Raw genomic sequence first — 144,179 nt, forward strand, 5'->3', positions numbered from 1 at the left:
GGTTATGACACTTCTTCTCACACCATTATACATAGATCCTTCACACGCTGTGATAGATCTTAGCTGATACCAGCTTCCAAGGCTTCATGAGGGTCTCCACTACCCTGGAAGAGAACCCCCTCGACCGCCAGAGGTTGGCCATTAATGCCAGCCGCTGTAAGTCCGGATGGCATCATGGTCCTTGACTAAGAAAATCAGGCCTGAAAGGAAGAGCCCAACCTGGTCATTTTACAAGAAGCAAGATGTTGGTGAATCAGAGCTGCCTAGGTCAATTCAGTGCCACCAGAATGACCGGAAGACCTTCCAACCATACTCGCTGGGATCATCGGAATTGGTGGAGAGAGATATCCTAAACGGGAGCCCCACCTCATGGACATTACATTCACTGCCACAGCCAGAGAGAATCTTTTGTTCTTGCACAGAATCTTGGAACCTGGTGATTGTGTCTGAATGCCATCAGATCCAGATCTGACAGGCCCCATTTCTGGACTAACTCCTGAAACACCTGAGGATGCAGTTCCCATTCTCCCATAAGAATTGCATGGCTGCTGAGATAATCCGCTTCCCAGTTGTCCACTATGGGAATAAACACTGCCAAAATGTCTCTGCTCACAAGAAGACCTGTTCCCCTACTTGCATTGCTCCTGCGTTTCTTGTTGCTCCTTGGCGATTTACATATGCCACTACAGTGTCATTCACGGATTAATGGAGGACTGGTTTTCTTTGAAGGAGGTACTGAGCTCCCCGGAGGGCTAACAGCATGGTTCTTAGCATGAGAACATCTATTGGCCGAAGCGCCACGCTATCTGTTCAAAGACCCTGGTGACGAAGCTGGAGAACAACTGGTCCTCAGCCCTTCAGACTGGCATCTGTGGTCCCAGAATCCAAGACCACGGAACAAAAGATCGGCCCATCATCAAACGTTCTTGAACTAGCTACCATTTCAGATGTTGACGAGTCTCACTGGAGATTCTGATCCATTGGATCTCCAGATGAAAAAGGGGAGCCTGACCATTGTCTTAGTAGATTCTACTGGAACGTACGAGAGTGGAAACAACCGTATGGGAAGGTTTTGAACGTTGATGCCATCAACTCTAGAATCCTCATGTCCAAGTGCATGGAAGGACATGGGTGACTCAGGATTGACCTTACAGAGAGTTGAAGAGATCTGTAGAGAAGGTTCCGGAGAAAGATCTTCTGAAGGAGTGGTGTACATTATTAATCCTAGAAACCTCATCCTCTGTGAGGGCATCGACTGGGATCTGGAATAAATGATTATTGAAACCGCGTTGCTCCAGAATTTGAATAGATAGGGTCACATCCCGATAGAGAAAAGGACCAGATGAGGCTTTGATGAAAAAATAGTCCAAATACAGAATTATGTTCACTCCCAAGGCACGTGAACATGCTGCCATTACTGCCATAATCTTTGGCCTTTCCACAACCAAGAGAGTCTTCACAAAAAGGAACGCCCTGAATTGATAATGGGAGCTTCCTACTGTAAATACAAAGGAAGAATTGATGACCGTCCCAAACGGGAACCTGCAAATAGCAGTCCAGAATGTCTATCGATGCCAGAAATTCCTGGAGTTCCAATCCGTTGATAACTAAGTGGACTGATCCCATCTGAAACTTGTCTACTCGTAGCTGTTGGTTTAGCTCCTTGAGTTGTAGAATTGATCGAAACGAACCGTCCTGTATGGGCACCAGGAACAGGTTGAATAAAACCCCCAGTGTTTCCGAAACTCTGGACATGATCCCCAAGATCCAAATATCTCAGATGGACACCGCCCACTGACATTTGAATAATTGTAGGCTACCCCCTATTCCCGCAGTCATGAGGAGAGGAAGGTTCCGTCACACGGATGATTTTATTGAGATCTTGGGATTTGGACGTCTTTTGGAGTAAGCACCTATACCCGTTTGCAACTGTCCTCATGTTGCAAGGGGTCTACCTCTATTGGCGGGCTGAACTTTATAGCCCGTGTTCCCACTGAAGGATTTCCAAATAGACCCAAAACACGGAGTTCGTGTTTTAGGGACTTTTACTTCTGGTTGCTTGGCTAATCATACTTTCCAGTTCCGGACCAAACAGAGAAAAAGTTTCAGTTAAGTGCATAAATATAGCATTATGTGTTTATATAAATACACATACATATCTCCTAACTCTACAGGGATAAACCCAGAGTTTTACTCCCCAACACAATCTTGTGTTAATATACATAACAGAATAATCCTCACAATATAAGAATCTCAACAATTAGTTGATAACAATATGAAGGAATTAGTAAAAGTATGTAAATATTGTACAGATATCTATTTGTACAGATATGTGCAAGACAAAACTGATGTAAGGTACTCGTCCCTCCACAACAATGTCTAGGGCAGAGTACCCACAGCTAGACAGCAGATAGACACAGTATACTGCTGATCAGTAGCAGCAGATAGAGAGCAGCCTGTCAGTTAGACAGACACAGTATACTGCTGATCTGTAGCAGCAGATAGAGAGCAATCTGTCAGTCAGACACAGTATACTACTGATCAGTAGCAGTGTCTGTGAGGTAAAACTGCTTAGTAGTTTCTTCTACCGTCTTCTGTCCAGTTCTGTGAATTGGCTCCAATGAACATACCAATGTGTGAAGGGGGAGCAGTCCTATATGAAAATTACTCCTCAGTTTTTAACCAATGTATGTGTTTTTTTTAAAAAGAAACAGACAAGCCATTAACAATCACACCTCAGAGATAATTGAGATAGTATAATCACTTTTGTTTTGACCTTGGCTATTGCCTCAATACAGCATGGAAATTAATCTCTGGATAATAAAATGAATGTCTCATAATAATTTAACTGAACACTCATGTAAAATACTGTCTCTATGAACTTTACAGCCTTCTATAATAAAACTCTATACTGTAGTTAGACATATATAGACAGTCTTCTCTCTATTACAACAAGGAATCTCATTAACTAGTTATTCCCCAGTGGGGAACTTATCTGCTGAGGACAGTTTCACACTGTGCAGGCTGATTCTTTTATATATTCTTTCTTGGGTTTTTTTAATCAACAAAAATGAAACTAAAATTCATTTAAAAACTAAATAAACCAGTATAAAACATAACACTAATCCACTCCTAACCTAACTGACATGTTAGTAACACAGAAAAAAAATAAAAATCTAATCTAGCAGCAAGTACTGCAGAGCAGTACCTAAACAGCCCAACTACTTGGCACTTAAACAAAACTGGGGTCTATGGGGTTGCAGAGGGGAGGAGTCAGCAGCAAACTTAGTTGTTAACTCTTTAAGTGCCAAATCCATGCACCCTCATACAACTCCGTGGTAGCAGTGTCCCCCAGAGTAGATGAAGGAGAAATTTTATACTTAACCCAGTAGTAACCAAAGAGGTTTACACCAGAGCTTTGCAACCTGTGAGCTGGGACTCCAAATAGGGTTCCAAAACCTGTTTTTGGTGCACTCCGATTGTCGGATATGAATCTTTTGGAAGCTGCGTTTTTTAGGTCCCATTAAGTGTGGCTCTTTGCCTAATTAGTGCAATTTTAAAAAAAACATCTCCACAACAGCTGAACCGCTTCCTTGATTATAGAGTTAAAAAACATTAAAGTACGTGTACTTCCCACAAGATGTGTCCCAGTATAGGGTCCAGTAAAAGGCATAACTTCTTACTGACAATGCTTTTTTCCTCCATTTTTCACACAAGTGGAAATCCCTTTAACCTTGTAGGGTTACACAGGACCACGAGTGAGAGCACAGGAGATGGAGATCAGTGCTATTTCAGGTGTGCTATCGGTGGTGACTTATCTGTGTGGCATTCACAATTTTTGGAGTCCGTTTCCTTTTTTTTTTTTTTTAAATGCAATTTAAAGAGGCTACACACCCAAAATGTATATTTTAATGTGAATTGTGTGGGGGTAGCTGTTAAAAAACAAAATAAACAAAAACAAAAACTCTTCTTCTCTTCCATGCGCCTGTCCGCTCATTTTCAGCTTGGTCAGCCTGTCAGGTACAGCACCTGTGCCCCCAGGTCACTTTGTGCAGCGTCTAGAAATTGCTCAACAATGCCAACAGCATGCCTAACAAAAGCAGGGATAAAATGCTGCCTGGGGCAGGGATCTTTCCTTGCCTCAAAGCTGGTATGATCTCCTAGCAATGCAAATATATGGTCATTATAAACAAGCGATGAAGTGGAGTATTAAGATAATCTGTAACCCATACTTGCCGACTCTCCCGGAATGTCCGGGAGACTCCCGAAATCCGGGTCGGTCTCCGGAAGAGCAGGCAAGTCTCCCGCATCCCGCAATTCCCTGGCCAAAATAGTGCGATTCACGGTGAGTCACGTCATTTTGGCCCCGTCCCCCTCCAACAGTTGTTTTAACATTTGCTTATTTTAGAAAGGATCAAGCATATATCTGAAATAAAAAACGGTGCCCAAAATCGGTACTCCCAGCTAGTGTCAGGACCTTGATTAATAGGCACAAAGGACAGTGTTAGATACTATGGCTGTGATCACAGGATAGGAGGGTGACTATTTACTTACTACATCTTACCCTTCTAAATGAGGGATGAGCAGATAGGGACAAAGGGAAGGTAAAAAAAAATACACATGACCTGTGCCCACTCCGGCCACTTAAGCCTAGCCTAATTGCACTCTAGACAACTTTAACTTCCAAAGGGGAGGTCAGCTGGCAAGTATGGGAGGTGGGGGGCATGGTGATGTCATTCTGCAGCAGGGGCAGGGCTTACTGACATGGAAGAGTGTCTGGGTGTGCAGGAAATTCGGGAGCTTCCAAGCTATCCAGGAGAGTAGAGAAGTAGGCCCAACTGCACTGGATTTGTGTGACCGGTCTCCAAAAGATCCAAAATATGTCAGAGAACAGACACAAATTCTTCCGATTTCTCATATACAGATATATACAGAGTTTAATCATAAAATTACATCTAGTATATATACTGTATATATTCCCCTGTACTAGGCACAATTAAGCAGAGAAAAAATGTAGGCTATTGTTGCTTTTGAAAAGGGCTCTCATATTTTATTATGTTCCTTTTGTATTATTGAAATATAATATTGTTGTCATAGGACTTTACCTAGTTTCTATGGTGGTCTTAGTAAGCTTGCTTGTTGAGGTCACCAATTTGTACAGTCCCATAATTTGCTTTCTTATCCCTTTATCTCCACCCAAGGATCTCCTTTCATTCTAATTGAAGGATGACAATCCTTTGACAATACAATTGCTCTACGGTCTGGTGTAATGGCAATGGATACGTTATTGGGTTGCGCTTTAACATAATTGCGGGCCCTGCCATGTCCTGAAGAGCCCCAAAATATGTCAGAGCAGAAAAAGAGTTGAGAGACAACCTACGTTAGCTCATAGCTTGCACCACAGGATGGCAAAACACAATGTCTATTATAGATCCTCACCTGTGTCAGGCAAAATTAAGGAAAGAATATGTTAGGACAGTGCCTCTATAACCATTGGTCTTTAACAATAGCTCTGTTCATTATAGACATGCATGGGTGAACCTTTGGTGGCTTATATATGAGTAAATTATGGTCCTGAAGCCATGTTCTCCTCCGCAAGCAATAAAAAAATAAATGATTTAATTCTGATCGCTAAATGCAGCAGTAAACTAAACTTCTAAATATTTCAACAGTTCTTATTATTTAAATTTTTACATAAAGCAACAGTACATAGGTTGGTTTGATTGTCTATTCAGCGGAGGTGATGATAAAATAGATACATACAACAAAACAAATATTACTAAATCTTCTATAATCCAAAAATGTTTTACTGTAACCTCCAATGACAGACTATAAATATATCAGGGGTGACAGCCCCTACATTGTATGCAGCACAGCAAGTCAGACCAAGGGTGGTACCCAGAACTAGTTTTATATACACTCCGCATTCATTATACAAGACATGTTTACCAGTACTTGGTTGGTATGGATATGGAAAGTGACACAGATTGACACGATTTCACATAGTCTCGAGGGCAATGAAACTATTTTTACTGTTATTAGACACCTGCGACTATTTGCAATGAATAGACCCCCCCACCACCAAAAAAAAGAAAACAAACAACGCTATACTTCTATGAGCTATACCATTATTTAAACATTTTTATTTTCTAACAGTATGCATAGTGGTGACAAGAACACTAAATTGGGGTTGGCCTTTGTTGTTCCAGTATCTAATATAGAAAATATGATGAAAAAAGTATGTATAATGAAAAAAAGCCTATCATATGTAATCACTATATGTGAGTAGGTAATGGGCAGTAGTATAAGATGTCCTAGTACAGTATGAAGTGAAACACGATGGTAAGGAGTAACTAACTTGCAGGCATCTCTAAAATAACACACAAAAAGATAGGGACATCCATAATTCTTAGTGTCGATCAATAAAATGTCAGCCCCATTTTAGTATTCCATTTTTGGCAGTAGTATGAGCACCAACCTCTTAATTTATTGTCCTTATTGAGGGGTGATTATGATGTAGGTTTTATTGCCTTTAGTAGTACAAGTACTCTCTCTGAATAGAATGTCTGTGTTCTGTGGCACACATAGGACACATGGTAGAGATGCCAATTTCAGCTCAAATAAAAGATTAATAATCTTCCGTCTATAATAAATTCTTTATTAAACACTCTGCAGCAATCAGTACCAGCATACTGACCTGGCGACTCCCCAACTTTGAGGAGCAACTGCTTGTACTACGAGATGGAGAGAGCAGCTTCTGGGACACCCCCAAGTTTCTTTCTTCACCCATTGTTAATAATCAGTTCTCGTCTCAGGAAACGTAACAGAGACTCCCACGATATTTGTTAAAGATAGGCTGGGGAACACCAGATAAACACATTTGCTCATTCATCTTCTGTGTGGTGTGCATACATTCCCTTAGCACCTAGTGAGATAACAGGAACAAATAAAACAAGTCAAAATCACACATGAAGCTTTTGTTTAATTTGTACCAGTTGATAAATTATCACTTTAAACACAGTAAGCGCCATCCATAAACGGTACGGGAACACTTTCATCGCATATGAAAATAAATTCAGGATAATGGAATGTTGTTGACTTAGGAAGTTGGGGTGGATAAAAAAAAAATCCACTTTTTGTTGTCCATTAACAATTGTATAATAACTTTTCTGCGTTTTGTAACTGGAAAAGTGTTCATGATGATCTCTACTCGTATACAGATATATATCTGCAGAAGGATCAGGTCCATCAGATTTAAAAGCCTGTGAATATGTTTATCCGCTTAACTTATAGAGAAATTACTCAGGCGTGAGGAATCATTTTTAGGCATCCTGACATTACATTATACTAGTATAAAAACCACTAATTACACAAACACACACACACACACACACACACACACACTGTTGTATACAGAAGTATCTTGTTCACAAGCTGATTTTTTCTGTGTGGCATAGATGCAAAGTCCTTTCTCTAACAGTAGCACAATCACTGAGTTTTCAACTAGGCTGGGTACACACTACAGAATTTTCTGACCAATGTAATACAACAATTGTTTCAACGATTGAAAAAAAAATAAAAATGAAAATAATAAAATAAAAAGTCCTGACCAGCATGCCAACCCATGAGTGCACACTGAGTACACACTGAACATGTTTTAAAAGATTTAACCTCAGGTCTGTGCTCTTCAACTGTCATAATCGTCGGCTGAAAATATCATGACTCTGTAGACTGTATGGAGATCCTGATCGTGAGTGCATACATACCGCAGGATTAGAAAGAGATTTATAGTTCTGCTGAACAATCAAATGAAACGACAATCAGTATTTTGGAACGACTATCGTTCATCATTTAAGTATACACACTAATGCGATAATGGCCCGAACAGTCTATTATCGTGTGATTGACCCAATAGTCGGCTGAAAAACCTGTAATGTGTACCCCAGTCTTTGAAAACAATCTTAAATACAAAACCGAACTTTTGAAGATTTTCACAATGCTCTAACCAGCATACTGCAAAATGTGCAACACTGTTTCTTATGGAGCTGTGTGCAGTAACATTGCTATTTAAGTTTTACATGCTCATGTGCCATTACATACTTTTACAATATTCTAAAATATTTTTTATGGACACTTTGCTGCTGAGTCAAGGCATGAGCACAGTTTGTGCGATACTGTCTCAGTGGATTTTGAAGCACTACAGTCCCCAAGCTTTTAAGCTTATTGAATGTACTAATTCTGTATTTTTATGCATTTGAAATATCCCTCTTCAACAAATACTGACTTCTGGGGGAGAGAGGGAAAGGGAGAGAGAGGGGGAGAGAGGGGGAGAGAGGGGGAGGGAGGGGGAGGGAGGGGGAGGGAGGGGGAGGGAGGGGGAGGGGGAGAGAGAGGGGGAGAGAGAGGGGGAGAGAGAGGGGGAGAGAGAGGGGGAGGGAGAGGGGGAGGGAGAGGGGGGATAGTTGGTGAGAATTTCATATAAGCAGCACAAAGAGTTGAATATATAGATGGAAAATTGGGAATTAAGTCATACTTGCCAACTCTCCCGGAATGTTCGGGAGACTCCCGAAATTCGGGAGACTCCCGAAATTCGGGTCAGTCTCACGGACTCCCGGGAAAACAGGCAAATCTCCCGTATCCCACTACTGGCGTCTCAAAAGGACGCGATTAGCTTTGACTCACGTCATTTTGGCCCCGCGACAAAACAGCATTTCCGCAGTGTGGGGCAGGGCCAAAATGACGCGTTTTGGGCGTGTCCTGCCCCCTCCTGCCCTCCAGTCACGCCCCTCTCCTGGAAAGAAGTTGCCCAAAGTAGGTAAGAATGAATTAAGTAAGTCAGTCTTCCTTCTAGTAGTAATTCTAGCAGCGGTGTATTGTAATACACTTACAAGAATGGAAAACAGAAAAGTCAGACATGACAGGAGATTTAATCAAGTACATGTAACACCTAGCTATCTTGAGTTTTGGCTAGGCCTGCTTTTTAACTTAACATGATGAACAGAAGCAACAGGTCAAATAATTAATGGATATAGCCTACACATACTGTAATACACACACACATAGTGGACACTTTATCAGGTACACCTACTCTGGAAGGCAAATATCTAATCATCCAAATATGTAGCAGCCAAAAACAATCATGAATACATGCAGACATTGTCCAGAAGTTCAGACCAAACACCACAATGTGGGAAGAAATGTGATCTAAGTGACTGAATATGGAATGACTAATGACAGAGTGGTTTAAATATCTCAGAAATCGCTACTTTTAAATTTTCACACACAACCGTCTCTAGTACTTACAGAAAGTAATGCACAAAATAAGAACAGCCAGTGAGAGGCAGTTCTGTACGTGAACTCTCATTTACAAGGAGTTAGGTGAATGGCCAGACTGGTTCAAGCTGACAGGAAGGCAACACTAACCCACATAACTATGCGTTACAGTGGTATGCAGAAGAGCATCTCTGAATGCACAGCATATTGGGATTGGCTACAGCAACATAATCAATCATCAGATATTTATATAGCGCCACTAATTCTACAGCGCTGTACAGAGAACTCATTCACATCAGTCACCATTGAGCTTACAGTCTAAATTCCCTAACATAGACACACACGGGTCAATTTTGATAGCAGCCAATTAACCTACCAGTATGTTTTTGGAATACAAATACTGGTGCTGGCAGGTTTGGTGTAATTCTGCAGTCATATTCTACTGTGTTATATAGGTAACACACAAAGAGGAGAGCTCCATTGCTAATTCTCATTGCTGAAAAATACAAATACTAGGCCTGGTAGGCTTTTCTTCTGACTTTGCAGTCAAATTGTACGGCGTTATCAAAATGGATTCAGAGCAGTACACAGAAGAGCAGGAGCACCAAGCAGCTGCTGGCACCAGTCATGATGATAGTAATCCCTCTATGTCATCTGGTAAAGCCTATGTAAAAGTGCATAGTGTTTTTAAGTCAGGGAAACAAAAATGTAAAACATAAAAACACCTTTTACCTTGGTCAAGAAAAAAAGAGCTGTAATCCATGCAAAGTTATCTGCAGAAAAAAAATAAAATTGCCAACATGCCATTCTACACAGGCAGTGGCAAAGAAAGAATGAGGCCTTCACCTTTCTCTATGAGTGAAAGTTCTGCAACGGTCACTGAGGCATCTTCTTGTAAGGTCAGTTGTGACCAAGCAAGACCTTGTCATTCGGACTCCAAGGGCTAGATTTACTAAGCTGCGGGTTTGAAAAAGTGGGGATGTTGCCTATTGCAACCAATCAGATTCTAGCTTTCATTTATTTAGTGCCTTCTACAAAATGACAGCTAGAATCTGATTGGTTGCTATAGGCAACATCCCCACTTTTTCAATCCCGCAGCTTAGTAAATCTAGCCCCAAAAGTGGTGCCCAAATACTTTTATGTGTAAAAGCCGAGCTGGAAGAAAACAGTAAGGCATTAGAGGAAACGTATGTTCAGATTCAGAAATGACACAAATCCCTGAGGAGAGTCTATCCACGAGTGCTATGTGTAATCGTGACCTTTCTGATGGTGTACCCATAAAGAAGGCCCCTTTCAGCATTTCTGCAGATGTGTGCATGAACAGCTCGAGTGTAGCCGGTGATACACCAATTGAGGATGCCACTTTGGAATTGCAGCAGGATGAGGGGGATATTTCTGTAGTCGACGAGGGCGCTAATGAGGATGTTGAGCATCTCTAATATATAGTAAGAATATGAATTTAAATCAAAATCGATATTTGGTGACCACCCATAGTCTTCAAAACAGCATCAATGCATAAATTCTTCTAGGCACACTTGCACATAGTGTTTGAAGGAAATCGGCAGGGAGGTTGTTCCAAACATCTCTCAGAACTAACCACAGATCTTCTGTAGATTTAAGTTAACTGGGTCAGAGCATTTCCAAAATGACAGGTCTTGTGGGGTTTTTCCGGTATGCAGTGGTTAGTACCTACCAAATGTGGTCCAAAGAATGACAAGCGGTGAACCAGCGACAGGGTGATGGGCATCCAAGGCTCACTTATGCAAGTGGTCAGTGAAGACTAGCCCGTCTGGTCCAATCCCATAGAAAAGCTACTGTAGCACAAATTGCTGAAAAAGTTAATGCTGCCTATGAAAGTAACAAAATTACAGAGAAAATCCCCCAGCTACACGGCTGTGAGCCAAAAAAAATAGCTGCTTTTCTACTGTTACATAAAAATGCAGAAATCTCAATAGGACACATTTGCAAATGCGTAATAAGCCACTGAGAGTCCCTATATACTAGGTCATACATTCATGTGTTTTAAATTGAAAGCTAACTTACCAAGAGGTACCCCAAAGTCTCCAAATGGCAGTAGAGGACCAGCACTCTCCATCAGCTACTCATATCAGACCATGCCTCTCAAACAACAATAATGAAATGGAAGTTGATCAATCAATTTGTAGGTTCACAGCAGGGGGGTTATCCAGAAAGGAAAAAATATACTGGACCATGGCGCAATGGAGGAAAGTGGCCAGATCTAATGAATCACATGTTCTTTTAAATCAAATCATGTGGACAGCCGGGTGTGTGTGCGTTCTTTACCTGGGGAAGAAATGGCACCAGGATGCACAATGTAATGAAGGCAAGCCGGAGGAGGCAATGTGAAGCTCTGGGCAATGTTCTGCTGGGAAACCTTGGGTCCTGGCATTCATGCGGATGTTACTTTGACACATGCCACTTACCTAAACATTGTTGCAGACTAATGACAGTGGCCTCTTACAGAGGGATAATGCGCCCTGCTACACTGCAAATATTGTTCTAGAAAGGTTGAGGAACATGACAAAGAGGTCAAGGTGTTGACTTGGCCTCCAAATTCCCCAGATCTCAACGTTTTGGTGCCAGATACCTTGACGGATCAGAGCTGTTTTGGCAGCACAAGGGAGGGCCTACACAGTATTAGGCAGGTGGTTTTAATGTTGTGGCTGATAGGTGCATATACACAAATATACATACATCCACACATACTCACAGTATACATAACATACCATATAGGTAAATACTACAGGAACAGATATATAAGACGATGCAGGACTAAAATTCACGACCTCATCAAAATCATAAACGTCGTCCAAATGTCTGGACCCCTTTCTTCTCCCTTCTGCACAGACCCATACCAAACACTTTGTGACACACCCAAAAATGTGTAAGGCATATCTTAAATGTGGCTAAATTACAAAAATGCCTACAATTAGAATAAGACAGACCTGCCCTCCTTAGTCACGACAATTAACTGCATCTAGCGAACATACCGCGTGGAGCACATCACGGCCATACTACATAATACTCCAAATAACTGTGCAAATACTTGCTCTCCTGGAACAAACACTAAGAGGCTCACCACAAATAATCACTATCTGGATCTTATTTTTCGTTAAAATAAACATAAAAAGGGACCCCTCCCAACCCCTTCCTCCTCTCCTTTTTCACCTCACCTCAAGAGAAGAACAACAACTAACAATTACTTTGATTCCATCACTACATCACAGTTAAACGCTTCAGACATGCAATTCTGAGGTATAGCAATGGGGCATGTCACAAAGGTGTTTCTACATAAACTATCTACCTTGTATTGTAAGATATCTGTGCACTCTTCCAAAATGTTGTTTACCGTTATCCTCCCCGTCCCTTACATGCCCTATATACAACCTCTTTCATTTCCAAAAAAAACAATAAAAGTGTTATTTAAAAAAAAGAAAAGAAAAAAAGAATAGTGGTAACAAAAAGCATGGTATAAACACACCTTTAAATGAACTGGGCATGTAATAATTGCTGATACACGCAGGTTATTTCAAGATCTGCTTGCCTAAGGTTGCCTTCTGGAAGAAAAACAGATAACTAGCAATGCTAAAAATAGTAGGAGCTTGGGAAAATATTAATATCATTTTTGAATGGAGAGCCGAAAGGCAGAAACTGAAGAAAAAAAAAACCCTAGCCATGGGATTTCAGAGTGGGAACCCATTGCCATGGAGATTAAGCAAGAAAAGAAAGAATATAAAAATAGTATTGTACCTGTAAGAGTGTACAGCAAGGTATTTATACATAGAAACAAGACACGTCATACAATGGAGGACCGGCCTTCTGAGCTGAATAAGGTGCAGAGACCATGGCTAAGATTCCCCAGCACTGCCTCCACCCAGGAGAGTGCATAAAATATCTGTGCTCACTAGGCAAATTCATATTCTAGTGTCTGCGTCACACCACTTCCCTGCCTCCCACCATGTCGCACCACCTCCCTCCTCTGCCTCCCACCATGTCGCACCACCTCCCTCCCCTGCCTCCCACCATGTCGCACCACCTCCCTCCCCTGCCTCCCACCATGTCGCACCACCTCCCTCCCCTGCCTCCCACCACGTTGCACCTCCCTCCCCTGCCTCCCACCACCTCCCTCCCCTGCCTCCCACCACGTTGCACCTCCCTCCCCTGCCTCCCACCACGTTGCACCTCCCTCCCCTGCCTCCCACCACGTTGCACCTCCCTCCCCTGCCTCCCACCACCTCCCTCCCGTGCCTCCCAACACGTCGCACAACCTCCCCTGCCTTCCACCACGTCGCACAACCTCCCCTGCCTCTCACCACGTCGCACAACCTCCCCTGCCTCTCACCACGTCGCACAACCTCCCCTGCCTCTCACCACGTCGCACAACCTCCCCTGCCTCTCACCACGTCGCACAACCTCCCCTGCCTCTCACCACGTCGCACAACCTCCCCTGCCTCTCACCACGTCGCACAACCTCCCCTGCCTCTCACCACGTCGCACAACCTCCCCTGCCTCTCACCACGTCGCACAACCTCCCCTGCCTCTCACCACGTCGCACAACCTCCCCTGCCTCTCACCACGTCGCACAACCTCCCCTGCCACCCACCACGTCGCACAACCTCCCCTGCCTCTCACCACGTCGCACAACCTCCCCTGCCTCCCACCACGTCGCACAACCTCCTCTGCCTCCCACCACGTCGTACAACCTCCTCTGCCTCCCACCACGTCGTACAACCTCCCCTGCCTCTCACCACGTCGCACAACCTCCCCTGCCTCCCACCACGTCGTACAACCTTCCCTGCCTCTCACCACGTCGCACAACCTCCTCTGCCTCCCACCACGTCGTACAACCTTCCCTGCCTCTCACCACGTCGCACAACCTCCTCTGCCTCCCACCACGTCGTACAACCTCCCCTGCCTCTCACCACGTCGCACAACCTCCCCTGCCTCTCACCACGTCGCACAACCTCCCCTGCCTCCCACCACGTCGCACAACCTCCCCTGCCTCTCACCACGTCGCACAACCTCCCCTGCCTCCCACCACGTCGCACAACCTCCTCTGCCTCCCACCACGTCGTACAACCTTCCCTGCCTCTCACCACGTCGCACAACCTCCTCCTGCCTCCCGCCACGCCGCACCATGCTCTTTAAATAGCATGGTGTACAAGAACAACTATGCTTTAAACCACATCAACTGGGTATTTCATTTTATTAGTGGATGTTAAAAAACTCGTTTTTATATATGTATGCACAATAATAAATTATATATATATATACACATATATACACATATATACATATATATACATACATATATATATATATATATATATATATATATATATATATATATATATATATATATATATACACACATATATACATACACATATACACCGAGAGAGATATTATTACTACCAGGTCATTTTTTACTATGTATGTCCCAATATTAAAGCAATGTACAATATGCTGGAGCCATGTAATTAAAGAATAATATATTGTCCCACCTTGCAGCGTTTTCTCCTTCCTAAAGTATTTTTTTAGTATATCACAGTCTACTGCTGCCTGCTCAGTTTTCAGACGTCATACATAGGACAGGTCAATCAGCAGCATTATGTGCAGGAGATAAGAGTAGACAGTTCACCATGCTTGCTGAAAATGCAAAGTCATCTGCAAACCACAGAGGATTTACCAGTGCCTTATAGCAAGATAAATACCTTGAAGGACAGGGGTATAAACGTCACTAAAAAAGTTTGAAATTGGGCTACAGCCATTTATTAGAGTTCTCCTCCCACATATCATGTATGTACTGTGGTACATATGCTTGCATGTGTTTATATTATGTCGTGAATACCTGTTTCACTCATATTTGTCAGTTAAGACATTTTTTGGGGTGGGGGAATCAGGATCTTCAGAAAATTTTGCCACTTCACTTTTTTGCACTTTGGTTTTGGAAAGATTTATAACGTCAAAGATAAGTAGATTTATCAATATTAATTATGACCTCTAAAAACAGGAAACAAAACTGTACTGAAAGTTCAAATGTGCTTCTTAAAAACACTATGTCTGAATCCTAAACCAAGCATCCAAAATATCTTAAGTGACAAACATAGGTGAAATAGGTATTCAAGACGTCAGCATAAGCACAGATTGCGGCACGCTGATCCCTATCCACAGCCAAACGCTCCAACAATGGGAATGTGAGCGCCAGAACTGGACAATGGAGCAATGAAAGAAGATAACCCGGTCTGATGAATCACGTTTTCTTTTACATCAGATGTACGGCCGGGTTCATGTGCGGAAGAGATGGCAGTAGGATGCACTATGGAGAAGCCAAGAAGGCAAGCCAGTATAGACAGTGCACTGCTCTGGGCAATGTTATGCTGGGAAACCTTGGGTCCTGGCATTCATGTGGATGTTACTTTGACACGTGCCACCTACCTATTATTGCAGACCAAGTACACCCTTTCATGGCAACGGTATACCTTGAGGACAGTGGCCTCTTTCAGCAGGGTAATGCGCCCTACCACACTGCAAAAACTGTTCAGGAATGGTTTGAGGAACATGACAAAGAATTCAGGGTGTTGACTTGGCCTCTAAATACCCCAGATCTCAATCCAATCGAGCATCTGTGGGATGTGCTGGAATAGCAAGTTAAAGCCATGGAGGCCCCACCTCGCAACTTACAGGACTTAAAGGATCAGCTGCTAACATCTTGGTGCCAGATACCACAGGACACCTTCAGAGGTCTTGTGTGGTCCATGCCTCGACGGGTCAGAGCTGGTTTGGCGGCATGAGGGGGACCTACACAATATTAGACAGGCGGTTTTAACGTTGTGGTTGATCGTTGTATGCCAAGTACATATTTTGATGTGATGTTTTGCAACAGTTAAAAAATCATATGAACAGAACCTAAATTTTCGACATGTTTGAGTTCAGTAAGGGCTCCTTTATAGTTATCCGCTGGGCTTTTGCAGTCTAGTCATAGAATTTAGCCTGGCGAGCCACAAATTGTCAACCTTTTGTCTAAAATATGGTGCATTAAAATACTGTATAATTAAATAACCCTATTATAGCTGTTCACACTTAAAACAGTGTGCTTCTATTAATGTTGCCTAAGACCTATTAAATCACAACATTTTCTATGGAAACAAAGGGAACTTAGTTTTGCTATGACTATCACATGCTGATACCTGAGACTATGTCTTCTTATTTTTTACTGGCATTAGTTAGTAATTGTATAGTAATACAATCCTAATTTCCCTGTCCATCAGAACCCGCTGCAGATATCTTTAGACTCAATTTGCCGAAAGATTTCTAAATATAGCAGAGTTTTAAATAGAAACTCACCTTCTGTTAGGCAGTGTTTGTAGCCACTATAGGATCAGAATTTTTTTACACCAACTCGTATGGTGTTGCCTAGCAATATGTAAATATAGAAAAATGTATACGCCCTGTATTTGTTGCAAGGTAACAGAGCAGGCATCAAGTTTCATTGTAGTGACAATACTTCCTGGAACATGGTTTGTGTATAGTTACAACTACCCAAAATAAGTAGACATAAGCAACCAAGTGATAGTGAGGAGATTAAAGCAGAACCGAAAAAAAAGTGATTTCCATGTAGAGAAAGCAGACTATTAGTCTTTGTTTTTAGTGTTTTGTATTTGCATAATCTTACTAAACAGGAAGTGTTTTTACATTTAAAGCTGCATTACAACCTATATAAATACTTTTCTAAAGGTCCGAGTACTCCGGGGTCTGCTAAATGCAAACGTTTTTCCCAGGACTCTGCGAACTAGCAAATAAACTTTTCCTCGTTGGCTTCAGGGAGATCTCGGGGAAGGTGGACGTACGGATGCAGGGCTTGACCAATCGCATCACTTTGGCCCCGCCCCCTAAACTATTGTCACAATTTTGCGGCAGGGGGCAGGGCTTAGATGACAATATTTGCGTCATTAAGCCCCCCCCCCCCCCTCACACTTATCTAGCGGGAGGTTTCCCAGAAATGCCGGAGTCTCCCGGACATTACAGTAGGCAACTATGTGTTAAAGAAAAGCAGCTAATGTATCTCTAGAGATTGAAGTGTCTTTTACATTTCTGTCTCCATTACTGAAGTCATGTTGTCTTACCTGTCAGTCTTTGATTAAATCTTGGTCTCCATGAAAATGGCCACCTCCATAGGCATCAATACATGGCCATAGGACACAATTTCTGAACAGTGTCATCATGCCACAGATGGCGAAGCCAACCAAGTCTTGTACTGGCTCAGCATCAGGGAGAATGCCAGACTCTTCAGGGAGTGAGGGAGATCACCCCTGGTTCAGGGAGTCTCCCTGACATTCAGGGAGAGTTGGCAAGTATGACATACCTACCCCAGTTTTTAGCCAGGGCTGTAAGAGAATAAGAATGGTTAGGAAAAGGGCTACATGGGGAACCTGAGGATAATGTTGTCCTAGGTGCTACTATGGTTTTTACAAGGATATGCAAGGATACTTGCCAATTCTCCTGGAATGTCAGGGAGATTCCCGAAATAGAGGGTGATCTCCCTGACTGCCAGGAGAATCTGGCATTCTCCAGATGCTGAGTTAGTATAGGAAGTAGTTGGCTCCGCCCTCTGTGGCATGATAACACTGTTCAGAAATTGTGTCCTATTTCTATGCAGACAAATATGACTTCAGTAATGGAATCAGAAATGTAAGAGACACTTCAGTCTCTAAGAAAAGCAACTACTGATTCTCTAAACGGGAAGAAGTCAATGAAGCTCCAATTCACAGTAACACATACTTACCTACTTTCTTCAGCTCCCTTCCGGGAGCCAGCCAGTGGAGGGGGGCGTGAAGGGGCGGGGTGGCCGAAATCGCGTCATTTCGGCCCCGCCCCCTGTGACGTCATGACGCAAATTGCGTCATTTGACAGCGGGGGCGGGGCCAAACGCCGCGATTCGCCGGGAATCGCGGCGTTTGGGATCTAATTCTGCCCACTTCACTAGGAAGTGGGGCACTTCCTAGTGAAGTGGGCAGAATTCGGGAGATTGCCACACTCGCCCGGGAGTCCGGGAGACTCTCACAAAATGCGGGAGTCTCCCGGACATTCCGGGAGAGTTGGCAAGTATGCAGTAACACAGTCAGGTTTGCGAACTACTAAACACATTTTATCACTGACAATTTTGTTTTAATACTTATGGCTGTCATGTCCTATTAAGAAATCATTTTCCTGTATTATAGTTTCAATGTACTGATGGCTGACTGACTCACTTTTTCTCCTCTCTGTTGTGTCTGGGGGACTTTACTCCCCTTCACTGCAATACAAACCCAGAAGTATGGACTGTGTGCAGAGACTGATTTTGGGACTGGAGTGTGCACAGGAGCAGAGGGTGGGGAAGGAGCAGCAATTTGGAGACAAGCAAGCAGTCAAGAAGCTGCAGGTGACCTGTAGGTACAAAACAAGGTGCGTCTCAGGGAAAGGTACTACAGGTACCAGCATGCCCAGGCTGCTATTAAGTGTTTGGGCATACCAACGCTTGTAGTATTACAAGCACCAGCAAACCCATGGCTACCATGGAATGCTGGCACTTAGGGATCCACAATTACTGGCATGCCATGGCACCCAGGGCTTTTTGGGACCTGCAGTGCACCAAGGAAAGTGTAAACAGATTGTATTTATTTCTCACCTAGATCCAGCATTCTGCAATGAAAGTCTGAGACAGAGGTAAACTGTATGCTTAAATATTTATACCACTGTAGCACACAACATCTTTGTACAGAAAAAAATATAATTCTCCATTTACATAAAGGAGGAAAATTGATAGTGTGTCCCCCATGATGCACAGACACCAGTATTGTTACAAGCCGCGGCGGTGCCCAGCCGCCGCGACTCCCCTACCTCCGTCCCGGCCGTCACTATGGTGACCGGGACGTCACTTCCGGGGGCTCGGCCCGGCGGTTGCCTAGGCAACGGTTGGGAAGCTGTGTGTTAGAGCGCCGCGTCCCAGCAAGGGGAACTGCTGGGCGCGTGCGCACATAGATAGCCTGTGGACTAATTAAATATGGGCAGTATTCTGGCAGAGCTAGGCTCTGATTGGTTGGGGTTAGTATTTAAGGCAATGAGGTCTGCTACCTCTTTGCCGGTTATAGCTTCTGTGCTCCAGTGTGCTGACCTGCTTGTTCCTGCTCTAGTCTTCTGAGACCACTTCTGATTTACCGTATATGACCTTTGGCTTTGAACTGACTCCGCTTGTGTATCCTGTGACCCTGATCCCTGGCCTGTTTACCGTTTCTGCTATCCGCCTGTGACCCCTGACTTCAGCTTGTTTACTGATACCGCTGTCTGCTGCCGGCCCTTGACCTCTGCGTGGACCTTACTCCGCTTGCCTGGGTTCTTCCCAGCCGGCACACACTTCACGACCCTCTGTCAGTCTGCAGCCCAATCTGTCCCCACCATCAGGGGCTCCAGTGAACACCTGACTGGCAGAGTAGATTCCGGGTTGTGTTGTGGCGGCTGGAGGGGTTCCTAACAAGTATACAGGTTTCCAGAACGACTTGCTGTGCAGCTCTGTTTCTCTGGAGCTAGGTAGCCAATGTGCTTATAAATTTACCACTGAAGCCTTAAAATGTTCAGAGCTAATACCTTTTATCATTGCACTTATACCTTAATGATTGAAAACTTAATACCTAAAATAACGACACGGACACCAGATATAAGTTTGGCAAGAAAAGGGCGTATTTATTTAGTGGAAGAATTTTATTTTAAAACTCTGAATGGCGACGAGAGCGAAGCAGTCAGCTAACGACTAAACTTTAAACAAATACAGCGTAACGTGAAACTCAATACCGCTGTCCCAAGACTTGACGAATCCAAAGTCTTTACGATTGGTCGGTACTAAACTTGGCGTCATTGTGACTGCCCCCTTCTGGACTCACATTGTCACATACGACAGTATATCCCCCGCCCCAGAGGCCAAGAGTCAGGTTACTGCAAAAGGGGCAGTGACGAGCGGCCAATTAAACGGTAGTACCTTCGATTAGTCGCTGACTGCATTGCTCTCCTACCCACTGCGCCTTGTCATACGACAAGGACTTAAATTTAATATAACCAGCTTATGCCGGGCGGGAGGGAGGTATCTGACATCCAGGGACTAAGAGAGCCAGCCCACAGCTCCCAGGTAATTTATGTCCTCTTGGAAAACCACTCCCCCCAGGAGTGATAGGCTGGCTGAAACAAAATGTTTAACCCCTAATGTCAGTGCAGATGAAGTATAACACGAAATTTTAATTGCCCTCAGCTTAGGGCTTCACTTAAACAACTTTTGGTAGTAACCTTTGTTAAATGTCAATAAATGTACATCTTCCCTACTGGCTCATAGACTTGATGGAGTTATATTCTGTTTTCTGCTGACCTCTGCATAAGACTATACTAGAATATACAGACTGTTCATGGATTAAGTTACCTAATGCAAGAAAAGAAAGCAAAAGGCATTTACAATTTATTCCCAAACAACATTTATGTTTACACATTTTTCACACAAATCACAAAAAACTGCAACATTATTTGCAGAAATAAAGCGTACACTTGATCACACTATTCTTCTGCACAAAAAATGTATTAGAAGAATGCTGATGCTTAACTATAACCATTTGAGTGGTGAGGTCCCATTAGTCATGTTAGCTTCACATTCAACTTCCTGGAACAGTTTAAATGGATTAAAATGTTGAAGTTATGTTTAGCACGGTGGCTCTCCAATTTGTTCTCAGGCTTTATCGCCATAGCATATTTAGTGGATCTCCGTGCAGGAACATCAATGGATTAGTTACTGGTTCCAAAAGTTTGATGTATCTATTTTCTTAAGAATTCAATTCATTTTAGTAGGCATCGACTTCCTACTACAGTACATGTTTTTGTTAGGTTTGAGAATTAAGGACTTAGGGTGATGTGGCGCGCAGACATCGTACTGCACACAGTTTCGGCAATTACGGTAGAAATCTCCTTGCACCGAAAAATAAGCTGTGATTTCTGTCAAATCTCCGCCACAAAGTGTCTTACAGACGTTCCAGAAACACTTTGCAACTAATTGAATAACCCGCCTTAATGTATATGCCGACACATGCATACACAGCTATCAGTATTTTACAATGGGGATGTGACAGTACGCTGTTGTGCTGCTTTTACGTATGTGTTTGAATATAGTCGGTCATGACAACCCTGGTATGCACAAAATTAACTACCAGCACACAATGCATAGTGTGAGGACATTGGGTTTGGAACCAAAGCTCACTACATACCTGGTCCTCTAGTTTAGTAAAATACAACAGTGCTCCCCAAGGAGAAATTTGTTTCCCCACTAAAATTAACAAGTGTCAGACATTCGTCGGTACAAGAAAATTCCACAACAAAGTTCCCAGCAGAGAGTCCTAGCAGGCACAAAGTTCCGGCAATAACAGTCCACAGAACATAGTCCAAGTGGGCCAGGGGTTCTGGTCTGTAGGTAATTCCGTGTACCTTGAGAATCCCGGCCCCTCAGCCAACTCTCCACCAGCTTGAAGGGACCCTGGGTATTAGTGCCACTGTCGATGAAGGCTCACTAATTCCCCAGAATCTATGAATGTCTCCCGATGGAGTGGTGACAGAACCAGTCCTAGAGGTGCACTTCCCTCTGTCTGAAGAAACTCCTGCTATAGCAATACTTTCTGGTCCTGAGAGAATACGGTTTCTCTCAATCAGTCCAAATCATTGCTCTCTTAAGATTCTCAAACAACCCCTCTCCCTCCCTGGGCACCCCTTTTTGTCGCTTCTCAATAGACACCGGATCCTTGCCCCTTCCTGGGTCATTGTCCCCTTGTGATTGGTGGTGTGAAGAGTTTGCGTGGTAATAAGGGTGGAGATAAAGTATGACATCAGTGGTCTTCCATCTGCTGTGACCATGCCATTCAGTCTGAGTTGAAGAGTTACTAGAACAAGTGTTAGCAAACAGGTCCACCTCCTGATTGTAGATAAAGTCCTAACCCTTCCACTGTTTTAATGTCACAGGGTCCACAGCTATTTCACACTTCCTGTGAGCTGCCTCCTCCTACCCTCTCTAGACACCGCAACAATACTGGATCTGGCCACCAAGTGGCATTTAATAACAGAGTGGGCCACTGTTATTCAACTGGTCCACTGATTGACACACCGGCCTGGCCTGTTATCTAGCACTAACTGGCCCTGTGTGAAATAGTAATTGCCCCCTTAGTTACTCATTCAACCAATGACCAAATTGAATTGATAACAGTGTTCATTTAGACTAGACGCAATCAGACTTGATTACTGCCAGTGCTGTTGAATCCAAACATCACTTAAATAAACACTAAAAGGTCTCCACAAGCAGCACAATATGCCGCGATCAAAAGAAATTCCAGAAGAGATGAGAAAGAAACTTAATGAAATATATCAGCCTGGAAAGAGTTAGAAATCCATTTCTAAGGATCTGGGACTCGAGCGAACCACAGTGAGATCTATTATTTTCAATGGAGAAAACTTGGAACAGTGGCGAATCTTCCCGGGAGTGACCGGTCTACTAAAATTCCTGCAAGAGCACATCGACGACTCATCCAGAAAAGTTAAAAAGAATCCTGACGAACATCTAAAGAACTGCAGGCCTTGCTCGCTTCAGTCAATGTCAGCGTTCATGATTCCACCATAAGAAACAGACTGGGCAAAAATTGTATCCATGGGCAGGGCCGGATTAACCCGAGATCTAACTGGGCTATAGCCCAGGGGCCTCGGGCATCCAGGGGGCCCTTCAAAGTCCGCAGCAGCATTATTGATCGGTCTGGGGGCGGGGGCGCCCCCAGCCCGATCAATGCTGCTGAGCACTGTCAGTCCAGTCCTCCATCCCCGGCGCTCAGTACTCTGCTTACTGAGGAGATCTCGCGAGTGAACTCTTGCGAGATCTCCTCAGTAAGGAGCATACAGCGCACCGGGGACGGAGGACTGGACTGACAGGTAAGCGCTTTGGGGGGGGCCCCTAACGGGGGATGGGGGCGGCTCACAATGGGGGCCTCACGGGGGAATGGAGGCGCCCTTAGCCCAGGGGCCTCCATTCCCTTAATCCGGCCCTGTCCATGGGAGAGGTGCAAGGTGAAACCACCGATACACAAAAGGAACACAATGGCTCGTCTCACATTTCTCAAAAGACACAAGCCATTTTGGTTAATGTTTTGTGCACTTAGGAGCCAAAATTGAACGTTTTGGAACACATGGGTCCCGTTGCTCAGCATTTCACAATACCAACTGCTAAACGTGGTGGTGGTAGTTGATGCTGTGGGGTTGCTTTACATTTTAATTAACAAGTTTTTATATCAAGATATAGCTAAGTCACAAATATGAGGGCCAAGAGGAAGGTCATATTAATCACTGTCCTCATTTTTATTCTGTGTGAAGTTGGACACCAACTGTCTATTTCTTACATTTTAATTACAGTTGCTTTTCAGTGCAGAAAACCACTGTCAGTAGAAATGCAGGGGATAAATAATGTAGCACATACTGAGTAATGAAGAAGAGCTTTTTGTTCTCGTTCTGTCAGCCTAGAATAGGTGAAAGATCAACATCAAAGCTTTGTTACTCACTAGATCACCTTCTGCAATCTAGCGCTCCTGCCTCCTAAGTCATTACATCAAATTAACACTTTGTAAGAAGTTATAACGCATGATCATGTAGATAGATATATCTCTGTCCGTGTCTCCTCTGGACAGTTCATTTTTTTCCAATAATTCAGACTTCTGACGCAGCCAAATTAACAGGACGATTGGGCATTGTGGGGCCCTGATGGCCATTTTTTATCTTTAAACTTTTATGGGAGCCTATATAGAGCATCTTCTAACTGAGAAATATTACATAAGTATCCTTAGAATAGACCTGTGCATAGAAATAAAACCAACAGCATACTGCTTGTTTGTGTAAATGTGTGTTTCACACCTTAAATGCTCACTTTTCAGCATACTCTAAAACTGCACACGCATACATAGACGGAATATGGAAGGCCAGGACAGATCGTAGACATCAGTGGCATCTGCTTTGTCAGCACGAGCCCAGCATAAAATGCTACACATCCTGTACCCGACCACTACTAGTACTGAGGATTGCCTGCTTTCCCATGGCTTGTTAGATTCAATTAAGGTATTTGTGAGCAACATGCGTCCCACGGAAACAGGAAAGATACAGGGAGACCCAGGACAGAAATAGTACTGTAACATTTCTATCCTGGCATCCAAGGTACCCCTATATCTGCCCTGTATTGTACTGGGTCTCGCTGTGGCTAGAAGGGTGAGACTTTCCCAACTTCCCTGCAGTGAGATCCTGCCATTAGTCCATGAGGTCCGACAGCAAATCAGAATGAATGGACTTCTAAGATGCCAGACTGTTCCTATAACACTAATACTCAATGCCTGGGTGACATGTAAGCGATGTGTGGGGGAATGTGTTGCTAATGGTGGTGGTGGGGAAATTGCGTTTCTACAGAAGTGACGGAGGGACCGGTGCGTGTCTACAGAAGTGACGGAGGGACCGGTGCGTGTCTACAGAAGTGACGGAGGGACCGGTGCGTTTCTACAGAAGTGACGGAGGGACCGGTGCGTTTCTACAGAAGTGACGGAGGGAACGGTGCGTTTCTACAGAAGTGACTGAGGGACCGGTGCGTTTCTACAGAAGTGACTGAGGGACCGGTGCGTTACTACAGAACTGACTGAGGGACCGGTGCGTTTCTACAGAAGTGACGGAGGGAACGGTGCGTTTCTACAGAAGTGACGGAGGGACCGGTGCGTTTCTACAGAAGTGACGGAGGGACCGGTGCGTTTCTACAGAAGTGACTGAGGGACCGGTGCGTTACTACAGAACTGACTGAGGGACCGGTGCGTTACTACAGAACTGATGGAGGGGGATGTGTTACTACAGAAGTGTGGGGACGGGTGTTTCTTACAGAAATGATGGGGATTACAGGCGACAGTTGAGCGATGAAAAAAAAAGTGTTATTGGACACCTTTGTGCAGTGTGTAGTCCAATGAAATACAAAAATATTAACAGCAAATATCACTACTATAAACTAATATCACAAAAAAGAATAATAAACATAAAAGCGAAAGAACGATCAAAGAGAAAGTCCGCCCTGCAAAAAAAACTTCTAGGAAAATTGGTACACCAGTAGCAATAACCACATGGATAGGAGACTACCTTCAAGGACAACTGGTACACCAGACTATACATACAATGGCACCTGTGAAGGGATGAGATACATTAGGCAGCAAGTCAGTTCTTGAAGTTGATGTGTTGGAGGAAGGATCTGAGCTACTTTGACAAGGGTCAAATTGTGATGGCTAGATGACTGGGTCAGAGCATCTCCAGAACGGCAGGTCTTGTGGTGTGTTCCCAGTATGCAGTGGTTAGTACCTACTAAAAGTGGTCAAAGGAAGGTCAAATAGTGAACCGTGACAGGGTCATGGGGGCCCGAGGCTCATTGATGCACACGGGAGTGAAGGCTAGGTCTTCTGGTCCAATCCCACAGAAGAGCTACTGTAGCACAAACTGCTGAAAAAGTTATTGCTGACTATGATAGAGGTGTCAGAACACACAGTGCATTACAGCTTGCTGCGTATGGGGCTGCGTAGCTGCATACTGGTCTGAGTGCCCATGCTGACCCCTGTCCACTGCCAAAAGCACCTAAAATGGACAAGCGTATTGTAATGTGGTGAATCATGTTTCATTTTACATCATGTGGACAGCGAGGTGCGTGTGCATCATTTTTATCTGGGGAAGAGATGGCACCAGGATGCACTATAGGAAGAAAGCAAGCCGAGGGAGGCAGTGTGATGCTCTGGGCAATCTTCTGCTGGGAAACCTTGGGGCCTGGCATTCATGTGGATTTTACTTTGACACGTACCACCTTTCGAAACATTATTGCAGATGAAGTACACCCCCTTATGGCAACAGTATTCCCTGATGGTAGTGGCCTCTTTCAGCAAGATAATGCACCCTGCTACAATGCAAATACAATGGGGCACCGTCAGAGGTCTTGTGGAGTAAATGCCTCTATGGGTCAGAGCTGTTTTTGTGGCACGAGGAGGTCCCCCACAGTATTAGGCAGGTGGTTTTAACATTGTGGCCGATTGGTGTATATACTGCCATAAGTACAAGAAATTCTTAAATGAGTCACTACTTCTCAGGAAATCCTGGGAGAGCATCTCCTACTGCTATCTTGACAGGTAGCAGTGTCAATGTTATATGACATTGCTATCAAGTCTAGGAACACATAAAACAAGCAGAATAATGTACTGTCTTACTGGCTGCAAACACTGGAATTTTTGTTTGCAATGTCAAAATGTCAAATGACCACATTTTGTGTGTGTGTATTTTTAATTTTAAGTTAAGTGAATGGCAGATAAACAAAATATATATTTTGTGTTTACTTAAATACTATGCAGGCATGCCCACCTGTAAAAAAGCCTTGCACAACAGTTAGTCTCACTTGATTTCTGTTGCGCTGTCCACTCAATCAGCCGATAGCAACATCTCATCAGTGGTGACACAGCAAACTACTGATCTCTAGCACAGTGAAAGTGAGAAGCCATTTGGGCTATGGGAGAATACAGCTGCAGAACTACCAAATAGACACATTTATCCCAAAAACAATAACATTGTAGTTTTGTAAGAATTCCAACTGTGCAATACATGTGACCTCTAATAAGCTGACCAGACATGTGAAAAACGGATGTTAAGATCAAAGATGTTTTGTTTTTTGTTATTTGAATTGTAACAAATGTCAAAATGTGTCTGTGACAATAGATAACACACGATCGGATGTAGATGTCTGAATGAATTGAGATTATAATCAGGGACGGTGCAAAATGTTAATCTGAAGGGGTCAAATCGAAGATAATTGATGCATCTATATTTTAATCATATTACAAAAGTCTGATGATAATGAATAAAACTGCCCATTCTTACTATAATCTGTAGATGATGTAATAAATAAATATACATACATATACATACATACACATATATATATATATATATATATATACACACACACACACACACACACACACACACATATACATACACAAATACACACAGGGGCGCACGCAGGGGGGGGTTTCTGGTTCTCCAGAAACCCACCCCCCTCCACGAAGAACAGTGTCCCTACTTAGTGGCTCTGTACTATACAGCATCCGCGGCGGTGCTGTATTCACCGCCGTGGACGCTTCTTTGACAGCGCTGCAGCTGATGTTCAGTGCAGTGCCGCCAAAATGGAGCTGCTGTGTATGTGCAGCAGGTTTCTCTATATCAGTGTTGGCTAACCTGTGACACTCCAGGTGTTGTGAAGCTACAAGTCCCAGCAAGGTTTGCCAATATATAGCCGCTTATTGCTGGAAGGGTATGCTGGGACTTGTAGTTTCACAACACCTGGAGTGTCACAGGTTAGCCAACACTGCTCTATATGGGTTGTGTTTTTTTTTTGGGGGGGGGGGGTGTATGTGTTATATATATATATATATATATATATATATATATATATATGTGCTCTTGTTACATGATTTTACCTAGTATATATGACTGTGTTGGTATATTACACATACACAATAGCTCTTTCTAAAATATGGAAATTGATTGTGTCTATATCCAGCCTTAATGTCTCTGGTATTCATTTGTATACCTTGTATTTCTGCCATGTAAAAGGTACACATTCACAGCAAGTCTATGTTGAATAACAATGTTCTCTGATAGAGGCTGAGCATAGCTGTGTTTTCCAAGCCTACAGAAATACAAGTTAGGTAGCCCAGAAAACACCTGGACCTTGACACTCTAAGACAAGTTTGATGACAAATTCTCATTGTGAAATCATCCTTTAATTGCCACACACAGCAGCTATTTTAATCTGATATGTTCCTGCCCATAGATGACTATCAGCATGCTTCCTTTTCTAACAAAATAGAGCCCTGTGTTAATGGGTGCATATATTATTAGCACTGTAAGGTAATGAAAGGTAAAGTAATTTCCTCCCACTGGAACCATTTTCCACGCAAATCCCTGTGCTACCCCATACACTGTCTCCCACACAACCAGTAGGTAAACATGTATTCTGAACACTCAAGTGATACTTCATTTTTCATGACAGTTCCTGAGCTTTTTATCTTTTGTCCTTACATAAAAACTAGTGACACTATGATGAACTGAATTAAAAGTATCAATTAGTAATAATTAACCAAGCTGGAGCTGCCAAACTCTCCCCTACTGTAGATAGTATGTGCCTAAACAAGAACGCAAATGTGGATTTATTGTTCAGTGACTAGCATAATTAGACAATTTCTCAATCTTAAGAAGTAGCATGCTGCAGTTGAAGGGTTTTGCCATAATCGAAAGACAAGGTGACCTAAAAAAAACTATAACTAAAATTAATTTTGTTCATAACAGCAGTTTGGAAAGGTTATATATAAGTTATGGATAATGTCTGAAAAGTTGAATTTCCACACCTTACAGATAACATTGCATTGGTTAGGCATACTTCAATGGAGATAATTTTGAAGATATTTTTGACCTTGATTGACCTCCAATAGGCAGAAGTGTTAGGGAAGGGCACCAAGAACACTATAGGGATTACAGCAATAACATATAACATTTATCTTATAACACAATGAAAACAGTAGTAACTCATAGCAACAATATATTAGTCTATGGCAACTGCATTAAGAATTAATTGGTATGGGTTATTGCACAATTGTAGTATATGGCAAATGTTACTAAAATTGAAAATAAGTATTTTCTTCATGATGTATATTTAATCTCCCACCTCCATTAGTGGTTTGGCGCATGCCCAAATGCTAATAGCATGTAGTGCTATGGACTGAAGAGCTTATTATCATCATTTATTTATAAGGCGCCACAAAGGGTCCGCAGCGCTGTACTCAGGGGGGGATGAACAGAGCACACAATTACAAATGACACATTGCACAAACAGCTACAAATTGTATGTAAATACACACACACAGTTACAAAATGAACAAAACTGATACAAATAAACAGAGTACACAGTATTGTCGAACATCTACTTGCTAAACATTGAGCATAATGTGACAAGTAGTGACAGTGTTTAGTAAACCTTTGCCGAGGAGCATGGCCTAGAGATGCTGATGACTGAGCAAAAAGGTGCACTCTTAAAAGGAAAATAAGAGGAAAGGGGACCCTGCTTGTGAGAGCTTACCTCCTAGTGCAAGGGCTAGACGCTGTGTGGGGGAGTACATGTGGTTGGAGAAGCAGAAGATTCTGGAGTACGACTGGTAGAATTTAATGAAGAGGCGATTATTCAGGCACGTTTAAAGCCCTGGAGGCTAACAGATGGTCTAATAGGGCAGCAGCACAAAAGAAGTCTCGGAGGAGGGAGTGCAAAAATTAGTCAGCGTGGAAGTGAGACATTGGTCATTGGCAGAGTAGAGGGGGCTAGAGGAAGTGAGGACATAGAGGAGGTTGGAGATGTAGGATGGAGGGGATTGGCTGAGGGATTTGTAGGTGTGGGTGGGGAACATCAACTAGATCATACTTGCCAACTCTCCCTGAATGTCAGGGAGACTCCCTGAAATAGGGGTGATCTCCCTCACTCCCTGAAGAGTCTGGCATTCTCCCTGATGCTGAGCCACTACAAGACGTAGTTTGCTTCGCCATCTGTGTTATGATGACACAGTTCTGAAATTGTCTCCTATGGCCATGTATTGATGCCTATGGAGGTGGCCATTTTCATGGAGATCAAGATTTAATCAAAGACTGACAGGTAAGACAATATGACTTCAGTAATGGAGACAGAAATGTAAAAGACACTTCAGTCTCTAGAGATTCATTAGCTGCTTTTCTTTAACACATAGTTGCCTGCTCTCCTGGAATGTCCGGGAGACTCCCGCATTTCTGGGAGACCTCCCGGGCGAGCAGGACAACCTCACGGTTCTCGCCCCCGCTACAGATAAGTGGCGGGGACAGCGCTTAATGAAACAAATATTAGCCCCGCCACCTGCTGCAATTGGCCTAAATTGTGACACTCATTTAGGTGGCGTGACCAAAATGGTGTGATTCATCAAGCCCCGCCCCCTTTCCTCAAGCCAATGAGGAAAAGTTGGCAAATATGAACTAGATTCTATAGAAGACGTGGAGACAGTTCATTTACTGGCAGAGAGGGTCAGGACTAAAATAGCCACAAGCTGCAATTGTGACATATGTCTCCTTGGCAAATCAATGGGGATATAAAAATACCTCAACATGTTTGGTTCAATCATATAGCAGGGTGGAGTATAAGATATTTTCACATTTTGTGAGAGGTATTTTTTATAGATAAAATTAAATGCTTGGCTCTTACACGTCATAATACCTAACTTCTACTGCTATATATGATGGCTTTCTTGCCTACCTAATTAAAAAAAAAACATATACATAATCTGTGCAAGTTTGTGGTTTGCTTCTTTCAGGCTTAATACATTTTTTCTAATAAGTAGAGCATGTCTTCAAATGCAGCTCTCCGTTCTAACTAAAGACTAACTTACAAGATCAAAGTCTGTATTAATAGATGAAAAGGCAAATTGGCATGAACTGTTCTCCATAAATCTTGCAGCTATGACATTTTTCATCCAAAGTTGATCAGTACAGGTTAATATGGAGTTCTAAAGTGGTTCCGTCCCACAGACCGTACATAGATCATTTGTAGGTGGAAACTGCCTTCACTGATTATTTTGACTTTCCACATTTTTTTTTTTTTTTTTAAATGAGAGTAATAGCACCCATATATTAGAAGAAGCTGCTTAGGACATATACTTTGCATGATGTCAATCTTTCTATACTTCATACTGGATATGCATCAAAAAAGGAAAAAAACAAGCATTAATTTGTGTAACACAGTGGAAAAGCAATGTGGACAGAAGATACAGATTACACAAATGTCTATTAGAGAATAGATCAGTGATGGGCAACATCCGGCCCTCTGAGCCTTCACCGGCGGCCCCCAGCTCCTTCCGACTGTATTGCCAGATTATTTTGTGACAGCGTGAACACTTGAAGTGCCCGCTGATATCTTATTACAAATACATGCCTCTTTGTTTGATTCAAAGTATTATTTTAACTTATTACTATGGTTAAAGGTAATGTGCAGCCCTTAAAAACGATAGAGGGCCAGACATGCGCTCCCTAAAGTGTATCAGGTTGCCCATCACTGGCATAGATAGTGATAACAAGACTTGACGATACAGTACATCATTTAACCAATCAATTAAATGGTATTCGGGAAGAGCAACTCATTTTGAGCTCCTGCACACCCATTTAAATGCTATGATCTTAATCTAATATATTAGTCAGCATTTGGTTATTAACAGAAGAAGGAAATAATTAAGTTTGCCAACAGTCATCCAAATGGTCATAAAACTACGCAAGTACGAATAGTTTGATTCACAATGACTCAAGTAATTTCTTTAATACAGCCACAATAAATCTGAATAAAATACCATGTAGTTAAATTACATTTTATTGGAACGGTTAAAAGACAAACAACAACATCATGAAAAACAAAATTGTGTAACCAAGTTCCACTGTGGTATGACATGACATGAGTATGTATATAGTATGAAAAATTTCTAAAACGTCATCAAAACCTGCCTGCTAACGTGTATTAAACAAGGGTTCAGTTACAGAAATGTGTTATTACACTTGCCTGTGAAAAATAATGATTTTACAATTTGATATGCAAGGGTCCCACTATACTTTATTAAACCCTCCACTCAGGTTGTGCTCGGTACAACCAATGACAATTATATGTGGGGTCACAGATTAAAAAAACAAATAGTTGAGCACAACTGCACAAAAAAGTGCTAAAATGAGGAACACATTTTGTTTACACTTCACCTAAATAAATATTGAGCAGGTCCACCTAGATTTCCACCAAAGAACATAGGTTTGCAAAGCTATATGGTGGCATTTGCAGAGGATAAGAAGTTCGGTGGAGTGAGGGCGTTCTAAGCTAAGCGCATAGTAGGCGCACTGTTTCACCTAGATTTGCGGAACTGTGCAGAAACCAGATTTACGAGGTTACTGAAATGATATGAAGGGGTGGAGAGATGTGCACTTGCACACTGCAAAAGCACTTGAATTGTGTTTGCATTGATCAGGTCTTAGCCTATATTTTTTATATGACAAATTTTGTAACTTGGGTGGAGAAGTGTATTTCTAGACACACTTTGTTCAATGTCCTAAATGCCCAATGGGTGAAATGATAAGCCAAGGTCCCATAAGTACTGGTTCAGCCCACAAGAGGGCTGTGCTCACGGTCTTTGGGTGACATATGCATTAAAGAGAGACCCTGTATTTTTAATTTCCTTTCTTATTAGTCTATTGTAAAGATTAAGGAAAATATATATATATATATATATATATATATATATATATATATATATATATATATATATATATATATATATATATATATATATATTTTACTCTTGTTACATGATTTTGCCTACTATATATGACCGTAAGTCTGAGCGCAGTGCTCACCATTTAGCACAGGTCCATCGTTCCCTTTCTCAGAACTTCTTTATTTCCTCCTAGTGGTCACCAGATAATCTGATTGAGATTTGATCATCTCATATAGAAAAGTTTGGGTGAGGCAAGAAATATCAGTGACATTTGATAAACCTAGGCATCACTATTCAGTGTTCCTAATGCCCTTGTGACATCAACATGGCACAATGCCCTCTGACATGAAGGAGAAAAAGCCAGCAGCTATTTACATGTGAAGCTGCCGGCTGTGGATCATCCATGTCAGTCTTGCGCTGGGAATGTGGCGCTTGGCTATGACATCACAACCAAGCTCCACACTCCAAGTCTAAGGAGCAGAGAATGTCTGTCTGATAAGGTAAGAACCAGCGGGAGTGGGGGACACAAGAAGAGGGGAAGGGTGCCATGTCTGAATGGGAGAGTGGGCAAAACCTAGGGAAACCCCTGTGCTTGTGCCCGCCCAGAATGGCCACTTGGTTAGGATGAGAAAGGTCCCAAAACATGGCAGCAAGTAGGCAAAGAGATATCAGCAAAACTCCACATAAAACTATGTCTAGCATGTCACATTTTCTGTATTAGGCATAATTAAGCACAGAAATTTTGAAGTTCATGGCTATAATGTTTCAAGGATAAACTTAAAAAAACCTCCAGTTTCTGTACAAATCATTATGCTTTTTTTAAATGTTTATGTAATCTCAATTAACAACGGATAAAACATCAGTGTTTTACACACCTTCTAGAGTGTTGCACACTCCCATCATTTATATTTCAGTACAACTGAGGTCAGGGGTGTACCTATCCTGTGGTAGCAGCTGAGGCAGGCACTCCTATTGTACAGGTTTGTATACAGTCAATAACTAAAAACTAAAAAGTATGACATTTTGACAGGTCAGAAAGCAGGAATTGTTTCTTTGCAGTTAGATAAACAATCTTGAATCAAATGGACATTATATAGAAAATGGCAGATTTTAAAAACAGGTTTATAATGTTCTTCCTGTCAGGCAGATCAAGGGTACTCTCTCAGAAACGTTATATAATTGTTTCTATAAATATTTTTGAAGTTATTGTTCGGAAATGTCCACATGCATTCTATTCTTGGAATTTGGAATTTACACTTTGTTTTATGATCCCTTCATTTCCTAATTTAACTCTAACTTTACCTTCATTTTACACCACAAAAATTACACTGGCACAGTATTTTGTACGGTCATTTTGAAAATCTGTGACTGGTTCCGAGAATAGAATGCATTGTACCTAGTAAACTTACATTTTTAGTTTAAGTGGTCAGTACAGTATTTCATGTTTTAGTGATGCAAAAGACATTCCACATTTAGTATGAAGGACAGATAGACATGTTTGATTTTTTTTTTTCCCTCACAAGTTAAGATTTTTATTCTACCGTTCAGATGTCCAATTTTATGAAAAGACCACCATATGTAGTCATTATACATGCTAGAGCAAACTGCTTAACAAGATCTTACAATTAAGTTAGATGCTCTCATTAGACGTTTAGAGTCTATGGGGTATACTTACGATGCGGCGGTTCTGTAGAACCACCCATTCCCAGCTCTTTGAAGGCATTTTTTTTCAAACAGCAATTTTATTAAAGAAAAAACCTGATGGTCCTTGTCTTTAATAAAAGTGCCTTTTGAAAAAATGTCTTCAAATGGCTAGGAATCACATAGTAAATATACCTCTCATTTCACACACTCTCTGATTTTACACCAATTTTCCAGCTCCCCTACAGAAATGTAAAATAGAGATTTGACTGTATGTTCATAATAATGTGGTACTGCAATGTGGATTCTAAAAAATTGTATTAAAACAAATATAATAAAAACATATGAACTATATGACCCTACTCAATATGCATAAACAGACTAGCATACCACCATCTAGAAAAGGAGGATCACATTAAGTATAGGTGCACCTATATTGAAAAAAATCAGTCAAACTGGATAATCTCTTCCATATAAAAACTGGTGATGCAGACCATGTCTGATATAGAAGTTCCTTTCTGGCAAGGAACTTCAATATCAGACATGTTCTGCATCACCAGTTTATATGGTTAGTTAAGGGTTCTAAATTTTAAGAATCCTCTTGTCTGGAAAGCTCAAATCATTCCAGATAATAGATCCCATACCTGTATAGGATTCTTTTAATATTAGACTATATCATACTTGCCTACTCTTCCGGAATTTCCAGGAGGTTCACGAATTTCGGGAGCCTCCTGGACTACTGGGAGAGTTGGCATTCTCTAGTATCCTTGTGGAGGGGAGCGTGGTGACGTCACTATAGCCCCGCCCCCACTATAAAATGCTGAAATTCACGGCATTGAATTGGAGGGACGGGGCTTAATGGCACTACATTAAGCCCCACCCCCACTAGTCAATGTCATTAATTTTGGCATTTTATAGTATTGTGATGAAGCTACATCATTCCCCCCTCCCCTACTTCTGTCACATGACCTGTCCTCTTGCATCCGAAGGACAGGTCAAAAAAGTAGGCAAGTATAGACTATATTACCAAACTTCATCCCATTTACATGTGACCGCTGCGGCCGTGGGGCTACAGCAGAATAGTGTTGAACAACAACAAATCATGATACTAATCATGATCGAGAGTTGCATTGAAGATTGAACTGCATTTGGATGTTGCACTTGTTTATACTGTGACACTTGTCACTCAACCTTCCCTTTTAATAAGTGTTATGTTATCACTGAGATGTCTATGTGGATTCAAGGGGGTCTCCAGAGTCATCCCCTGGTAACATAAGCAACGTACATCCCCACAGTGTGCAACTTAGAAGTCTCGATGGAGGTGCTGCGCTGATAGGAGTGTGATGTGAACTTAGCATGTCCAAAACACTCCACTCAGGAATAGAGTGAGGAGGTTCTACATGTATTTATTGTGCATTTTAGTGAATGTACCAAAAACGTTCATAAGGTATGTTTTTTCTTTCAATGAACAAGTTCCATAAATGCTCAAATATTCCGCACATGGAATGCAGGAAGATATATGCAATTAGTGATATGCAGAACACAGTGTTACAAAAAACACATTCCAATGCACACGCACATAGCAACAAAAAAAGGGAACTTTGTCACAGGAAAATACTTGTTTCGTCTGTATCTAGTTTTTCATCTGTTTTCCAGATAGTTTAAATTTTGTGGAACAATTAAAAGTGGACCTGTCGCCAGGCATTTTACTGTATGTACTCTACATAACACAACTGTATTGCTGTGTGGACACTGTGCAACCAGCCCAGAGACTGTCCAGTCATCAATTACAGTATTATAGCAGCAATCACCTGAAAAAATTAGGTGTGCTTTGTAACATAAATCACAGTGGCAGGCTATAAGGAGAATGTAGTATTTACAATTTTCCTTTAGTTTGTTTCTTGAGGTTGCTAATGATGATTAATAATTCTTTACAGTGCCATGGACTACCACGGTCACACAGCATATGATATAGTGAGCAGAAATGCTTTGGAATGCCCCTCTGAGCTCTATCTGCAGTGTGTCATCTTCCCTCTCCTTCTACCCTTCTGCTATTACAGGACATGCTGAGAGCCGTTAGCCTGTGTCTGTAAAGCAGACATGGCAGCCATGTTTTTTCAACCGTCCACAGAGATTTTGAAAAGAAAAAAATGATTTGTAGAAGAACAGCTATGCAAAATTATGTATGCCCTAAAGGAACCATTTATTTAGAAAAAAAAAAAATACTTCTATCTCTAAGTATGCTACTCTAATTGGAGGCATGATTCACCTTGCTGAGGAATAGAACACCAACATTTCAACGAATAGAACTGATGGAATAATTTAAGATACCCAAACACTCAATGTTTAAATGAATTTTAATCAAGCAATCTTATAAATTGAGTTTTTAAGCATGGGCACATAAGAAAATATACACTGTAATACAAATTTAGTGTTTGATTTAAATGATCCAATTTGGACAATAACATTTCTGAATGATCTCTTATATGGTATCTTCTTAGATGTCTACATGCCAGTGATATTTGTATGATCTCATCAAGATCAAATTAATGATCTCATGAAGTGTGTGAGCAGATTATAAAGAGATATAGTAAGGTGGAGTTTTATGGGAAAAAGTACCATCTGGTTAAGAAACTTTTTAAAAGGCGGCTTGTGCATTTTCTCAAAAAAGTTGACCACAGGCACGTGGCGATGGAGCCCCCCCCCCCCCGAATATGTCTGCAGGCACGTGGCAATGGAGCCACCCCCCGAATATGTCTGCAGGCACGTGGCGATGGAGCCACCCCCGAATATGTCTGCAGGCACGTGGCGATGGAGCCACCCCCGAATATGTCTGCAGGCACGTGGCGATGGAGCCAACTCTGAAGTTGTCCGCAGGCACGTGGCGATAGAGCCACCCCCGAATATATACACAGGCACGTGGCAATGGAGCCACCCGAACATGTCTGCAGGCACATGGCAATGGAGCCACCCCGAAGATGTCCGCAGGCACGTGGCAATGGAGCCACCCTGAAGAACATTGCAGACAGTGGTCATCTTCCAGCTGCATTTACAAACATGCCTGATAATGATTGATTGGATTATTACAGACTAAACTTTGGGACCATACACACTGCGATACGAGGCAAATACCCAATATTGGCTTCAATACTGCAGCATATATTACCAGCATGTGTCAAGCAGACATTCACATCCGTCCAGCTACTGAAAGACCATCCAGTAAAATCTAATAAACTACACAACCCATAATTCATTAAAGGAGAACTTTCAATGAAGTTTTATCAAAATAAAACAAACGCTTTTCAAGTTGAATCTGGAATTTTAAACTAACTGTCTATAGGAGCATTGAAGCACAAAATGGATTTCTCAATTCAATGTATTAAAGTACAATAAAACATTGAACTCGCCATATCAATCTGGGGAATACTGGAAAGAGACTCTTGAAGCTAATGTGGCACTAAGAGAAAACATATCTTGTATCATCTTCGGAGAGGGGAAAAATGCAGTAAATGCTTTCAGCAATTACTGTTGGAAAATATCATGGTTTTTTTAAGCAGTCTCTTGTTAAGAAGCAATTATACCGCTAATGTTTAGCTTCACTGAACACAATCTCTACTGAGTACTCAACCTTTATTAAGATTCAACAAACAGTCTAAACGAAAGGAATTTTCTTATATGTACAGTAAAAACTGATATTTTCCTAAATTAAACCCTTGAGTACTGGCAATACTATAAAAATACAGTAAGAAAGCAGCAAGAAATATATTTGCTCATTACCCACTAAACCTTCCAGAGTTAATTTCAACCTACATAATATAGAAAGGGACCTGAACTTTGCCATAAATTACATTACAAAACAGAATTGTAACTAGTTGATTTGACTGTTTACTTATAAATCTTTATAAAACTGAACAACTACAAATATTTTACCTACCTGGGCACCTATATGAAGCTTTAGCCAGGGCCCCCGTAACCTTCATTGATTGTGAGGTTCGGTAAGTATTGATTAAATGAATCGGCTGCAAACAGGAGAGGGCCAGGTTCCCCCCCCCAGCACACAGGACAGGGTCCCCCCCCAGCACACAGGACAGGGTCCCCCCCCAGCACACAGGACAGGGTCCCCCCCCAGCACACAGGACAGGGTCCCCCCCCCAGCACACAGGACAGGGTCCCCCCCCAGCACACAGGACAGGGTCCCCCCCCCCCAGCACACAGGACAGGCCCCCCCCCAGCACACAGGACAGGGCCAGGGTCCCCCCCCCAGCACACAGGACAGGGCCAGGGTCCCCCCCCCAGCACACAGGATAGGGCCAGGGTCCCCCCCCCCAGCACACAGGATAGGGCCAGGGTCCCCCCCCAGCACACAGGACAGAGCCAGGGTCCCCCCCCCAGCACACAGGACAGAGCCAGGGTCCCCCCCCCAGCACACAGGACAGGGCCAGGGTCCCCCCCCCCCAGCACACAGGACAGGGCCAGGTTCCCCCCCCCAGCACACAGGACAGGGCCAGGGTCCCCGTCCCCCCAGCACACAGGACAGGGCCAGGGTCCCCGTCCCCCCAGCACACAGGACAGGGCCAGGGTCCCCGTCCCCCCAGCACACAGGACAGGGCCAGGGTCCCCGTCCCCCCAGCACACAGGACAGGGCCAGGGTCCCCGTCCCCCCAGCACACAGGACAGGGCCAGGGTCCCCGTCCCCCCAGCACACAGGACAGGGCCAGGGTCCCCGTCCCCCCAGCACACAGGACAGGGCCAGGGTCCCCGTCCCCCCAGCACACAGGACAGGGCCAGGGTCCCCGTCCCCCCAGCACACAGGACAGGGCCAGGGTCCCCCCCAGCACACAGGACAGGGCCAGGGTCCCCCCCAGCACACAGGACAGGGCCAGGGTCCCCCCCAGCACACAGGACAGGGCCAGGGTCCCCCCCAGCACACAGGACAGGGCCAGGGTCCCCCCCAGCACACAGGACAGGGCCAGGGTCCCCCCCAGCACACAGGACAGGGCCAGGGTCCCCCCCAGCACACAGGACAGGGCCAGGGTCCGCCAGCACACAGGACAGGGCCAGGGTCCGCCAGCACACAGGACAGGGCCAGGGTCCGCCAGCACACAGGACAGGGCCAGGGTCCGCCAGCACACAGGACAGGGCTTAAAAGGGAAGGATACTCATAGAAGTACAAGGGGTGACTAATTAATTTAAAAAGGACAATTCCAAAAGTGTAAATGTCTTACAAAATAATAAACTAGTCAAACAAGTCTTTGAGAAAGTAGCAAACTACATTTATTGTGCAGATAATACTGAAAAATAAGACAAATATCCTATTAAATTTACATGGGAAAGCATTTCTTTCTTAAATAGATATTAATATATGTGGAACAAATATGCTAAATGCATCCCACACTATTTCCTGGAAAGCTTTTAAAGTGTTACACCAAGGTGAAATTAACATACCATTGTAACAATCCCTCATTTGCGTAGATCACCGCCTTCTAATGATCTAGAGTATCAATTTTATGGAAAGCACACAAGTCAAGAAATCGCTTCTATAAATGGGAATTTTCAGTAGCTACATACATACCAGAAATCTAACAAGTGAAAAACTATGCAGGTATATAATAAAGTAACAAACAACAAAAGTAAAGACATGTGTGCACTTGCATTCAAGAGTAACCAGTCACATTCCTTTTGATAAACAAATACTCCTAATGTCATCCACAGACAAGTAAAAACAACCTGAACAGACTGGGAGGTTGTTTAAACAAACCATACACTTTCATATAAGAAGAAAGAAGGTTTATTGTACTACTCAGTCTTAAAGGATAAGTCCATTCCAAATGAACAATGTAGCTTGGTGTGGAGTTATGTAAATGAATAAAATAAGAACATTTCATGTGCCTGTAATCTTCCATATCCAGCCGTTCCCGTCATTCCTGTAATGGACTGAGCAGGAAACCTTTTCCCAAAAACTTTTAATAGTGTCATCAAGGATTTTCTGCAATGATTTTCCCCATTCATAGAAATGGGAATATCAAAGAGGGTGAACCTCTGCAACCTGTTTGCATATAAAGGTTTACCTGCTTGGAATATCAATTCAGGTGATCAGAGGGTACAGATCTCAAATAGTTCCACCCAATCTAATATTTAGGTAGAGTTATCCTTAAAGGCCATGTGTTAACCATTTTCTGTACCAGTGTACTGAGAATCTCCTACATCTATGGTCCTATTCTTCTGGTCCCTTAAAGAACTTATTTAGCACAATGGGGGACGTGATGTGACGCGTAGCCTGATGTGACGTGTAGCCTGCACTCAGATTTTTAATACAATTTACATCGCCTGGACTCCAGGGTTAGATTCAGGACCAGATGTCATCCGGTAGACGCCAGTCAACTGTATATAACTATTGCAATTAAGCTACTCTGGACCACACTACCTATTCTATGACGATACCTAGTAGCACATGTTTAAGCTCTATATTTAATTTTCATAAGTTATGTGTGATAATGCAACCTTTATTTAGATGTCCTATATCTAATTATAAATTGTTCCTCCTTTATGTACCTGTTGTTGTTGAAAATAAACAGATTTTAAAAAAACAAAAAAACAAAACAATTTACATCAGTGAAATGATGATACAATTGTGCTGGCTCCATGGTGATCTCTGCTGCCGCAATTTCTGTATATCAGGTCAACCAAGGAGCCTAAGGAACACCCCCACTGTACAGGTGCAGGAGTGCAAACAATTCATTTATAGAAGTACTGAACATATTCAATTGTGAATACATACATTACCCGGAGATTCCAAAGTAACTTTGTAAAATGTGTTATTGGAGTATCCTGCCCTGTTCCTCCATATTATTCAGCCCTTTAATACACAGGCTTTAACATATCATAACATCCAGTGCAGGTTTATTTGCAGTTTAACAGTGGTCCCTAATCCATTAAAACTTCATGAAGTTATATAGCATATAGTGTCCTGATTGCATGTTTATCCCAAATCTACCTACTGTATACCTACTGTATATGAATAAGACATGTTCCAGCATGGGACAGTTTTCTTGGAAACACTTCCACATATGGTCATCTGAAACCTCACACATTCCAAGTACAAAAATATTAATGCTTGATACCGCAAGTGCACTTACAGTAGTCACTAAAACTCACTATTAAAATGTTCAGATATGAGTATTACATTTCCACTCCATTACATATAGCCGAGCACCTCTCACATCTTTAGGATGTGGCTTAATAGGATCTGATACAGGCCCAAAAGCTGACAATGCAGTCAGTTGACATCACTGTCCCTGCCCCATGCATGTACAAACCAATCCATAGTATGCATTTCTGCAAAGAAAATCTGCCAGTCTGTCATTCATTCTATGTCTGCTCTGTTAAAGACACACCACCCCTCAGACACGGCAACCTGCAACAAAGTTGTGAAATAGAGCATGGTGAACCTGTGTGGTTAATTGTAAGCACTCTAGTTACTTCTTGTATATTATGAAGCAATGCAATACATTGACTTTCATATATTTTTTTTTAAAGTAAAATAATGGCTTTACTTTCTCTTTAAGCACTTCAGTATGTTCATAAAATGGTTTTCTCTCTGCATGCACAATTCTCACAAACAAAACTTACACAGAATTCGATACAAAATATATTTGGTTCACAGTGACAGATACATATACACTTCCTGTGCTCTCTTACTAACACTTCGAACCACAAAAACATTTCATCTTTGTAGAAGAAATCCTTGAATACATACTATGAATATCTCAAACAATAAAAGTGTTTCAGCTCTAACAAAAGCATGACAGGCACAGTACCTTGAAACCAGATATACAGGTTATGCCAGACAGGGTTACAGAGTTTAAATGGGTGTCCAACTTTGAATTAAAAAAATAGTGAACAAACTGCATAGGCAATACTTCACCAAGTACTGGAATTTTTTCTGTTTAAATCTTGACTCATCTTTCTCCCAAAAACCTTAATGAATACACGCAACATTTTTTTAAAAAATATATCCATACCTTTTACTTTAAGATTTTGTACTAAATAATCTGAGGCTCTGCTCCAATTGTAACAGTCTTGTCTGGCTCTGATCCAACCGCCTTTTTCTAGGCTTAGTTACGCATGTCATCCATGGTGCTTTAAGGGCTTGTTCACATCAAGAGGTATTCCGATGGTTGTGGAGAGATTTTTCAAGGCTTGTAACCACCTAAAAAGTAGAACATATTATTCCCTATGGGCTTCTTGTCACCAACATACTTCACAGCTTCCCAGACTGCAATAATAGGACTTAAAAACATTTTTTTTGTCTTAAATATGACCTTTTCTAAATTGAAGTTAAAAATAATAATTTAAAGCACAAACAATCTATGCAGACCTACCATCCGCTAACCTTATTTTACCCCTTGCTAGAAACCCATTTTTCCCTAGGGGCTCCTCTGCTACTTCCAACAGCCTCATCTGAAAACCGGGGCTGTATGACGCTGCAGAAGGGGTGCGTTAGCGGGAGGGCTAATTGCAAGTTGCAATCAAGAGATTTTTGCCATTTTAAAGTGCCACACAATATTACAGACCCAGCAGAGCCCCGAAAAAAATGTCTGTATGGAGAAGCCCGGCCGGCTCTGTCTAGTATCTAGTAGGTAGTAGTGTAGAGTTAAGTAAAGGAGTATCTGAAATAAATGTAGTCCAATAAACTTGAGTCTGTAAACTTAAAATTAAAAATAAACCTTCAATACATATTTAATTTCCTCATAATAAATAAATGGTCACTTTTCATATCTTGACTGGCAATCTGGCAAATTGTATGTATATGAGATCACTGTACAGGTCTGTAGGCCTCACTCATACGTCAATTATTGTGTCATACATACATTTCATACTGCACATTGCACCAGAATACATCCATATCTAAATCTGAGCATATCTCACCATTCTGCAAGACATGGAACGTTAAAGAGGACATGAAGCTATGACTATATTTCCTAGACGGGTACAACAGATACACAATGTGAAGTAAGGAAAGAATATAGCCGAGTTACAAATAGTCAATGGTGCAGCAGGCAGCATAGGATTTGGAGCATAGTTTGCAGGTAAATGGTGTGCAAAGCAGTGGCCACCAGAATGGCTAAGAGCTGGTAACGTGGAGATGTTTCCGGTGTTGGCATCGACGGAGCTTTTGGGCGACGAGCTACAGAACAGAAAAGTGATATTCCTATAGATTGTAAGCTTGCGAGCAGGACCTTCTCACCTCTTTGTCTGTTTTACCCAGCTTGTTTAATAGTTTACTATGTTTGTCCCCAATTTTAAAGCGCTACGGAATATGTTGGTGCTATATAAATAAATGATGATGATGATGATGATGATATTCATGTCCGGTAACGAGGTGATGGTGGAGATTTTAAATACACTCAGCTAGATCACCATCAGTCGCGGCATTATTGCAGGCACTATTGTTGAGATCAAAAGAACAAAAATCACTTTCTTTTTCACTAGTGTTGAGATGTCCGCAGTAGAACATTTGGGTGAGAGGCACATTCCAACAGTTAATGATGAAGGAGAAATGTATAATCAAAATGTCACATCTTGGCTCCATGTGGACACGAGGAGGAGAATTGGTCAGAACCAATAACAATAAATTAATAATAAAGGCTAGGAGAGCTAGTTGAGGATATCAAGCTTAGTGAACGACAGTTATTCTTTGTCATCAGGAGGTGAAAGACATTTAACCCGGGTTGTATATGCAAGATGGGGTGCATTTGTCAGATGCTGCTCTGGGCAATATACATATATAAGGAGCAGTGGAGAGGGCCATAGAGCGAGTTGGGAGGACAGTCCAATTAAAAGGTATTAAAAATGTCCTCTTTGAGCACTTAAGGGAGGATGTTTATTAATTGTCCCTTATAACAAGGGCATAAAAATACCTAATATGAATGCGAGAAAATAAATGTGCTTTCCTCCCTTTTAGAAATAAATATATTAGCTTTGCTCCATACCATCCAGTGCTGCATACAGTAACTAGAAATGATGACGTGACTTAATGCAGTTTAACCTATTATTACGTCAGTCATTATTACCAATAACAAGTTTGCTATACCGAAAACAGGAAGATGTATCCAGGTCAGTGATGTTGGTTCGCCTCTCAGGCCTACACAGTTGCTAAAATTATGGGTATGCAGAGCTTGGGCCATGTGTTCCACTGTATGCATTCCCTCATCCCATTATTTAGGTGGGTTCTCTGGATTCCTCCCTTGTTCCAAAGACATACAGGTAGGTTAAATAAATGTGGACCAAACAGGCCCTGGTGTGTGGATGTATGCACTTGTTGTGGGTTATTGTAAGTTTAGATGCAGTGCAGCACTGAATAATATGAAGACACTATATAATGGATTATAACATCAACTAGGTACAGTCATATACAGACACCATTCTGAAGACATGAAAAGCATGAAATGGGAAACTGCCTGTCACACAGGATCAATTAACCATGTTTCCTGACACATAAGAGCTCTTTAACTTTTAAAGTAAGAGACATCAAACGGACTCCTTCCATCTGGGAAATATCTGTTCCTGAATTTAGCACTAACCTTAACCATAGTTACCTACTCTCCTGGAATGTTCTGGAAACTCCCGGATTCCTGGGAGTCCTCCCGAACTCCCTGGAGAGCAGGGCAACCTCCTGGACAATTAAATTGCGGGGGTGGGGCTTCTGATGCAAATCACATTGCTTTGCATCAGAAGCCCCACCGCCACCATTTAATTAATTGTGGCCAATGACCAAATTAAGGCGATTCTCCGAGCCTAGCCCCCACATTTCCCAAAGAGCAAACTTGCCAAAGTTGGCAAGTCTTGCCACTTCTTATAGTTGACTTTTGGGAGCTGCCGGGCGTGCGAGGGGGCGGGGCTCAGAAAAGCGTGAAATTTTGGCCCCGCGATTCCCTGAGAATCGCAGCATTTTAGATCTTATTCTGCCCACTTCACTAGATAGTGGGCAGATGCGGAAGGCTGCCATACTCTCCCGGTAGTCCGGGAGACCCACCCGTAATCCGGGAGAGTTGCCAAGTATGTGGTATTACTTTAACTGAATTAATTCAGCCTACAAAGGAACAGCAAAAAAGGAAAAGGTGAAAGGATACTACTGAAAAAAGCAAAATATAGTTAAATAAATAAACCAACCACAATAGATTAAATTACATTGTTTTCTGTGCTTCAACAAAGCTCAAAAAGTTGCTCGCATGTCTAGGCCCTAAAATAATTAATAATGTTCCAAACTTGTATTAAGCTGTAGCTATACCACTGCAAACCTTATCAAAAGTTTTACAATGGACCTGCTAAGTTAAATTTACCAGCAAAAACAAGGAGCGTGGGTATGGTACATAGGGGCTGTAAATTATGCTTTATGAGTACAAAATGGTTCACTGAACTCATCTAAAACAAGTGCACAGAGGGTTGAAAAATCCATTAAATATTACACACACAAATGACTGAGCGACCCTTTTAATAAGAGATTGTAAGGGGTAGTAAATTATAATGGTCTGTTCAACAGTGAATTAAACCATAGGCAATCTATTTCCTATATTACAAAATACTGTGGCTTTATAGTTTAATTACCCATTTTATTAGCAAAGTTAATTTTATGAACTAGGAAATGTTAATACTGGACACACTCCTGTACGACATAGAACATACAGAACTTTTAATAATGACTTCTACCTGGGACATGATGGATGCCCAATGTAAGTGGGCCTGCCACCTCCTCACACTTCAATGAATTGATTTTACATGCAATGCACTTTATTACAAAATACATTGTTTTATATGTCTGACTTTGTAAGTTTTTGTTTGTTTTTTCTTAAGTATCGTTCCAGACAAAACTAGTTTTCATTTCCTTGCATTGGACATATCTCAGATCTGCACGTTGGATAGAACAGTTTTCACAGAGCAGTATTGTGTACCTCCCAACTCCCCCCATCCGATTTAGGCAGGACTGTCCTGATGTCTGTAATCTGTCCCGCAACTCACGGGAAGTTGAGCTGTAAGTCTCTGTTCACCAAGGTGAGAGTGTGACATGTACACTAGAGACACGTCCCTCTGGTGACTGCAGGAGCTCAAGGTTTTTTGGGGTTTTTTTTTTTGGGGGGGGGGGGGTTATGGGGTTTTGGGAGCAACCTAACTTTAGATTAGGCTAATTAATTACTCTGCAAAGATCAGTGGCTGAAATGGGGTAGTATACAGTGGATACGCCATACACCACTTCTACTGCTTTCATTGTAAGACTATCAAATTTCGCTCACTTATATTTTCCATACCGCCACTTCTAAGTTTCCACTTCAACCATTGGCAAACATTATAGCTCCACACTGTGTTTTTCACCAATGTATTTAGCAAAGTCTTGCTTCGCTATCTGGTACAGTGTGACCAAAATGCTTCTTTGCAAGAACTGTAGCCTGGAGATAAAATATTAACCATCTGTCCTACAATCATTCACAGTTTACACCATGACATGGAAATGGAGAATGACAGAGAAAGACCTACACGAAAAAGAGTAAGGCTGGGAACACATTACAGAAATATTCTCCCAATGCGATATCTTTAATGATTTTACAAACAAATGAAACCCCCCCCCCCCCCCCCCCCCCAAAAAAAAGTCCCGATCAGCACGTCGATCCATGTGGACATACTAAAAACATTTTACAAGATTTACCTTCAGATCTGTGCTCTTCATCTGTCATCACCATCGGCTGAAAAGATTGTGACTCTGCACACTCCATAGAGATCTATGGACACTGCCAGTCCTGAGTGCGTGCACAGTGCAGAATTGGAACGATATTGTTCCCTTGTTGAACGAGATTGTTAGCTTGGTTTATAAAACCAAATGATGCGATGTGCTTTGGAATGACAATGGTTCATCGTTGGATCGTGCACACTAATTTGATATCGGGCTGAACGGTCGTAAACCGCGTGATTGGCCAGATAATCGTCTGAAAAACCTGTAGTGTGTACCCAGCCTTAAAATTGGACAGGTTTCCAAGCAAACAGCTTTCAATGAAAATTAGCGATGCAATGATCATAAATAGGCGGGACACGCCAACTTGCGTTTGAGTTGCGGTAAGTGTGTGCAACTTTGCCAACACTCCTAAATATGCCCCTACGAGAGACACGGCAGCCGCCACAAACCCGCTCCCAGGTGACCCGGGACAGAGGTGAGAAGATTGCAAAGGAGCGGATTTGTGGTGGCTGCTACATGGAGCAATAAAGAGAACCCCAGGATAAGACTGGACAGTGCCCATTTAAAGGGCAGTGGGCAGACCCCACATGCAAGGGGTGACCGTTGCATATGGCAGCGTAAAAGAGAAAAGAGTGAGTCCTTGAGGTACCAGGAGAGGGGAGAACAAGACAGACCCTAGAGAGGGGAAGAGACTCTATGAATAGGGAAATGGCTGCAGTGAAGCAGCAAGAAGTTGTTGAAGTGACCCAATGGGGCAGAGAGGACACCAGAGAGGGTGTGAGTAACTATGATCCTGAGCAAAAAAGTGGGATAGCTTGTGTTAGAAGCTACAGTGTGTGTCAGAAGCAGTTCCCAGATGTGAGAAAGGTTTAATGGTCAGCAATGAAGTAAAATTAGGCTTGCAGACAGAGAACAAGGAAAGGCTGACATGTAACCTACAGGTGATATATAAGCACCAGATTAAAGTATGTGATTGTCCTAATAACATCTGGAGACATGTTCAGGAAGAGTTATTGGAGATATGTATGTCATGCAACCATATTCTAATCGATTAAGAACTATGCTGGAGTTATGCATATTTTCTTTATTTTGTTGCAACCAAGAATTATGCTGGAGGGTGAAGGCGGTTTGAATAAAAAAAGTTTATTTTTATAGAAATGGTCTGGCACCCAAATTATGAGATGTCTGTTTGCACTGCACCCTAAGTTACACCTGTGTCCCAGCACCCTTAAAGAGAAGGAGGTGCACAACCTAACTCATGCACCTCAACATCACACACAGTGATCGCGGGTTACATAAATAAGAAAGTCTAACTTTACCTTAGTGAAACGCTCAGCAAGGAGTCTGTTCATTAACAGAAATGATAAAAGTCTTCTGAAGCAATTATTATTCTTACCTCTCTGCCTGCAAATTCTCATGGCACAAAGCCTGTTTTACAAAGTGCAATCGTCACATCCACCAATTCAGGCTCTCCACTCTCTGTACAGACCGAACTAACAAATACTTTCAGGCACTGGATTACTCATCCAGAAGATTTATAAACCAGACACAAGGTTTTGTGTTTGCAAACAAAAAACAGATTGCGCAGTACACAGCAAGAAACATGTCTGAAATCCTGTTCAGTGTCTCTCTCCTGAAGATAAGGTCACATTAGAGCACTTGAATGATACTGACTTTTATTATACAAAAGCAGATAAAATAGTAACAATTTCATGGATGAAGGGGCTCATACACACGGGTGTTTATATTATACATTCAAAGGGCATTGGTAAAGCTTGGTAAATGTTTCAAAGCAGATAGTCGTAAAAATAATGAAAACTAATGGACCTGTACACACATACTTTCTGAAACGTAGTCACTCAATCCCAACTTTGTCAACAGAGTTCAGAAGCGTCAACTTTTGTTTCACTATAATGGAACTCTATTGAGTACATCGTACATTAAAGCATATCCACAGTGCGGATTAAACGTTCTGTTAAAACCACAATGTTCTGTCTAAGCTTTTACAAGGCCTTGTGTTTCAACAATCAACATATCCACCAGAGATCTCATTTATTACTTTAAGGATGATCAATATGTTTGTTCTTTATGGTTCATCAGCCGACAGAGATTGGCCTATGCACCTGTAATACTGTTCCTCGGGGTAAAATAGCTGCTAAAAATAATTTCTTGGCAGCCCAAAATCTTACCGTACGTCCGCTATCCAATATTTATGCACTGTTAATGCAGCACTTACAGGCAAAGATATTAACCTAGGTTTGATGAGACGAACTGTAGGAAAAGCAAACTATAAAATGCAGGATCAGCACAAAGAATTCAAATAATGTAATTCCAGCCCTTGCCGATATAAATATGCTATATGGTAAGGAAAAGGACATCAAGCTATAAAGACCATGGTACAGATGTATCATCCATAATAACACACTGCTTTGAGTTTTGCCTAAATTCCTAGTCACATGTCAGCTTTATGTGTAATTATGTGGCAAGTTCATAGTTTCTTACTCTACTGGGAGTCCGGGAGAACTCCCAAAAATTTGGGAGTCTCCGGGACTCCTGGGAGAGCAGGGAAACCTCCCGAATTCTGCCTTCTAGGTTGGTGAAGTGGGTGGGGACATTCTGGCCTCGTCCCCTGATGTGATAAGCTAATAATCATATAGTTTGACAGGGGTGGAGCCTAATGATGTGATCCATGTGACCACGCCCCCATGACTGAGCCCCCTCCTGGATATCTATAATGTAGTTATATGACATACCAGACACATTGATAAGAGGCAGGAGGGTAAATGGCTGCTAGTCCTAGGGAAACAGCAATTGCTAGAATTGAGTCATCAATGATAAACAACAGTTCTAGCAATGTGGCAAATAACGGTTTAATTCTATATTTATCTTGTCAATCAAGAATTCCCTAGATCCTAGGTGATCAACCTGTGATACATGTACTCCATAGGGTGCCACTAACAGATTCTAGGGGGTACTTCAGTCTGTTAACTACAACTCATAATAACATTAAATATATTATAAGAAGTTTAAAACAAACTTTGTTTAGTTTTGTTTATATTTGAACATTTAACTGCATAAGAGGGAGGTGTAGTATAAATTTAAACAGATTAAGGGGTACTTTTAATACATTTACACACATTAGGTGGTAGTATAGAGAAGTCCACTTTAAATGGTATATGGTAAACATATACCATAACGTGGGGTAACTATTAAAGACAGTTGAGAAACCCTGGCCCAGATGAATGGCGAGAGGAGGAAACAGGTTTCCCCCTGAATGCCAACCCTTGTAAACAAGAGACTTATAGTCAAGGAGTTAATAAGAGATTAGTGTCCTGATTAATTCTTGGGATGTAGTTGAACAGTTGACAGTTAAAATGTCAACACTCATAATGTGGATACAATGAGGTCGACAGTCAGAATGTCTAAACATAATGTAAATGTAGACAGGGTTGTAAAGTCGACATTCAAAATATCGACATAAATTACAATAAATAAATGCAAGAAATGGAAAAAAAAACAAAAATAAAACCTGTGCGCCCCCCCAAACAGCTTAACTAACCCTAGTGCTGCCAGCCTAGGCTTGTAATAGCAAATCGGGGGGACAAAAAGCATGAGGTCTCCCCAATTTTAATCGTACCAGAACTAGGCTTTGCCAGCCTGAGCTGGTTCCACTTTAGCAGGGAAACCATAATGTCAACCACAAAGAGGCAGATCAGCACAGGGCTGGATTCTCTAGGGACTTCGGGACAGCCCTGTGCCAATAGCACTTGGGCTCTTCCCACACCGCTGGGGCGTTTCGTGTGGGGAAATATTAAGTGTGTAAATCCATTTTGTCCCTGGTTTAATACAGGTTCCTGCCATAAAGTCTTGAGCATGCTGCTGCTTGTAGTACTACAAGTACCAGCATACCCATGGCTGCTAGTACGTCCTAGCACCCAGGGCTCGCTGGGATCTGTAGTGCACCAAGGAGAATTGAAAATAAAACACAGACACAAGTGTAAACATTATTTTAACTGAAATAAAACCCCTACACCACCGATTCACTGCCGTTTGCTCTCCAGGAACAGAACCATCCCTTGGCAACCAAGGAAGCAGACAGTGGGTGGTCCGCAACACCACTCCATGGGGTGGTGAATAAAGGACCCAAGATATACAAGTCCCTTATAACCTCCTCCCACGCGCGTTACCAAGACTTTGCCCGCGCTGCCCCCCCTCCACTGGAACATGCTCCCTTCCTCCATCAGAACTTCCCCTAATCTGTCCAGTTTCAAACAGTAATAATAATAATAATAATAATAATAATAATAAAGTCATATTGGGACAAAATACACCCCTCCAATGGTATGCCCACTTTTTAAGACTTTTGACAAAGCCTCTGCCTTTTTGAAGTCCACAAATTGGGACATGTGTAAGGTATTGCTATTGACACCACAGGCCTGTGTCTATAGCTCTGCAGTAGAGTTTTACTGAGGAGCTATTGCTGTATAAACATGTAGTATGCTTGTTTTCTTGTACGAAAATGAATGTTATTCATTGCTAACCAGCTATTGTCTTTAAGTAATGGGGTGGGTCCCCTATATGCTACAATTCTTCTTGGTTTGTAAATGTAAAAAAACAAGTTTCCCTGATTCTGAGGACTCCATAAATTATTTAAATTTAACTCATGCCATTCCTTTAACGTAATAATTAATATAGCGGTCATCTGTCTGCTGTGTTCTACTTCAGTTGGGTAGCTGGAGAAATTCTGTAAATGAAGCTTCTTGTGAGATTCCCAGTAATTTTTGCAGTACCCATGACAATCTTTTCATCTGTTTTGACAGCCTTTCCTTTCACTTAAAAGCAGATTTGTACGACAAAATTGTAATATATCAGTGTCCTTTTGAATCCACTAGAAGAAAGTGGATTTACAAGTAAACACTATTTTTTACATTAGTTCTCTATCAGCAGGTTCAGTAAATAGTGCTCAATATTTTTTATCCTATGCAACATATTAAACAAGTATTACATTTGCAAACCTAATGCAGGCTGAATACAGGAGATTCCCACTGGAGTCACCAATCATACTACTCAATCATGTTAAAACGTCATCTTGAAGCATTAGATGTTTTCACTACTAATTCACATATGGTTTTAAGGAAACATTTTACTAACATGCACCAATCAGAAACAAAATTCAATTAATGTGGGAACCAGCTGTTGAGCATTTGCCATCCTTCCAAATGTGTTTACCCCAGGTTACGGCATTTGTTTGTCTTTGCCCAAATCCAGTCCAAGATAGGTACAAAAAACTAAACTATCATCATCATTTATTTATATAGCACCACTATTTCCGCAGCGCGGTACAGAGAACTCATTCACATCAGTCCCTGCCCCATTAGGGCTTACAATCTAATTTCCCTAACATACACATACATACATACACACACACACACACACACACACACACTAGGGTCAATTTGTTAGCAGCCAATTAACCTACCAGTATGTTTTTGGAGTGTGGGAGGAAACCGGAGCACCCGGAGGAAACCCACGCAAACACAGGGAGAACATACAAACTCCTCACAGATAAGGCCATGGTCGGGAATTGAACTCATGACCCCAGTGCTGTAAGGCAGAAGTGCTAACCACTTAGCCATCGTGCAGCCCACTATGAAAAAGATGATCCTGAAATTACTAATTAAAGCTGCATTACCACCAACATAAAATATTTTAACTAAGGCGTATATGAGGCAGTTATTCTTGGGGCTCTGCCGTTACTGTATTACAGAACAGTCAATTTAATTTTGTTTATCTACCATAAATTGCAGGGTAAAGTGGTTTGAGCAGGAGAACCAAACATAAACCACAATAATGAGATTTAGGTTTGAGATTGGTGCTCCCGATCACATGTCCATGGCTCTCAGAGGGGTTGTAAGAGGAACGGAGGAGGAAAAATGGCTGCATCTTGCAGACCCTGAAAGCTCTAGCTAGGGAGAGGTGCATACTAGTAGAAGGTTATGTGGGGGTAAAGCAGTTTTAGAAGGATATGGTTAGAGAATTCAGAAGCTATGTTTCCTTAAACCTAGCTGCACAACTCACCTGTAGTAAACAATGTCAAAGTGCACAATATCTACAGCAACTATATTCTAAATTCTGTCCTGTTTTAGAACCTTCTAAAGAAATAAGAGTGCACCAGTTGTCTCTACAGAATGGGGGCAATCATGGGTGGGCTGGACCAATTTTCATGAGAATGCACCCTATAAATTCCCCAACTACAATTGACATCACTGAGGCATGAGGTACAAACTACCTCATGCCTCAGTTATTTCACAAGTACCTTGTGAATCGGCAAATAATATGCTGGTCACATGAGTAATTTGGTGCTGCAATGGTCACTAGTCCATAAACACAAGAATGATGTAAAGGTAGACGATATTACACAACCTCAATAATAATGTAACTTTATAATTAAGTTACCAGGATAAAATAATATTATTTACTGCACCAGCATGAATGCTGCAGCGACAAGACCAATGATAGAATTATGCATAAGAACACTGCTAACGTGATGTCCCTGTGACACAGTGGTAATAGCTTCTTTAATTAAGGCTGCAGAAAGAATTGGCAGTATTCACTACAGACCACAAGCCCACAACATTAACAGCATGTTGAAACACACAAAAACTTCAGAAGTGTAAAGTGCACATTAATTGAGGCCAACCAAGGGCGATAAGCATGTCTGCAGAACGTTCTAATCTCTGCATCAAGAACTGCCTTAAAGTTTATCAACTTTGTGCTCCCTATACAAAAACTGGCTTTACATTACAGACGAATGGGATCCTGAACCAGAAATTCAAGCACTTCGACACAAAAGAGCAAACAGATTACCCAGTAAACAACAAAAAACATTTCTTAAAACAGACAAATATGATCTGTGTCCAGTCACAAAAGTTTCATAGTTTGAAACTAGCACAAGACTCGATTAGGGTACACGACTACTTTATATTTGTTAACATTTGTTTACATTCCTCTTGTCCTAAAACAGCATCAAGCTAAATTTCAGAGTAATCATCCCTAAAAGCTGTATGATTAATTTGTCATTAAGCAGTCTAACTCCATAAAAGCCATAACACCATTTATTTGTGAGGGAGTGGGGGACTGAAGCGCAAAGAATATAAATCTATTCCCATTAATCCTGTAAAGCAGTGGTCAGGGAACAGGGGTAAATTACCCCAAATGGGGTAAAAATGAAATTCCTTTGGGGTAATGCAGTCGATTCACATTCTGTCAGTTGGATTGTAGACCCCTTTAAATCTAAAAATTGCTGTTGTACCAGAACAGTCTCAAAGGTTGGCAGAGGCACTGCTTGAGCTTCGATGCAATAATGAAGCATGTATTGCATTTAAAAACAAAGCAGATCTGTCCTATTTTTGGATGTCAACAGCTGCAAAAGTATCAAAATTACACATGAGGAGGCAGTCAAAAAGTTGCTGCCTTTTGCAACAACCTACCTTTGCGAACAAGGATTTTCCACTCTAACAAACCTAAAAACAAAGCAGAGAAATCAATTGGACGCTGAAGACTGTATCCAAATTGCTCTGACATGAAAATGCCCCAATATTGATGCTCTCGTATCAAAAATGAAGCCACATCATTTTGAATAGAAATTTTGAATAGATTCAATAAAATTTTGAATTCCAATAATTAATAATATATGATTTCCTTCCTTTCAAATCAAGGGGGTAACGTCGGCGTATGTAAATATATTTGAGGGTAAAAGGTAAAAAAGTTCCCTGACCCCTGTTGTAAGGGGACAAATACACTAAATGCCTTATCTAATTACAAGGAAAATTCCAGTAACACAAACCAGCTCAAACCAGGACACAAAACGGCTCTATTTCGACAAGCTGCAACACCCCTGTTTACAATAATAATTTGTTTCAAGGTTATAGTTATTAAAAAAATTATCTTTGTACTCCAGAAATCGCCCAGAAGGTCGGCCAGCCAATTACACGTGATAAAGCGGTGTTAACTTTCCCCATGTCTCTCCATTAATCAAAGCAATGCATCACTCCACTGGTGCAGAGGGCATGCTTCTAACAGGTAATAAACTTTAACTGGTAAAACCCAAGGCTTGATAAAAGGAGCATTGTAAATCTGAAACCGTGCCTGATCAAAAGGCCTCACCAAATACACTTTCCGTATAACCTTTCATTTATCCTGGTTATACTATTAACAAGAATCCTATTCCAAGATACCGCTACTCAGTACAATTACTGGTAAGACAAGCCTGCTTCTCACTACGATTTACTTTAGTGTGCAGGGCATGCTGTAACCCACTTAGAGATTTCACAACATGACTGCTTGAAGGGAAAGTATTTGTGTGCTTGTGTATTGATTTTAGGTCATATCTGTTTGAGGAAAAATATGTACTTTTGCTCTTTAATTACAGACTCTCTGAGGCTCTTGCTCACAGCAAACCCCGTTGCAAAAAATGCAACTTTGGATATAACAGCATGTCAGGCTCAACATATCCAACCTTACTACAATCTCCGGCTTTACATATTAAATTCACATACAATATATCAGCTGACTAATTATGTTATTGAAGGATAACTCAAAAATAAATGTTGTCTAATTAAAATCACTAAGCTGGGTAATAACGGAGTTCTGGAATTGGACTTATGTCTGAAATAGTCTACTTAAAATGCAGAAACACATTGAACAACATGTGTGTCACTGTTGCCATTTGATGGATCAATTGTTCAGGATTGACACTCTGCAGCAACATCTGCAACTATGGAAACACTATTTGCAGTCCACAGTTTAGTTCTTGGTTACAGATTTTGCTATGGCATGCCTTCAACCATCTGTCAAATGCCAGCAAACATATTTTATACTTCAAATTTCAGGAGTTTATTTAGACAAAATAAATTTTTCACTGGCGTTACCTTTTAACAACTGTTTAGAAAATGTCAGGTACTGTGATAAGTAGCGCTTGGTTATAAACCACTGATTTAATAGGCAGCGCTGTATATGAAAGAAAGCAAGCTCTGCACAAATAAGCTTACAATCTACGAGGCGCAGAGAACAATTCATCCATAAAGTAACGGACGAACTGTAGCTGTTGGTGGGGAAAGTGTGTGTGGCTGCTGTAAACCAGTGGTGTGATACGCTTGTAATGAAGAGATTCGGTGGAAGATGTAGACATGAAAGATGAACTAGTCATTGCAGAAATCTTAAGAAAGTCAGCTGCCAGCAACCATGAATTTCCTTCACCATTTACATTAACCAAACAAGTATAAAACTACCTGTCAATATCGCAAATGGTAAAATTGGGACATTTCAGTCCATCATTTGGGGGCAGTCCTGTTAAAAAACTGACCATTTGGGGGTATTCATATTGTATGTAGATACCCTTGGCATTGACACTGTCTCAGTTTATCATGGAGGGAGCTGCATGTAATATTTAGCGAATCTTGGCGAGAGCTGCATGTACTTACTGTGTGTTATAACATTGTGGTCAGATCCAAGTTGTTTGCATGAGGTGTCCCTCCTAGTCAGGTGTGGTTTACCTTCACTGACAGTTACACATTCCATCATAGAACACTCCCTAAATGAACAATGTGACACAAAAGTGGCTCCTGTTTCTCAAGTACAATTGGACAGAATGAGGCAGCATAAACCGTGTTCGCCTTCAGCAAAACACATCTGAAAATAACACTAAACAATCAGAATATTTAACATTTTTCAGAGGGTGCTACGAAAAGCCGCAGAGAATTTGATGTAATAAAATGTAGTACATTCATTTTTCCTTCTGCAAGTGTGTTTGCAAACAATATACATAGACATGATCTCTACAAAAGTACAGTTAAAATTGTGAATTGCCCAAAAAATTTGAATTGTGAAGGAAAGAAAATTAAAAATCATCTGTCCCTGGGAAAAAAAAAAAATATATGTTACATGTCCAACATTATTTACCACAGCAAGTTTCAGTTTTAAATTTCTGTTACTTTTACATCACTTCCAGAGCATAGTTTTAGGGAATGCATGTAAAACAGAAGTCTTCAGCCTCAATGACCTTAACAAAATGGATGCCTCCACAGTGTGTTAACAATAAAGGTACATTTTAACTTTGCTCAACATATAACCCGAATCTCTCGGTCATGTTATTTATGTTAAATTGCCACACAGCTCAAGTTATTTTAAAAGTTTCTAACTCACAGTATCAATTATTTCACATTGAAAGCTATTTACTGACTCTTGCAGCGACATTTATTTTACATTAGAGTCTATTTGTGTCTCAATCTTTTTACTTTAACCACACAAAGGAGTGATTCAAGAACTCCAGCATGAACAGCAGAAATTCTACTGGCAATTGCTCGATCAGCTTGAGTGAGAAGTTGGAGCGTTAGTCAACATTGACAAGCGATATGGCTGACTGCTTAATTCTTGCAGAAGTCAGTGGCTTAAAGGGATATGTAGTCATGGGTAACCAATTATTTAAATAATTTATTCATGACATTACTGGTCTTCTTTTAAGTACTACAATTACACAACATATGCACATTTTGCTTATTAGTCTAATAATTACAATTTTAATTTCTAACACCGTACCATGAGAGCCACAAAGATTACTGTAACAGCAGAGCTCACTTTTGTCACATAAAGAAGACTATTGCCAGTAACAAGTACATCATAATAGGGCTTTAAATGGGAAACTTTTTCAGGTGAAAAAGAACTAATAGTAAATTAGGTCATACCTGCCAACTCTCCCGGAATGTCCGGTAGACTCCCGAAATTCAGGTTGGTCTCACATACTCCCGGGAGAGCTGGCAAATCTCCTGCATCCCGCAATTGCGAGGCTAAAATGACGCGATTCACCCCCCGCGACAAAACGGCATATTTGACGCGAGGGCCGGGACCAAGATGACACTATTCACCGGGCCCCGCCCCCTCCCGCCCTCTAGATACGCCCCTCTCCCGGATACAACTTGCCAAAGGTAAGCAAGTATGAATTAGGTTTTGAGACAGATAACTTGATAATGGGGGGGAAGATGTTATATTGGAAGGCCTGAGGCAATAGACGCAATTAGAATTCCAATCTGAAGGGCTGTATTGATATTATGTTGTTCAAAGCAACCATGCATAAAGTATTGTCCAAAGATTCAAAATAGTATATTTTCTAGATTGTTCAGGATAGAGGGCACCGTGTCTGCTAGAGAGAAGCATCACAATTAAGGGGCTAGGAATAACTTATTCTATATTATTCTTCCTTATTAGAAAACATAGATCAATTTGAGAAATGTTCTCCTTCCCTTTGGTTGAAAAGTGTGCAAAACAGATTTAGTCTCCGTACTTGTGAGCACTGGTATGGGCACCAGTGGTGGCCTGTTCTGCATTTACCAGAAAATAAAACACGGGGTAATTATACTCAGAATACTCATAAATATATTATAACAGAGTAAAAGGAATGAGGAATCTCGGGCCCCAGTGCGGCTGCTTCTCAGGGAGCCCCCTGCGTGAGCAGCTTGGGTATGACCGCATACACAAAACATTGCACACACTTACAAAACCTTTTGCAGCACAAGAGCAATATGCACGTTTGAAGGACATATTAAAAAATACCACAGGTTGTTTTTTTCTCAACTGCATAAGTACCGTAAAGAGCTTTCTTTGATTACAATGCACAGAATGTCAAAACCTTTTTCTTAAAATATTAAGTTCCACTAAAACAAAGACTGATTTGTCTAAGATTGTACAGCGCTAAAGAATATATTGACAATATAAAATGGTGCTAGAGAGTTTGTGAACCTTTGGAATTTTAAATGTGGCCTTAAATATGTTCAGATCTTCATCCAAGTCATAAAATAGATAAAGAGAACCCAATAATTCAAACACCACACAAAAGGATACACTTTTTCCATTAAGTAATCAAACAAAATGATCAAATATTAAAATGTATTTCTGGTGTTTTTCTTGGACATCTGCGCTTGTTAAAACGTATCTGTCGGAAAAAGTGTGTGAACTTTTTATCAGTTAATGGGATAATGAGAGTCAGGAGCGTCAATCAATCAATATGATAACAATAAAATGTGCGAGTTTGGGTGACCCTGTCCTATTTAAGAAACAAACCTGAACCAAAGACCAAAGACTGGTCTGCACCACACAGGTTTGTGAACACATCCCATGCCTCGATCAAAGGAGATTTTGCAGGACCTCAGAAAAAGAGTTGTCGATGCTCACAAGACTGGAAAAAGTTACAAAACAATTTCTAAAGACATTGTGATTCAATCCAGTGTCAGGCAGATAGTGTAGGTAAATGGGAAAAATGTCAACAACATTGGTACTCACCCGTCTAGCAAAAATCCCTCCAAGAGCAAGGTATATAATATTCTAGGAGATCACAAATAACCACAGGGTAACCTCAAAGCATCTGCAGGCCTCTCTTGCACTAGCTAAGGTACTGACCTTAGCTAGTTCATGAGCCCAATATCAATCAAACAATGAACTATAACAGAGTGAATGGGAGGATAGCAATGAGGAAGCCTCTAGTGTCCATGAAGAACACTGCTGCTTGTTAACAGTACTGGAAAAAAGTTTTGTGAATAGAGGAGTCTAAAATAGAACTTTCAGCGTAAATGGGAAACGTTACGTTTGGGGAAAACCAGTAACTGCATTCAAACAGAAGAACCTCATCCTAACCTTAAAACATGGACTAGCAAATTCTGCAGGAGAATGTGAAGGTATATGTCCGTGAACTGAAGCTCAACAGAACTTGGGTCTTTCAGCAAGACAACGATTCTAAACACACACGTCAGTCTGTCAAATAATGGTTGTAGTAGAAGAAATGTTGCATTTTGGAATGGCAGAGTCAAAGCCCAGACCCCAATCCAATCTAAATGTTGTGGCAGAACGTGATGTGGGACGTTTATGTAAGAAGGACAAGCAACGCCCGTGAGTTGAAGCAGTTCTATAAGGAGGAATGGAAAAAATTCCCCCAAGCCGATGTTTGTGACTGACCAAATTTTTTTTTTTTTTTACTGTAAACAATTGATTGAAGTCATTTCTGCTCACTCGGGACAAGTTACTGAAAGCATAGGCTCAGCTACTTATTCCGACAAAGATATTGAGGGGTCTATTTACCATTCGTAGTCAGTTTTCATCAGTAACTAACATTTGTAGCTTTGCCGCAATTCACCATTCTTGGCCAGCAAGGAAAGCTTTGATGAAATCTCTCCTCGTCGCCTATAGTGGGTTGGCTTTTACCAGTAGCATAACGCTGCTGCAAAAGACTTCTATGAGCAGTCACTTCCTTGTATCTCTACAAACATAGCCTTCAGACATACATGCTTCTTCAATATATATTGTAATCACCAAGAATATTAATCTATCAGCCATTACAAAAGTGAGCTGCACTGGAAAATTTCAAGTAACTCCATTTAAGCTGACTAATTAATAGTTGGTGCAATAATTATGATCAATGTATCATATATATCTTGTCAATACATATCAATATGTCATCACTACACATGCTTTAATGATTGCAGCTGCTGCGTTATGGGCTAAGGAGAAGAGGCGAGGCGCATGCGGCATGCTAGGGAGGGATTAATAAGAGCTCCCTCTTGTCTGATCATTATCCTCTCTGGTGGGCCTGAGTTGAAGCTGAAGGGTGAGTAATACCCTCCTGAGGTGCCGTTAGGTTTTCAGTACAAGCGAAGTTTTAGGCTGCTTGATGTATTTCCTGCTTTTGCCATCCTAAGAGGTATATGTGCTATTTGATTTAATGGATTCTCTTTATTTTTTATGATGAAGACATTAAATGAACACATTAAAGGTCACATTTCTGCAGAAAGTCAGAAAATTCAGAAAAAGGATTCCAAAACTTTCTAGCACCAAGTTAATTTTTTTTTCTTAAGAAGTGTAATTATCATGGAGAGGTAATTTAGTTTACCTTTGTTTGGTGAAATGGGTGGTCTGGTTTCCTATATGCCATAGTGCTTTGGAACTACCAACCTATCATTCTGAGATAAACAGCCAATATATCACTTACGTTCAAATTTAATCAGCAGCATTTAAGGACTGTGAAATATATAACAACTGTGTGTAAATGAGTAATTCACTTCACCACGGCATCCGAACCATGAAACAAAACACCACAGGACACGGATAACAAGAAAGCCAATAGGCACATCTGGTGTCGGAGATTATCCTTTAGCTGACTGTGCGCCCCTAGATGTCCATTTAAAACCGACTTTTTAAATTATTAACTATGTTTATGTCTGTGCTTCTTTGCACAATTAATAGATAAAAGCTCTTGTAATGAGACGTTGCTTCAAGGCAGCTCTTTATACACCAATGTATTTAAGATTGTAACAGGAAAATATGAAAAACAACAATACAATAATATAATAAAGTCTTACATTGTGGAATTACTAGAATTGTATTGTGGGGAATAGAGGTAGTGCAGGTATAGTGATTGTGTAACAAGCCTATCAAACACGTTCATTAAAAGAGTGCATCTAATGTCATCCAGTAGGTACAGTTATATAAATATGCATATATATAGGAATGTATTCTTCAGGAGAATGTTAAGCTTTGATACTTAAGTGATTTTATTGCAGGTACAAAGATGGTGGAAAATGTAAACCAAACCATATATATACTTCCCAACTGTGCTGATCTAAGTGAGGGGGACTGGGAACAGCCAAACGCTGGGCACACCCCTGGGGATATGGCATGCCCCGATCGTTGCGTGGTGATGTACCTTTGTGTATGCACATTTCATTATCAGACTACCTGCTGGACAATGCTGGGAAGTAGATTTGCAAAAAAAAAAAAAGTAGTATAAGAGCCGCTCCATGCTACTGTTGTACATAAAACTGGGGTGCATTGGGGGTATGAGCGCATTATATTTAAGGTACAAGTTCTTCTTTTTATTTGACTACAGTGTTCCTCAGCAATCCAAGCAAAATGTCATAATTCAGCACCTTCCACAACACACTGCTCACCCAGGACATGTGTATCTATATATCCTGGGAATTTGTGATCCACATATCACTTTTTTGCTTGATAATTAAAATGAAAATAAGACAAGCATGAGTAGTACTATGCTACATGGAATGTATAACACAATCCTCACATGCTGCAGTAAAGCACATATTCTACACTACAAGTCTCATCTGTATATGTATATAGGATTTGTCAGAGTGACCATATAGAGGTTCTATTCGATTTCATCTTAAAGATCCGATTATGAAAAGCTCTCCAGACAAAAGCAACAGCTTAACACCCAGGAAGCAGAAAGAAGACTTGAACTCATTCCTGTCTAGGGCGTAAAGATCAGGACGTTAATGTATGTGACACTAAACTGTCATATGATCTATTATTCAGTAGAGCAATAATTCTTTGCAGACACTAGAAGCAGTTGTTAATATGAAAGCATTCACATACACAATGCTCAGTGTTGGTAAGAGTTATGAAATAAAAGAGTAATACACACTGTAAAACACCACATTTCTAAATCTCTGCAATCTATTTTAAATACCCCAGAGCTTGAAGGGAAATTCTAGCTATGAGCTATCTGCATAGAAAATACCACTTTACACTATTCTACTGTATAAAATGGGTAAAACATCCAATACCACATATTTGGAATCACAACTGCTATATGATAGAAATTGAATGTGCACTTCTTCAAAACTGACTAATAATGTTTCTCTGCAGCCTATTCATTTTAAAGTACAATACACTTAGACAGAGGAGACAGCAATGTGTGAGATCTACTAACAATCATGAGAATACTAACTAGGAACATCACGGAATCCAGTGGCGCACGCAGGGGGGGGGGGGGGTTTCTGAGTCTCCAGTGACCCCCCCTGCGCTAACTTAGTGCCCACCATAGCGGCACTGTCCTATACAGCAGCCGCCGCGGACGCTTCTTTGACAGCGCTGCCGAAACGGAGCTGCTGCGCATGCGCTCTCTCTCGTGTTTTTTTTTTTTGGGGGGGGGGGGTTCAGGGGAAACTACCCTAACATTCCTGCGTGCGCCCCTGGAATCTTGGGAGTATTTTTGGTTCAGCCACAAAATGGTTACTTAAGTGAGGTCAATGATTTAAGTAAATTGAATAAGGGTAGATTTATTTAAAACAGGCGTTTTAGCCAGCGTTAGGGTTTTGCCCTATACATCAATAAGTAAGATTTGCTGTGTGTCTGCTGGAGGTAACTTTTCCATGCAAAGCCTGTTTAACAAGCACCATCACAATCTTTCTTCTATTGCTATTACAGGTTGGCGATAACAGACAAAAATAAGTTACAAAATGGTTTATTATTTGGAGAGAGAAAAAAATAAGTTATTCGGCAGTTTTCAAATTTTTTAATGCGTGAATCAGCTGGCTGAGTCACACATGTACAGTTCCCCAGAGACATGGGTCGCTGATAAATTACAGACAGCAAAACAACTGTGAATTTAACCTTTAACAGCCAAGTCAGAACACAAGCCAACCAGTGTGTTCTAAATATTTATTCATTTTTTTTTAAAAAAAAAATTTAAATGAACAAATTTAGGGCTAACCAGCTGACTCAAGCAGGTTGCCGTTCACATGTTAACCTTTTATAGGTAATTAAGCTAAAACGAAGTTCTGTACACTTGCAGCTCTTTTGTTCCAACCTCAGGAAAACCTTCAGCATATGATTTGTCACAAGTGGGAAATTACCATGACTCATGTGTGAATGCAGATCAATCCCTGCTTGTGCTCCACAGAATGCCTCAATCACTATGTTACACTCATTTAAATTTATTCTAAACTGTCCTTTCATTTTTTTTCCCAGATTAATTCCAATTGCAATACAAGCTTCTTTTTCTTTTTTTTTCAAATGTATCAGAAACAAAAGTAGATAGCCATTTTTACATTACCTGCAGTGCATGATGTATACATAACTACTGTATAGGACCTTGTCTTTATCTGACGTAATAGGCACAACCTTGAGCAGTTTTTACCTGGCAAGCGCAAATATGCTATCAACCTCCATACTAAAAGATAACAGAAGAATGTGTTTAATTTTACATTTAGAAAGACATTATATAAATAAAACAAACATACAGGTTATAATTGCTTTGACATTGTAAAATATGTATTTCAGTGTGTCTTTCACCATTTATATCCTGTTTTTCACTTTTTTATTTATTTATCCTTTTTGGTTTGTCGTTCCATTCTTTCAGAGTCTATTTTGTTTACTATTTATGCTTGCAGATATTGTCCTGTACTATGCACTCTCTTGTTTGAATATATATTGTTTAATTATATTCACATTTATAACCAAATGTGTATTAATTTCTGATTACACGTGGATTGATTGAGCTAGTTATGCATTTATCATATTTAGATTTCTTTGACTTTTTCTTTATTTTATACTTACTATACGTGGTTTTGGGGGTTTGTCTCAGATCGTTACAGACGTACAGACTGCAGCCAGAACTTCTCTTTATTGGTCTGCATAGATTTAGTTTTACTGTCTCCTAGCTACTCCTTAGCAGGACATACTTTTTTTTTTTTCAGTTGCCCTCCAGGTTCAGTCAGGCAGATTTACATTTTGATCTACCGAACAATTTCTTTAAAATGTTAATTTATGTCTCTTATGGTATAGTGCTGTTATTAGCCTGATATTCGGACAACTTTTGACATTAGCTGTAACATATATTCATTTATCTCCCACAGCCACTGCCCACACCTCTCTCCACTACCAGTCTCCCTTCCCATTAATCATTATCTCTCACACTAAAAATTCAAAACTAAAAAACAAAATAACAGTTAGAAAGACATAAGAAACACCAGCAACCAATTTATGTATAAATTCTGTATATATAAATATGCAAAAAAAAATAAAAAAAAAATTAAAATTATAAACACCCCCTTTGTTATTCAACCTCCTGGTGACTAAATGTGTGGACCTGGCAGTAGGACCCAGGTGAATGGTTGCTTAGCAACATAAGGCTGGCATGAGCTGAACAGAACTATGTGGTGAGAGAGTGACAGCCCTGGACCTTGTAATGGAGGGGTGGAGGTCCTAGGATCCCCTGGCAATCTGGGGAGCTGGTTTGTGGCCTTCAGTCACGAGGGCCAAAGTACACCATGACAGAGAATATGTGAGTGTATATAGTGTCCACGCTTTACATATTGGCACACCAGACAAGGGAATCCACATCAAATGCGATTACCAAGTGCTAGGCAGTATGGAATGCACACAGGAGAATGCGGTTTCCTTTCTTCAGATACAGTGACATGATTTAAGTCATGAAAAGGCAGTGTGGTATTTGAGTCAGACTTGTTTCACAAGTGCTGCATTCTCATCTGGAGTTAATATAACAATGCTGCAGGCTATGCGTGCAAACTGATCATCTTTTTCCAAAGTTTAAAAATGTTAATAAATATGGCACATAGAATGATAATTCTACATAAAATAGCCTTAATTAAGCACCGCATTTTATGCACAAATAATTTCAATCCTCATCGCAAAGTTAATGATTGAAACATTGTGCATATTTATTAAAAAAAACTTCACTAGGAACAGCAGTGATGATAAACTGCTGTTCCTGCAAAGTTGAAAACTTAACTTTTTCACTGCCTCTTCGCTCCCGCTGACAAGTGCAACCCACACTAGTCTTCAAAGTCCATGTGTGCATGCACCGTCCGAACACCTCTGATACGTGCATAAACATCCCTGGACTGCACAGTGCTAATCGGAGAGCTGTGCAGGTAGGAGCCGACTAATATTCTTTAAAGAATTTTAATGCTTTGCTCATTTGTATGTCCAAATAGAACATACTTGAGGGGGCGTGACTGGATGGCGAGAGGGGTGCGAAAAACATAATTTGCATCGCGGGGGCAGGGCCAAAATGACGCGATTTGCCTCGCCCCGCCCCCACCGCTCTCCAAAATGGTGTGATTCACCGAGAATTCTCAGTGATATTCAGGATCCGGGAGAAATGCCAGCTCGCCCGGGAGACTGACGCGAATTTCGGGAGTCTCCCGGACTTTCCGGAAGAGTTGGCAAGTATGAAATAGAACTTACCGAAGGAGATGCATCATGTGACAGGAAGGGATCCTATGATCCCTCCACATATGTGCTGAGAAGCTCTGCTCTTTGGAGCATAGCTGAAAAATAACACTTACGGTAATGTACGTCAGCCAGAACTAGTAGCTCCCATACACATCTATGGGGACCGCTTTGGAATTTGCAAAGCAGCAGTAGCCTGTTAATACATTTCAACGTTGTTTCAATTTGCATCCGTTTCCCGAAAACGCCTGTTTAAGGGGAATTTTCATGAAAAAAGGATTCATAAATAGGCCCCTAAATCTTCGATGCTGTTTTCAGTATGACTGCTCCCATTCTGTCATACCATCTGAACACTGTGTATTTAATGGAATTCTCTCCTTCACTTTAGACAACATTTACACTTGTTTGTATACAGCTACAGAAGGGTGCTTGTCCATATACTGAAAATGTAGTGGTAATATGTTGATATAGTAGTCAGGAATATATCGGGCTCTGCATGAGTACACCCAGGAATTCCAACAGAATCGACCTTAGTAGGGTATGACCGCCTTTTATACTTATGTCTGCCAAGTGACCTGCCGATGACAGTGGTGAAGGAGCTATTTGCACTGTAGGTTTCAAACTTTATATCTTGGATCAGATCAGGTGACAGAGTGGTGGGGGCCCATATTGCTTTCAGGAAAGGAATAGAGGAGAAAATGTAACTTTAATGTGTTTAGTACGCTGTAATAAGGAGTGTATCTATTCACAATATGACCTTGTACAGATAGGCTTTCTAGTAGTAAGTGGCAGAACACAGCTTTGTTGGGGCCCATAGCAAAATTTGTGAGTGGAACATGTGATGCCGCTTTCCCCTCTCTAGACCCCAATTTTGCTCTGTCTTCTGTGCATGCTCTGAACAGACTCTGCCCCGAGCGCGGGCAATTGGAGAGTGACCGGTCCAAATTCACCCTTGGGCTCCATAGCACCACTGCTCCTAGCCTATTAAACACAGTTATTCATGGGCAGTAAGTGAATGGACTCCTGTGCAAATACACTTTCAAGAGTGTTTTGTATGTGTCGATTTCAACTTTTGTCAGCAGCTTTCAGAACTTTAATTAATGTGCCTCTAAGTAAAGAAAAATAAAAGGTTTTCTCCATGCCTTAACTTACTAGTGTCGTTTTTCAATGTCGGTGTAGACAAGATATATGTGAAAACATAATCTTTTCTGTGTATAAGATCTACAATGAAACCCACAAAAGCCAGCCATGTGCTTTTCAGGACCACTGGTTTATTTTTAACAAAAATAATTATGTTTACTTTGACACTTGTTACATTATGTTTTGATTATGTTAAGGTTGTGCAAAAACAACATCCATTCAGGTGAAGTGGCAACTGGGAAGGGGGGAGCGGCTCCCCAATTGTGTCATTTCGCCAGGGAGGGGTGGGCCACAATTATTCAATTGGTGGCTCCCTTTCTGCCCACTTTACTAGGAAGTGGGAACATGTTCGCCCAGGACAAATACATAGGAGAACGGAACTAAAGGAAAGGCTTGAAATCCAATCCAATAATTATTTAGCATTATGGCAGAAGAAAGTATTGCTCAGAGAACCAAATTTAATATATATATATATATATATATATATATATATATATATGAAAAAGACTATGTGTCCAAGGCCACAGTGTGCTAAACACAGTCCCTATAAGAGCGTATCAAACTCTTCCTTTAAAATGTCAATTTCTCCTCTATTCCTTTCCTAACCACAATATGAGCCCCCGCCACTCTGTCACCTGCTCCAAGTTACAAGGTTCAAAATCTACCCAGAATTTGGGATAGGGTAGAATGGGCAAATAGGATTGTGTGTTTGCTTTGTATCACTTTCAACGTTGCATGCATCATTCAGAGGCGTGAAATTGGTGCTAAAAATACAACTGAAATCTATGGGAACATTAGTGAAAGTGTTCAGTGTGTGTTTATCAAGCATTACTCAGGACTTCCTGTGGCATTACCATAGATTGCCGAGATTGGAGCTTTGAGAGAAGACAACAGGAAGCAGCATTGAGCAAATTATATTGAAGCTATGGCCAATATTAATGTGCCATTACTAATCCGGTTGGTGGAGGAATATCCAGAGTTGTAGGACTTGTCCACACTGGGCTAAAGTTACTGTGGAAAGGAGAGGCATGGCTGGATGTTTCTGAAAAGGATAACCAGAATAACCAGAATGGAAACAGGAGTCCAAAAAGGAACATGGATAACAAGATAATACAGATCTTAATTGACATTGCCTATTTTTTTATTATATGATCATATCCCAGTGATGTCACCATATGTGCATTGGATCTGTATTTGTTAAAAGAGGGAGAGAGAACTGAACTGCTCATAGTGACTTAAACCAGCAAATTTAACAAACACCTACAGATGGAAACAATGTATACATGGTAGGTATTCTACCTTGTCTAACTACATGTATCAGCAGATTACCAGGTCTGCATATAATGTTTGTTTCCACAAATAAATGCAGTGTTATATGTTCTTTTATTTTATAGAGCACTTTGTGATCGGAAGTCATTGAGGAAGGGACATTATAGCCTAGTCTCTAAGGAGCATGGACGAGCGTACAGATACATCCATAGCTCTAAGGAGGCTGCAGTTACTATGGGTTCCTCTGTTCTATAAAATGAAAACACATATTCATCCTGTTTTGCTGTTTAATAGCTAAATAAATGTTGTCCCTTTCGGAACATCAGCAAACAGAGGCGTCTGTCTCCCAGTCAATATAAGGGAAGAAAAGCCATTGTGACTGAGGGCAGAGAGCAGCAGCAGAGGTCTTATCAGCAATGCCAATGCATCCATCTGCACAGAAGTGAGAAACTCCAAGTCACCTACAGTAGGAATAGTGAGGCTCTCAGAAAACATGAAGTTCTTAGGAGACATGCGGGAGAAGGTGAAACAACAGCAAGAGAAAACAATGGAGAAGTCAAGGATGATGAGCTCTCTCATTTCTGTAAAAGTTTGATTAATGACCTGTGAAACCTTCTGGATTTTCCCATCACTTATACCACCAAACTGCAATAACCCAACAGTTGCCTCGAATACACCACCTTTTCCACATCCGCACCCTATTCAGATCAATCTCAAACAAACAGTTCTACCACAACACGAGCAGAGGACACTAGTGGCCTTTAAAACTCATGTGTCTGTGGGATATAGGCCTGGCTCGCCATCCATCATCTTCTGAACAAACCCCTATAATCACAACTTTTAAGATATCTCAGTATGTTTTACAGCATGATTGAAGATTCTTCATTTAATAAAAAAAAATGGGGAAGGCAATCAAGTCCTTTTTACAGATATGGCTTCAATATATTTTGCAATATACAGGCAGGCTTGTTGGCCAAAACAGCGTGAGTAAATGGTTCTCCTCCTGTCACAATGTTGAATTTTTAAGAATATGTTCTAGGAAATTATATCAGCAGCAACAGCCGGCATGGGATTCTGAAAGACTGATATTGTAAAACAAATCTACTTGCATTGTATGAACTAGAGAGTAGAAAATTGGACAAAAGAGCTGGCAGTGAATGCAATAGTTTTAGATTTTTCTACAGTTTTTTGTTGTTTTTTTTTTTTAACTGAAGTTTAATGTATAAGTTTAAGAGTATCCATCTAAAAAAATACAGTATGTAACTGGATAAATAAAATTATCTAAAATATTGTGTCAACAGAGTAGTTACTAGTAGTTTCACCATCTGGGCAAAAGATATAACTGGTCTTGGGATCAATGTTGCTTAATTTGTTAATAAATCATGTAAAATTTGGAGTAGTGCTCTTATTTAGTATAAAAATGTTGGCTATACAGTAAAGAGCCTGAGTAAACTATACAATTATAAAAGGCCTGAGTAAGCTAGGAGATTGAACTTCATCGGCCATGCTTCTGCCCAATGTGGATAAAGTATAATATTGCAATTGAGGACTAAAAATATGCATGCAGCTTAAGTGAAACACTATTGCCTCACAGCACTGGGGTTATGAGTTCGATTCCCGACCATGGCCTTATCTGTGTGAAGTTTGTATGCTCTCCCTGTGTTTGTGTAGGTCTCCAGGTGCACCGGTTTCCTCCCACACTCCAAAAACATACTGGTAGGTTAATTGGCTGCTATCAAATTGACCTTAGTCTCTCTCTCTGTCTATGTGTGTGTATGTTAAGGAATTTAGAGTGTAAGCTTAAATGGGGCAGGGACTGATGTGAATGAGTTCTCTGTACAGCACTGCAGAATTAGTGGCACTGTATAACTAACTGGTAATGATGGTGACTGGTGATGATATTTCTTTATCTGATTATCATATTTTTGAGAAAATATTGTATAAGTAATCTCTCGGCGATGTAGTGTTTTGTTGTGGTACTACTGCTAAAATCATGACTGTATGATGTTTATTGCGTGTGTGTGTGTGCGTGTGTGTAGTCTGCAAGCTCCAATAGGGCAGGGACTGATGTGAGCGAGTTCTCTGTACAGCGCTGTGGAATTAGTGTATATAAATAGCTGCTGATCATGATTGGGTGGATCTATGATGGAGAAGGATCTAGGTAAAATTGTAGTGCATAGACTCGGCAATAGCAAGCAATGTCAATCTGCTGCATCTAAAGCCAGCAGCATTTTGTTGTGAAATAAAAGGGTTATAAATTCATGAGAGAAAAGTAGCATTTTTACACCTTCTAAATCACTGATGAGGCCTCACACCTTGAGCATACAGTTCAATTTTGGGTTCTGACTCACAAAAAGGATATGGAAAACTGTCAAAGTTACACTTATTATCACTGGGACAGATTAAGGGGAGATAAGACCACTGTGTGTAAATATATTAGTGCCTTATACTGATACTGGACAACGAGACCACTACTTGTGCAGGAAACCCCCTTTAAAAAAACATTTATTCTCCAGCTACAAAAAGGGTTCTTTACTGTGCAAGCCATGAAATTCCCACAATGAATGGTATTGGCAGACAGTGTAGAAAATGTTAGACATTTTATTAACAAAACAGAATATAGGGATACGGACATCAAGTACACAAGTATAGTATGTAGGTCCAGGAATTTGTTTGAATTGCCCGTAAGGTAGGAATTTTTAACCATCTTAATTGGACCCTGCTTTATATGGGTTTTCTGCATGCCTCTGAATCAAATAGAGTTTTGGATGATGAAGGGTAAGGAAAAGGACATGAAAGGTTTGACCTAAAATATCTTTAACTCCCCTTCCATTATTTTGTGACCCACTGGGGTAGGTTTAAAGATCATAAAATCACCTGACACGCCTCAGGCTCCTATGGCACCGGTGATAAAACTATAATAAAACCCCATTAACGTAGCTGCAAAATATTTGTTTTAGTTGTAAAACTTTGAACCTCTTCCAGGCAGCATCTGTATCTGGATGCGCTTGCCATCCAATGCCCCAAGGCATACTGGGAACAGAGTCATTTTCAAAACTCCAGATCTCCACATATTCCTCACAGGCTCTGGGATTTACTTTGCTGTTCAGATATCCTCAGATGACTTGTCAAGTCTTGTGCATCGCACAATTTGTCATCTTCCAAGAGGAAAGTAAAAATAGCAGTATGCAAAATATCTTCGGCTACCAGATATATGAATTGGAAAGAGGAAATAAAATAAGATGAAAGTTAAAATACATAACATTTCCATATTTCAAATTATATTTAGATTAACCTCCCCACCTGACTGACCTCTTCCTGCAACCTCCCCCCCCCCCCCCACTTTTTATGTAAAGAAATATTGGTGTTATGCATATTAGATTAATAAAGGGATAAAACATAAAAGTAAAAACAATACTGAGAAACATTTACGATTTCAACTCAACCAATCAGCAAAGTTAAAATGTGCACCTAACTTCAATGTTATTACACTTGCAAACTCAGCACAAATAACACAGCGGGAACAAAACATTCCTGATACAAAGAGCTGTTTATAGTTTCAAATTGAAAATATTGTATTACAAAAACAACAAAACAAAAACCCCCTATGGTTGAAAACTGGATACTTTTATATAGGTCATGGAGCTGTCTATTGGTATCTTATATGTTTTCCCTGCAGAGGGGTCATTATAGTATAATTTTACATAAGTATAATCTGATGGAGAATACAGCATGTAATATTATCATTAACCTTTATTTATATTGCGCCAGCATCAGGGCCGGATTAACCCGAGGACTAACTGGGCTACAGCCCAAGGGCCTCGGGCATCCAGGGGGCCCTTCAAAGTCCTCAGCAGCATTATTGATCAGTCCAGGGGCGCCTCCGGCCCGATCAATGCTGCTGAGCACTTTCACTGCAGTCATCCGTCCCCGGCGCTTAGTAATCTGTTTACTGAGGAGATCTCGCATGAGTGAGACTATGAGTCCACTCTCACAAGATCTCCTCAGTAAGGAGCTTACAGCGCGCCATGGATGGAGGACTGCAGTTACAGGTAAGCGCTTGGGGGGCCTCACAGGGGGCGTCGGGCGGCTCACATTGGGGGCCTCACAGGGGAATGGAGGCCCCCTTAGCCCAGGGGCCTCCATTCCCTTAATCCTGCCCTGGCCAGCATATTCTGCCTTAATACATTTCCAGCAGTCTCATCTGCAGATATAGTAGTTCTCATGCTGTTGTTGTTTTTTATCAATAGTCAACCAGGTATACTCATGACATTTTTGTGGTACTTCTGCAATTCCATGAAGATAAAAGTGCCTCTTGCTGAATGCCAATGGGTGAACCTAGTACCTCTAGCATCTTGCCCGCTCTCAACGCCTAATCCTAATCAATCACCATCTACACAGCTACCAACTGTAGTATAAGCCTCATAATGGTGTAAAAATTCATCTTAGATTAAACATATATACCAAAAAATATATTTAAAAACATTACTATACTCCTACAACAATCTCACCACACTTCTCCAACAAACCACTTCCTTTTACCTACAACATGAGGTTGAGCTGGGTTAATGAATGCACAATAAACAAGAAACGTGCACCTAACACCTATAAAGTGTGGAAAAATTGCAATGCTTTTTTAGTGTTTATCTTATGTATGAGCCCCGAGTCTCATAGTGTGATACTGGCTGCATGCACAATGAAACAATGCCACACAATCAAATCACTACATTGTGATGCCACATCATTAAGCCTAAATCTCATTTAGAAGAAAATAAATAAGCGTATGAGTCATACTGTAACCTCAGCAAGGCAGGAGAGGTCTGTAAATCAGTTTTATATGTAGGCAAACATGTATAAGATATGACACAGGATTACATTAAATGGAAAAGATTTCAATTCAAGCACCAAGTACAAAAATCTCACACAACTGAGAGAAATATAAGAATAAATCAGCTGTTGTGAGATTATACACACACATATATTTGACTTGTATTGCAGCAAGATAGGAGATTTTACTCTTAGTACCTGACAAAACTGAATACTCAAAATGTATATAAATTCCACATGAGTCTCCCTGGCACAGTGCTGTATGGCATCATGTCAAGAGGTTGCCAACAGAACAAAATTATTAAAACAAAAAAAAAAAAGGGCTTAGAATAAAGCGCTATTACTTAGCACTAATAAAAAAAATATTTTTTTATATATTTTTTTTATTAGTTCTAATAAACAAAGGTTTATTTCCTATTTTATTATTAATATAAGTAAATGCATCTATCTTGCATCCAACTAGAGACTGGCATGGGCAAACTGTAGAGTTAACTTGCATCACCAAGGCAGGTAAAGGGGTCTCTTAATATATTGGCTCCTCGCTCACACAAGTAGCCAGGTCACTGCCTTCCACAATACTGGCACATGTCTCTTCTTAAAAGAGCACAGGGCTGGTCCTCCCTAGGAGTAGCCCAGCATCTTTTTGTGTGCCCGATCCCTCTAGTCCCTCACATTGATGATGATGCCTGTCGTCTCTACCAAATCATGCACTTAAATGAGGGAGGGCCCTTCCCACCCCCCATTCTACCTCTAAATGTAGAGGGGCGCAACGGACAGATGTGTCTAAGTCTGCATACAGTGTTTTACAGTGCATGCGCAGATCAGAAAAGCGCATTTTGTGCTCATGCTTTACGTCCAACTCTACCTGAGCTCCTCAAACTTTCTGAACAAGAAATTTTGGGCACTTAGCCACTGTCAGATTAGAGAGCTTTCAAGTGAAGACGTTGCGCTGGACTAAAAATGTTTCTGTATAAGAGAGTTGTGAGAATAAGTAAATAGTAACTTTTTTCCTGAATTAAAATAGAGTTTAATAATAAATCACACATTGAACAGCCCATAAAAAACAACAGGTTTCACAATATTAGTCGACACATAAGTAGTCCGCTTAAAGGATCCCAGATAAGAGCTTTGTGGATTATAGAGTGACCCATTAGAGGCTCAACCTGCAAGAGAATTCAGGAATTATGGAAAAAGCTAAAGTCACAGGAATCACAGGTTAAGTCATTATTGTTCATTCATCTTAACAGACATTTATCCTCATCAAAAACTATATATCAATGAACAAAACAAAAAAAGTAAAAGAAAAGTAAATAATATACTTTCTTTTAAAATTTGGTAGCTAGAAATAACGTAGGCTCAGATCAGAGCAGGGGAGGGCGATTTTTCATCTGGAGGGCTTGCACATTGTACAGCAACATGTTTACATTACAGGCTATTATGGTGGCATCACATGGAGCTAGCCACCATGTTCTACTGCAGAATAGTCACCAAGATACCCATTTTCTCTTTTGAAGGCTTCTGGGGAGATGTGCTGTGCGACTACTGCTATGAACCAATGAGTCCCTGTAAACAGCCACACAGATGTTGTAGTCTTATTGACCCCGTAATTCCAAAGTAAATCAAGCTGTTCTCAAAATGTTGAAAACAGGATAGGACTGGGGGAAATTTCACAGACTAATTTGAAAAAATAAATAGTTTCTAGATTGCAAGATACTCGTGAACCACTGATTATGCAAATAATCACTGGAATATTAAGTTGAAAGCTTTGTGGAGGGGGGGGGGGCAAGATGTACTTGTCAAAGCAACAAGCAATCAATTCCACATAAGACATGCATCTTAGCAACATTTTTAAGTGCAATTTAACCCAATGTATTAAATGTTAGAGTAGGAAAATGTAAGTGAATAATTTATCTGCTACAATTTTAATACAGTCAGTTTGCAAGTTTAAAAAAAACACACAAAAATAACAGCTCTGGTGATGCTCATCTAGGACAACTCCGCCAACAAGTACAAGGGATGTAGTTGTGGCCTTTAGCTCCTTGAGATCGTCCAAGCCTCTGTTGCATGATATTTTTAATAGGATACTTGCTAAATTGTCCTTACAATAGTGAGTTGAGCACAAGAAATCTTTGAATACATGTGGAACCTAGAGTGATAGCAGCAACACTGAAATCACATCCAGATAACTCCACAGTACACCACTGTAGCGTTAGTTCACCAGATGGAAATATCTTTTCTGTTTGTTGAAGCAGCATTCCCAGTTACTAGCTACATTTTCACTGACCTGCTGCATCACTGGGAGCCTGGAGGACCAACAAATACTGCAAGCTCAATGCTTTTGGCTTGTCATTGGTCAGTGAGGTCCAACTCCACCATAGACTGCAGCCATTAAATCACTGCAATAGTACAGAAATTGAGGAGCTCTGGAAAACAAAAATTGTTTAAGCGTGCAGTTCCCGAGGCTCCACTGAGGGGAAAGATCAGGTCCCCAAAAATGTAATGAGTAACCAGGGACGCTGCTTTAATACTCCTGAATATTCAAAGCTGCCAAGAAGATGACACACTTTGAATATAGAACTTATATGGTGGGGAATCACCAGTTGCAGGACTTCACACAAATCCATGGCTTATATCTAATCCAAGTAAATTTAAAATTATAAGACAAGTTAAGCCGGCTTTGGCTTGGTACACACTATACAAAATTTCTCCCGATGCGATATCCTTAACGATTTTACCCAACGGCTGGAAAGAAAAACGAAACAAAACAGAAGTCCAGATCAACATGCTGATTCACCTGTACACACTATACACGTTTTACACGATTTAGCTTCAGATCTGTGCTCTTCATCTGTCATAGCCATCGGCTGAAAACATCATGACTCTGCAGACTCTGTAGAGATCTATAGACACTGCCGGTCCTGAGTGCATACACACTGCAGAATCGGCACAACATTGTTCCATCGTTGCACGAAATTTTTAATTCAGTTTAAAAATGAAATGATATGATGTGCTTTGGAGCGATAATCGCTCATCGTTGGAGTGTACACTGGGTCAAACGGTCGTTTATGGTGTGAACGGCCCGATAATCGGCTAAAAGCCCTGCAGCGTGTACCCAGCCTTAGAGCCGCCTATTACTCTAGAATCCCAGAATTGACCATGCCTTGTGTATGCACAAAACACATCCACTAATTAACTAAAAAGAAGCAGTAACAAGTATGTTTGCTGTAAATATAAAAAAATCTGTATCACGTTTACAATGCTCACCAGGGCGCAACTTCATGGCTGCTTTTATCAGGTCAATTCAGGAGGAAAAAAAAAAAAAAAAAGTCAGCTCATGACAGGAATTTGGCTGAACTGTCAAAATATTATCACCCAGGGCATCCTGGCTCATGTTGATTAATATATGTTTTACAATTACTGCCAACTCCATGTTGCTCTTTTTTGTACTTTCGAGTAAAAAAAAAAATATGATTTATTTTCTATAAATGTAGTCTGAGCAGCACTCAGTAATGTAAAGGGCACTGACAAGCAACGTTTCTGTATTAAGCTCATGATCCAGTCATATGTTACATGCACAGCTAACCTGCAGTAAGATCATAACAATTGGAATTTTTAGGCTGTTCTACCTTGAATTTACCTGTTGTGACTTATTTAATTTATAGACAGAGTCAGTGCACAGGGCCCCCACCTAGTAAGAACTAGGCAGATCTCATCTGTGTGCACAAACTGGGAAGTCAACACAAAATATACTAGAATAGGTAGAATGTAAATTTCCACAGCTACTCTTCCACTACTGGCATTGTGACAAAAAAACAAAACATATATCCATGTCATACCCAGTAAAAAAGCATGTGACTTTTATGTATGCATTTTATATGTATTTATATTTAATTGTCTAGAAATATCCCTATATTTGGTTATTTATGTTGTCATTTATCTAGCTGAAGACTTTGCCTCAGAAGGTTTAGTTCTGCAAAAATTGGGCCTTTGACAAATCTAGAGATGGACAATAAAAAAATGTACAGTATATTATAAAAAGAAGGCTAAATGGATTTTAAGTGTTATAGTTATAGCATACTAATACAGCGTGAAACAGAATGAAAAACAGAGTAAGTAATGAGAAAAATAAACAGGACATCAGAATTAGAATTTATCTGGTTAAATAAACCAGACAGGAAAGCACAGTTGCCTACTCTACTGGAATGTCTGGGAGACTCCAGAATTTTTGGAAGCTCTCCTGGACTCCCATGAGAACAGGGCAAGGTCCTGAATCCTGCCCAGGGCTGCCAAGAGGAATTCAGGGCCCCGGTACAAAAATTTCATGGGGCCACCCTTATAGTTAAGCATGCGAAATCAAATTGTGCACAAAGTTTGCTTTGAGTGTGGTCATACTATTGGGGTGAGGCTATGCATCATTGGGGCGTCGCTAGCAGGTAAAAAGTCCTAGGCCATCCTCTTACCCAAAAAAAACCCTGCATTATTGTGTACACCACTGACACAAGGGTGCAGTGCCCGCTTACCGAAGCATGACATATGTTCCAACACCTGACTTTCAGGACATCCATCACCATAGTGTAGTATAGAAAGAATGCAGTGTGTGCATAAACAGTTCACAGTCTTGGCCTGTCCCTTACATTGGGCAGAACACTCACCAAAAATTGGGATTGTCCCACTAGTATTACAACATTTCACACACTCTCCTACCTGTTCTTCTCACTTTCACCACCTGTTACGGCTTTCTTTAGTTGCGGCTTCTCTGGATCCTGGAATGTTAGGAGCCCTGTTTGGAAAAAAAATGGGTACATTTAGAAAATTACAACCAGCCCCGATGTTAAATCAATAGCACCCACGAGTAATAATTAGGTCTTCCTCCAGCCCCAACATTAAAATAATAGTATTGACATTCAATAAATTTCCCTACCTGCAAACATCCCCAGCAATACCCATTTCCCACAACCATCACTGCCATTAAATAATTCATAGTCACATTTAATAGATCCCATTCTCCCCAATCTCACCCCCACATTCAATAGCCCCCAAACCACCCCATCTTAAATTAATAGTCTCCACTATTAAATTACCTCAACATCACCCTACAAACAATCACACTACATTGCAACAAGCCCCCTGTGCCTTCACACACACATTACTGTGCCCCTTCATCACAACTACACTGTGCCCCCTTATGATCACACTGCACCCTCCATGCTGCTTTCCCCCCTTCTATATCACACTGTGCCTCCCCCCCCTTCTTTGTCTCTCTGTGCCTCCCCCCCTTCTTTTTCACACTGTGCTCTCTCCCCCCCCTTCTTTTTCACACTGTGCTCTCTCCCCCCCTTCTTTATCACACTGTCCCTTTCTGCTTTCCTCCCTTTGCCTCTCCGTTCCATTACTTACCTTTTGTGAGCTTCTTCCTTCTCTTCTGTCTTCTTGCTGTGTCCTCTCTGCGCCGCTCCTCACTGAATGTCGGGCGTGACTTGATGATGTTACACCCGACATTCAGTGTGAACGGAGTAGAGAGGAGGGACGCCCCCGCCGCGATCACGCGAGTATGTTACCTTTTTTTTTTTAACCAACCAGCTCCCCCCACCAACGAACGGGTCGAAGACACCCCTGCGGCCCTGATCCTGTCCGCTTCATTGTGAAGTGGAAAGGAGCGGAGCTGATGATGTCATCCTGGCCACGTCCCCTGTTATAATAGGATGTAATTGGTATTGTATAGTAGGGGCAGGGCCTAATGAAGCGATTAGCGTGGTCACGCCCCCAAGACAAGGCAAATATGCAGGCAAGTATAGAACTGAACTCTACATTGCAAAGCTATGTCTCTCACCACCATATATATTAAAAGTGCAAACCACCATGGAGCATCATACTACATTGTGGGGTATTTTTGGCCTTTAAGACCTTCCTCACTTTTCCCACTCAGTTACATGCTGCGAAATTAGAAGCGCTATATAAATAGTTGATGATGATGATTTGAGTCTAGGTTCCCATACGTAGAATTTTCTCAAAAAAAGCCACCATCATATGAATATCCTGGGTTGCAGCTTCAGTAAAATGGAAGCTCCTAATCTTGGTGCAAAGAACACTTGGATATTTTAGAGGAGATTCCAGATGCCTTGTTTTTAATAGGACTCCTGCACAAAAAAGACCAGGGACTAGATTTACTAAGCTGTGGGTTTGAAAAAGTGGGGATATTGCCTATAGCAACCAATCAGATTCTAGCTGTCATTTTGTAGAAAGTACTAAATAAATGAAAGCTAGAATCTGATTGGTTGATATAGGCAACATCCCCACTTTTTCAAACCCGCAGCTTAGTAAATCTAGCCCCAGATGTTTGACATAAAAAGCTACTCACAAAAGTTCCCATGCCTTCACAGAGTTTGAGCTCTTTGACATGAATGTGTTTACAATTGCTACGTCGCCAAGTTTAAGTTATTGCGATCAGACATTTTGAGTAAATGATGGCTAAATTTGGCTGGCTGCAGCGTCCTTCCATGGGATTACTGAATGAAATTCACAACACCATGTTTGGCGATAACCAAACACAGCAGATTGCCACAATATCCCCATACAAACCATCAAACAGTCTAGTACAGGGGTCATGATCTGTGGCTGTTTTGCCAACACAGGACATGGATGTCCACTATTATACCAAAGTATTCTATAGGAAAATGTGAGGTCATCTATCAGACAACTAGAGCTTGGCTACAAGTAGATCAAGCCACAGGACAAGGATCCCAAGTACACTAGTAAATAGACAAATGAATGGCTGAAAAAAAATTAAGACCCTCAACCCTATTGAGATACTCTGGCAGGACATTAAAGTTGTGCATAAACAAATACCCACAGACAACAATTATGTGAAGCATGAGGAGTGGCCAAAATTAATCAAATACGATAGTAAGAGACTGATCAACGCATACAGAAAACAAATATTACAAAATACTGCTGCTAAAAGCTTCTACAAACAACTGAACCATATGGCTTTTTTAGTCTTTGCTTAGTGTTTAACAACTAAAAAAAATATATAATAATATAATTACACATATAAATATATATATATATATAGTATATTAGTGCTTGGTGGAGATAATGGCATGTCATTGTTACAGATTTGAAGTACAATCTGTGCTATTTTGTGGGATATTCTATAATTGTGTATATATATATATATATATATATATATATATATATATATATATATATATATATATATATATATATATATATACACACACACATATATACACATACACATAAAAAATAGTCACAGAATATAGATAAAAAGTCCTATTTCAATGTCAAAATTAGTAGCCCCTTTCCTCCAACAATCCCGCTGTGGAAGAGGTCAAAGAATGGAGACAATACAATACAATCTATAGTTCTTTTGCATAAATGTATGATACCTTTTTCTAAATCTTGATCAATGGTTCACACACACACACACACACACACACACACACACTACATTGGGAGTAAGAATCACAACAATTGAAATTGTACATGACAAATGTTAAAGGAACAGTTAAACTTGATTTCATAATGATCTAATGAGGTCACTGCCCTTTCTGCTCTATAGTAGGAGCCACAAAGCTACAAGCTGTGAAAGTACATGCAGTCGAGTGGAAATCCTGCTGGAGCTATAGCAAGAATTCTGGCCTTTTTGTAACGTCACAATTGTAGGATGCCCACATTTTCCATTCTGACGTCAAGAGAGTACTTGTGAATGTATGAAAGAGTAACGTACAACAGCTGAGCAGGTGCCAGTTGAGTTGAACAATTTTCGGCCCACTCTAAAAAATAACCTGTGAGAAGTTTGAGTTATTGCTTTAAACACTGCCAGTATCCCTGGGTCTGACAAGGGAAGCTACTATGCTTGTTCACCAATTAACTGACATAGCAAATTGAGAAAGCAATGACCCATCAATGCTCAGTGCATACAGTACATTCATAAATATTAAATCTTGTTTCCATCCACTTAGTGCTCGCTAACCAATTAACCATGCAGTCAGCTGTGGGGGAGGCACCGGCAGAGGATCTCTGACATAGTCCAAAAAATAAATAAATCCTGTATTGACAACCACTCAAAGAGATTTACTAGCAAGTGTCATCCTCATTGTTAATGTATGTGTGTGTGGGGGGCACTTTATCTGGGATGATAAATAGGAATGACAGGTAAAGCGTATATGGGGGGCACTTTATCTGGGATGATACATAGGAATGACAGGTAATTGTATATATAATCTAAACAGAGAATCATCAAAACTTTTTTGTACACGTTTATAAAAATGAGAAGCAGTGGGATTTGCAACCATGAACAGCTAAGGTAAAGACAACATGCAAAATCAAGTAACTCAAATTTGTGGGGACAAAGTGGTGTGTAAAAACTGGAATCTGATTGGGCAGGAGCCACAGTCAATCACGTGACAAATTTTGCAAACATCCCATCCTGTAAATTCCCCCAGACGATCAAGTTCTCTTGCTCTCAAACCTGTACTCAGTCATCTTTATAGTGTCGTCCATCCCTGAGCTTGAGGTAATGGTGGGGATACAAGGGGAGGTTTGAACAAACAAGGGTCACATCAGTTGAGAGAAAGGACGTCAATAACTAAATAGGGGAACTATTAAAAAAAAAAAAAGAAAGGCAAGCCTTTTAAAAGTATTCTAGGCTTCCATTATTTGAAGACAGAAGGCAAGAAACCTTTTGAGTCATTAAAGGAGTACAGGAAATAAAAGACTCTATAGGCTTCCTTTTGGATGACAACCAGAACCTGGAGTACCTTGGATCATACACAGTACATAACCTGGTGGACAAATCAACATAAGCATTCAGAATTTTTTTTAAAAGTTGGGTATTTCAATCCATAGCATATTTGAGTCTCCAACCTCATCCAGTTATTGTCAACTAAAACCTATGTACTCCCCAGCATTGCAAACAGCATGCTACGGCACTGATTAAAACGGTGACCCCACTAAAATCTTACAGCTGAGGGGTTGGTGGCATCAAAATGGATAATCATTATTTTTTCTGGATAATGCCTATTTTCAAAGTATAGTTTTAAACACACGTTCACTATTCTGGAAGAATATAAAGCCAGCCTGCACGAGGCATGATGCAAATAAGCTGTTGGTCAGTGCTGTCCTCTGTCCTGAAGTTCCTGCAAGACTAGTAATATTACATGTTCCATATGTTGTGGGGATGAAAGTACAGAAAGAGAACATCTAAAAGCCTCCGTATTGCCCAGCCTTTTGAAAAAGAAAATGACTGCCATTACTGGACACTAAGAAAGCCAAGGTGCTGAAATTTCATACCGATGGAGGAGAGTTTATAGCAGTAGAAAATAACTCAAATATCCTGAGCTATTCACAAATAATCTTCAGCAAAATAGCTCTAACTCACCTCCTTATTTGTAACAAAGGTGTGCCCTTACCTGCAATATCTACTATGGGCCTGATTTATTAAGGATAGTAAGGCAAAAAAAAAGGGAGTACATTTTCTCCTGGACAAACCATGTTACAATGCAAAGGGTGCAAATGAGTTTATTATTTTGCATATAAGGAAAATACTGGCTGTTTTTTCATCTAGCACACAAATACTTGATAGCTTTACTTTTACACTGAAATTTAAGAGTTGATCCAGGACATGCCTTATCCAAACTATAAATCTATCTCTACATTTTAAATTTACACCCCCTCCAATGCAACATGGTTTTTCCAAGATGCAAAATTACTCTTTTTCTTTGCTTTCCTTAATGAATTAGGCCCTATATGTCTATCCATGACAGATATAGGAAATATGGCTGTGCAAGAAAGATGTCCGCATTGACACCAACTCCTGACCTCCATGTTTCTTTGCTTGAAGGAATCTGCTAATTACCCTTTGACAGATGAATTTGTCTCTAAACCTTGAGACCAATAGCATATCCAACTAAGTAAATGATCAATGCACTTGAAGATAAAAAAGCATCATCCACCCCAAAGAAATCACAGTTAATGCTACAAATGTGTGTACACCAAAAGGACACTCGTTATAGGTATTCTGCCGAGGAGTACAATTGTATTTTATTTCCATTTGTCTGTGTGATTGATCATGGACCCACCCTGATATTGTTCATGGAGAGAATTTTAAAATACGTGAACTCTAGGGTCAAAAGCAAAAAATTACTAAATGCACTGAAGAGTGGTTGGGTTTCACATTGAATCAGATATACAACGATCACCGTCAGACTACAGCTTATCCCATGTTAATATTAAATGTAATTAATGTGCAGGTCCCTACAAACATCACCTTTTTTTCAGTTGTAATCTCTGTTGCAAGATATTCTTTTCCTTCATAATCCCCATTGCAAGTACATTCAACTCAACCATTTATCTGACCGCTGAAGCTTTATTTTGTAGCATATTCTAAGCCTCAAAACACCAGAGTGCTACAGAGCCTCCCAGTACACAGAGGTCTCTCGTGCATCAGTAAGTGACTGTACTGCCTTATGCTGATCTAAGAAATACTACAAAGATATACTGTATACCAGCAAGTCAGTGCCAGCAAAGCATTACCTCAGAGATGACTGAAGACCTGGAGCGAAAAAACTCCAGCATTACTGCCATTAATTTCCAAGAACACATTAAAAGAATATAGCCATGTTTTCTTCTAAATTCAACGGATTGCTACAATGGCAGGAGCTAAGCAGTGTAATCAGAGCATGGGGCTGGGGATGAGGATTTGCACACTGACTAACACAGTTTGTTCCATTATTATTATAGATACAATAGTAATAAAATAGCAAAGGTTTTCAGCCAGTGATCTGTATACCTGGCTATCTGCCAGTAAAGGGTTACACCAAGAAGTTTCTTTACCTTAGCCAAGCACAGCATTGCAAAGATCTCAACTGCCTTTAACAGACAATAATTAAGATAAAGTTCATTTCCTGGTATGGATGAAAATATACAACCACACAAAGTGGTTAAACCTGTGTGACTTGTATAAACTGTTCAAGGGATGAAATACCACACGTGTGCATTGCTCAATCACTCTATAGGATAACCCTGTAGTTACTTCTTTACAACACTGCCATCTGCTAATCTTTTCTTATGTGCACATACCACACTTTTTCATCAGAATATTATTTACAATGGGCATAAAGCAAGTGATAATCCCTAGTCCACAAATCAGACCACTTGGGTCAAGTAGACGCGAACCCCCAGTTGCCCTGTACTTTGAACAGCAAAGCTCTAGAGGGTAATTATTGCCATAATTCCTACCTGTCTGTAATCAAGCGTCATGTAATCGCCTCTCCGTATGCTGAGTTACAGGGGATAAAGTCACAAGAGGCTTTTCATCACTTGGAGATACACGCGATGAGCAGAACAGGAAACTGTCACCGAAGACCAGGCAGCTACTACTGTACTTTTATCTTATGAATGTGTATTACCCCCTCAGCCGCTGTACAGTCAACTTCTTCCAAATACACCCAGGTTCTGCGAAGAGACTCCTCCTGCCGGGTATGGTGAGCCTGGGAGCTACCACTGGGGGTGTGGTCTTATGTTAGTGATTGACAAACACTCCGAGAACAGGAGCTGTGCGCGTTCAGACGCCCCATTTCCCATACGTCACACACAGTGTGTGGCTGCGGCCAGGTGTAGTATGTTCTTGGGGTTTGTTACTAGCTGGCGCGCATTGGTCACTAGCATCGCCTGTCAGATCTAACCAGACCTGCGTTCCTCTTGAAATGAGAGGCGGTTAGCTTGATCTTTAAAGCTTGAACTGCAAGTGGTATAAAGTAATCGCTAACCACACGTTTGCAACAGTAGCACTTGAAAGTAAACTGTTGTACAATATTGTTGTAAACAAAACCATGATCAGGAATAGACAAGTTTATGGTGTGTAAAGTTGTGTTTACAACATTTGCTGTACTGAAATAAATAGATGAAGAAAAGTATGGTTAATAAGACAGAATATCACCTTGTGTTGCTACCGTTATGAGAATGGGTATGAGACCATAAGGAAGTCAATTGAGCTAAATGGAGTAAAAATATAACACATGACTTGTTTTTTTTTTAATGCAGAACATTTCTTCTACAGTCATCCTATTCCTAACCATTGCAAATATAATAGTTTGAGCTTTCTGACATAATCTGACACCTATAATTGGACACCTGCAGCTCCATGGGATCCGCACCTGTCTTATTTGAGGTAATGGTGAGGGTCCCAATGGATGGGCCTGTACCTGACTTGGTATATGTGTGTAAATATTGATTATGCAGAGGGCTTCTTAAAAGGTGGAGATCCCCTTTTAAATAAAACAGTCCCTTACAAATTTAGGGGAGTCTCACTACTCCTAAGCCTTGCCCAAACAGCATGATTTGTGATGGTCTTAGAGACGACTAGCCCACTTCTTCTGAGTTCTGTGTTGGGTGGACTAACCGGGCACCTGACCTGTCCTATGAGTGGAGAATGTAATCCAGACCTACCCAGTAGAGAGTGTAGCCTTGGTATCTCTGGTAAGTGGAAATGTATATATTGCCAGTTAATATCCCAGGGCCTTATATATATATATATATATATATATATATATATATATATATATATATATATATATATATATATATATATATATATATATAAATACATTTCAGCCACCACTTTAAAACCACTGACAAGTAAAGTGATTAACATTGATTAACTCGTTACATTGGCAAGCTGTACAGGAGTGGTATATACCGGTGGTAGTCAGTTTAACAATACTGACTACCCCAACAGCGACTACTACGAGATGGCAATTCTGAAGACTACTACCCCGACATGAAAAAAAAATGATTTACCATGACACAGATGAAGTGATGTGACGACCAGATGTGTTGCCAACTAAGGAAAGTGACGGCACATCAAAACGCTACTCTTTTTAAAGCACCAATATTTTAGGGGTTAGGCTTAACCTTACCTTTACAAGCCAGGTCCATAAATCAGCTCTTTAAGAGGAGTCGCGTTTTCCTTGGCAACACATCGGGTGGCCACATCACTTCTTCTGTGTCATGGTAAGTCGTTTTTTTTTTTCGTGTCGGGCTAGTACTCTTCAGACTTGCCCTGTCATAGCCGCTGTTGGGGTAGTGAGTATCATTAAATGGTACTACATCTGAATATACAAGGCAGCAAGTGAACAGTCAGATCTTGAAGTTGATATGTTGGAAGCAGGAAAAACGGCCAAGCACAAGGATCTGAGCGACTCTGACAATGGCCAAATTGTGATGGCTAGACGTCTGGATCAGAGCATCTCCAAAACGGTAGGTCTTGTAGGTGTTGCTATTATGCAGTGGTTTGTACCTACCAAAAGTGGTCCAAGGAATGACAACTGGAGTACTGGCAATGGGGACAATGAGGGCAATGAGCGGCCAAGGCTCATTGATACATGTGGGGAGTGAAGGCTAGCCAGCCTGGTCCAATCCAACAGAAGAGCTGCTGTAGTACAAATTGCTGAAAAAATTCATACTGGATATAATATATGTCAGAACGCACAGTACATCGCAGCTTACATATCACAGTTTCAGGTTATTTTTAAAGGAAAATATGGGTTCTTCTTTTATTGTGGAAGAGTACCAACAAATTTATTCACGTCCGTATATAAGACATCTAAAAATGTAATAACCATAGAATTGCTTGGGGATCTAATCTTGTGTAGAAGGGGATACATTATCTCACACATTCTAAGGAGGAGGCAGTTACTGGAAGGATCCATGCAAAGTCTTGTGTTTGGGTTATTAAACTGGCACTTTCCTATTTCCTTTTGACTGGTTTCTAACAGTCATTCATTATGTAATGTTGCCATTAGTGAGACACATTCCCTTTCAGCTGCTCCCTGAAGTGCTAGGAGCAATTACATCTGGAGACATAACTACATCAGCATCCAACATAGGAGAGAAAGTAATTCTCCTTTACTTGTTTTGTCAACAGCTTTCTATGTACTATTGTTCACACTTTTTTGTGGGGAAAAAAGTGATGCATTTTTCGTGCTGCTATGACATTTATTGTTATTATTATTATTATTATTATTGTTTAATTATGTTCAGCATAGACTGAAAGCTGTGCCCATTAGCATGGGCACAACTATTATTATTAACACAACTCACACATTTAGAGTCACTGCAAAGACAATGGAGGGATGGAGTCAATGGGCAGATAGCCCAAGGAGGAGATGTGCAGTGTAGCTGGTGAGCAAATGGTATAGGTAATGAGAACAGGAGGGAAGAGGGCCGTGCTCACTAGAGCTTACAATCTAAAGACAACGGTTGATACCTTGGGGTGAGCCAATGTAAGGGGATCTGAGGGCAAGAGGCAAGTAGTAAGAGTGGGAGAGATGGAGGATGAAAGAGGGTGAGGTATTCTACTTGGTGAAATGGTTAAGTGGAGGACTGGTAGGCTTTTCTAATCAGGTGGTTATTCAATGACTGTTTAAAGCTATACAGTCTAGGGGACAGTCTGATAGAACGAGGGAGATCATTCCAGTGGTGGAGGGCAACACGGGAGAAATCTTGGATAAGGGAGTAAGATGTGGTTACCAGAGGGGAGGAAAGGTGAAGGTCATTGGCCAGTTGGTGAGGGTGGGAGGGAGTATGTATGGACATGAGGTTTAAGGTGTAGGGAGCAGTGGCGTTGGAGAGGGCCTTGTACGTGAGGTGAGGAGTATGAAGAGGATTCTGTAGAGGAAGGGGAACCAGTGTTAGGTTTCAGAGAGAGGGGGAGGAAGATAAGTCTAGCTGCAGCATTAAGTATAGATCGAAGAGGAGTGAGATGAGTGCGGGCGAGGCCAGAGTAGGTTGCAGTTGGTGAGGCAAGACATGATAAGTGAGTGGATAAGAGTTTTGGTGGGATTCTGGGAGAGGAAGGGTCTGATATGGGTGATGTTGCAGAGCTGGAAACAAGAGGGTTGGTCAAGATTGTGAGGGGTGAAGGAGATTGAGGGGTCAAGAATGATACCCAAGCAGCAGAGTTGGAGAACAGAGGAGGTAGTGGTGTTGTCAACAGTGATAGAGATGATGGAAGGGGAGGAGACTTTTGATGGAGGGAAGACAATAAGTTCAGCTTTGCTCATGTTTGTCACAGATTATGATACAAAAGTGCACCTGCTGGTGTTGGCATGACTCTAATGGAAGGTGCGGAGTCTAATGCGCCTCCGGTCTCCTCCAGGGACACACACAAGGAGATATGGGTTTTGCTGCAGGAGACGCGCAGGTCGCGGTCAATTCACTAGGTCACCAACAAGATACAGGAAATAGAGGGTGGTCAGTCTAGCCGAGTCGGTAAAATTCTGGCAGTTGCAGTACACAGTGGTATCCAGGAGGGGTGTTCTTGACCTAGCAGTGTCGGTAACGTTCTGACAGCAACACTACACAAGGAGGATCCGGAAGAGTGGTCGAGTAACAGGCAAGGAACAAATACCAGGTAACCAACTCAGAGGTGAAATCAAAAGAATGGTTAAGAATCAGACAATAAAAAACAAGAAGAGAGCGCAGCTTAAAACCAAAAAATGACAGTTTAATAACAATAAAAAATCCTAAACAATCAAAACTAATTGAAGATAAAAATACAAATAGAAATAAAGTAGAAAATAGATAATATTGATGTGTAAACAGGCATTCACATATCAGTATTATATTTTTTCTACTTTATTTCTATTTGTATTTTTATTTTGAATTAGTTTTGATTGTTTAGGATTTTTTATTGTTATTAAACTCATTTGTTGGTTTTAAGCTGCGCTCTCTTCTTGTTTTTTTATTATTTTATTGCCCTATTCAGGTTCCAGAGCCTGTTATGTGAGCTGCTTCTTAACCAATTATATATTTTGCTTTTAGGTTTATCAGCACCTATCTGTTGTGTGTGTTTTTTAGGAATCAGACAAGGTCATACACAGGTGACCAAACAGACAGGAAGCAACTGGAATGCTGTAGCTGGGGACCCAGAGGCAGCTTTATATAGAGATGTGCTCCCAATGATTAGCGCCGGCGTTGCAATGTAAACGGACACTGCCTGAGTTCCTAGTAGCGTGCTGTTGCCAGGCAATGGGATGCTTATGTGCAGAATATCCGTCCAAGGGGACGGAAGTCAGGGCCATCTTTTCCATTGGGCACGATAGGCAGCTGCCCGGGGGCCCCACGGGCAAGGGGGCCCCATAGACACAGCTCTTAATGAGAATAAATAATCCTGCAAAAGAAAAAAACCTGCAAAAAAACCCTACAAGGGTCACTGAGCAAGTACATCTATCTATCTCTATATATCTATATCTATATCTGTATCTGTATACATCTTTATATCTATATCTAGGGGCCCCGGTGCACTGCTTTGCCCGGGGGCCCATAATGTTGTTAAGATGGCCCTGACGGAAGTATCGTGTTTGGTTGCTCGGCAACCAGACGCAGCAGGGGCACGGACAGGCGGTCATCCCGGCACAGAAGAGGACGGCGCTGGATAATGTTAAGTTTGAGAAAGTGTAAGAACATCCAGGAGGAGATAACAGAGAGGCAACTGGACACTCGAAAGAGGAGGTAAGGGGAGAGATCAGGAGATGAGAGGTAGAGTTGAGTTCTGTCTGCATGGAGGTGGTACTGAAGGGCCAAAGGCACTGATGAGTTCACCCAGGAAGGAGGTGTACAGAGAAAGAAAATAGAGGACCAACGACAGAATCCTGTGGGGCGCCTATGTGAATAATAGATGGGGAGCAGGTGGAACCAGAGGTAGAAACAGAGAAGGAGCGATTGTTGAGATAGTAGGTGAACTGAAGTTTGGAGTAGGAGAAGCTGATCCACAGTGTTAAAGGCAGCAGAGAGGTCTGGAGGATAAGCAAGAGAGAAGTGGCCCCTGGATTTGGCCGACAAAAGATTATCAGTGACGTTGGTGAAGGCAGTTTCTGTGGAGTGAAGGGGGCAGAAGCCAGATTGGAGAGGATCAAGAAGAGAGTTGTCAGAGAGGTAGCTGCTGAGATGGTTGTAGACAAGCTGCTCAAGTATTTTGGAGGCAAAAGGGAGAACATAAGTTAGAACATAAATAAAAAAACAGTAGTTAGTGAGGTTGGGTCAATATTGTGTTTTTTTTTAAGAATGGGTGAGATAAGAGCATGTTGAAATGATGAGTGGAAGATTCCAGTGGATAGGGACAGATTGAAGAGATGAGCAAGGTGGTAGCAGGCAGTGGAGGAGAGGGAGTGAAGGATGTGAAAGGGGTTGGGATCCAGGGGGCAGGTTTAGGGTGGAGAGGATAAATAAGTGAATGGACTTTGCCACCCTAGTGGAGTCGAAGGAGCACAAGAGTTGGTGGATAGAGATAGAGTAGGTTGGAGTTTTAGGGTTGGCAGAAGATTGATATGGGAGAAGGAGATTTTATGTCTGATAGCCTCAATTTTGAAAGTGAAAAATAAAGCAAAGTCAGTGGCAGTAAGGGATGATGGGAGGGGAGGAGGAGGGGGGCAATGAGTGTGTTGAAAGTGGCAAAAAGGCAGTGGGGATTGGACGACTGTGAAGAAATGAGACTTGAAGGATTGTTTAGCGGGGAGAGAGCAGAACTGTATGGTAGGATGAGAAGATGAACTTAAAATGAAGGAAGACTGCCATGGAGAGAGAATTTGGAGTGCCACGGTTGGGGTGGACTGAAGAGGTGAGGGCAGCAGTGTCAAGAGTAGTGGTGAGGGTGTGGTTGTAGACGTTGGCTTCCTGGTTGGGGCAGGCCAGGGTGGATAGAGGGGAGAGTTTCAAGCAAAGAGGCAAAAATAGCAAGATCAAGAGTATCAAGATTGCATTCAAAGTGTAGATTTGTTGGGTGTGGGGAGGGGTGCACAGGATATTAGGAGAGATTGAAAGAGAGGAGATGGTGGTCAGAGAGTGGAAAGGGAAAGTTGGAGAAGTCAGAAAGAGCACATTGATGGGAGAAAAGAAGGTCAATGGAGTGACTGTAGGTGGGGGAATAGGAACATTGTTAGAGGCCAAAGAAGGAAGAAAAGGCAAGAAGTTTGATGGACGCTAGGTCTGTGGAATTGTCTCTGGGGATGTTAAAGTCACCTAGGATGATGGAGGGAAGGTCTGAGAAGAGGTAGTGGGGAAGCCAGGCAGCACAATTGGGAAGTGGGACGTGGGGGGTGGTAGATGACTGAGACATGGGGATGGGACTTCAAAGGAGGAGAATGAAAGTTAGGGCTCAGGGGAGATGACACAAAAGGTACAATTGGGAGAAGAAGGATGCCAACCCTGCCGCCCAGGCGGTCTTCAGTTCTGACAGAGTCAGTGAAAGAGAGGTCCCCATAGGCGAGAGCAGCGGGAGAAGCCGTATCAGTGGAAGAAAGTGACGTGTGTAATTGCCTGATTGATTGATGTGTGTGTGAGACCGACTGACGCGCATGCAACTAACTAACTATCTATGCTCTAAGGGAGAAATTTGTAGTGTATTATCTTTATTGTCGTCAACCTTTTATTTAATAACTGCAACATATTCTGCATCACTATAAATTAAGCACCCTTTATAAGCACTTCAGTCCTTGGAATTGACTGTATCATTTCTCTGCTACAGGCTCACAAACATTACAAAGCCACTTCTGTCAGAAGCCAATTAACATACCTAAGTATGTATTTGAATTGTGGTTGGAAACCAGAGCACTATGAGGAAATCCATGTAAACTTAGGCAGTGCAAACAATTGTATGCAGATAGCTGCCTAGTAAGAACTTGAACCCATGGCCCCAGTGTTACAAGACAGTGTTGCAAGACAGCAATGCTGACCATTGAGCTACTGTGCCACCCTGCCATTGTGATATTTTACATTGCTAACCAATGTTTACACTGTACCCTACTACCCAGTGGGTGTTTTCAATGTGAATCATTTTTTAGCTCTCAACTCTTGTGCTCATTACTGTCTTTATTAATAATTACCAAGTAAGTATCAACATATCTAACTGCTTCATTTGTGTCTGTGGCAAGCCTGGCCAACATGTTGCTTTCCAGGTGTTGTGAAACTATAAGTCCCAGCATGCTTTGCCAGAAAGTCAGCCGATATCTGACACGGCATGCTGGGGCTTTTAGTTTCACAACACCTGGAGAGCCACAGATTAGCCAGGCCTGGGCTATGGTCATGTTGACCAGCATACACAGAAACTAAATAATTATTGGCAGCAGGAAGAAGTGTTATATCCAAAAGTTATTAATGCGCGGTTCCCATATACTCAGTGGGTGTTTTCAATTTATGAATCATTGTTGAGCTCTCAATGGATGTGCACATTACTATATTTATAATTAATTACTGAGTTGCTTGCTGCGCACTTTGTTCCTGCCCTGTATTTAATAGTTTTGTCATATTCTGAAGTCCAGGCTGTATGTGACTGAACTAATTAAGGAGATGTTATTTAACTACTTTCACTTCAGGATCATGTCGGCTATCTTATCTGAATGTGAACTGAACACTGCTACTGACAGCTATTAAAATGCATAGTGTTGATTCCCCCCCCATATGTAAAACCACCTTTGTGTTAACCTTACACCATACTTAGAAACCATGAAATAAAGACACGGACACCGACTTAAGTTTGGAAATAAAAAGGTCCTTTTATTTTTGTTATTAATTTTTATTTTTATTTTTATTTTATTTTTATTTTATTTTCTATAAACTATTTTATTTATTTTTATTTTCTTTTATTATTTTATTTCTATCAAAATCTATCAAAATTTCTATCAACAATTTGGACCTTTTTTATATAGGTGGCGAAGAGCAGGGCAGCCAGCTAAACCAACATAAACCAATATTGTGGAAGATCGTCTCTTTTCCACCAACCTGGTTTAAAACCTTATCTATTGGCCGGTACTATCGACTATAAATTAACTCAATACCCTCTGGACTCAAAACTGGTCAAACCCTTTCAAGGCAAAACCTGATACTCCTTACTAGAGCATCAACGAGTCTGATAACGACGAGGGAACCAAGGCTACATTGCCCACACTTACGTACCGTATGTTTAACAACCATCTGACTGCCATGCTCTCCCACCACTAACCTTCGTTCCTCGTGACAAGAAGTAAACCTGATATACTTAATACAGGGCGGGTGGGTGGGTATCCGGATCCAGGAAACAGGAAGCTCTCCCTCTTCTGCTGCTGGATATATTCTTTCCACAACCACTCCCACCTTGTTCCAATTGGCTGATTCCGTCCCAGGCTTAACTCCTTGTTGGTAAGTAACATATTCAGCTCACAACACATGCTTTTAAACTCCTTCGGCTTAATGGCCTCTCTCATACTAAAATGCATAGTGTTGATTCCCCCCCCATATGTAAAACCACCTTTGTGTTAACCTTACACCATACTTAGAAACCATGAAATAAAGACACGGACACCGACTTAAGTTTGGAAATAAAAAGGTCCTTTTATTTTTGTTATTAATTTTTATTTTTATTTTTATTTTATTTTTATTTTATTTTCTATAAACTATTTTATTTATTTTTATTTTCTTTTATTATTTTATTTCTATCAAAATCTATCAAAATTTCTATCAACAATTTGGACCTTTTTTATATAGGTGGCGAAGAGCAGGGCAGCCAGCTAAACCAACATAAACCAATATTGTGGAAGATTGTCTCTTTTCCACCAACCTGGTTTAAAACCTTATCTATTGGCCGGTACTATCGACTATAAATTAACTCAATACCCTCTGGACTCAAAACTGGTCAAACCCTTTCAAGGCAAAACCTGATACTCCTTACTAGAGCATCAACGAGTCTGATAACGACGAGGGAACCAAGGCTACATTGCCCACACTTACGTACCGTATGTTTAACAACCATCTGACTGCCATGCTCTCCCACCACAGCCGTGTGTTCTTATGGACCACGCGGCCCGCCACCTAAAGAAAAAACTAAACCCCTCAACTCCGAAAAAATACTTTCTATAAATAAAACCATTCCTTCTGCCGACAAATGCACCCCATCCGCTCTGAAAAGATGTCTCCTGTCCACCGTTAACCCAGGATGACTTATCACTACCCCTTGCATGCTTTTAACGTTCTGCCTAGCGTACCCGTTAATCTTTTTAACCACCCTTATCAATGTGGCTGGGGGAATAGATGACCTCCAAGACAACCGGGGAATAATATTAGACCAACAAAACTTTATTGAAGGCCATCGGGCGTGTATCTGTGCAAGACCCTCACGAATGTTTATGATTAAATCTAGGGATTTTCCTCTACCCACGTCATTACCTCCCAGATGAATCACAACTATATCGGGGGTACCGTGCTCCTCCATTTCCTTACACAATGTGGGAATCAACTCCGCCCATAACATGCCCCTCTTGCCCAACCACCTGATGTCAACTGGGTGTTTAAAACCGAACCGCCTATCCGCTAATCTGTGCTTCGCTGCCCAAAAAACAAACGAATGCCCCACGACCCATATTCGCGTCGTCGTCACCGTGGAACCTAGGACAAAATAAATATTCTCATCAGATCATACCCATATCTAAAAAACCATAACGACTACCACAAAACGTGTTCTAATTCTGCAGCCTTCTTGCTGGAAATAGCCCCTCCTTACCAGAGGGGCCACCCCCGTTTACTTGAAGTATTTGCCACGGAAGAAAACTTTTCATTAGCTACACCTTTATTCCCCATATGAGGGACACCTGTTCCACTTTTTTAATATTTACTTATTTATTTTTATTTAATTTTATTTATTCTCAAAACTAATTTATTCTAACTCTTAAACAAATGAAAAGGAAAGTTGGTAACCCACATGAAGGTAAAAAACCCCTTATAACCCTGGGAGGCACACACACTAATCAGGCCTTGCCAAGGAAACAAGGGGAGAAAATCCCTTCACGCCCCCGTTCAACACAGCGAGCAGCACAGCCCTGAGTCACCAAGTGATAGAGGAGAAAAAGATAAGATGAAAGCGATAGAGAAAACTGAAGACTTGAGGAGATGCAAGACTGTGCAGTAAGAGCCCTTTCAAGGCTCCTTATAAGGCCGGATGTATTTCTTATATGCCTGTGACCTCCATCTCCCTAGTGCTTGAATCTCGGGGACAGATGCACCCCCAACTGCAGCGGCAGTGGCAGCCCCTATCCTAAAAGAATGAGTACCATAGTCTGCAGGATTTAGACCTATTTCCCCTATCGCCCGTTTCAACAAGGCGTTAAACTGAAATTTAGTTAACGGTGTCTTGTCCATATGAGTTAACCACACACCCTCCCCCGTGGGCCGGAGACTAGCGAATTTATTGGCCATTATGACTGGGCATATAACTGCTCCCTGCTGTTCTGTAATTGTCAACCAATGACCTCGGCCTAACTGGTCTGTTTTTGACTTAACTATCTTACAGCGCATAACGTTAGGTTGTAAAATCACGTTTCTAGACAGTAAAGCCCCCCCTACGTCATTCTTGGATCTGGCTACTAGCTCGCTAATTCTGAAAGCACCGTGATACGCTACTGAGAAAGCTAACCCGAACAGCAAAGCCTCATAATCATCCATAGCTAGCTTCTGCAAAACCTCGACCAGCCTAGCTAAAATTTGGCCGTCAATAGGCCGGCGAGTGTCACTCTTCATCGGCTGCATTCTAGACCAACCTTTCAAAGCCTTTGATATAATAAATGATTTTGTGGGATCTTGTGTACCATTAAGCCTAGCCATGAATGAAATACCGGCTAAGAGAGACCCCATTCTCGCTTTAGACACCCCCTCGTTATACTGGTTCCACATAAAGCCCGTAATAGAGGGAATCTGACCTGAGATGCTGCTGTTGAAAGACGCCTGGTAACCCAACCAACGTTCCCATGCCCCTTGATAACACCTTCTAGTCGCAGGAGCCAAGGACGCCTCCGCTAGCCACTTTATACCTATCGTATCATCTGCCAAACAGAAGGGGGACACTGTAAGCCCGTTACACGGGCATGCGGGGCCAGAGACCTAAAACGTTGCCAGTCAAAACGAGAAAGAGAGTCTGCTATCTGGTTATCTACACCAGGAACGTGCCGTGCTCGAAAACTAATATCACACTCTAGGCATCTCAATACCAAGACTCGTAACAAGTTAATCGCCGGGCGTGATGAGGCACTCTGCTTGTTAATAGCCTGGACCACACCCAGGTTATCACACCAAAATACCACACTCCTACCGCGCAACCGATCAGACCACAACTCTAAAGCCACTATTATGGGAAACAACTCCAAAGTTATCAAGTTCCGGACCAACCCCTCATCCTCCCATGACTGCGGCCAAGGGGCCGCACACCACTCTCCCTGGAAAAAAGCACCAAAACCTTTTGAGCCAGATGCGTCTGTATGTAAGTCCAAGGATGTACTGGATACTGGGGGTGTTGGCCATACTCGTATACCGTTGAAAAATGCCAGAAACCGTTTCCATACAACCAAATCCTCCCTAATTTCCTCTGACAGCCGTACTTGGGAATGGGGACTACGGCAACCCGACGTTGCTAGTTGCAATTTTCTACAAAACACTCGGCCCATAGGTATCACCCGACAAGCAAAATTGAAGGAGCCTAACAGAGATTGAACCTTCCGTAAGGAGCAGGACGAGGACGACATAACTTCTTCAATCAGTGACTGTAATTTAACAATTTTATCAGGGGGTAAACGACAACAACCTTCTATTGTGTCAATTTCTATGCCTAAAAAGGCCAAGCATGTGGCTGGGCCCTCTGTTTTGTCTGCAGCTATTGGTACGCCCATCACCCGGAATAGCGCTTGTGCCGAAAACAAAATGTCTTCACAACAAGGGGAATTGGCTGGGCCTATAAACAGGAAGTCATCCAGATAATGAGCTATTCCGCGGTGTCCAGTTCCCGCCCCGACACACCAGTGGAGGAAGGAACTAAAAGCCTCAAAATATGCGCATGAAACCGAGCAGCCCATTGGCAGGCATAGATCCACATAGTACTCGTTACGAATTTTAAAACCCATAAATTTAAAGGACTCGGGATGCAAAGGGAGGAGGCGAAAAGCGGATTCTATGTCCAATTTAGCCATCATCGCTCCCTTGCCAAACTCCCTAACTAAAGTTAAAGCATCATCGAAAGACTGGTACACCACTGAACTAATTGTAGGGTCAATCGCATCATTAACCGAGTTGCCCGCTGGGTGAGACAAATGCTGAATTAATCTAAATTTTCCCGGGGCCTTTTTTGGTACTATCCCGACCGGGGAAATGACTAAATCCTGAATGGGGGGGGATGAAAAGGGGCCCACCATACGTCCCAGGCCTATCTCCTTACCAACCTTCTCTGCCAGAATGTCAGGATGTAAATATGCGGAACGAAGGTTCCTGGCGGCGGTACCCGTCACCCCACTGTCAATGGGGAGGCGGAAACCGAGGCGAAAACCCTCTCTAAGGAAAGAGGCCTGGGCCGCATCCGGATAAAGAGCCAGCCACCTACAAAGGATAGGGAATATAATGGGAGAAAACGCCTTAGATAGCACTCCCTGCCCCTCCCCGTCCCCTACCGACGCCAACGGTGCCCCTAGGGCAGTCTTTGAGGGGATGACTTCCTCTACAATTGGAGCAGGCGTGTCTGTAACGGCATGCCTCCCCCCTCCCGCATGAGGAGTTGTTAAAAGCAAAGCACCGATTCCTTGAGGACAGGGGAGCACCACGTCTCCCCCCGTACTGAAACCTAGCTGACTGCGGGGGGCCGTACCCCATGTGCACCCCTCCCATCTGGGCTCTATTCAATCTCATCCAGATTTCTACATCCTTATAGGCCAGGGGCATATAATGTTGGCCGTGCACTTTCTCTCGGAAAAGCTTATCATACAACCTCCAGGTCCCGGGGCGTTCACAACTATGCATCTCGTTAATTAAATGGAGATATTTCCAAACGTCTATAATTGCATCTGGTCTCGTTTCCAAATAGCAAGCCGAGAAAACACAGTACCCCGTTAGCCAGTTAGAAAAATTTCTATACGCATCCTCACCAACTCCACCTCTTGCGCACGCGGCCGCCAACTCTTTCTGTGTGTCCGCTGTCAGCTCAAATATGTCAACGTAATACCCTCTCTTAATCTTATATCTCATGCTGCGTCTAATGCCTATCGACAATGCTGTGTTCTCACACTTCACTAGCGGTCCTCCTGTCGGTGTGGAAGAGGTGGTATCTAACCTGTCCCTGCTCTTCCTCTTAGCTCCCCCAAAATGAGTGTTAAGAATTTTAATCAGCTTGCGCTGACCCTGCCTAGGGGAAGATGAAGCTGACTCTGCACTGGTAGTTGAAATGCTAGAATCAGACATGTATTGTGTATTGCATATAGTAGAGCCCTCATACTCACCGGATGTTCCCAGTGCCTCCTGCCGAACAGCCCCCGGTACGTCCTCATCTTCCGATCCACTCTGCCGAGCCCCTTGCTGCGTTGTTGCCTGCACCGACTCTTCTCCCCGCAGCTGCAGACTCGTTGCCCCGCCCTCGTCCACCTGAGTCCCTGCGGAGGACAGCTGCACCTGTGTCACTGGATGAGAAGACACGTTAGCATGCGGGGGAGACAAACTGTGTGAAACGTGAGGTGGGACCTCTGCCGGGGTGACTAAGGGAGAAGCATTCGAGAGATGACCGTAGAAACCAGCGGGAGGAGGGACCCTTTGACTATGGTCCCGTGGCTGCTCTGGTGGGGGGAGCTGAGGATCCTTACTAGAACACACAGCGGAATTATAAAAGGAGGGTCTAGGATACACGTGAAGGTACTGACCCGACAAGGAAGGATAGGGGGCCGACCACTCACTTACACCATCTAGAACGGGCCTGAAATCTTTGGGGGGGTATGGCAGAAACCCCTGGGTGCTAGTATTGGCAGCCTCGGGCTGGTAAAATGGTGCCGGTGTAAAAGGCCAGCTGCCAGCTGGAACTGAAGGGCCGGAAGACCGAATTACAGAAGGGACTGCGGGGGGGGCCTGGTGTGAAAATGCTCCCCAGGTATTAGAAAAACTGACCGGGGCTGGCCCCAACAGCCCGGGGGCCTGGTTAGATGATATCCCGGCCCTAACCGAAGATTCCAAGGAAAATAGTAGGGGGGATGAGGTGGGAGGGGGGCTGTCTCTGGAACGAGGGAAAGGGAGGGGGAGGGGGGTACCGCCCGTTAATGCCCCATGGAATGCTGGCAAAAGGGGGAGAACATCCTGATGCATATTTATGTGGGGCTGATCCCCGGGAAGCCCGGAAACCTGTATGCTGGAGATGGATGGGGAAACAGGAGGGGGGTCAAATATAATGGGGCCCAGGCCCCTATAGGGAGATGGGAGCCCCTGGGAACAGGCAGGGGGAGCTGGAACCCCTGCCCCCACTGCTTTAACAACTGTGGACCCCCCCACCCTAAGCTCAGCAGCGGGAGCTGGCTGAGGAAACCAGGGCCGGAAGTGACCTGGCGCCGCGGGCGCCGGGGAAGGAGATCCCCTGCCCCTAGCGCGAACTGTTCCTGTCTTCCTGGGGCCTGCGCCGGTAACAAGCGGCCTAGCCGCCCGCTCCGGCGCCTTGGACCTCCTAGGTCGCCTGGTGCCAGCCCCGCGAGGACCCCTCGCGGCAGCGGCATGGCTAAAACCACGCCCCGCCCCCCGCCCAGACCCGCCGGACGGACCCGGCAATACACGCTGGGTTGAAGGGGGGGGGGGGAGCGGAAGCCCGGGAAACGGAGGAAGGAGCCTCCGTGGAGGCCACGGAACGTGGAGGAGGAGGCAGAGGGGGGGGGAACCTGGAGGGGACAGACCTGGAACGGCGGGGCCGGGTGGATGCCATGGCACGGAGAGGGGGGGGGGGGAACAAGGAACTGAAAAGAGGGGAAGAAGGAGAAGATAAAGCAAAAGGAGGAGAGAAGAGTAAAGGAGATGGAGGAAGCGAGGGAAATATAGGAGCAGACAAGACAGAAAATGCAATATAAAAGAACCACTTAGCCTGATGCTGCCAGTTATCCGGATCCAGGAAACAGGAAGCTCTCCCTCTTCTGCTGCTGGATATATTCTTTCCACAACCACTCCCACCTTGTTCCAATTGGCTGATTCCGTCCCAGGCTTAACCCCTTGTTGGTAAGTAACATATTCAGCTCACAACACATGCTTTTAAACTCCTTCGGCTTAATGGCCTCTCTCATACATCTCTAGAATTAGATATACATTTTATGACGTTTACATCTAACCTTTTATGTACCATTAGCATACCAGCATTATGCCAAAGCAGTTTCTGGGACGTTGTTAGTTAATTGTTTTCATGCTGAGTTTATGAATTGATTATATTATAAACAACTAGATAAAACTGCATTCATTTATACGTAATCATGTTTATTATACTTTTCTAAATCTGCACGGATTTGTATAATTTAAGAACAAGGTCCAAGTGAATCTGTAGGTGAGTTCATCTGTTGTCTGATGAGCGTTTCTTGACATCTCTAATTATTGTGAAAGACAAGGTTGTCTGTTTTTCAATAGTGTGTGTTGTTTTGAGTCAATGTATAAATAATATTCAAATTTAGTTAGTTTGGATATAATAAAATGTGTTTTAGTTTCTTATTGTAATACATTTTTAAAATAGTGCTCTGTGAACCATTTTTCATTTCTTTTAGGTAGACCCTATTTAAAGTGCAATAATATGATTAACTTAGCTTGATTCCCTTTCATTTGTAAGATATAGACTATGTTCTGTGCAGCCTATGGTGTTGAGTCTTCATCTACTTTTTGTGTATCCTCAGTGTGGATGTAGGCAGGCATAGAACAACCTGTAGCATATCGGATGACTAGAATGTTCACAACAGCATGTGTTTTTTCAGCAATTTAGTGTGTGCTCTTGTTGGAGGCTTTGTTAGTATGTCAGCTGACTTGAATCAACACAAGAGGCGCTCTCGTGAACAGAGGAGTATATTCTAGAGGTAGCTAGTGAAGTTGAGACAGTGTTCTCTGAAAACAAGCTGCAGTGTGCACTTGGAGCTAAATGCTATTTGCCTGACTTGCACTGCAGGTAAGTGTGAAAGTATGGGTGCTTGCTCACAGAGAAATCTGGAGGTAACCTCTGTGCTGCTTTTACCTGTACCCAAAGTGCAGTTATGAAGGAGGGTAAGGAGAGTTGGAGAATGTGTGAGCATCCAAGACAGAAAATAGAAAGTACTTGTAAATACAATTCACTTTGCTCCAATAAATAATAGGCAAATTAACATATATAAAGCGACTAATCTTGGTGTCTGGCAGAATTACCAATGGCTCACTAGAGGAGTACTATTTGTTTAGGTAGAGGTGGCCATTAAGGGGGTATTGGTATTTAGGAATTAAATGATCCAACATAGATCTGAAACAATCGGAAATAGATATAGTTGCATGTCTCTTAGATTAAATATGAATTGCAAACACACGTACACATATAGATATAAGTCTAATTTACTTACTGATATGCTATGTTTGTCCACCCAGCCAACCAGATGCAATGGTGATGAATGGAATGTATTGAATACACCTATCACACACCAAATTGTTTAAAGCTGCCAGTTGCAGTGGGTAGATTATTGTGTTGCAGAGGAAGCAAATATTTTGTCTGTAGAGAAACAGATAGGAGCAATATTACTGTGAACTTTTCAGCACCTATTTTGTTTTGCAAAGAAAGTAAAAGTGTTAAAAAATTGCTGGGTATTGTAGTGCCACACATTGTTTATTCACTGAGCTGTGAGTTGGGTGTGGTCCATAGAAAACCTGTGCACAGAAGTTGCTGTTTTGCCTGTGTGGGAGGCTAAAGCACCTGTTTGATTTGCTAATTGCCTGTGAAAAGTGTTGGACTTGTATAAAGACCTAGATTGATGTTTAAAGACTGCAATAGAGCAAAGAGTAATTACTGCCAGAAAAAAAAAAATCTTTTCTTCAGTCAAGATGGGCAAGAGAAAAAAGAAGATATGTTAAAAATGATGTTTAGAAACAGGTGTGTCTCAAATCAGTCCCAGCAGCAAAATTTGGAAAACCTGCATGGGAGTTTAAAGAGTGGAGATGAAGCTGGAAAATTTCATGCTCTCTGCACAAACTTGGTGTTACTTAGGCCAGATTATGTGGCTTGGGAAGAGTATGATTGCTTGGTGAAAACATTTAGAAAAGAAAACTGCTGTATTGTAAAAGAATTGTGGAATTTAAAGCAGCAGAGAGAGCAAGAAAATGTGGTATTTGAATTCCTGAAAGAGAAGTTATGTGAAGGAAAAGAAAAAGCAGTGGAGGCTTGTAGAGAAATAGCAGAGAGATTGCAGCAGAGAGTGCAGGAAATTGCGGGTTTTGAATCTTTGAAATACTAGTTGAATGTGTTGCAGAAACAGTATGAAAAAAGAGATAAAGCAGTGGGAGCTCTTTAAGAGATAGCAGCAGAGAGAGAAGAAGGAATTGCTGTTTTAAAACAAAAACTTGTCATGGTTCAACTAGAGGTGCACACATCAACAGAGTCTGTAAAGGAACTTGTGGAGTGCAAATTAGATAGGCCTTATCTGGCTGTAAAACATGAAAAGCTTGAGGAAAAGACTCTTCTAAATACGTTTAGGAATGTGATCAAGCAGTGGCCTTCACATCCTCTTAGAGGGGGTTGGTGAACACCAAGGATGAGAGCGTCCAAGTTGGTAAACCAAAACCAAAAGTCAAGGGCTTAAAGGGAACACTACTGCTAATCCAGGTCCAGCTGCAAGGGTGTCTCACCAAAAGTGTTTCAAGTGTAGAGAGCTTGGATATTATGAAGCCAGGTGCACTAGACTCCATAAATCTATGGACTGCTCACTTTCCCAAGTTGGGCCTGCCTTCCGAAGTCTTGCTTTGAAAATCCTATCTGTTTCAGACTGAATGCAGTTCTTTGAGGGGCAGTATCAGTGACATCCTTAGTAAGCGGCCAAAAAGCAGGGTCTTCTTTGACTCTCACCCCCGCAAAAATAAAAATATATATTTTTTTTAAGAACCAATTGTCTAAAATTTAATTATATTGTTGAGCAGTGTCAGAAGAATTGTTAACTTACCTTAAGTCCGATCCTCTTCTTTTTTCCGCGCCGCTGAGTCTCTTCTGCCCTCTTCCGTGCTGTGGTTGCAGTGAATGCTGGGCGTGACATCACGCTCAGCATTCACTGCGAGCACAGCACGGAAGAGGGGACCAGGGAGGGAGCCAGATCACCGCTGATGTGACCGCAAGATAAGTATTTTAAAAAAAGGATTCGGACCGGCCCCCCTTGCCTGCAGGGCCCCCGGGCACCTGCCCATCGTGCCCAATGGAAGAGACGGCCCTGCCTCTTGTTAACCATGAATTAGTCTACAGTTCAGGAGCATCCTGATCAAACATCAACTCTTGATGTAAGGATTAAGGAAAATGTTTCTGATGATTGTGGTGATATGTCCAAAAAAATGGAAACTAGCTAACATTTCATACACCACCTACAGTGGCAATAAAAAGGCTCGGACCATGCCCACTTTTTGCTAATAGGGGTCCGGCTACTACTGGTACACGTACTAGAATACCCATTGCAAACACGGACATGCATCTTCTGTAATGTCCCATGCATCGCCTTCTTTCTCAGAGTCTAGGTCTCTCTACTCCAACACAGCCACATCAGGGCATGAAAAAGAACACTGAGACTGAAGTACAACTTGGGCTCTCACAGAATCCTGAGGAGAGTATAAGGAGGGTATCCATGAGTGCTATATGTGAGTCTGACATTTCAGATTCTGACACAGTAATTATAGAGCAGTCTCCTTCTCAAATTTCTCAGCCATTTGAACATTTGAGGATGAGTAGTAATAATGATGATTTAGATAAAGAAATTGAGGATGATACTTTAGAAGTTTGCAAATATGCTAAAGGATGAGGAGGATAATTTTAGATCTGAAGATCAATGTGTTGTACTTGAACAAGATAAGGAGGAGGAGGATGATGAGTGTGTTAAATTAAAGCAGCCACCATTGGTACCACCTCCTGCCCATGATAAGCGCTTTGTCATGCCAGGGCATAAGACCAGAAAAAAGCACCTCTTGTCCTTGGAATTTTTTTCATTCCAATCCAGAAAATATTTGTCAAGGGATCAGTAGCTTTTATGATGCCACAATAAGTAGAGGTAGGGATGTTGATCATCTAGACACCTCCTCCCTGTTAGGTCATTTGCAGCGAGTTCATTCAAGTAGTTTTTTAAATGGTGGAAAATTATGTATCGTAACAAGCAGCCCAGCATCTGGTAGTAGCCGAATGGATAGACACCTCATGCAATCTTCACCATCAACACATTCATCATCAACCTCCAGCATCCAATTTTTCAATTCCAACTGACTCAGCTAATGCAAACCCTGATACCCAATGGACATCCTTGCACGCTACAGTTGCTGATGATGAGAGGGGGACCAAGAAGCGTAAGCATAGTTTGACACAATTGTCTGTGAAGCAAGTGTTTGAAAGAGGAACCAAGTATGACAGCCAGCATTTGGTTGCACTGTGGGTCACTAAAACCATGACCGCTATGTTAGTATTGGGTGTTTGACCTATTCCTGCCAGCAATTCATCAGCTGTACTGGAAGGTTAACAAAAAGTAATTCAGTCCCTAGAAAATGTAATTATATCCATGAAGCGATGGATATGTGGACAAGTGGTACTGGTCAAACAAAAGACTACATGACTGTGACAGCCCACTCGGTATGTGTATCGCCATCAGTAGCAGCGCCGGTAGCTTCATCATCATCATCATCCTCCTCATTCATTCAGCATAGTAATGCTAGCACACAATGCCAGGTAATGCACAGGCAAGCTGCTCTTTGTATCGCTGGTTTTACAAAGAAACATACTGATGTCAGTCTGTTGCAAAAATTCACGAATGTCATCGCATAATGGCTTATCCAGCTAAGACACTTCTCAGTATTCCTCATTGCCAATAACAGAGCGAACATATGTGTGCGTTACGCCTGGCTGAATTTCAACACATACCATGATTTGCACACACAAAAAACTTGATAATGCAGAAGTTCTTAAAAAATGAGAGGTCGGGCCTAGGTACAAGGATGGAATGGACTAGTCTCCGTATTGTAAAGTTAAAGTGACTTATGTTTAGAGTGCCAATCTTTAGTTTTACTAGTAAACTGGCTATAATTATATTTAAATACTACAAAGTGATAAATGTCTAGATTGCCGCTGTTTTATGACATATTGTTGTGTTTCGTCCCCACTATGTACCCCTTTCCCCTTTTATGTCCTACCCCTTCCCTGTTTCTTTTTTTTTTTTGTATCCTTTGCACGTATCTTAGAAAATTCAATAAACTTTACTTTAGTTAAAAAAAAGAAAAAAATGAGAGGTCGGTGCAGGAGATGCTGTCTGTGGCCCATAAAATTTCTGGGCATTTTCAGCATTCAGCAACTGCATGTAGATCATTGCAGCAGCTTTCAAAAAAATTACTTGCCATGTAACCAAGTGAAACAAGAGGTAGTAACGAGGTCAAACTCCACACTTTATGCACACTGCTGTGCCACTATAAAGGAAGAAAAATATTCTCATATTGTGGAGGGCACTTCTCTATTCTATATATTTATTAATGCGTGCTGATAAAACATCAATCTTTATTAGTAATAATAAAATAATTTTACACATATATTGTATTTGGTGAAATATGGTTAAAACCAGATAGTGTAACTGAAAGAAAATGTAAAAAGCTGGGAAAAAAAAATAATGATAATAAAATGTATGTAAACAACAAACCGAATTCCTTAACTCATATAGTTGTAGGTACTTATGATCAGTATAGTTATCGATGTATTGGTAATAGTCAACTATCTCATGTGATTATTCATAGGGATCACACATATTGAGATTTTTAGAACCATCGCTAAGAGTTTCTGATTCCGTAGGCTAGGAACAGAGGGTACGGTGTGCTCTTGCTTTTCATAGATGCTGATCCATAAAATTGGGCACTAAAGAGTGAAGTAGCTGTATCTGATAGGATTGTAGACACCTGGGTTCTACAGACTCAAGAATATTTCAAATTCATAGATTGTTCCTACTTTTGCGGTCCTCCTAAGGTCTCTGTTTTCTCCCTTAAGAATTCTATTTCTCAGTGCAAATAGTCCTGGTCATGATTGTTACATTTTGAAACTTGAGGTTAGAGTCTGCTTTATATTCTATTTCTTATGACCTTTTAGATAATGCAAATATGTCATGTTTCAGATCTCAAACTACTTTTTGAATATCTGAAGTAAAGAAGCACTTAAGATATGCTATCAGAGCTTGTAAAGTGAGGATATCACTGTTTGTGACTGGAGCAATTTTAGGTTCCATCTCTGTGCCTGGACAAGTCTGAGATAAAGATGTGCGCAACACTTTTATCTTGACTCGTACAAAATACACAGAAATAACACCCATTTTGCTCTCATTCGAGTCTTGATTGAAGATATGGGTGGATCCATCAGACTTCATCACTATGATTTGTGCATGTAGAATTTTCATATTACAGTAAGCCGGTAGAAGTAATCCTTGTACAAAAAGGTTGTTGTTAATAGGTTTCTCCTTTTTGTTAAAGTACTTTGAAATATAGCACCGATTTGTCGATCGGCGCTAGTTCTGTGAGAATATGAGTGATAAGTTTTTCTGAGGTAGATAATAGATGATAGTTAATTACACAATGGAAATAAATATTTACAGTTTACTTGAAGCTGAGGAATTTTTATTTAAATTGGCAATGATGGGACCCCTCTCTTAACAGTTAACCTGCATGGTCCAGAGATTGCCGCTTTAAATAAAAATTCATTAAGGGCTTACCTTACTGACGTCGGGCACTACTGCCGGACACCTGTGCATCGGAAGAAGCTCCTGTCAGTATTCTGGTACGATCGGATATCTGGACAGTCGCTGATCAGGTAAGTCTGTGCATATTCTTGTCGTTGTCTTCTAAAATTATTTTTCCTTTGTAGGTGTCCTCAGCATCAATAAAGAGACTACCACAGGTACATTTACCCCCTGCTGTGGAGCCACACATTCACTCCTCTTCCAGCAGTGTAGGGGCCATGTCCAATGTCTTCCTGCTTTTGACAGGTGCACAAATTGACAATGTCTGCAGAAGCTTCAAAGATTCCAGTTTCTAGGCCAGACCCCAGACCAGCCCAACGAGCTGTAACTCCTAGTTAGCATCTCAAAGTACAATATGGAACACACAAAACCGCAACATGTGGTCTATATAGATCGAAAACCAGTCTTCCACCCCTGCCTTAAATTCAAATAAGCACTTGAAATTTTGAACCAATCCTAGTGGATGTTTGAACAGGGTAACCTGGGAAGAGGGGGTAGAATGCTCCGAGTCAACCATCAGGACTAGATTTGATTGGACCATAGACAAGGACTTCATGAGTATGCCCAGCTTATTTTCTCCTGATTAGTCATGAGGAAAGATCTCCAGGACAGGACAGCTTCAACACAGTGATCACTAAATAAAAATGTTTACCACTAGGTAATCACACTTGTCACAGGGAGAAATGAGTCATCTAAATTTGGGATTTGAACACAATATAAAGTAATCTGTAATTTAACATGGAACTGTAACAGGGAACTGTATGCTTCATCATTGGGCATTTCCAAATGATACATACACAGACATATAGGACATGATACTCCCTGCTAATAAAGGAAAGGAGTTGTCAAGCTGATACCATCCCCCTATGTGGCTGAGCCCAGGTGCTAATTAACATGAGAATTCCAACCTTTTTACAAACATAGGCTGATTCCTAAAATGGTAGTACCTTCATACACTTTCTGTATTTACAATAATATATCTAGCACCAAGTGGGTTTCACATTTATTCTCTATAATGTAAGCTCTCATGGGCAGGGTCCTCTACCCTATGTCTCACGTACGTCTAGTCTCTGGTTTTCCATTTTTGTCCCTGTCATGTCTATGCTGAATTGTTTCTGTATGTCATACAATTTGTTCTGTTGCATTCATGATTCTATTATTATGCTCTGTATCTATGTACTTGTTATGTCTACTGTTTTCATGTATGTCATATTTCAACTATGTCAGGTGCTACAGAATCTGCCATACAAGTAAACAATAAAAAATATCACCTGTGAAACCCACCTGGCGACATTTAAGAACTGTAATAGTGACACAAAACACACATAGGGCAATACATTTTTAACATAAGCTATTTTGCAGTGGCTGGTGAGAGGGGATGCCAAGTGTGCTCAACCTTTATTTTAATGGATCTGCCTGGCGCCCTGTTATCGCCACAGGCTCCGATGTAAGAGAATTGAGTATCCTACCACTCGGCGCAGCTCCTACATGTGTCTGCCATGTTTTGTGACACCCCTAATAATATATTTGTTATATTTTGAAAACGCATATATAATCCTATTCAAAGTTTTGTTTTTTAAATACAGCAAGTGTAGGACATGCTTTGAAGTGATTCATTTTAGAGTTGCTCACTCCTAATTCTGAGCAACTGCAAACACATGGCTAGCAGTGGCAGACAATTGCTAGATTATATTGTCTTTGAAAGATGGCTAATAACATATTTAGATTTGGGCCAGTGCTAGAGTATGCATCTTTGCTTGCAATAAACATCATACAGTCATGATTTTAGCAGTAGTGCCACAACAAAACACTACATCGCCGAGAGATTACTTATACAATATTTTCTCAAAAATATGATAATCAGATAAAGAAATATTATCATCACCAGTCACCATCATTACCAGTTAGTTATACAGCGCCAATAATTCCGCAGCGCTGTACAGAGAACTCATTCACATCAGTCCCTGCCCCATTTAAGCTTACACTCTAAATTCCTTAACATACACACACATAGACAGAGAGAGAGAGAGACTAAGGTCAATTTGATAGCAGCCAATTAGCCTACTAGTATGTTTTTGGAGTGTGGGAGGAAACCGGAGCTCCTGGACGTAACCCACGCAAGTAGAGGGAGAACATACAAACTCCACACAGTTAAGGCCAGGGTCAGGAATCAAACTGAAGACCCCAGTGCTGTGAGGCAGAAGTTCTAACCACTAAGCCACCATGTTGCCCATATTATAGCCTAGTTATGAGTTGTACATTCAGTTAGACACAGAATAAAGTAGATCTGTGGCTTAACCTGTGTACCCCACATGTGTAATGTCCTCTATCAACAAAATTTTGACATATGTTGCTAAATGATTGGGAATTCAATTCAGAAGCTGTATGTGGACAAATATGGTTAAGAGTAAGGTTGGAAATCTCAATGACAAGTATTTCAATAGCTTGTGCTGAGTACAGTAATGTTCTACTTGCTATTGCAAGGACACTGTACCACATTTAGCACATCACTAAAATTATATTAATTGCTTTTTAAAATACATCTGTTTAATCAGCAAGAAGCAGGAGTATTGTAACATCATCAAAATGATAACTGCTTCCATTACAAAATTATTTCTGTGACTGTATAATATTAAGGACACATACTAAAAATGTGAGCCTCCATCCTATGAACATTTAAAGTTCATAAAGCAGGAACATTTAACTTTACGTTGGCTGTGATTGCATGTAATAATTCCTTCATGATCATGGATAGTTTATAACTTCTGAATAGACAGAATATCTTAATTGTGGCATGCGTAATTTTAACGAAGAAACTGTTTTAAATGCTTAGTGTACATCTTAGAATTTTACATTGAGCAACAAAAAAAACTAAACAGACAGGGATTTAGTTTGGTAGCATAGTGAAATAAATGCAGGGCAAAAGGCAAAAGTAGCATAAATATATAAACATTCAAGAGTTCTTTCCATAGTTACTTTGATGCATTTAACACAGCCCTGGATAGTTCACCTAAAAATCAAGTGCAAGCTTTCCTGAGTGTAAGGATACCAAATATGTTTAAAGTATAATGGAGATATATATTGCCTAGAATCAAAGTTTTTTTTTAATCTATTTAATGTCCTTTTTCCCCTAGCCAAGTTCCTATGCTACTGGGATTGTTGGGGGGAATTGTACTTTGTACTAATTGTTGTTTGAGATTGTTTGCTCTTGTATATATGAATTTTGGTCTTGCCGGGAGTATGTCTTAAAGAGGACAAAGGGAAAAAGGACATGGCTTTTACCACTGTAACAGATGCCAAGCTTGTAAAATCAGCCATGTACGCAACACTAAATCAACCACTTCCTATTCATCTTCAAGCACGAAAGAAATGCATACCATCAGCAGTAAGATCACTTGTGACTCCATGGGCGTCATTTACCAACTACAGTGCCCTTGCGGCCTACAATATGTAGGAAGAACTATTAGGAAGCTCCATGTACGTATAAGTGAACATTAAAGGAACAATCAGGAATGGTTTTGAAAACCATAGTGTTTCCGAGCACTTCCTTACCCACCATGAGAAAAACCCATCCCTTCTACATTTCATAGGCATACAGAAAGTCAATAAATCATGGAGAGGTGGGGATTATATTAAATCAATTTCACAAGAGGAATCTAAGTTCATTTTCAACCTGCAGACCTTAACTCCCAAAGGTCTAAACATAGACTTTGAATTGAATTACTTTCTTTAGTAATCAATACATTCACAGAAATCCTTTATACTCTCTGCCTGTCATTATAAACCGACATATGTTACTGTTTCCATTTACTTTTACTTCTTCTGCATAATCATTGGTTCAAACCTTCTTCAATCATCTCCTCAACCAATTAGAGGCCTACCTTAAAGTGGGCAATCACCTATCCAATCCCTGTACAAGTGCCTCTATAAGAATGGAGCTGCCTCTACTTAAAAATACTTCCCTGATGAAGCGGTAAGCGAAACGCGTCGGCAGATAGCTGTCACCCACAACTCCGCTATTGATTACATTCAGAACCGGATTTTGGAACAGCGACTTTTCTTTATTTTTTTCCCCCACGCCGCATGCGCATGCGCTTTTTGGTGTTAGCCGCGGCCGCGACTACACCAACTTTTGGAGGCTTGCTTTCATCCTGCATATCCAAAGGATACAGCGGCACCGCTACCACTACAGGGGTGAGTGACATTGACACCATGAGGCCTTCACTACTGGATTAGAGTCTTTGACCACCCAACGCCAACTGACTCTACCGGCATTTATTGTAAGTACCGGAACTCTACTACAGAAGTTGGATTTATCTGTCTGCTTATTATTTCCACTTACTGCACCTTCTGATTGTCATTTATCTCCGACTTTATTTACTACTTAGTACGGAGTAACATCTTTATACTGATACAGAGACTGCGAGCACAGTCGCGTTGGGAGCAACGCTTTACATTGGAACTCATTCAATCTTATCAGTCTGTTGGGACCTCCGTGTCCAATATCAAAGGACTATTGCTGTTTATAGATTTGGAGCCAGTGTATTTTGATGTCTATTATATGGATGTACTAAGGTTGTCACCTTGCATTGTATGTTAACCATTGCAGCTTTGTGATGATTATCATATCAGATTTTCTGTGCCGGAACCTCACTACAGTTCCGACTATACCTACATCCTAGCACGGATTATTGTCATTATATAGACACAGAGACTGCAAATCCCATTAACGTTTGGACTAACGCTTTACATTGGGACTCAATAAACCGTTTTCAGTTTCGGGACCTCCGTGTCAACCTTTAAAAGGACCATTGCTGATCCAGGATTTGAAGCAAGTTATTTTGCTGGTTTATACCATATCTATGTACTTTTATATTGCCATTTTGCATGGGAACCATTGCAGCTTTGTGATTCAATAAATCATTTCTTACATTTCTGTCTATCTTTGTGCTTTACGGGGAAACCATTTTTAACATATATCTCTCTTGGGTAGGAACTACCCTTTGTATTTCATCCCCCTAAGCAGCCCCTATCTCTCACCACCATATAGAGGAGCGCTCACCAACCCTCCATTGCCATAGGATAGGATATTTTTTTTTCAAACGGGATGTCTTTGTTGTGACCATCCCATTAAGGCCTTTTTGTGAAATGTATTGGAGATTGCTCTTCCATCAAAGCCATTCACTTATGTTGTTTATTCTTGTTAACAATTAATGTGCACAAAACAGCATTAATACACTTAATAAATATTGTTTGCATTTGCTAGCCAGTGTAACACAGTGCCGTGTCATGATTGTTGTTGTGGATTATAGGTTAATATTGTCATAGTGTTTCATAGACAGAGGGGTTTACCTGCCAATGTTTACTGAGTGAGCTGTGCTGCTCAGCCCTATCCGTTAACCTGAGTTGGAAAGATTGTGGGCTTGATTCATCAAGGGATGTAAACTGTGATTTTGTGTATATAATCCGCACAATTACTGTGAGTATTTCCAGATTCGGACAATACACAGCAGAACGCCAGCCACATTCAGTTAATCTTCGAGCGCAAAGTACACTTACTACAGCCTACGATATCAGGGAGGGAACACTGTGGGGCATGACAATCTTAAACGCAACCATCGGCCTACCGAAAAAAAGTCCCGGTAAGGTCTATGGCCAATCCGCCTCTGACAGTGTGGCAAACATCATTAACATATTGTTCAAATCGATGTATACCCAACCAAAAACAAGGCCCTAAGTGTGTATTAATTTCAGAGACAGAAACCAATCAGTGTTTCCTTGAGTTTTATTAATGCAACAGCTTAAGGTACAAAGGCAAATAAAAATGCTTCTAAGCATAAATGCATTGCACTAATTGTGAGCGCCATGAGAAGAACAGACAGAAAACCCTTAGCATAATTACATTTTTATGATGGACTTTTCCATACAATAAAAGAGACATTAGAGCAGCTTACATAATTTAATTATTATTACAATATTATATGTTTTGTTATGACACAACAGCGACAACATAAAAGCTTTACCTGGTCTCTCCGTAGAGAACATACTGTCACTGATTTTATAGCAATATGTGATATTGCAAGCTGCTCTAGTGTCCCCACTCTCTGTTATTGTATTGAAGTCAGTGGCAGAACTACCAACGGTGCATCAGGCCCATAGAGATAATGGAGCCCGATGCATGGGAACTAGTGAGCTGTGGGGCCCAGTTCCCTCCTCCCTGCTTCCCTGCACCACTGCCCACAACTTGCTAGTTCCGCCTCTAATTGAAGTATTCTGTTTTATTGGAGTGTGGTACCAGTGAGTGAGATACAATGGTTCACAGCCATATTTGTGCGGTTTATAGGACTAGATTTGTATATTTAAGAATAACTATCATTGGTACCATATAAGTGAGTTTATATGGCTCACTACTTTCTCTCTGTGTTATCACATACATCATATAAAGTGGAAGACCATAAATGTACCATTTACTGCTACTGTCCATAAAAATAAGGCGCACAATTTTCTATTTCTCTGTTCATTTTATATTAGTCAATCCTAGCATACTCCCAAACTATATTCCTTTTTTCGTATTCTGATATAAACACTTGTTCTAGTACAATAATAAAATGTCCTATTTAATTTCCACTGCAAGCAAATTACAAACTACTGGTGTTTTCATGCCTATTTATTTAAAGCTGTTTTTCCTCTACTTCCTGAAATTCTGAAAAGTAAATATACATAGTGTGTAAATCTCAATACAAACAACTTCCATCTGGTGACCACAGAAGCTCTATTGTGGAGGTAAATATTCCTGTGGGCATGTGCTCACTGGTCAGCGTTTATCAAGCTTGTTAAACATCCAGGCTGCCTGCATGCTAGAGATATACATTTGAATCTTCATATTATGCATCTCCATTTAATCTTTAAAATACAAAATAAGATTTATTGTCATGTTACATGCAGGGACGGTGCTAGGGTCCTCGGGGCCCTAGGCACAATGTCAAAATGCGCCACCCCCCGGCACAATGTAAAAAAAACGCCCCCCCCCCCCGTCTTTCCTTACCTTGGCTCCATAAAGCTGGTCCTTTCTGCCGGGTCCCGTCCCTCACTGACACTGACAATGTCGGGCCGTGATGATGATGTCACGCCCGACAGACAGTGAGTGGAGGGGAGGAGACAGAGCGCCCCATCAGCTGTTGGAGGGGAGGGCGGCGGTGGTGATCCATAGCCCCTCCATCTCCCCGTGGATCTATCTGAAGCTGTGCGGCAGCCGTTTAAGGTATGCTCAGCGGTCGCCGCACAGTTTTAAACTACACTAATAAATGCTTTTTAATTCTGTGGCGCCCGCCAGAGCCTGGTTACGTGTGCCTTAACGAAGATGGTAAGTGGGGTTAGCTAGGGGTATAAAACTACCGTAGATATTTTCAGTGAATCGTTCTGCGCAGTAAAGTTTTGTGAAAAATACGCTTTTTACATGATAATTTATCATGAGAGAGGAGCTCTTTATTCCTTTGTCTCAAAAAGTTATTTTGTAGAATAATCCATATGACAGTGGTGTTCAAATAAAATAGAAGTAAAGTCTAAATTTTATTTAAAACTTTGTAATAAAAGACTCTGTGTACTGTACGTTGAGCTGCAGTGCTCTGGTTTTGGAGCAAAGCAGTACCATATGTAATATTTATTTATTACAAATAATGCAACTCTGCTCAAAATTGGAGCTCTGCTAAACCCTGACACCTTAGAGATGACAGAGGACTTTGATGCATGGAGGAGGCAGGAAATGGTACAAAATGCTGCATGGTGCCCCCCCCCCCCCCCCAAAAAAAAACTATACACAAAATACCCACCCTGAGCACCCCGACATTTGTGCTGTCACAAATGATGTCTTTGCATGGCATTTTTCTATCAAGACGGGGGGGTAAAAAGGGCAGCTCGATCATTTTTAAAGTTGTCTCTTATGGCTGCCTGTACTCTGACGGTGATGGGTATACTTTAGAACAAAACAACAACTTTTTATTGGGTTGAGGTACATACCATGGAATACAGAAAGAAGAAAGGGGAACAATAGATGGGAAAAAGTAACTTAAAATGTACTATATGTCATACAAAATACGGTTTTGTACCATAAATACCGTTTGACACTTAAACAAAATAAATCCCACTTCACTTATGCTAGAAACCCAGTTTAAATAAATTAATTAACGAATAGTTAACCTTAAGAACCACCATTTATTACAAAATTACTATGAGAAGTATTCCAAGCTCAGGAAAGCTCACAAACAATAGCGCATGTCCTTAGTCCAAACATCTTCTAGCACAACTCAAAGGAATACATTCAGTGTAAATTATAAATTAAACATCATCATCATCACTTTATTTATTTTATATAGTGCCACCGATTTCATAGCACTGTACAAAAAATTTAGAGATTAAAAAGCAAGTACATAGACCATGACTATAATGCTGTATAGATTTATTAGGCTGTACAGAGTCTCACATGTGACTATTAGTCTGTAGGGTTCTCAACCATGATGGGTTGCACACTGTCCTACAGGGATGCTCGAGCACAGTGGTGTCTCTGACCGGCACATACGGAGTAGAGTGACATTGTGCAGCTGGTGTATGCATGTCATCGTGTTCGGTTCTGTCTGGAATATGTCCAAATATGCAACATCATCTCAAACATCAAAACACACAGAACGCAATATGGTCTATATAAGCCAGAGCGACGAGCACTCTGGTCTCTCTCTGAATACACACACCCTGAGACACTGGTAATCTTTAAACTATTATATTATACTACCACTCTACTGTACGTACCACACTACTACTGAACTACTACACTACAAGTTATTACTAAGCTATACTATTATATATAGATAGAGCTATTACACATAGAGTTGAAAATTACATACAAAGAGAAGCCGATAGTAAAATAGATAAAGATTAGCATACATATATATAAAATAGACAAGCATGTCAGAGCAGTGGTGAAACTATCCTCTATAAATGGTTCATTGGTATTGTAGCATATCTTCAATGTTAAACTGTTACATATTATATATGTACTCCATACTTGCCAACTCTCCCGGAATGTCCGGGAGACTCCCGCATTTTGTGAGAGTCTCCCGGACTCCCGGGCGAGTGTGGCAATCTCCCGAATTCTGCCCACTTCACTAGGAAGTGCCCCACTTCCTAGTGAAGTGGGCAGAATTAGATCCCAAACGCCGCGATTCCCGGTGAATCGCGGCGTTTGGCCCCGCCCCCGCTGTCAAATGACGCAATTTGCGTCATGACGTCACAGGGGGCGGGGCCGAAATGACGCGATTTCGGCCACCCCGCCCCTTCACGCCCCCCTCCACTGGCTGGCTCCCGGAAGGGAGCTGAAGAAAGTAGGTAAGTATGATGTACTCTGTGTAATTTACATGTTCTTGAAGTTACTGAGTAGGTGTATACTGAGTGATCAAGCGCTGCTCTGAGAAAGTGAAATGTATAATGCTCCTTCCCTTAGGATGTAAGCTTGTATGAGCAGAGCCCTCTTCCCTCCTGTCTCCATACCTGTTCTTCTGCTCTGTCTTTACTGCATCAGCCTGCCTGGAGTTTCTGAAGTATTGGTATGTTTTGTTTATTGTTCAGTACTGTTTCACCCTATATAGTCTACTATTTGTACTGTGTACGGCGCTGCGGAAATCTTGTGGCGCCTAACAAATAAAGGATAATAATAATAATGCTGCCACTAGGGAAATGTAGGGAGCGAATTCCTGAAAGACTCCCAGAAAAAGTACAATATATAGATAGGAAATCCCAAGGCGCAAAGAATGTAAATAGTAAATTTCAAGGGTAAACCTAGAAAGTATCACAAATATACAAATAGTTTATTTCAAGAAAATCAAATGAAAATAACATATCATTAAATAACAATACCAACAATAGTGCTGGCCAGTCATAAAGCCAGTTATTATAGATAGTAATATTGGTGCCGATATTTCAAACATATAATTAGCAGTGCTGAGCCAAGTTCAAATCTCAGTTCCTTAGAAAAAAGGGACTTACTTTTTATAGATCCACATCCCAGGATACTAATGGTCCCTCTGTGCTGTGGTTGTTTCCATAAACAAAACTTGTTATCTACAAGGCTTTTGTGTATTATATAATGGAGTATAAATTGTATATTTTTAACACTTTTCCTTCAGTACAAATAACACAAGGAAAAGTTGTAAAAAATGAGTCATTATCTAGGAAGAGTATAATAGTATATAATATCACTATTAATATGCTCCTATTTTTGTTTATATGGCGAGCCAGTTTTGGCTGTTTTATTGTGATTTTGATATTAGGTTATAGTGATGGAACTGGTGTTAGAACTGTAAGGCCTCAGTATTAGGTAGAGAGACGGGGATAAATAATGTAGGTCCACATAGCTGTGATAATGGTGTGTTATTGCTGCATGACTGAGATTAAGTACAAGGTTGGGACAGGTTACACATTTTCTTCTGAGCCATAGAAGTAATACAATTATTTACAGCAAACCTATTTTTAATAGATACTCATTGTTCCTGTCTTGTTCCCAAAAGTCTCAAATGAGGTTATGATTCCTTCTGCTTTAATCTCAAAATGAAACAAAGGAACAGTTTGTCACAAAGTAAACATCAGTAAGAATGGTCATTTCACTTTCAAGGGGCCTCCTTGGTCTTTTTAGTAGATTCCTGCTGGACAGGGATACAGGCTCCTTAAAAGAAAGGACCTTTCCAGGCATAGCATTTTAAGTGTTTGAGGCTTAAGAAGACTGGTGCACCACAGACAGAAATAACAGGGATCCAAGGTAACAATGAGTTTTACAGCAGGAGATAGTTGGAATTGTTGACATTCTAGAAAGATTTCCTTTAGTACAGGGCCTGCAAAAGCAAATTTGGGCCCCTGTGTGGCTACTTCTTCGGGGACCACTAAGCTGAGTGTAGAGCCTTGGAAAAAGCTGGTGCTAAGGGAGTGTGACTAGGGGGGAAGGGAAGGGTACCTATTTGGGCCTGTGATGAATGCGGTGCCGGTCCGCATATACAGAATACTACCCAGCGCACAGGCCGCCGCATCACATGACACTCGATGCGGCCACATCATTCAAGCTGTATCAAGTATCATGTGATGCGGCCGCCTGTGCGCTGGGTAGTATTCTGTATATGCGGACCGGCTTGGTTTGTTTGGGCCCCCACAAAACAAGGTAACAATGGCCTTAAGCCACCTAAGGTAACAGTGGTGTTAATGAACTCTACTGTGGCAAGATGTTGTTGTCATCATCCTCAGCCTCATCCTCACCCTCATCAGTGTGTACATCATCCTCACACATTATTGATTCATCACCGCTGGAATCCACCGTTCCAGAAGTCTCAGTATTTTGATGTAATTGGCGGGAAAGGGCTTCCTCGTGGAACTTGAAGTTCATTTTTATGAACATCATCTTTTCCACATTGTGTGGAAGTAGCCTCCTACGTCGATCACTGACAAGGTTCCCGGCTGTGCTAAAAACTCTTTTCGAGTACACACTGGAGGGTGGGCAGCTTAGGCAGTGCAAATCAAGTTGGTACATGGGTCTCCAAATTCCCTTTTTTTTCCTCCCAGTATGTAAAGGGACTGTCTGATGTGTGAAAATAATCCTCCACCATACTTTGGATGCTGATAGTAGGATCAGGTGGAGTTACGGCAGAGGTGGCACTTTTTTTGGTCAATTCTTTTAGACAAGACCAGATTTCAAAATGTTGTGCTGAGTCATCTGCATCATCCCTGGGTCTCATGGGAAAGCTAAGTTTTTCCTAGCAGCAGTTGAGTGAGAAACTGAAGGAGGAGACGCCGTCCTGTCACGTAACACTTGAGCTGTCATCTTGCTCACCAGGAGCTCCTTGCATCTCTTCAGATCTGGGTCAGTTGGAAACAAAGAGAAGACATAGCTCTTAAAACAAGGATCAAGCACAGTCGCCAAAATGTATTGATCAGATTTCAAGATTTTGATAACTCTTGGATCCTGGCGAAGCGAATAAAGTACTTGATCTGCAAGTCCGACATACTTTACGTAATTGCTTTGTCTAATCTTCTCCTTCAGTTTCTCAAGCTGCTTTTCCTAAAGTCTTATTAAGGAAATAACTTGACTTAAGCTTGCAGTGTCTGAACTCACTTCACAGATGACTACTTCAAATGGTTTCAGCACCTTGCACAACACGGAAAGTATTCTCCATTGCGCTTGACTAAAATACATCTCCCCTCCTTTCCAAATGTCATGGCTTGTGGATTAAGTGTGGATGGCTTTTTGCTGTTCCTCCATACGCAGAAGCATATACAGGGTGGAATTCCACCTTGTCACCACCTTCAGTTGGTGGCAGGGAAAATTAAATTGCTCTTGCAGCAGCTGCAATCTCCTACACACTGTTGCCGAATGCCGGAAATGTCCAGATATTTTACGGACCACAGACAGCATCTCCTGCACGTCCCTGTCATTTTTTAAAAAGCTTTGCACCACCAAGTTTATTGTGTGAGCAAAACAGGGAATGTGATGGAATTCACCCAGTTGTAATGCTCTGACAATATTGGTGGCGTTATCAGAAATGAAATATCCTGAGGAGAATCCAAGCGGGATAAGCCATGTTGCAATTACATCCCTTAGTTTTTGTAACAGATTCTCAGCTGTATGCCTCTTAGTGAAGCCGGTGATACACAGAGTAGCTGCCTCTGACAAATGTGACGTACTTGGGTACATGCTGCTGCTGTTCCTGCTGGTGAAGGCGAATCACCAACCCAGTGAGCTGTCACAGTCATATAATCCTTAGTTTGCCCAGTTCCGCTTGTCCCCATATCTGTGGTTAAGTGTACAGTGGGTAGAATGGCATTTTGCAGCCCTATAATAACATTTTTACAAACCTTCTGGTAGAGGTGAGGAATAGCTTTTCTACTGAAATGGACCTCGTGATGGAATTTGGTAACGGGGACACAAGACCTCAAGTAGCTGTCTCAAACCAGCTGCATTAATAGTGGATATTGAAAGCAGATCTAATATTAGCATAGTCACCAAGTCATCTGTGATCCGCTTTGCGACTGGGTGACAGCTTTCATACTTGCTTCCTCTTGCAAACAATTGTTTAACAGTCAATTGTTGTAAACTACTAGTAGTGTTCTTCTTGGTCTGCTTCTGAGATGAAGATTCACCCCCAGCAGCAGCAGCAGCAGTGGGACTAATGCTCAAGAATTCTTCTGAGGAATCTAGGATAGTGGAGGAGTCATCTAGCCTTAGCAACTTGGATGCAGGACTAACTCCGATCGCTACTGAGGATATTGACGAGGATGGTGTTGTGGGTGTAGATTGCAGGCGTCGGGATGTAGGTGAGAGAAGGGTCCTAGCTGATGATGGACTGCTTGTTATTTTTTAGCATAACTTTCTGATTTTCCCAACACCTTGCCATGAACTTGCGTCATATGGCGTAGCATGGATGAGGTTCCTAGATGGTTAAGGTCCCTCCCTCGACTGACTGTGGCTTTACATACACTACAAATGGCTAGACAACTGTTGGCAGGATTTGTGTAAAAATAATTCCACACATAAGAGGTGGATTTTTTGGTCTTATATCCAAGCATGACAATGGCCTTCTTCTTATCTCGTGCCAGAACTGCTTCCACCAGTGCAGGACTTACACAAACATCACCGTCCTCATTAACGCCTTCGTCGGCTACACAAATATCCCCCTCATCCTGTTGCAATTCCAAAGTGGCATCCTCAATTGGTGTATCACCGGCTACACTCGGGCTGTTCAGGCACACATCTGCAGAAATGCTGAAAGGGGCCTTCTCTATGGGTACACTATCAGAATGGTCACTATTACACATAGCACTCGTGGATGGACTCTCCTCAAGGATTTGTGTCATTTCTGAATCTAAACATACATTTTCCTCTAATGCCTTACTGTTTTCTTCCAGCTCGGCTTTTACACGTAAAGGTATTTGGGCACCACTTTTAGAGTCCGAAAGGTCTTGCTTGGTCACGACTGACCTTACAAGAAGATGGCTCAGTAACAGTTTCAGATCTCGCACTCATGGAGAAAGGTGAAGGCCTTATTCTTTCTTAGCCACTTTGTGTGTAGAATGGCATGTTGGCAATTTTAGTTTTTTCTGCAGATAACTTTGCCTGGATTCCAGCTCTTTTTTCTTGACCATGGTAAAAGGTGTTTATTTACATTTTGGTTTGCCTAACTTAAATACACTATGTACTTTTACATAGGCTTTACCAGATGACGTACAGGGATTACTATCATCATGACTGGTGGCAGCAGCTGCTTGGTGCTCCTGCTCTTCTGTGTACTGCTGTGAATCCATTTTGATAACACCGTACACTTATTGGTGCAAATTCAGAAGAAAGCCTGCAAGGACTAGTATTTGTATTTCGGCAATGACAATTAGCAATGCAGCAATGGACAAGTTGTCTTTGGGTGTATATAACACCGCACACTTTTTGGTGCAAATTGAGAAGAAAAGCCTGTAAGGACTAGTATTTGTATTTTAGCAATGACAATTAGCAACGTAGTTCTCCTTTTTATGTTACCTATATAACACAGTACAATTTGACTGCAGAATTACATCAACCCTGTATGCACTATTATTTGTATTTTTCTGCACTGAGAATTAGCATTGGATCTCTCCTGAATGTCACTTTGTTGAACACTGCTACCACACTTCCCTTTCAATTTTATAACTTTGCCTGCCCAACTGCTCTACACTCTGTAGTACCCCTTCTGTGTCCCTCTCTCGAATGGCGCTAGATCGCCGTGGATGGCAGTATTTATAGATTACAAAACTCGCGAGATCCGACGACGTAACAATGACGTTTTGCCTTGTTTTCGATTCCCAAAAAGTGCGAAAGCAGGCTCGGTACTCGGATCCCCTAAGTTCGGGTGTGTTCGGTTCCCGAGGAACCGAGCCTGAGCATCTTGAATATATATATATCTCCTTTTTTCTGCAATCTTGGCTTCCATCCCAGGGCGGATTCTTTCTCTTCAATTCTACTGGGGTTTTAGGAACTTCTGCTTCTGCTAAGGCTCAAAGTTATTTGGAAGAAAGTCCACTCTGCCTTTAGGCTTGAACTTCCTCCATCCTTGAAAATTCCCAATATGTTCCATTTTTCCATTGTTCTCTCCTAAAACCCGTTGGCTCTCCTAGCAAATTCAATACTCACAGATCACAAAGACCACGGCCAATCAATTTGGATGGTTGCCACAAATTTGTTGTGGAGAGGATCCTCAACTAAGAAAGTCCAGGGACAGACCCATTTCTTGGTACATTGGAAGGGTTATGGCCCAGAAGAACACTCTTGGGTTCCTTGGAGGAGCCTGCATCCTGTTAGGCTAATTAAAGAGTTCTTTAAACAATTCCCTGGAAAACCAGGATGTCGGGGTGCCTTGACCCTCCTCATGAGGAGGGGGTATTGTGTATCTGTAATGGCGTGAAGTCAGTGTCTCCTGTCTCTAACGCGTTTCATCACCTGCAAGTGATTTCATCAGAAAAACAAAACAAAAACAAAAAAAGTTAGTAGGTCGGATTCATGTGTCATGTTATCAGGATTTTGAAAAGACATACACTTTGTTTGTGATTATACAGATAGCAGTAACGATATCAGTGCACTGATTTTAATTGTATAATGTGTATATATTGCTCGTTTTTTATATATTTTATGAATGTATTTACATTAAAAACTGATAAGATTCATCAAGCTTCACGGATTCATCAATCGGGTAGCGGTGTATTTCAATTTCCAGGGCTGTCATTGTTTCTTATTGTACTGTTCTGGTTGAGAACCCACAGGTTCTGCACAGCTTCAGGCATTCAAGCCTTCTAATTATTTGGGAACATAGTATTTTAGCGCCAGGAATAGTTTTTAAGTATTTTCTGGTGTCTGTTAAAGGAGACCAGCATAGGGAATGATCTGAGAAGTCTATAGAATGTATTCCACTGTTTGGGATGCAAAAATAAAGCCGTGTTTGGCAGCGATGTGCGTGGCCGGATGACAGGAGTAGGCCCTATGTGTTGAGTGCAAGTGCTGCCAGACATCCATCAATTTTAGGATTTGAATAATGTCACCAAGAGAAATACTATGTGTTGTGTTTTAGAGTTTGGCTTAACAAGAAATTCACTCAACACAATTGATTTTTGTTTAAAGACCGCTAATATATTCATTAAAATTAAAATATTTTGTGCTTTAATATAACAACAATTTAACTGAACATATAACAGATTTTGTTTTAAAGATGTCCGTCTTGTGGCTGAAGAGTTAATGAGCCTTTCTAGACCTGGTTTGGATTTCCTGAGGAAGGAACAGAGAAAGGGAAGGCTACGTGTATTGGGTGTGGTGTACATGCAAAAGAGTTAAAGGCATGGAAGACAGGGGAGGGCTGGCAAATTTTGGCCCAGGGGGCAAGACCTGACTCAGCAGCCTATTTTAAAGGGAAAAAATGCAGGTGGCCCAGGATAACACACTATGGGACCGGCCCCCTGCCCCCCAGCCCAGCCTGCCTGTTGGAAGGGACCAGAAATTGAGAAAGAAAGACAGCTGAAGAGCGCGACACAGTGCAAAGGAATGTGAGGTGTCAGCATTTGGCAAACCTGCTGCTGCCTTCAACATTCTGTGGCTGCCACCGTACCACTGAAGAAACTTATATATTGTAATTTTATGATCGATTTTGTGGTCTGAAACAACTGTTGTGTTCAGTTTAAGTTTGCTGTCTTTAAAAAAAGAACCTGATTAACGTTTTTAAAAGAACTGGAAACATAAATCTATTAAATAGTAACCAAAACAAAAGAAGCAAAACTTATTAACAGGTAACTTAGGTAACAGAATCCATTTCTAGTATTGATTAGAACACCTAGAGACAATAAAAATGTTTTGAAAAAAAAAAGAACACCTAGAGAATTCTTTTTTTTAAATCTATCAATGGAGACACGCCTCCACAACTCAATGTAAATCACATGAGAAGAATTCCAGAATGGTGTGGAAGTGGACCCACCTACCAATCTCTCTCATCTCACGTGCAGTAATAGAAAACTCAACATTCAGACAACTAGCAGGAGCCACATTGATGCCAAGTGGTTTGCACAAAGGTTGTGCAAAATAGTGCAACAAACAACTATGTTACAAACTTATAAGTTGAGTACAGCAGCACACAGCCTGTTCTGTCTAGACAATGGACACAGCCTTTAATGATCCAGTGCTTGGCATCTTTGTTTTCTTGAACTATCAGGATTTGTGAGTCACATTATTAGTCAGTAAAGGCTTCTCCTCCATTTCCTACAAAAACAATTATAAATTATATTTCTTTATTTAAAAATATTATATGGGCATTTTTTAGTACAAGGAAAAATTTCTGTGTGGAAAAATCCCTTCAGAATTATGGGAAAACTCTGATTGCCGCAGGATATATGAGTCATGAGGAGATCCTAGGTAGCCGGCCACAACATTGAGTATCTTCTCTTTGGCTTCTATTCCAAGTGGCGGTGTGAGTGCTTATGATTGAAATGACTAGCACCCAGGACATTTGGTATTTCTGCTAGGGAATAAAATGGAATCATTTGAGAGGTGTTTTTGTAGTGCCCTCATAACCTGGAACAGACACCATGAAAACCCGACCACAGCTGCTACTGTCTGCTGCAAATTACCCAAGAATATGTAACACACCGAGGAGCTTTCTTAATCCTGGTACCACTCGATTTCCAGGGACATGTGGTTCTGGGTCAGCACGTCTAACATTCATAAAACAACAAGATTGAGTTTGAGGATAAGTTATACAGTTTAATCCCTTCATTCTCTAGAAGCCCTTCCAGCAATTGCCTTCTTCAATAAAGGAGTGGCCTTAGAGTTCTGGTCTGGTCTCATTTTCTAGTGGAGCCATTTCCTGAAAATCTGCATTCTTTGATGACATGTTCTCTCACTCTTCCTCGTTTTGATTAACCCACTCATATACTCTATGTACACTCATGTGTGCACCCTCACCCACTCCATCATACACTGTCACATTCTTTCCCTCTTATCATCTAGATCCACCATGCACCCTCAATCACTACATGCATTCTTTTTCTCTTCCTATCTACCACATACTAGATCAACCACACATCTTCAGTGAAAGGTTGTATTTTCATGGGTGAATTATCAGTACCTGTAATGAGCCGTGGTGGTGCCCCGAGGACGTCGCTTCTTGTATTGTCGTCCTGACCAGCACCTAGGCAACAGTCAGGACGCTCTTTTCAATAATTTGGCGCCGCGTCCTGGTAGGTGTGTAGTCGTGTATGTGCGCATTTGGGCAGCATTAATTAAGCAGCCAATGGGGCTTATTATTACTGTATTTTTTCCCTGTCCCCGATTGGTTACCTTGTGTATTTAAGGCAGGGAGGGCTTAGCCTCCCTGACGGTTATAGCGTTGGTGCTGTGCAATTGCTGACCTGCTCTGTGTTCCTGTGTTTCTGTGGATACTCTGCCGAATTCCTGATTGACTCTTGTGACCCCTAGCTTGTTTCTGGACCCTGCTTGCACTCTGATTGCCCTGACCTTTGGCTTTGTTGTTTGGATATTCCTGCTCGCTGCCAGCCCTGACCTTTTGGCCTGTTCCTGACTACTCTGTCTGCTACAGACCCCTGACATCGGCCTGCTCCTGACCGTCAGCTCCTGTCTTGGCTACCGCCTCCTATCTATCTGCTGCGATATTGCATATAAGCTTCCACTACGCTAAGAGTTAAGACCTGGCAGGATCCAAGTACCTGTGAGTGCAACAAGCTCTACAGGAAAGGCAGCTGCTATAGACAAGGACCTGTTCTAGAAACTTATGCCAATAGCCGCTAGCCGTAATAGTACCCTAGAAAACCGCACTCAAGTCTCTGAAGCTTAGGATCATGCACTGAATTAAAGTCTCCTGTAAGGAAATTTGATATAAAATTAATTTTGATGTCCCGTTGGAGCATGAGTCTGTTAATTTGTGGCTAAGCAATGATAAATAAATAAAAAAGTTGACACCAATTTTAAACACCGATGATCAACTTGATTATTATTTTCACTATAATTCCTGTCTGATATCCTAACTCAACACACCCTGTTACATGGAATATGTAATTGAAACTTGGAATACATGTTGTGCTTGGCCATTTATTCAGGACTCAATGTCTGACAAACATATTGTAAACTAGGAATGGTTTGTTGATATATTTATTATATATATTAAGGTTTTAAAAAAGTAAACTGAAAGATATGCATTGTTACTAGGCCTATATGTAGTTATATAACTTTCTTGATTACTAAAAGGAAGTGGATATTTTTCAGCAAGGTGTATTTTTCTGATGTAGTTAAACATAGAGGGCCTGATTCATTAAGGAAAGTAAAGCAAAAAAAATGAGTAACTTTTCACCTTTGCAAAACCATGTTGCAATGGAGGGCGAGATAAATGTAAAATGTGATGGCAGATTAATAGTTGAGGTAGGGCATGTTCTAGATCAACTTTAAATTTCAGTGTACAAATAAAGCTATCAAGTATTTGTGTGCTAGATGAAAAAACAGCCAGTATTTATCTTATGTCCAAAATAATAAACTAATTTGTACCCTTTGCATTGTAACATGGTTTTGTCCAGGAGAAAACTTACTAATTATTTTCCTTACTTTCCTTAATGAATCAGGCCCAGACAGTTTATAGTGAAAGTTACATAAAACAATGTAATGTAAAACCATGTTGGATGTATGACCTTTGTTTCATAAACAGGGTGCTTTACGCCCATGCATCTATGTATGCAATGTAGTTGAAAGGTAGTGAATGCCAGTTACGCACATCCAATGTGCGCATACACTTTCAATGCACTTTTCAACCATGATTAACATGATAAGTAGGAGTCCATTGAAATAATAACTATCCGAAGTCTGCAAGAAGTATGGAACATAACTAGTTGGATCATTGCTGCACTAGAGATCATATTGGTAGTTACATGAAATACAAACTGAAAAAAATCAACCAGCACTAACTCTAACCGCAACCAGCGGATATTGTACAGCACATTAAATACCAGTGGAGCTCAAGACAGATGCAGCTGCTCAAATAACCCTGCCCCTGGTGACAAGTGCAGAGACTAAACACAGTGACCCTACACATAAGCAGAGGGGATGATTATCGGCCTGATTCATTAAGGAAAGTTAAGCAAAAGTAAGTAGGTAAAGCAAAACCATGTTGCATTGGAGGGGGAGGTAAATTTAAAATGCAATGGAAGTTTTTTAGTTGGGGTAGGGCATGTCCTAGAGATCAACTTTAAATTTCAGTGTAAAAATAAAGCTATCAAGTATTTGTGTGCTACATGAAAAAACAGCCAGTATTTTACGTATGTGCAAAATAATAAACTAATTTGCAAAATGGTTTTGTCCAGAAAACTTAACTAAGAAAAGTTACTTAATTTTTTCGAAAGATAACTATCGTGTACATTACTCAATATTTTTCTTAACTTTCCTTAATGAATCAGGCCCTATGTGTTTAAAAGAAAATTAACAAATCAAACGCAGGTACAAATAGTATATTTACGCCCATATGATGAATCGGAGGCATACAGCTCTACACTAGTAGCACATGCACCAGGTTTACGGCAGGTGTACTTACACCTAACCATGTCATAAGCAGAGGAGTGTTTTGATAGAGAAAAAAATATTTACTATTAAGGGCAGACAAGAGACAAGAGATAGATTTAGCACAATCATCAGAATGTTGGTTACTCGTACACCCTTGGCACCTATCCATCCATTGTTTTAACTATGAATAATTATAGTGTGATAACAATAAATGTATCAATTCAGATAAGCCTCTATATTAAAAATGAAAGAAATATAATCAAGTAGTCATACGGATTGATAAATAAATATATTACAGATAACCTAGTTCAATAACAATATATGCCTAAATCCTAAAGGACAAGAATAATTAATTGCTATAAATATGTACTGACATGATCATATCCCAGGTAACCTGGTGCACAAGCTGTAGGTGCAGAGCTACTTACAAGTCAGCATATGGACGTATACACGCTATTTTTAAAAGCTATTTTTAGCATAAATTATACATATATAATAACTTCGAATGACAAATAAAATCATTAACAAATTATAGATATATGATCGAATGAAGAGATAAACTCAATGTATATGAAATATCCTATAATAACTACATATAAAATATGGCTGTAGAATATAAAAGAGGCATAATTATATTGCTGGTACAGTGTCCCATCGTATTTCACCGACACTTCATCAGTAAATATCTATGTACCACTAAACTGAGTTTTAAGAGCTCAAGTCAAACCTTATGTACAAAAATAGTTCTTATTGTTATACCATGTTGGTCCTGTTAACGAGGACATGTTTTTCAGTTTGTTTCTTGTTAGTTTCTAGCAAGCATTTGGTAACCACTAAACAAAGCTGCATCTTTTGTAGAATTAATGAATGTCTCATACTCCTGTTGACAGAAATTGCATACATGTTGATTGCTATGACTCAGGTATTATCATAAGGTCATCTATTAGATGTTCCTTGTTTTATGTCACAGCAAATATTTACTTTTTCGCCTTAATTACTGTTACATCTGTGCAAGATATTTAAAGAATAGCATATTCAATTATGGGGGGCACATATACTCCTCTTTACGTGCGGTTTATGCCAATAGTTAAATTGTAAATCAGGACTGACCTGCTTCATAGAGACAGTTGAGAGGTATAGTGTATATGTTAACATGTCTTTGTTTTAATAGAACAATGCAACATTTCTGTAAATAAATGTGTTTTGTGGGGAAAAATATTATTATCCTTTATCTTTATAGAATCACACTATTACGTAGCAGAGACTATATAATTATTCACATCAGTTTGTTCCCCATTAGAATGTACAGTCCAAGTTCCCTACCACACAAACACTGTTTAGTCAACAGCCAATAACCCAACCCGGCATGTTTTTGTGACTGTGGGAGGAAACTGAGCACGTGGAGGAAACCCATGCAAACACTGGAATAACATACAAACTACATACATATGTTGCCCTGGTGGTAATAAAGTCAATGGGCCCAGCACTTTAAGGTAAACACTGCACCATCATGTCTGGCTTACTTTGAAGCTCCTAACTTCCTCAGTATGAATGTAGTCCCATGGGCATAGCACTTAATCTCTGGGCTCCATAGTAACAACATTTCTGTAAGGACAGTCTGGAAGCCCAAACTATACTCTCCTGAGCAGCCGCAGGGTCCGGCATGTGCAGTGATATTCCATTTGGGCTTTCAGTCCTGAAACTAAAAGCCCAGAAGGGACATTATTATGCATGTGCTGGACCCGTGTATGCTCAAAAGAGCATCACTGGGCCCCCTTCACCGTGGGGCCCTATAGCAGCCACATTAGCTGCTCCGGCAGTAGTTCCACTGTTGACTTTTTTGATTTGTTAACTCCGGAAATGTTCCTTATGTTTTATAAGCAAATCCAGGACAGCTTCTCTGGACCTTTAGGTTTCTCCCACCTTGAATAATAGCACTGTGTAGGAAAGTTTCATGGTTCGGAGATGCTCTGCTGTCTCAGGGCTTGTGCAGAGGTGCACGCTGCTCACTTTGTGTATCATGCTTTTCAGTTCATATATAAGCTTATTATTTATTATTTGTAATACTCCCATTAGGCGTGTAAAGGGAGTGACTTCCTTAGGGACAAGATGCATGAGCAGAGTGTTGAGAGCAATAGTGCTCTCTCAGAGAGGATTCCAAGATACTTCAATAATCCATGTAACTAACTGCAGTTGAGAGCAAATTAAAAGTTAGAATCTGTAACTAAAGTGAGGGCTACAATGGAAAGACCTCCAGGAGGAGTGAGAGCAATAACCCCACTGCACATGGCTTTTAGAGTTATAGCCCAATGTTGGTTTCTATAGAGCATTGAAGTGATCCAGGTGTTATTACTGCCATGTGATGAAATAATTTTAAACTGCAAAAAAAACTTGATGCAACCAAGTGATTTTTGCTGAAGGGAAGTGAAATACAAAAGTCACAGTACCCACCATTGTACAGGCAATCAGGAGTTGTACATTATAGTTATCTAATCATGAACTAGATCCATAATCCAATAATGATTTGGATTATTTTGTGCAGATGTGATAGGAGTGGGAACATTTGAGGGACTATAATGGAAATTAGGCTATAGGGATGCACAGACAATGTAGTGTAGGAGGATAAGTATTTGAGTCCGAGCCTGTGCATTAACAGACAATAATAAGATTGGTGTGTCTTGCCACCTGTCATGAACTGTTTCAGCCTTAGTGACATCTGAAGCCCAGAGCCCTAGAGCAACGTTTGCTGTAAGGAAAGTGCAATACTTCAGGTATGCTAGGAATTATGATTCACAGACAATTTCTAGATTGGCAGCTGGTTTGGGCTTACAGAAAACCATCAAAGGCTAATTTGATGATGTCTTGATGAACATTTATGCTATTAGTGCAAGGTTCCCTTGCCAGATGATTGAGTCTCTCAGACCATTGTCCAACACCTGTATCCTGATCCTGCACTGTACTGATTACTGATGCTAGCTGCCTACCTTTCTGACCATGCTTTGTTTGATTATGATTTATTCCTTAGCCAGTAGTCTTGTGTGCATGTTTAAAATCTTGCAACTACACATAACCAGACCATTAAAATCGCTGTCGGGGGGAGTGTGAGAGTAATTGTGGTTTCTCGTGCCCACATACCCCCTATGCCGCATCGCATGACGCTGTCTTTCACTGTAAGATGAACCACAGATCCCCGGGACAAAAATGCTGAACGCATCAGCTTTGGGGAAGGAAAGGCACAGATTAGGGTATAGGACAGGCACGTACCTAGGGGTGTTTCCAGTTGCCCTATGTTTGAATCATCACCTTAGGGACGTATATATTCATTAAGCACCTGTTGCTTAATCTTGAAGCAAGAGCACGCTGACTGTTACAATGTATCGCAGTTGTCTGTTCGGTTGAGATGACATGAACTCAGACCAGAATAGAAGAGAGCACCCCGCCCCAAAATCATTTCCCTCCTTCTTCTATTAGAGGTAGATTTGTTTTATATGTGTATCTATAGGTTGATAAACTACTACTAAATATTACATTATACAGCTGCACAGCTACTACTGAGTATCCACTCTGGACTCCAGAAGCACTATTCATGACTCCTGCCTAGTGTACATCTGAGGGGTGATAACGGAGTGGATTCTATGTGAAAAATCATCATCTACTATACAGATAAGCTTTAAAGAATTTTTATCTGGTACGCACATCTTATATTGGTGAGGTGCAGGAGTTCCAGCGTCTAATCCATCTACTTACATTCACCCTTGCTGTTTGAGTGTTATAGAAACTATCTCTTTCTCTCACTCATATGGATGACTGAGCTTCTTATTTATGGCACATCTTCTGTATACCTTCCAATATATACAGTTTTATACTATGTGGCGCCCCTCCCTATTTGTTTTATTATAGATTATTCCAGGTCACCATCTGGCTTTTGTGGGAACTGTGGCTGCCTCCTGTACATAGGAAATCCTATGTCCAACTTGGACTGTTATTGAACCTTCTTGGTCAAATTGGAGTTACGCGCTGTATTATCTATTTTTGATTTTATGTGTATCTATCTATCTTCCCATATGTGTCCCTGCCCTCCCTCCTTTGTGTTTATGTGTGTGTTTGTTTGTATGTATGTATGTATGTATGTGAGTGTGTGTGTACATAACTATCTCACCTTTGTGTGTGTATGTATGTGTATATGCCCATGTAACTCTCCCGCTTATGTGTATGTATGTATGTGAATATATATCTGTCCTTTTTGTGTGTGTTTATGTCAAACTTGCCCACCATAATGTCCACGAGACTCCCAAATTCTGAGTAGGTCTCCTAGTGAAGTGGACAGGATGGGAACCTCCATGACGTGATTTGCGGTGAATCAATGAAATTTGGCCCCGCCACCCACGGCAAAATGACGCGGTCATGGGACCATCTGTACCGCCACTATATTAAATAGTCTTTCTAATGCAAGCATTCGAAACCCCCCCTTTAAAATTCCTGCACTTTGCCCTTGTAAGTAATATTTACAATTTAATTCTTTCTTTTCATCATGCCATCCACTGACTAAAGCATAATTAATATTTCATTTCATTTCAGCTTGACATAACAGACTTCAAAGACACTGCAGTCTGATCATTTAATGAAGTCCGTTCAAATTCAAAACATAGTTGCAGGTTTATTGGCTATACGTTTGAGTTTTTGTGTGTTTTGTTTGTGTATTTGTGTGTATGTATGACTGTAAGCTCAAGTGGGACAAGGAGTGATTGAATAATCATTCTGTGAACAGGTTCTATATAAGAAGAATAAAAATATTAATAATAATGGTAATACATCACATACAAATGAAATTAATAATGAAAAAGGTCAGGCATCAATACAAACATTTTAGTTTGCATTACTAACTAGCCACAATACTAAATTCTGCTCACAGGTCATCCAATTCAGTGCAGCCTATGCAGTAAGAATAGGAATGTGAATACATATCTGTGTTACTCATGTAAACATGGCCACCTTCTAAGTCAAGGATTAAAGGCTCATTATAGTGCACTGGTTTTGAATGCAGGCGTCAGCACCAACATTATAAATACTGGTTATGAATCGTACATTTAAAAAAAAAGATTCAGCACTGATCCAGTTTGTTACTACAGGATTCAAAAGACAATTGGACATCAATCAAAATCCTGGTATTGTTGTTGGCATTTCATATCTGCTCTATCTATTTGACACATGCTAACCTTAGTATTAAAGAAAAGTGCAGCACTGGACTGTCGGAGCCTTATGACACCAGCCATATTGGTTAATGCTGCACTGAAGGTAACTATAACTTTATATATATCGGCAAACTGAATTCTATTCAAAACTAATGTGAGCCTTTAAAACATGAAAATACTTGGTTTTAGAGGCATTTATGAATGTGATATGTATATTTTAAATTGACTGACTTGTGCGCTGGTCCCAAGTAAGTAACGGGATCCTCGTCCAATTTGGCCCCACATGTGGGTGGTCATAGTGGATAAGATCCAGCCAATTGGCTCTTTGGATGAGTGTCAGAATCACTTCTGGCATCATAAATAATTAATACATTTTTTGACATGCCTGCTAATGATCCCTTTGGGTATCGCGGTGGCTTTGGAGGCACACATAGGGGCCTATTTATGAACCTTTGAAGAGGTTTAAATTCCCCAAAGTTATTGTAAAGTAAAGAGGCTATTTATTATTAGAGGATTGCAGGATTGAGATCTCTGATATCTGCAGCAGGCCCAAATCCTTCATAGCAAATGCAGTCCCCATAGATGTTTATGGGGACTGTTAAGTCTATGTCATATGGGGAGAGCATGGCGGGAGAAGGATCCACCGCTGGCAGGCTTCATGCTCCTCCCCCTCTGCAAATTGTGCAAGGCCGTAAGAACCTGTAATATAGTTTATTCGGAGCCACGTCCCAGCTAATCAATTTTAATAATTAATTTCTTATCATTGCAATAAGGAATGCTAAATAACATGAGCAATATGCGATGGGTCATAAATAGACCCAATAAAGTGATATTGGCCCAATTGTAAGATATAACTTGCAGTATCATAGTATTCATGGACAGGATTAAATTATGTCCCTGCTGATAACAGGGGTATATTTGAAAGACAATTAAGCTCAAAAAGAGACATTTTTAAAACAAATGAAGCTTAGAGGTTAAACAGCGGCTTTATTTTCCATTACTCATAAATGCAACTATATTTAAAAGTACAGTATGTTTAAATATTTCCTTCTTGTAAATAAGTAGCTGCAGACGTCTGTCAAAAAGCTGGAAAAGGACAGTAATGCCCCTTAAATCTTGAAGACATTACTGGTCATGCCCTTGAGTTTGAATCCTCAGCTCTGTAGAGAACATTTCCCTTACTTTGGAGACAAGCCAACCATTTAGAAGTACAATATCAAGCTTTAGGATTCTGTATTATGACTTGTCTCTAACCTTCCCTTACACAGCAATGCAAGATAGAGAACCCTACTAGCTGGTTTTGAAAAAGTCAGCACTCGACAATGGGATAGAACAGGTTGTGCAACTATGGGTAAGCACATTTTTACTCATTTAGATGTGTTATTTAGTGTAAAACACAGGCTTTGTCCATTAGTGAGTTTAATTGCTCTCTAAATCCTTAGTTTTACTTTTTGGGGCAGCTAGGGAGCTAGATATATATAGATATGAAGATATGTATTTAGATTTTGTCCTTAGAATGAATGGAAATTGGTGTTTAAAGATGGAAATAAGTGATGCTGCCACCAAGTGGTCTGTGTGTTGCTGTTACAGGATTATTTTAATACAGTATATGTTGTTCTATGTAAAGATTGCCATACTTATACTGTACCAATAACTCTAAGCAGTTCATGCGGTGTGACTATAATATTGTAAGCATTTTATAATTGCGGGCAGTTCAATTCTCGACCATGGCCTTAAAAACATACTAGTAGGTTAATTGGTTGCTATCAAAATATTGATCCTAGTCTCTCTGTCTCTGTGTATGTTAGGGAATTTAGACTGTAAGCTCAATGGGGCAGAGATTGATGTGAATGAGTACAGAGAGTACAGCGCTATATAAATAGATGGTGATGATGATGATGACTACAAGTCAGCTCGAGATCACTACAATGGGCTACAATATGATATATTAGCTACAATATAATGCAACATGACTGTATTTAGACCACTTTGTAACCACCCAAAAGATTGCAAGATCTTCTCATAGAACTTACGTTTACCCCCGAAGGGCAAGCTCATCATTTCGAGCGCACGGACTGTCTCTTCCTGATATAATGTGTCTCATTTTTAAGGCTTCCATTCCAACAGACACATAATACATTATTTATCTAATGGAATTAAATGCAATATTTATTTTCCCAACCTGCATAGAGACAAATGAAAAATCTCTGACACCTCATTCCGAGTCTGCAAATTGCTCACTTACAGAAATGCAACGTCTGCAGTCCAACAGCTGTTAAATGTTATTGATACACACAATGTTGTCCTAATCAGCAATTGTGTTATTTATATATAAACTCATTAGGTATTATGCTATAACAACAAGGCAACAGATCACTAGTAAGAAATGTTAAGAGTACTCGGTGAAAGTACATTTGCTTCTGCTTAGTAATATACATGGAATGTAATATACATGGAATGTAATCCAAAACTGCTAAGGGGCCAGGTGGAAACATAAACCAATGCTCCTTTGTGGCTCCAACTATACAATGTGACTTAAATATAATTTAAAAAATGGGCGCAGTTGCCTGAATATTTAGCACTAATTACTTCCACAAAGTATCAGGTTCATATTGCACTCAAAGCCCCCACAAATTTAGATTATAGGTATATTTTAAACCATGAAAGTGTAAACTGAATATGTCAATGAATCAGAAAATGTGAAAAACTATACATTATAACTATATTATACAATCACCAGACTGTTAATAACACATATATTTAAATAGCCGCTAAGAACAACACTGAGGTACCCCTCCTATAGATGTACTATAATTGGTAAAAATAGATACAATCAAAAAAAGAACACATTTTAGTCATAAAATAATTAAGTATTTAAAATACCATCAGAATATCTAATATAAATAAAAGAGATTGTATTGTATAAAAATAAAAATGACCTTTGATATAAATATATATGTTTGGGCCCTTCGATGTGCCCCTCTGATACCATGGAAAGTTGTGTATATATAATATATATTGCTTACTGAAGGTCATTTCCAATGTGCATGCGTAAAGAAGTGCATGGGCTCATGGACTAAGATAGCGATGTTTGCAGAGGAGCAGAGTTTAGGCAGAGCAAGGCCCTTCCATTCTAATTACAGAGTAGGTGCACCCACGTGCCTAATTTTGCAGTGTAGTGCCAAATCAAAATCTCATTTTGCAGAATGAGATTATTGAAATGAGCTAAGGTATTGTCGTAGGAACATATTTATAGGCGTTCCTTGGTGTGCAGATGGGCGCACAGCTATTTCCACCCTGCAAAAACATTTACATTTTCCACAAGCTCTAAGCTAGGGGAGATCGGATCTTGTCCTTTACTTTCAGAACCTTTTATTTAACACTTATTAGATACATATTTCGACAGTCAAGAATATACAAAATGCAATTAAACAGGATCCAAAGATTTACAATACTATGCAGATATAGCAATCAAACATGTAGATAAACAGAAATAGGAGTGAAGGGGTGGGGGAGTGCAGGAGGGAGGAATTGTTTCAGAGGGGAGATGTTTTATAACATATGAAAATTACAATATGTATTAGAGACATAATTTGTTAGCAAAACCATGTTCCTATCTTGTTTTAAGTATCACGTGAACGTGGTTAACTTGGGGTCTCAGGTGTAGAAATCTAGCTTACGTATGTAAGACTTAAGTGTAGAAACTTTGAGGTTGAGCTGTTTCCATGATTTAGCATTAAGGCATCTAGCTAAGTTTAATAGAGGTTATCCGCGTCTTGAAGAAGATAACAGAGGGGAAAGGTCCAGGGATCTTTAGAAACAGGACACAGAAGAGCGAGTCTACCAAATACACAGAAATGTTCCTGTCGGTGTTCCCTTCACCATTTGGGGGAAGCGTGTAGTTGTACATTACTGCTAATTTCTCAGGGGTATTGTATAAGCATTTCCTTAATCAAGGTTGAAATTGAGCTAGCAGTTATTGCTTCCCTAATTGTTTCCCAATAGTCTCAAGATCTCCCTCCTTTATATTGCGATGTTGTCAGGCGCTGTCCCCGCACGGTGCATAGGTGCCAGGGACAGACACCTGTCTCTCTGCACAGCTCCCGTCCCGTTGCCTGCGCAGTAGGGTTCGCGTCCCATTGCTAGAGAGCAGGACGCTTCTTTCTTCAGTGTTTGCCAGCAGTCAGGTGTTCCTGACTGCCTCTGTATGCTCTCCAATCAGGGGCTTGGTTAGGGTTCTTAAGGCACTTCCTCCCACACACCTGTGCCAGAGTATTGGTTCACCTACTCCAGGGTGCTTTATTCTGCTTTATTCTGACTCCTGTTGTTCGCAAACTCAGTCATCTCACATTTTCTGTCTGCATGGTTGCCCTCAAGAGATCATCCCCGACCGTGGGCTACAGTTTGTTTACAGTTTTTGGAGGGCCTTTTGCAAACTCATTCAAATTAAAGTTCTCCTCTGGTTACCATCCCCAGACGAACGGTCAAACTGAGTGGGTCAACCAGGATCTGGAATCTTACATTTGATGCTTTTGTTCCAAACAGCAATCCAACTAGAGTTAGCTTCTTCCCTGAACAGAATTCTCCCACAACAATCATTTACATGAATCCACCAGCATGTCTCCTTTTTTCATCCTGTTTGGGAGGCATCCTATCCTGCCCACCTTCTCAGAATTACCTGCCTCCACGGTACCAAAAAAATTTGGTTCGCAACTTCTCTTCACTTAGGTCTCAGGTACAAAGCAAGCTACAACTCTCTCTTGATCGCTACAAACTGTCACTCACCGGACTGTGAGTGCTACTTCTCGTGTGTTTAGGAACCGTGGCCGTCCACCATCCTGAGGTTCTGCGCATGTGCAGCTCTTTCAAACCTTCAGTATATGTTCCTTTTAGTTAATTGGCTGATCAGGCAACACTCCCTATTTAAAGCACCTGTGGTCAATACCTCGTTGCCTGATCTTGGAGTCTCATTCCCCATGAGCCTCTGAAGGTGTTCCTGTGTTTCCTTGTGTATTCAGCTCCTGCTGATTCCTGTTGTTCGTTTGTGGTTTCCAGACCACTTCAACTCTCCTTTGTTTCATCGTGACAGCACCAGCTGATTCTTATCCACTGCCTCCGTGCTTCTACAGTTTCCAAACCACTTCAACTCTCCCGTGTTTCATCGTGACTACATCAGCTGATTCCTATCCGCTGCCTCCGTGCTTCTACAGTACCCTGCTCTCCTCAACTCTCCCGTGTTTCATCGTGACTGCACCAGCTGATTCCTATCCGCTGCCTCCGTGTATCTGCAGTGTTCTGCTCATCGCAACCCTCTAGTACTCATCGTGTCTGCAGCCAGCCGATCCGCTGTCTCCGTGCTTCTACAGTGTTCCTGCTTGTGTCAACTCGCCTGTCTGCATCGGATCAACGCTCCGCTGCTTTCATCTCAGCTAGACCGCCTCAACTCTCCCGTGTTCTCCAGGTGTCCAGTTCTATATACTACTGCTTCCTGAGTATTGTTTACATCCTTGCTGGTCTACCTACCGTGCGCTGCACCTACTTGGTTACCGCTTCCACCCTCCTGGGACTTCGCATCCTGCCGGCCTCCAGCCGTTTAGGTATCCCTGCACCTCTCTCTGACAGCCTGCTCTCCTGAACCACGGTATGCATACTTCTCATTGACTGTGCTGGTGTATTGCATATCTAGCTAGACTGAGTTGTTCTCCTCCGGAGTTTCCTATCCACCGAGACTATTGCTATCATTTGACTGTGTTACCTTTTAGCCTGGATAGTTCTTGTTACTTTGTATATTTGTGCAGTGCTGCTCAGTTATTATTATTTTGTGCATATCATCGTGGGATCAAGTTCAGTGTGTCCGTGTATACTCTGCATTGCATTTATCTCCCCGTGCTCCTCCTCACTTATATATTTCAGTGGTACAACTTGCTAGAGGCAGACCACTGTTCCCTGTTTCCTGAGTCACCTGTTTCCAGTATCCTTTCACATAGCAGTGGTACAACTTGCTAACGCAGACCACTGACTCCCCGGATACCTTCACCTGGATTCCATTCCTTCACCCAGACAGCGGTACAACTTGCTATACGCAGACCGCTGACTCTCATCACCTCCTCGTTACTCCTGGACATTTCTCCTCACTATAGCAGTGGTACAACTTGCTATACGCAGACCACTGACTACCCTCACGTTTCCTTGTCCATCCAGTTCCTCGTGTTATCTACCTATTACCAGTGCTGCTAGTCATAGACTTTCCTCGAGCATTCTCTTACCATCTGCTGTCTCCTGTTCCGTGATCACCCCGCTACCAGAGTACCATATTACCAACTATACTGCTCTTATAAGTCTATCATCTGGTGATACCTGGGTAAAGACTCCTAGTGCCCGTGACACAAACACTTTGCGGATCACCATCGAAATAACATCCCTATACTCCACATTGGAGATAAAGTATGACTTTCTGCTCGAAATCTTAAACTTAGAGTACCATCCATGAAGTTTTCACCCTGTTATATTAGACCCTATCCAGTTATTCTAGTTATAAACCCCGTAATATACAAACTCTGTTTGCCCCCTCTCTCCAAGTGCATTACTCTTTTCATATTTCTTTTCTCAAACCTCTTGTTATTAACGAATTTTCGAGAAAGAGTTTGCTCCTCCTTCCGTCAGGACTATGTCTGGAGTTGAGTTTGAAATAGAACGCATTCTAAAAAAGCGAACCCTCCGAGGTAAACCACAGTTCTTGGTCCATTGGAAGGGCTACGAACCTGAGGAGAGATCCTAGATCAACAAAAAGGATCTCCATGCTCGTCTTCTGGCACAGTTTCTGAGAAATGAGTCTGCAAATCCGGAGAGAGAGGGGGCGCTGTCAGGCGCTGTCCCAGCACGGTGCATAGGTGCTGGGGAAGGACACCTGTCCCTGTCTCTGCGCACCTCACGCAGCCAAACCAATTATCCCTTGCGGGGGTGCCTGGGGAACACCGGGGATGCGTTAGACTCCATGCCTCCCTGTCTAGTGGTGTCAGTATCAGTCAGTGGCATCCGCAAAGTCATTATCATGACACATGTATAATTGCTGTTTTGTCACAAAGTGTCTCAATGATTTAAATTGAAAGGGTAATAACTTAATATGTAAACAACTGTTCCAAACCAAATTTCCACAAACAAGAGGAGGTGGCATTGGTCACTATATCATCGTCTCATATTAAAAATATGGCATTTAGAACAGAACTGCTCCCGGTCTTGACTAAACGATTGATTGCCTGTAGTCACAGGAGAAGTCCGTATTTAGACCATGCATACTATTAGATTTCCCATGGCAGTAATATCATGCTCAGACATAACCAATATTCAAAGACATGCAAATGTTAATGTAATGTGTAAATTTAAATGAAATAAGATCTGGGAGTCACATGTTAGCAGGATTATTTTCATACAGCATATCACAGTCAGGTTTCAACACATCAAATTGTCTTCTTCAGAGTATTGTGACCCAGATTTGTATGTACTGTAAATGTGTGTATTTTTTGGAGTGTGATTTGAGTGAGTCATGATGATTTGTGGTTGCTTATTTATTTATATTTGGTGAAAGTGACATGCATACAAATGGAGAAACATGTAATATTTTGTTAATCATTAAGGATAATTTAATGTTGGCTCACAGCTTCCATGCCTTTTTGTCACATCATGCTCCTATTTTTGTGTGACTGCTCCTGCCTATACAAGTAAGTGCATGACCCTGTAAAGACAACTGTTGGGGTTCAAACTTATGCACTAAGCTGTAGTTAAGGGCTTTTATTTTTGCCATCATACAAATTCCAATCTCAGACTGTAATATTGCAAATGGTTGTGTATCTGCATGGAAGAGAGCGTGCACCGATCTATGCAGAAGGAAGGCTCAAAGTTAAATGTGCTGCAAGACTGCATATTTACTGTCAATAAATGACCTTTATCACCCTTGTCAGAACATTTTTAGAATTATTATAAACAAAGTTGATGTCAAAATGCAAAAACATTCTGCCACTGCTATGGGAGAATGGTTTGACATAAAACAATGTAAACCATGTTGTTTATTACAGTGTGGTGAATGCAGCCAGTAATATGTTGCTAAGACAAGTGATTGTTGGAATGTTTCAGATTGGTGAACCTTATAAATGTCACTTATTTATTATACCGATATTTTTTTGGATTGTCATGGTGGAAGAATTCAGAATTATACTACATTGGGTATTAAACAAATTGAGGACAGGGAGAAGGCGGAAACTTTAACAGCTGCAACCACAAATATTAAAAAGCAAAGAAGGGTCGTACTTCACAGGTGCCTAGCAGAAAAATAGACTAATTTACCTATACAAAAATTATCTAAGGCTCCATATTTTTAAAATACAAAAACATATTACATATATAGTCTGCATTTCATTAGTTAAAAATATTCTTTAATGAACAATGCTCCCACGTTGGTAGAGCTCTATTATAGCTGTGCAATAGCTCTTAATTCCTAAATATATGTTTGTCAAAGATCTGATCTTTAAGTTATTAGGCAGAACAACCAGATCTGTCCATGTATGGGCAGCTTTAGGTTTGTAGCTGCGTAGCTCGTTTTTACATTTGATCCAAATCCAGTTTTATGATTTAAGGTTTTACAATATTGTGTTACATATTAAGCAGGAGTCGGGCACTGCTGAGATCAGATAAGTGTGAAACCCTTCCTCCTCCTCTAGAATCAACCTCCAACCTCTGCAGCAGTGCAAAACTGTGTTCCACTCTTCGTGGCAGTTGGGACTGTAATAGGTATTTTAGAATTCCATTTTTTTTTTCAATAGAAAAACTATGGTGTTCTGAAGGTATTACATGCTTTTGTAGTGAGACTTTACATTGAATGGGAAAACCTGGTTCCCTGTTTCACAGAAATATTTTGTGCGGCACTTTCACAGCTGAAGAGCTCTGGGGGTAAATTTATCAGCTGAAATGGTTGACAAATTGGAGATGTTAACTATAGCAACCAATCAGATTCTAGAAGTCATTTAGTAGAATGTACTAAATAAATGATAACTAAAATCTGATTGGTTGCTCTAGGCAACATCTCCACTTTTTCAAACCCGCAACTTGATAAATTTACCCCTGAAGTGTGGCAGGAAAACTGTTTCCTATTCAATATTATGTCATACTTCCGAAGTATTTAGTACCTTCAGAAATGTTATATATTCTACTTTGAAAAAAAATATGTTTTAATATCACTCTATGGCCCTAAATGGGTTAAATGGATTTTCAGAATTTGTTAAGATAGTAATACAAAATACAATGTGTATTACAAATGGGCTTTTATGAAAATCAGATTGCAAACAATAAACAAAATTTGCTCCCACTGTGTAATAGAAGTTTCAAACATGACAAAAATGAATACTATATCAGTAGTCACTGCAATTTTTATGCAATGCTGCTTGTAAACTTCTACATATGATACTATATTTAGGAACAAACATTGTCCTGGTTTGTATTTTTGCTTGCAAACTTCAGTGTTTGGCATGTTTCATTTATTCCAGCATAGCGATTTATAACGTTTTACAAGTTAAATGAGTATAGAAAGGAATCATTGATGCCGATGTAAAAAGAAGACTACAAGAATGTTCTCCTTTCCAGCTGGAAATTTGTAACAAGGTACACAGAGACCTCTGCTGGACAAATGGAAGAATGCATTGCAAAAATTTGCACTTCATATGATCCAAATAACTTATAACTAACTATACATTATGTTAATTGTAAAAATTGAAACAACAATAAAAGCTAATGGCTATCAAACAATTAAACATAACGTGAAATGACATAAGATTATAATAAGGACAATATAATGCAGCTTCTAAAAGGTTTTGCAAATCTTATATCCATAAATAATATTGCGATAACCCAAAAAGAAAACCCAAGAACATAATAAGTAGCACCGATGTGCATTCCACTAATCACGTTAAAAAAAACAACCAATGTTATGGGATATTCTATTCTCCAATAATCAATCTATTAAGTATATCTCAAAAATATCTAGATACATCATATCCCAAATTAGGTGAGAATCGGATGGTCTGGTGTTGATAATGTAACGTAGTAGTACAAGTCCCGATCACATATCCCATCCAATAAGTTGGAACTGACAAGACAACACTTATTGGATCCAGTTATGGAATTATCAGCAATTAAGTGTTTGTATTCATTGTTATGTTCTTTATGCTTTAATAATAAATGTATACTTATTATCTAGCCAATATCTATATATTTTATGTCTATGTTTTATTGATTAATTATTGGAGAATAGGATATCCCATAATATTGTTTCTTAACATGATTAGTGGAACGCACATCAACTCTGCTTATTATGTTTAGTTCTTTGATATTACTTTTATTTACTATATTGTGATTTTATCATTTTCTAATTTGTGCAAATAATGGATGGATAAATGTGTCTCAAGCAGGAAAGTAAATAAACATTTGTGGGCCCCAAAGAACACTTTTGTAAAGGCTCATGTGCACCACCGAAAGATGTAAAAAACAAATGTACACATGGGGCTAGATTTACTAAGCTGCGGGTTTGAAAAAGTGGGGATGTTGCCTATAGCAACCAATCAGATTCTAGCTGTCATTTTGTAGAATGTACTAAATAAATGAAAGCTAGAATCTGATTGGTTGCTATAGGCAACATCCCCACTTTTTCAAACCCGCAGCTTAGTAAATCTAGCCCATGGGGTGTTAATAGGTAAGTTTGGCCCCCATGGCAGTTGTACCCCCTGCTGCTACTATGGTAGCTACGTCTTTGGTCAAATTAAAAGAACAAGAATTAGCTGAACTAAAACGACATGGGTTCCTGCTAGCTGAATACTATTGTAAAAAAATGCTTTCAGATTAAAAATGATAGAAAAATGTTTACATGCTACTGCAATACAGGGGTCAGATTCTCCATTCGCTGGCAGCGTTATGCTACCAGTGAAGGAGTTTTTAGTTAGTTAGGGCAATGAGCACTGGGATGGTAAATATAATTGGCAGTGCATTTTTTTTTTTTTTCAACGATTTTATTGAAGAAGTTTTGGAAATGTACAATTAACAATAATATTTCAAGTGTTGTTAACCCTTTTCAAATTCAATAAACATACATGTACATATAAGTAATTGCATGCTTTATAGTGGCCAAAGGAAAATTATTTAACAGAAGTTTATCGCCAACTTAATAATACTTCTTGTTATAAACAACTTATTTTTAATCCTACTGCAAATTTTCAAAATTGTTCCAGTTGATAAAACATTCAAGGAAGG

General features: G+C 41.0%; 1 protein-coding gene and 1 long non-coding RNA gene across 2 annotated transcripts; both read right to left on the minus strand.

The window, feature by feature from the left end:
- Nucleotides 1-6,790: 6,790 nt before the first annotated feature.
- LOC142158355 (uncharacterized) lies at nucleotides 6,791-84,842 on the minus strand. Its single transcript, XR_012692756.1, has 3 exons — nucleotides 84,598-84,842; nucleotides 42,362-42,549; nucleotides 6,791-6,925 (listed from the first exon to the last, which is right to left on the minus strand). It is a non-coding gene; the product is annotated as an uncharacterized LOC142158355 (long non-coding RNA).
- A 10,415-nt stretch (nucleotides 84,843-95,257) lies between these two features.
- On the minus strand, nucleotides 95,258-99,092 carry LOC142157933 (uncharacterized). Its single transcript, XM_075211442.1, has 3 exons — nucleotides 99,088-99,092; nucleotides 98,637-98,992; nucleotides 95,258-96,203 (listed from the first exon to the last, which is right to left on the minus strand). Exons 1-3 carry the CDS (start codon nucleotides 99,090-99,092, stop codon nucleotides 95,302-95,304), a joined length of 1,263 nt encoding a protein of 420 aa, XP_075067543.1. The 3' UTR covers nucleotides 95,258-95,301.
- Between the last annotated feature and the right edge of the window lie 45,087 nt (nucleotides 99,093-144,179).

Source organism: Mixophyes fleayi, chromosome 5 (assembly GCF_038048845.1).
Source record: "Mixophyes fleayi isolate aMixFle1 chromosome 5, aMixFle1.hap1, whole genome shotgun sequence".
NCBI lineage: Eukaryota > Metazoa > Chordata > Amphibia > Anura > Limnodynastidae > Mixophyes > Mixophyes fleayi.

What these genes read in the sequence shown, in the direction of transcription:
- LOC142157933 (XM_075211442.1), bottom strand. An exon ending in GGAGGCACTGGGAACATCCG is followed by an intron (nt 96,204 to 98,636) that starts GTGAGTATGAGG and finishes TCTGTTTGGCAG; the next exon opens with ATGATACGATAGGTATAAAG.